Source organism: Apis laboriosa, unplaced genomic scaffold (assembly GCF_014066325.1).
Source record: "Apis laboriosa isolate Shangri-la unplaced genomic scaffold, ASM1406632v1 scaffold79_cov154, whole genome shotgun sequence".
Lineage (NCBI taxonomy): Eukaryota > Metazoa > Arthropoda > Insecta > Hymenoptera > Apidae > Apis > Apis laboriosa.
Window position 1 is genome coordinate 216,277 of NW_025224475.1, and position 142,407 is coordinate 358,683.

Here is a 142,407-nt window from a genome sequence, read left to right on the forward strand (position 1 = left end):
TCCATTCTTATCGCGATATCGAGACGCGCGTGAAAAATCACGTGAAATCACGCGCGAGACACTCCATCAAAAAGAATTTTTTCCTTAACTTGGTCTCGTTCCTAACGAAGAAAAAGGGGGAGAGATACGCAACGCGTTTTTCATCATCGATTTTTCGATTACTCACGGACCAGTGTGGAAGATTGGGGGGGGGGGGGGAAGGAGGGGGAACGATTACGCAACGTTGCGTTCCCGTCATCTTCTTCGTTGAGGGATTTTTTTCTCCCCATGTCGAGTGACCATTCGTGTGCGCGTAATCCAGCGTAATTTCGGGCTGGCGTACTCGCGCCTCTGAATTCCGTGCGTTAGTGGAGAGCACGTGCGTGGACGTCGCGACGCTATTTCGAGCGTCGGAGTAGCGGGGGCGTCGTTTGGTTTGAGCCTCTGCCGCTTTATATTCGACCTCGCCGCGCGATCTCAGGGCCGTATTGCACCGTCTGCGTTTCCTGTTTTCGAAAAACACTCGCCGCTGTCGTTGTATCTGTTTACTCAATGAACGAACACGTTCAGAGAGACATTTATCGTTTGTGAATTTTTTCTCTCTCTTTGTCTCTCTCGAGCCCCTATCGTCCCTTTCGTCCCTTTGTATCACTTATTATTATTTATCGGAAATATCGGTTTAACAGGAGAAGGAGATTCTTTTTTTCCCTTTTTTCCTTTTTTTTTTTTTTTTTTTTTTAAACGCAAGATGCTTTAATTCGACGGTATTCTTTTGTGTTACAGGTCAGAGTTTAGGTTACGGTTTCGTTAACTATCACCGGCCTGAGGATGCTGAGAAGGCGATAAACACGCTCAACGGTCTTCGTCTGCAAAATAAAACGATCAAGGTTCGTTCTCCCTAGTTGGATGAACATAGTGAACTATCTATTTATAAGGATCCTTCTAGATTAGCATTTGGAAGTAAATACTGAATCGCGCGCGCGCGCGAGCGAGCGAGCGAGCGAGCACGATATCTAGAGTTTTCATGAAAGATTCGAGTCAAAAGTTCGTAATGATCTCTGTCAGCTATTTATAAGTAAAACACGCGATACTTTTATGAATTTAATCTTGGATTAACTTCTAGCTTTTCGTTATATATATATATATGCTTAGATTTCGCGCATAGTTTGTTATGGTTAAAATATTTACAATAGTTAAAAACAAATTGGTCGTGACTCGGGAACAAAAATATCGGGAACAAATCTTGCGAAAAGATTCTATTCGTATATCGCTTTTGTTTACGGAGTGATACGGTTTTCGAATCGGTTTTATCGACAAGAATTTTCAGAAAATGTCTCTCAAGCGAGATTACGCACGATACGCCACAGTGTTGCAATGATCGAAATAGATTGGCGTGAATTCAAAGACATTATCGCATCTGCTATTTATTAACTGTACGAGAACAGTCAAAATTCTTCCTCACATTTTTATGAACGTTGCGATGTTATAATATATATATATATATATATATATGTCTCTTCGAAGAAAAGAAGAGAATCAACTTACCATCTTTTAAATGGTTGAAAATGCGCCATCACGAATTGATCTGAAAAAGAAGAAAAGAAAAAGAAAAATCAAAAAGATCGCAGAAGAAAGTTGCAAACAGTAGTGAAATTTCTCGATTATCTGTCCCAATTAACGATTATTATACCTTGAACACAGGTATCGTACGCGAGACCGAGCAGCGAGGCGATCAAAGGTGCAAACTTGTACGTGAGCGGTTTGCCGAAGAACATGACGCAACAAGATCTGGAGAATCTATTCAGCCCGTACGGCAGAATCATCACGTCGCGGATACTTTGCGACAACATCACCGGTAAGTTGTTAAATTCCCTGACAACTGACGAGGATCGTATCGGCCAGTAGCGTATTATGTCGCGTGCCCTGTGGAAGGCCATGGAATACGGGAATTGTAGGGGAAACAGCCGTACCTCTTCACTTTGTTCCGAGAGCAAAGTAGATTGGGATCGCACGAGTCAGACCCGTGCCTCTTGAGTAGAAGATTGGTTAGAAAGCTTCTCTGTGTGATCAAGGATTAAAGAAAAAAGAAAAAAGGAAAAAAGAAAAGAGTAGGCCATGGGGTTCTAGTCGTATTGTGGGGTGGATCGGTGCGCCTGCAATCAGAGCGAGAACGGACACGATCGTGGTGAACGAGTGACGAATATTTTAATTAAATTTTAGCCAGCGGACGTGAAACGCTGTATTTACACACTTTTCGATGTTGGTCGATGTCGTCTCGGAGCTGCGTGATCTCGTTTACGCATCTTTTCATTCCGATCTATGTTAATTCTTTCCTGTTATTTTTTTTTCTTTTTCTCTCTCTCTCTCTTTTTCTCTCTTCTTTTTTTTCGTCCTTTTATATGTTCAACTATTTGTCTTTCCTTACGTCGTTAGATACTATTGCAATCGAACAGAGGACACTTTGTATTCGAGATCATTCGAGAGGACACACGATCGCAAACTCTCGTTTTTGATTCCATACTTTTTTGTCTTTTTTTCGCTCGTTATTGTTTACGTTCTCAGCTTATATTTTTGTTAGCAGTGCATTCTATTTGCATCCCCAGTTTCACGCACAGCCTCATGGCCTATGCCACCCTTATATTTCTTTTATATCCACATTGGCTATTTTTGTTATTATATTCCTCCGATATGTGTATATATATATATATATATATATATGTATCTTGTATCGATACATTCGTTACCATCGTGCACCGAGTTAATGAATTCTATTTTTTTCGTTTTTTTTTCTTCTCCTTTTTTCGTAATATCGTTTGATTGACTTTTGAATGATTCTTCCATTAATGTTTACTACGATTCCATTGATTTCGTTTGACTTTTTTTTTGTTTTTTAATACGTTGAGACATTGGTTTCAGTGTTAGGACACGTGTGGAAACCTTCCTCTGTTACTTCCTTCGTTCCTGGCTTGCTTTTATTATATTTCGGTCCACAGTGCGATCCTCGACTCGAACGGTCAATTTATATTTTTTCGTTATTGTTGCGTTTCTTTTCCTTGCATTTTTTCAGTTTACTTCTTCGAGAATTGTTTGCTTCTTTGCGTTTTACAACTGAAAAATGAAACTGAAACTTTTTGCATACTTAAGGACAAAAAAAAAGAAATAAAAATAAAAAAGGAATAGCGTAAAATTTTTTAACAGAAAGATCGCTCGCCCCTTATTCATCTCATTGCGACCAATTTTGTTTTATTATTTTTTTCAAACACCGTATACCAATTATTTTAATTATTTAAACATCATGAAAAAAAATGAAAATCATATAAATATTGGAAACGTTATGATATTTAATTATGAAACGAACGAATTTTTTCTCTTTACTAGTGTTGAATCCATTTTCAATTTATTTCTCCCTCTTTTTTTTCCGATTAATCATGAGTCAATCATGATTCTTTCCGAGAAAAAAACGTTCTGTCTTTACTTTCTTTACACTATTTTTTTTTCTTATTCTCTTTCCTTTTTTTTTTAATTGTTAATTTTTATTCTTTCTTTTAATTATTCGTTATTGTTATTATTATTATTATTGTTGTTGTTATTATTATTATTATTATTATTACATATCCTCCCACCTAGACGAATCAGGGGCGAGCGAATCGTTTATGCTGTCAGTTGACTGTTAACGTGATATGATTTTTTTCGTTTCTGTTTAGTACGACAGTTTGTGACCGGCGGCGGAGACTATTTGCCCGGTACGTAACTCATACAACTCTTTTTTCTTTTCCCTTATTACGTCCAGCTCAAACAAAAGCAGCCGTTTTTCTCTATTTTAATTTTTACCCTTTTTTTTTTTTTTTTTTTCTTATATTTTAATTTTTGTTCAACTCGCGAAACAATTAGATTGTCACCCATTAATAAATAATTACAATGTCAACAGAAAGAAAATTAGAAACAAGCATACCAATATTTTTCTTCAAGTATTTTTCGTTTCGCGAGGATCGAACGATCGACTATTTACGATTAAGAAAAAAAAAAAAAAAAAGAAAAAAAATAAATAAATATCGCTTTCTATATTTTATTTCTTTTCAATTTTATTATATTTTTTTTTCTTTTTATTATTATTTTTTTTTTATTGGCTGCTTTGTTCACGTGACCGCAACAGTTACAAAACCGAACTTTTCCTCCTGAGCGCCGTTTTTGTTTCTTTACGCTTTTTGTCGTTCGTTATGATTATAATTATGATTATGATTATGATTATGATTATTATTATTATTATTATTATTATGATTATGATTATGATTATGATTATTATTATTATTATTATTATTATTATTATTATTATTATTATTATTATTATTATTTTGCGACCGTGCCCTCGACTCATGGTACATACCTACACACGCAAAACACACATACGCATACACACATACACACGTATACACGCATAAATACACCTTTTCACACCCCTTTTTAGCGCGTTATCAAATTCATTCAGCTTGAATGGAAGAAAACATGATCGACTCACTCGAGAACACGCGACATCGGTGTAAAGAAACGAATCTGCGCGCACCGAGCCACTCGTTCGAATGCACTTGATTGCATTCCACACAGAATTCGTCGTTGATCACGGGGTGGAAAATATTTGCAAGAAGAAGGTTCGTTTAGCATTCACGATCGATTTATTAGAAATCGACAAGTATCGTTAATGCAAAGGCAACTTTCTTCGACGAATTGGATTTCTATTCCTATTATTATTAAAAGAATTGCAATGCGATGGATTTTGTGAAAGGATTATTTCCTTGTTATTAACATTTTTTTTAACTGTTCCAAGATTTTCCTACTAAATTGCACCGTTATCTTTTATATATATAATGTATATATATATATAGAAGATACAACTAACATTAATCTAAATTCATGAGCATTTTCCTCGATAAAACTTCCCTTATATGATAAAATTATCCAATTTCATTGCGAGGGAGTGATGCGCCGCTATATCATATCACGCCGCTTTCGTTCCAACTTATTTAATCCAATAATATAATACATTGTTTTTTATATTCAAAAAACGATTAATTGCTTACGATTTAACCGGAACATCTTGGACCATTGGAAAAATAACTTTTCCTTGCAAGAATCGGACGCGTGTACGCGTAGTCACTCAACAGTCAACGAGGAATCTGGCAATGTTGTCGCTTCGTTGCCCGATATATTCGTCCAACAAAAATTCACAGAGAAGATGATGGACCCGTTGAATAACTTGAACCGATTACCGACAGGATTGTCGAAAGGGGTCGGTTTCATAAGGTTCGACCAGCGGGTCGAGGCCGAGAGGGCGATCCAAGAATTAAACGGTACCATTCCGAAGGGCTCGTCCGAGCCGATCACCGTCAAGTTCGCCAACAATCCGAGCAACAACAACAAGGCGATACCGCCGTTGGCCTATCTGACACCGCAGGCGACCCGACGATATGGCGGCCCAATCCACCATCCAACCGGCCGCTTCAGGTACATTCCACTGTCGCCACTATCCAGGTACCTACTCGCCTCTACTCGCTCTACCCAAAGATCTCTCTCTCTCTCTCTTTCTCTCTATCTCTACTTATCATTTTCTGTTTTATTTTCTTCTATATCTTTTTCTTCTTTCTTTCTTTCTTCTTCTTCTACTTCTTTTTTTTTTGTTTCTTCTTCTACTTCTTCTTCTTTTTCTCTTTATTTTCGATTCAATTTCTTTTCAATTTCTCTTTCTTTTTTTTTTTTTTAAGTTTTTTTAAGTGCAGATCGCGTCGATCGATCGATGATCGGTAAAAGTTTTAAGGAAAGAAATTTAAATTGTTTATAGGTTGGTAAAGAAAAGAAGGATCGATCGATCGATGGAATAATCTGTACGATCTTTCTCTTTGTTTACGCACTCACCGTTTGAGTACCTGAGTACACTGCAGGCTCCTCCTTCTGCACCTCATCTGCCATATGATCTACTACCTCATCTTCAATCATTTTTTTTTTTTTTTTTCTTTCCTTTTTTCTTTTTCTTTCTTTTCGTCTCAAATTCGCCGATTCGGTATTCATTTACGCGCGAGCATGTTCCGCCGCGGTTAAAGTTTCACGTTGCCCGTATCTTCGAGCGCACAATTTCTCTTCGAGGCATCGATCTTTTCATCGAATCGTGAAGAATGGTCGTTGTTACGATGTTACGCGGGCCGAAGTTGTGAAAAAACGATCGAATTTCGAGAAACTGTGATGAAAAATCGTGAATAAATCGTGATAAACTCTCGTGTAATAAAAAAAGATTGCAGTTCGAACAAGTATTCACGCTCAAATATTCGTTAGATATCTTTCGATCGACCGTGGAATCGATGTTTCGATATCAATATTTCAACATGTGTTCGCCGTATGCATGTATCAAGGTTTAATCCAATCGAAATGATGGACATGATACTTGATGAATCATCGATATACGTTTAAAAAGATAAACGTTCGGTAATTCGACCTTTCTTCGACGTATCAACATCAGCCAATTTATTTCTTTGATTTTCTTTCGATATCTTTTACTTGATTCTTTTTTTTTTTTTTTTTTTGTTTTTTACTCCATCCCTTCAAAGATCACCCGTCCGATCTCCCTTTCCCGATGAACGAGTGGTACAAGGTGGTCTATCTAAAAAATAATTACTAATTATTTAGATATAAGTCGAATTTAATACACACGAAAAGAGTCGCATTTAATCGCGCGTGCAAACACAGAAGACTGATCCTTGACCACTCTGGAAACATGGAGGAGCAAGGCACATACAAACGTTCTGTTATTTCTGTAAGTTTTCTTGGTTTTTTGTCTTCGCGATCCACGGTAAGCTGGCTCGTCGATATGATTTTACACTCACTCTTTTTTTTTTTTTTTTTTTTTTCTCTCTCTCTCTCTTTTTTTCTAGCACGAATGACATATGATTTGAATAATTATTGTGAACATGAAAATTGTTTGTTGAATAATTTTTCATTCGTAGAAGTCGGGAGGACGGAATTTCTGGTCCTCGGAAACATTACCGTGGATGCGAGGCTGACGACGAATTCAATTAAAATGGAGTTGAGAAACGTCGATAGCGAACAGACTAGAAATAAACGTATATATAATTTCTCGTCTCTCCTTCGTTCCGCGCTTCTGTGCCTCTGCAAAAAAGACGCGTGAAAAGAAAAAACAAAAAAAGAAAAATTATCATTCCAAGACACGATATAATAACGAACGAAGATGACGATTAAAATTTTTTCCCTTGTGTCTTTTTTCAAACATTATTTAACAAACTCGGATTGTTATATATATATATATATATTTATATATATATATATATATATACGCAAATACTTCAGGTCCGTCTGTATGTCCATGTCAGTCGAACGCGAGAAAAATTGAGAAACTCGTTTTAACGATTCGATCGTTCGAATCGAATACGTAGATTCGACGATTCGAATAGTATCTCAATTAAAAAAAGAGAAAGTTAAAAAAAAAAAAAAAAAAAAAAGAGATATAGTAGATTGATAATACGCTTCGCTTTTTCGCTTGCCTCTATTCCGTATTTTTTCATTTCCTTTCGAATCGATATCGCGTCGCCGCAACCTTGGACTTTATACGCTTCCTCGTCTCTCCTTTCCTTTAAAAAAAAGAAAAAAAGAAAAAGAAAAAAAATGAAAAGGAAAAAATTTTCCCAGAATTTTCCATTTTCTATCTTTCTTACTTTTTGTTCGAATTTTTTTAATCATTTTTTTGTCTCTCTCTCTATCTCTTTCTCTTTCTCTTTCTCTCTCTTTTTCTTTCATCTTCTTTATTTTTCTTTTATTCTTTGTTCTTGTATCTGTCTATTTCTGTCCTTGTCTATTGCGTTATCCATGGTGAGAAAAGAAAACGGAGAGGCACCATAGATGGTAGTTCCGTGAGAGAAAAAAAGAAAGAAAGAAAAAAAAAAAAATAAAAAAATAAAAGAAAACGGAAGCACAAGGAAGCGACTGACTCTTATCCCGATTTTATTGGCTCGTTCCCGGAGTATCTCTCTTCTTACGTTGTTCTTTTTGTGTTTTGTTTTAGCACTGGCAAGGCCATGCTTGCCATTAACAAAGGCTTACAGAGGTCAGTATTTTTTTCGTTACTACCACTACGTTCCCTCCCGGTTTTTCATTTTTTCGATGATTGATTTCTAATTCTTGCGTGGCTTCGTTCTCTTACTTTCCACACACGCTCCGCGTTAAAAATTTCATATGGTGCGATCTTTTTTCCTTTTTTTTTTTTTTCTTTTTTAATTTGAACCAAGATTTTTTTTATCTTATTTTTTTCTCTTTCTTTCTTTTTTTTTTTTTTTCTCCCCGTAAATTATACGCTCGAAATTCTACATTGTACGTATATTTTTAATCGCGGTATTAATCGATTGTTCACCGAAGTTATAAATATTTTATATTTGTCGAAATTGATCGAAATTTATTTTTCTTTTTCGATAACATTATATGTCTTATATGAAATTTTTAAGGCCTTTTCTCTCTTCCCCTCTCGACTCACACTATTCTACTTTCTCTTCTCTTCTTTGCCTTCTTCGTTGCCTTTCGTTTCGTTTTAATTGTCATCCTTCAAACGCTTCTCTACCCACAAAACGTCACAAAGCATATCTTACCGCTTTCTCGAGAATGCGAATCGATTCGGGTTTGCAATTTCACGATTCATAATTTTTCACAATTTCCTTTGGTACTCGGAAGAGAAAAAGAAAGAACGAAACATGCCTCTACTCTCTTTTTTCGATTACCTCGTTTCTTTTTTTTTCTAATCATCTCTACGTTCTATACGAAGAATTAAAAAAATTTTTGTTCTCAGTTTCGCGAGTTTCAAGTATACGTTTCACTCTGATTTACTCGATTCTATTTCAATACAAACCGTAGAATTTTCTTTTTTCTTTTAACCTGTTAGCTTTCAATCAAGCTTCTGAATAATATCCTGATTAAGAGTAATGTAACATAGTCACACATGTACGGACTGTACAGACGGATTTCGACCGATTTTTCAATCGTTGTCGAAAGAAGAATGAAAAATCATAGAATTAAAATCATTCTCGCGAAACTACGGATCGTCTCGTTGTCTAAGAGAGAGAAAAAAAAAAAAAAAAAAAAAAAGGAAAAAGGAATTTAAAAAAAAGGAGAAATAGAAAAAAAATTGCAAATAGAGACTCGAATCAACGTTCCTCGACAGGCTCGCATTTTCTTCTCCTTCTTCACTATTTCTTTTCTTTGATTCTTTGCCTTCATCGGTCGTGTTCGACTCAAAAGACTGTGCACCTGCGATTTCTTGGCCTCTCCGCCGACGATCAATCGTCCATTTTTTCCAAAAATTAACAGAGGATAATTCGATCATTCGATTGACGAATAAACGAATATGTATAATATCCGTATGGAAAAAAGACACGAATCATTTTCGCATCGAGCGACAATGTTCAATGGTAGATCATTTAATAGAGTAGCGATATTTATTGAAAGATCGTTGGTTAGATTATTGGTGTTGAGCTGAGAACAACGTTAGGTGCACGATCTCTGAAAAAGCAATCACGTGAATTCACGTGAACCATAGATATACATACATATATATATACATATATAGATATATGTATTTTTGTTGGCACACACCATTGCAAGAGAATCGCACTTGATTATCGTTAGAGAACAATGCACCGATGTGTCGACTTTCGTAATTGAAACGATCGATCGTCTATAATAAATAAATTTTTCGTTTCTTTCGATGTTTCAATTGTAGATCCTTCTTTTAGATTCTGATTCCGAGAAATTAGATATATTTCCGATCGAACGTTTCTACAAATATATAAAATTAACCAAACGATAGTCGAACGAGTGTATATATATATATATACACATATATCGGATAGTTAAACGAAACACGTGGATTCTTCTTTCACGAGAGAACGCCTCGCTTCTATTAAACAACTTGACCCAACTTGAACCTTTAACTCGATCATTCCATTTGACTTCTTTTCTTTTATCAATTATCAAATATATATATATTTCGAACGATAATAATTAATAATAAAAAAAAAGAAAGAAAGAAATATATATATATATATATTTCGATGAACGATAATAATTAATAATAAAAAAAAAAAGAAAGAAAGGAAAAAGAAAAGAGGATGAAAATAAAACGAAGAGACAAAAAAAACTGAATCGAGTTTAGGGTTCGTTCGAGGGTTCGTTCGTTAAAGGAAAAAACCACACTTCCAACTATTGCAGACGCGTTGTACATACGCGTGCGTATAAAAAAAGAAAAAAGAAAAAAAAAAAACACGCGATTCCTAATGAGCGTTCGTAACGAATGCGTGCGTAATTACTGTCACCTCGGCCCTATAATGAATACTCACTGAGATGTGCCCTGTTTTAACGCGGCTTGTGACGTCAAGTAGGTACGTAGATTACATTTTTACATCTCTGTAAATATATCCCACCTCGTAAACGTGTTTTCCTTTTTTTCATTTCCGACCTCGCATTCGACCGTAATTTTCAGCATGCCGATTTAACGATGCCGCCCGGGTGCATGCGATTTCCCCTCCCCTCGATTATTCATTTACGATTCTATCGCCCCCCTTCCCCTTACTTTTTCATCCCTTGCGCCGTTCTTCGTTCTCGTTTTTTAATTAATAGAAATTGAAGAAATTTGAAAAGTCAAGTAGTTAGCATCGAGCCGCGCCTAATTCGTTTAGGACGCTTTTAGCGTAGAATTGCATGCAGTCTTGCGCAACGATTACTTCTTCCAAGAGTCTCCTGTCGACGATTAATTTCAACGAAAGCGGAACGATTTCTTTTCTTTTTTTTTTCTTTTTTTTTCTTTTTTTTTTTTTTTTTTTTTTTTTGCAACGCGATAATTAATGTCGTTCGATTAACACACGGTCTGTTTGTGCCATTTTTCTTTTTTTTCACCGAATTTCAAGCACGATTTAACGATGATTTTTTCTTTTTTTTAATGTGAGTGACTTTATATGGTATAATGTTTGCACGACTTTAATATGATATTTTTCTTTTTTTTTTTTTTTTTTTNTTTTTTTTTTTTTTTTTTTTTTACAATAATAAGATCAAAGGGATGTATTGCAAAGGAAAATCTTTCGGCCGAATCGCATTTATTCGATTATTTTTAAAAAATATTTTATAATTTTTTTTTCATAAACTGGCAATGTGTACACGACCGGTCGATACAATCAATAATGAAAGTTTCGTCTATTATTTCTTTTTTTTTAATACGAACAGTAAAAAATTATCGTAGCATTGAGTAGCGGCGTTCGCATACAAAGAAATTCTTTTGTAAATCGATGGAGAATATAGGGGAAAATAATAAATTCGCGCGAAATCGACAAGTTCGAAACAATTTCAACTTGGTGATTTCGTTTGGAGAATGAACGACGCAACCCCGCAAAACGCAGAACGTTTTTTCTTGCCTTGTATCGCGGGGGGCGACGATACGACGATACGACTCATCGATGAAAGCACGAAGCAAAAAAAAATTTGTTCGAACCGGGTGTAACGTTTTCACGAGCGACGAATCGAACTGTTTCAGGTACAGCCCGCTGGCAGGCGATCTCTTGGCAAACTCGATGCTACCCGGGAACGCGATGAATGGTTCCGGCTGGTGTATCTTCGTGTATAATCTCGCCCCAGAGACCGAGGAGAACGTGCTGTGGCAGTTATTCGGTCCGTTCGGCGCCGTCCAATCGGTCAAAGTGATCCGCGACCTGCAGACGAACAAGTGCAAAGGCTTCGGTTTCGTGACGATGACCAACTATGACGAGGCGGTGGTCGCCATCCAGAGCTTGAACGGTTACACGCTCGGTAACCGGGTTCTTCAAGTGAGCTTCAAGACGAACAAGAGCAAGGCGGCGTAGGACGACAAGCAACAGCAACAGCAGCATCACGATCACCACCACCATCATCGGGCAGCGGGAACAACGGCGGCAGCGGCGGCAGTAGCGGCAGCAGCTACGCCGGCTGTGGCGGCAGCCGCGGCCATGATCGGTCAAGCGACCGCTACAAAGGTCATCCTCGGCTCAACGACCGCGGCAGCCGCGGTGGTCGCCGCCACAGCGACCGCCGCCGCTGCGGCCGCGGCTGCGGCTGCGGCCCTGGTCACGCCCGCGACCGTCCAAGCGCTCGCGACTGCCTATGCTTCCACTAAGAAGATCGACCACCACCATCTCCCCATTGATTCCGTGATCAACATCCTGAACAGTCGTGATCGCGGAGAGAACCATCATAACCACCACCACCACCACCACCACCATCACCACCACCACCACCACCACCATCACCATCACCACCATCACCACCACCACCACCACCACCACCACCACCGCCATAACTACCATCAACAGTTACATAACCAGTATCATCCGTTGAAAGGTTACAACTCAATGTCCGGCTATGAAATGATAATTAGGGGTATGACCTCGTCGAAGAGATGTCGTTGGGGCGGCAGATACGATTACGAGAACCACGATGACGAATACAATTCCGACTAGAATAAATAAATGGATGCTGAGAGCTCCCTGGAGAAAACTCGGTTGAGAGAGGGGGAAAAAAAAAAAAAATAAAAAAAAAAAAAAAGAAGGGAAGAATGGAGGCGAGTGAGAGATAGAAGAAAGGGGAGAATGATAAGAGATACTCGTGCGCGTGTGGTGCGTGTATACGTGCGTCTGTACGAGAAAGGGTTACGCGATGCGTGTGTAGTAGGCTGCGCGTGGCTGAGCGGGGGAGGGATGCAGAGAGACGAGGAGGAAGAGATGGCGAAGACGGAGAGAGGTAGGTCGTGATGTGTTCCAGTCGTTCGATTTATCTAACTGTGTACAGGGGCGTGTTGGATCGAAAGGGGAAGGGAGAGGAGAAGCTCTTGCTTTCCTTTCTTTCTTTCTTTCTTTCTTTCTTTCCTTCGCTTTACTTTTACCCTCTCCCTCTCTCCTCATCTCTGCTCGCTCGTTTCTTTCTCCCCCCCCTGTACTATCGTCGTCCATGACGAAAGGATAACGCGAGATCCTGCCTTGTTTCCACCTCTCGGCGAGGAATTTGCGAATCGCTCAATCCCTGGATTAATCAACGGATTATAATTAAAGTGACGATGAAGAGAGAAAGGAATGTTCGTGGCCGATAAAACGTGGCTCGTGTGACCGCTGCGAATATTGTACATACGTTTTGCCGATTTATGTATTATGTACGCGAGTGCACGAGCCACGCGAATTGGCGAATATTTCCGAATCTGAGGAGAAAAGAGTGAAATATATCTGTCAAGTGAAATGAAGGGAGGGGCGTCTCCTCTCTGCTCGATCAAAAAGTCGCAACGACGTCATGCTACGAGATTGATGTGAAATTTAAGAAAAGGCGGGACCTGATGGAATTTTTTTCTAAAATCTCGAGATCATCCACGAGGGAACGAAGAGAGATAGAGAGACGGAGAGAAAGAGAGAAAGAGAGAGAACACGACGGTATCTCGCGTTTTTCCAATTAGATTGGCTTACTTATATCGATTACGATGAAAAGGATTAAGAGACACACACACACACACACACACACATAGAGAACGAAAAAAAAAAAGAAGAGTGCGCAGTAGTAGATGGTTATAGGGGAATGGTGTTGTAGAAAGGAGGGATGAATGAACGGATAGAGAATAGAATGACATGGCGGGGACGATGGAGACGTGTTGCGAGCGAGGACGGGACGGGGACGATCGATAGATCGATCGAAGTAACGACAAGAGACGACAAGTAGAGCTCTCTGGTAGAGGATATAAGAGAAACGGGAATATCAATAGTCGGAGAAAAAAAAAAAAAAAAAAAAAAATTAGTGAAACTAGTACGTATCAGAACTCTCGTTGCACGATTTTCGAAGAAAACGCGAAAGAGTGACGAAGAGAGTGGTAAAACTAGTTGTTAATTACAAGCGATTATTCTTTTTTCCCCTTTTTCTTTTTCCTGTCCAACCAGTGAGACTTAAACGTACTTAAAGGAAGCTAAACTTTCTTAATCTGTAGTTGAATTAAGGACGAGCGATTGTTCGACAAGTATCGAAAGACGAAGTATAATAATTATTATTATTATCTATTTAAGAAGATATTTTAGGGCTTACGTGCTATATATATTGCAATGCGATGTCGCGACAGAACTAAAGCTCGAAACGTTATTAACAGTGACCCGAGGGATTACGTCACGTTTCATTGTAACGCAGCAAACGCGTTGTACTTAATTTTCTTTTTTTGCTAGTCACACAAGCTCTTATACTTCTCTGTCGATTGCCCAAAGAATATCCAACTTTTTTTTTTTTTTCTTTTTTGTTTTATTATTATTTTTTTTTCTCTCTCCTTTTTTTTGCCTTTTTTTTCTTTTCTTTTCTTTTCTTTTTTTTTTTTTTCGTTTTTGACTTTTTCTCTTTCTTTACGTATAGTTGATATGTACGTATGTATAAGAAATCTTAGCTAGTACAAAGTGCTTTCTTGAGTGCAGAGTCTGATTTTACCGAGCATTGCTTATTAGTGTCCTTCGAATGTGCACCGTCCATTATTTGGACGTTTTAGAAGAATTTTGTCAGCCAAATTTTTAACCAAAATACACACACACACGCGCGTATATATATATATATATGAATATATTAATATATACATGTGCGCATGTACACATAGATACTTATACATACCAAAAAAAAAAATACTTTGGTTGCAACGGGGGAGAAAGTGAACGAAACATGTTCCTCCCTCCGTGGCGACAAAGATATTCCGATTTTTATAAACACGAACGTTCGATTTCCCTTTTTTAATGAAAAATATTGAAGGAAAAAAAAGTCCAACGTACAAAGTAATATTTCATAGAGAGACGGTTTACTTATATACATGGTACGCGGATTGGACGCGTTGTGTCTTTTCTTGCTACTGCAAGACTGCTCCTTCCGCAACGAAGAAGGAACAACGGTTAAAGAAATATTTCGCGACGGTGCACGGATATGTGATACACGGACAGATCGAGAAAGGATGATCGACGAATGATTCCGGATCGTCGGGAAACATGTGTCTAGTCTACGTGCAAAGAGGCGTCGATGCATAAGAAAATGTATGGCGCCCCCACCCCCCACCCGTTGAAAAACCTCTCCACACAGAGAACGAAAAAAAATTTCTTTCTTTTTTTTTTTAGACTAGTAAGCAAATCAGACGGACGATATCTAAGAAGGCGCGATTTAGATGGTACGATGTATAAGGTAAGCGAACCGTTTCCCTCGCGCTGGCCCGTAATTTAATCCTGGATGGAATCGAACGTGTTTACGAAGAAGAAGTCGACAGATCTTTTTCTTAAACGAAAACGAGAGAAAAATTGGACAAGAATTTCGATCATTCTGTTAAATAATTTTAATTCATAATAGTGACTAGCGCGAATGAACACGGATCGTAAAGTACTTAATCGTGAGAATTTCTTAAACTCCTAGGTTTAGTATAACGCGAGAGAGAGAAAAAAAAGCGTAGCTTATATATATATATATATATATATGTATACATATGTATATATACATATATACATATACATATATATGTATATACACACATATATATATTGTCCTATTTATGTGTACCTTCTGTGTCTAGTCTGGGAGCGAGGAACAGGCTGTTCGTTTCAAAGAGAAGATGCTCTTTAAGAGCGCATACGATATACCTGTCCGTCCTCCCTCTAAAAAAAAAAAAAAAAAAAACGTAATTTGAACCTCAAGCAACAACTTGCTTTCTGCTAAGATTTTATTTTATTTATTTGAAAAACTCGTGAACAGTCGGTCGTGCGAGACGCGTAACACCCTGGTTCCATTCGATCGGGGGATCGGAGGATGACGATACGATCGGCGCGTCCACGGGACGAAAAAAGGATCTCGATGATTAGTGCAAATTAAACGCCGGTCGGCTGACAATAGCATACCGGTGTCGTCGCGTGCAGTGGCGTGTGTTACAGGCGTCAGAAATAAAGAAGAATTCGATTGAAACGATTCGCCCCTCGTTGCATCGATGCTTCTTGCGCCGATCACGAACGTGGTTTGCTGTGAAAAATTAGTGAAAAAAAAAAGAAATAATTAATAGGATGACTTTTAACAGAGGGAGGAGTTTGCGTAGCTGAATACAATGGTGCGTACACAGGAGAGATATACTATATATACAATTGTAATCCGAATTGTTTTTGGGGAAATTTGAAGAGTTCGAAGGCGAAGGATAATTTTTGATCATCTTTTAAAACGGGGGACGAATCGTGTGTAAGAAATCACAGTTTCAATGTTTTTTATCATATTAAATGATAAATTTTTTCCTTTTCATAATTATTATCATGTATATTATACTTATTATTCTGGTTATTATTATTATTATTATTATTATTGCTACCATAATCATTGTCATTATTATTATTCATTATTATCATCGTTATCGTCATCATCATTAACATTATCACCATCCCTCATCATCATTATTTTTATTATTATTACTATTATTTTTATTTTTATTATTATTATTATTATTACTATTACTATTATTATTATTATTATTATTATTATTATTATTATTATTATTATTTTTATTACTATTATTATTATTATTGCTATTATTAATTATGATCGTATATATTTTTTGTGTCTCTCGTCTAGTAGTTATGTGTAAAATCTTAACACCTTTTTCATTACAGTGAAGAAAAGAACGTCTTACTCACTTTAACATCTTATTATCATTACTTTTTCTCACCTGCTATAACTATTTGCTATAACTATTACTACTATTACTACTACTATCACCACCACCACCATCACTGTTACTATTACTTACTGTATTACTATTACTACTACTATTACTACTATTACTACTACTACTACTACTACTTCTACTACTATTGCTATTACTATTACTACTACTACTCCTACTACTACTACTACTACTACTACTACTACTATTACTACTGCTACTGCTACTGCTACTATTACTATTACTACTACTATTACTACTACTTCTACACTACTACTACTTCTACCGATTATTTATTTATTTATTTAATTATTATATAACATAACAGAAATTATGTTTTATTTAAGGATTAAACTGATTTGTGTTTGGTTCAAATACGTCGTTTGTTTTATTTCGATTACTTGTTTCAGTTGCCACCACCAGCCTTCCCAACCATGGTTACATCTACATTTTCTATCCATCCTGAAAAAATATATATATATATATATCTTATATATAAATATATATAATATATATATATATATATATGTATATGTGTGTGTGTATATAATCTTCTACTACTTCCCAACATTCCTCGTTGCTCACAGAGACTGACGTAATCGATGCGTAGCACGCGCGAGCGCAGCGTACACCGACGTTTCGCTGGACATTTACTGCACGCTCGTCGATCGTGGTTCGTAACATTTCTATTATTATCTTCGTTCCATCGTGGGCGACTCTGTGGAACCGGCAAGAATTTTCTATTCATCGAGAATTGAATCGCGCGTAAAGAGAGCAAGTAAGTAAACTCGCTCTTAAAACGCTCTTTAACCGGCACGCGAATCTCCTTATCATTTCTCATCGAAAATCTGTGATCTCGAAGACAACTCGTATTCTCGTGCCGAGTCGATGCGTTGAGAAATTGATCATCGATATCCGCGTTGCGATACGAACTTGTATTTAGAAGATGGGGGTGTCTTTTTTTCTTCTTTTTTTTAGTTTGGCCAACGATCATCGAGTCATGTATCGATCGTCGAACGGTATCGATGGTCAACCGATGGTTCCAACCGCGCGCCCACGATCATAGAGATTAAAAAGGAAACGGTTTGGTGATATTATCCGGAAGATAAGAGAAGATAACCGATTGTTAAAAGTACAAATGCCACGGGACGGCCGCGCGAGTAACTTTGAATACTCTCGTGCGCATTTCGGTTATATATTACTGCCCATGTTGCGTCAATAAAAAACATTAAAAACTATATAACGAAACAAAGGCTTGTTGGAATGTGAAACCAATAATAGTTAACGAACGAGGATGTAGTCCCTCGGTGTACCTGAAACCGGGTATCGAAAGGGAATTTGTGGAAACTGTGCGCCAAGAGGAAAGAGTATGAAACGTGACCGAAGTAGAAGTAATATCTATGGGAAGAGGAGCGAGATGTTAAGAGCAGTGGTGGTGGATCTGAGATTGAGAAACAGGGATGTTTCATCCCCTTTCCCTTTTGGCGAGTGATACGATCGTCGATAGTCAACAAAGCTGCTCAATTTAGCGCACATAGTAGATGTTATTCGATGCTAGACAGACTCGAACGAGTCGAAGAGACGCACAACGCGACGAGGATTAACTCGTCGGGGGACGAACTCGATGGACGAACCGTTGGATCTCGTTTTCGCGTGAATGAATATCGCGCAAACCCTGTCCCGTTCTTTTCAAAGACGAAAAAGCCGCTTGACAGCCGCTAGGAGAGAGAGAGCGAGAGAGAGAGAGAGAGAGAGAGAGAGAGATAGAGAGAGAAAATGGAAATCGTTCGATCGAGGCAAGAACGTAAAAAGATGGAAAGGGAATATTATGGGAGTGAGAGGAAAGGAAAGAAAGGGAATGATGAGAAAGAGAGAAAATGAGAGAGAGAGAAAGGAGAAAGAGACGTGATGACGAGAGTGAGGGGGGAACACGCTAATCTATTTAACTATATAAAATTATATTATTACCATATGATTATTACGTTAGATATACATTATGTGTATTGTATTTATGTCTTAATAATCGTTGTTAGTTATATCTCTATCGATGATGACGATGATAATGAGCGTTTCGGTTATCGGTGATAGAAGAGATAGAGAGAGAGAGAGAGAGAGAGTCGGACATGTACACACATATACGCGTACCATTCACAGGGAACATATAGGGAACACACATTTACGCGATATTGGCACCGCGTGCCTATTCTCAATGATAAGACTCGATGATAAGGAGAAAACGATTTTGATAATCGAACATCGGATCGACTCTCGAACCGATTTCGAATGCTTTTAGAGTTCGTTGCGAAGGATACGAGAACTATTTTAGTTGCGATTCTTATTTATATTAAATTGAAAATATCGAGCAATCGTCTCGATGATCGTGAACAGAAATTTATTAAAAAAAATTTAATCTAAAATCTTTATTATCTGTGGTATAAAACTTTTAATAAACTCATTTCGTGTGAATTTCGTTTTGAAATCGGCCCGGGCAAATGGCAAGATGCATTCGCGATTTTGTACACGATTTCACCGACAGACGAGCAATAGTAAAAAAAAAAAAAGAAAGAAAGAAAATACTCTTCATTCAAGAGTTGCATTTAACGTTAGCCGCATTTCTAATATTCATTACGCATAAGGATTAGTGATTTCGTACTACTTTTGTACTCTTTAACCGATGAAGAAGGGGATAAGAGGTGTTTCCAAAAGGTGAAGATATTCAGAATGTGATTTATTAATTCGTTCGATTGCGATGTAAGAAAAATCAGGTATACGTACGGTGAGGAACGGACTTTGCTTCTCCAGTTGAATACCTTTTAATCAAGTCGAATTTTCCTATTCTCTCTTTAATTAAATTACAGAAACGAACTTCTTCAGCTTCTTCGATCATTCCTCATTTTATTCGTTTGACGAAAATGAAAATGTTGCCATTATATAAAATTAGTTTTAGTATTCGTTGATAAAAATCCTTAGATTCGAATCTCGAGGGCAAGGCTCCTGTTCTTTCTTCCGTCCCATAGCATAGCGTGTAGTATATCAATTATGTAGAGCATTAAAAAAAAAAAAAAAAAAAAATGCGCAAATATGGAGAATTTTCGATATCGATCACCGCACACACTTGAAAATCTTTGGATTCTCGACGAAAGCCCGTGAAGTTTTCTTCTTCGTTAAAATTCGGATAAGATCGGATCGATTTTCGAAAAGAGATGGAAACAACCAACGAAATGAAACAGGATAATCCAAAATGGATCCATCAACTGGTGATATCGATTTGAAATATCAATAGAAATGGTTCTGGTGATATACGCAAATGACGATCGATCAACGAGTCTCTTGATCAAAAGACTCTTTTTTAATCCTCTTGATTAAGAATACGCATTTCTTCGGGAGATCCAACCGGTGAATAATTAACTTAGATACTACGATTTCGAATGCACGTAAGAATGCACAAAAAATATTTTGTAAGATTACGGTGGGAATCGAAGGATGTTCGTATATATATATATATATATATATATATATATATATATTGTTCACCGGAAATGATCTCGCGATATGAAATACGTCGCTGTCAGTTTGAACAACGCACAATATTGTCCTTATTCGACAGCTTGTCGATCGAAAATTCATGGGTGCGTTGATCGTCGATCCAGAGAATTGTCTCTCATTATCGTCGTCGTCGTCGTCGTCGTCTTTTCTCGTCATTGATTCGCGTGATTCATTATCATGATGGTAGCCGCATTCGAGATACTCGGTGATCGCTGTTGTCGCACTTGTCGATCGTTGTTATGTTCGAACGATCATCGATGATTTTTCGATCGCGTATCGATACCAAATCGTGTGAGAAGTCGACGATTTCGTTTTTTCACGTCTCACTATCGTACAAAGATCTAGAAGATGGAACGATCCAGGGAGCTTCAAAAAAGGAAAAATACAAAAAAAAGAAAGAAAGAAAGAAAGAAAGAAAGAAATCGATCGTGAAACGAAAGTAAAAAAATTTCCTCCTCGAAATATTACGAAATTTCTTAAAAGAAATTGAATTAATTGTCGATTGCAGGGAAATTTCGACCGATAGGACGTGGCATAATCGTGGTTCTTAATCGATCGCGATGGATTTATAGATCGTTTAGCATGCACGTGATTGTTCCAGCCGGCCGGCTATGATATTAACGGATATTATACGAAACGAGGATAGAGAGAGATCGTCGTTGCACAGGGCGCGCGATTAAGCAGCAGAAGCAACCCAAGAGCGAAGCGAGCAAAAAAGAACAAAATAAAGGGTAATAAACAATTCTCTTCCAATTTGTACCGAAGCGATTAAATACCGCAGAGACTGAGATTTTAGGCGAAGTTAATTAGCTCCGAAATGATCGTGGCTGCGATCGATGATACTCTCCTGAAACTTCCAGGGAAACTAGATACCCCCAAAATCGCAAAAAAAAGAAAAAAAGAAAAAAAAAAGAAAAAAAAGAGAGAGAGAGAGAAAGAGAGAGAGAGAGAGAGAAGATAACAAAAAGAAAACGTCGTTTTTCTCGTGGACTTAGGAGAGAAGAACAAAGAGCGTTTAGAAACTAGCTGTTTAGAGATTAATATCGTGAACCCCCTGCGATTAGGATAAATCGATCGAGCCTTTCGCTGCCACTGAGCTTCTCGTCCGCGCGTCGATCTCTCTTCGAGATTTTAGGAGAGTTTAAAAAACTCGACTAAACGATGGCTGGCAAACGATTCATCGATTCCATCGAATCGATGAAGAACGATGAAGAACGGGAATAAAAGGGGATGCTCGGTGGCGCGAAGCGCGATGAGGCCGGAACGAGAATAGGCTCCCGACTTTTTGAATCGTTTTTTCTTTTCTAGGAAAAGCAGCAAGTGACAATTCGCGAATTTTCGAACGAACTTTTTTCTAGCGGACTGACGTGATGCTTGGGGTGGCGGAAGGGGTGAACGAAATCGAGGGAAATTCAAGGAGCAGAGAGAGAGAGAGAGAGAGAGATAGAGAAAATATCGACGAACATCGCTTGTTTTACTCGGGCCAAGAATCGAATTAGAAGATAAAAAGTAAAAAAAAAAAAAAAAAAAAAAAAATAGACACTTTTTTCGTCTCGATCCCCCTCCCGTCGCTCGACGAAGCGACTTTTTTCTCGTTTAAACAACGTGCCGGGCTTTCGAGCTTCGATCGTCTCGTCAGCTTCGCGGCTTACTCGTCGAGCGTCCAGTACACCCCCTTTTCGTAATCGTCGAATCATTACCCTTCCCTCCGCGCCTCGATCCTCCTCTCCCCTCTTTCCTCCCTCCCTCCCCGCTCCTTGTGGTTTTCTTTTTTTACGCCCTCGTTATCGGACTCGTACATTCGAGGCTCACTCTTTTCTCACTTTGTCGATGATCTCGACCTCTCTTGGTTTCCCCTTGTTTTCTTCATCCCCCGTTTTGTTCCGCTTCGATTGTTTCTGCGAGTTCTCAGAAAGCTGGATATTTTCTTTGATCGAGAAAGGCGGTGTACTCGACCCTAGGCCGGGATATAAAACCAAAGAAAAAAAGATATATATATATATATAGATAGATAGAGAGAGAGAGAGAGAAAGAGAGAATGTGTGTGCGTGTGTGTTTGTTTAAGCTAGAGAGAAAGAGAGAGAGAGAGAGAGAGATAGAATAAGAGAGGATGCAAGCGCGAGAGAGTGTGTGCGCGAGAGAGGAGAGGGAGAAAGGGAGAAAGAGTGTGAAGAGGCGCCGTATATATACTCGGGGGAGGATGAAATTATTTTTACGCGTTCTCGAGCACATCGTTCGATGGATGCGCTACGTGGACGTTGAAAAGTCGTAAATAAACTGGGAAAAATCGCTGAAATAAACGGGGAAAAATAGAGAGTGAAAGAGTGGGGACAGAAATTGTCGCGAGAACAAAAAAAGCAGCTCTAGCTCATAGTAGGCCTAACTAAACGAAATAAAGCGAACAAACAGAGAGAGAGAGAGAGAGAGAGAGAGAGAGAGAGAGAGAGAGAGAGATGAGAAGTATTTATATACTTAAACTAACTAATTAAAAAAAAAAAAAAAATTGGGCGAAAAAGGGAGAGAATGAGACCGATGAGAGATAGAGGGAGGAAAAGAGAGAGAGAGAAAAAGAGAGAGAGAGAAAAGAGAGAGTCGATCGGCAAATTAAAAGGAGAACGAAAGAGACTGATTGCGTGAAAGAGATTTCGAGAGAAAGGAGATGTAAGAAAGAGAGAGAGAGAAAGAGAGAAAGAGAGAAATTAAGAAAAAAAGAGATAGAAAATACTAAAAAAAAAAAAAAAAAAAGTCCTCGAGAAATTATCTCGAGGCGAGTCACTCGCGGATCAACAAAAAAAGCCGATGAACTACTCTTTAACAAAAGAAGAAAAAAAAGAAAAAAATAAAAAAAAAAATAAGAAGAATGAAGTTGGAGGAAAAAAGTTGGGGGTGTAAATACAGAAGGCTAGAAAAAAAATGCCGAAAGTGAGAGAGGAGTATAAGAGAGGAAGATAAAAATGGCTAACGAAAGAGGAGGAGTGAGATGGGATAGTGGGGGAAGAAAGAGATAATCTATAATCTTCTGTACATGTTTTGATTATTCTAATTATTAATTATCGTAACTTATAATAACTATTAATTAATTAAATTAATTGATATCTATGGAACTGTATTTAAACGACAAAAAAAAAGTGGTAGCTAGTTTGTCAATGGGTGTATAAATATTTAATTACGATAACTCTATAGTGATACTAAAAAAAATGAACAACAAAACAAAAAAACAACAACAAAACAATTACCACAGAACAACAAACAAACGAACAAATATCCAGGAAAATGTGCGCGTGCGGAAAAAAAAAAAAAGAAACAAAAGGGATGATCGAATCAGATCGAATGCGATTGATTGAATGATAACGAGAGAAAGGGGAAAGAATGGATGGATGAGGAAAAAAAAAAAAAAAAAAAAATACGTGACTAAAATACACAATTAAGAAAAACACGCATACACATACACACAAGCATCAAGATGATATACAGTATATGTAATTAATTCAAACTTTAAACGAGGAAGGAAAAAGCGAAGCGAAATGAAAACATAATTAAAATTGAAGGGAAAAAAAAGGAAAGAAACGTAAATGGATTGAAAATCGAGCGCGGATATTATTATTAGGGATGATCGGATTAATTTTCTGGGTTGGTCGAGTGGATCGGCTCAGTGTTAAAAAAAAAAAAAAAAAAAAAAAAATAATAATAATAATAACAAAAAAAAAAAAAAAAGAAAGAAACGAACTGTTGCAACGGGTGTCCCGGAAATTTTGGTTGACATTTTTTTCCGGACACGCGCAAAGTGAGTTTCACGGTGCTTCGTGGGGGCTTCTTCCGTTTCATTTCCGTTTTGTCTCCTTGCACACTTTCTTCTTCTTCTAGTGGTCGACGCGTAAACGAGATGTTCTTCGAAAAGCTACCGCCGCTTTTCGCATTTTTTAACAAAATACACAAAGTTCGCACGGTCATATATATAAATATATATATATATATACATAACGAATATGAGATGGATCACAGAATGGTGTTATCTAGGTGTGTGTTCAATCGTCTGTGTTCCGTGAATAGACACGAACCCTTTTTTTTCGAAAGGTTTACCCTGACGAACGAAATAAGTTGTTTGGTCGTGTTCTTCCGTTCCCTTTTCTTCGTCTAGTTTGCTTTCTCGAAAAATACTTGCTTTGAAAGAGGACATCAAAAAAATAAAATAAAATAAATAAATATATAAATCGAGTCCCTTTTCTTGGACTCTTTTTCCCAAAAGAGTAAATGAAATTTACTTAAAGAATCTTTCGATGGATCATTCCGTTTGTCATTTCTCTCGTATTATCCTTGATCGTTTCTTCTTTGTTGTTTTCAAAAAATTGTGTCACGGTATTGAGGAAAAACGACTTGGTCGATTATAGATGGAAACTGGTCGAGTCTCGTGATCCATGTGTGTTTAAATAATTTATATTTTGCCGGAGATATAATACTTGGTTGAACAGGGGGGAAGATAGAACAATTCCTTTTCACGTATATTTCAATGCGTTTAAATGTAAATCGAGAGACGGAAAGACTGTCGGTAAATCAATTGCTCATACCGGAAACGCGATATATAAATTATTTAAAAAATAGTGGCAACGAGAGAGAAGATAATCGTCGTCGTCGTACGAGCTCTGTACAGAATCAAAGATCTTAAATGCACGTTACTCCGGAACGGATCAACCCTCTTGATCGCGTCTTGGATCCCGCCAGTATTATACGCCTCTCCGATACATCCTCCATCCGAAATATAGAAATCAGCGTTAAGATATCGTACAAAAGAAAAAAAAAAAAAAATATATCACGCGATTATAATTCGTTAAGTGAATTTAATAAAGATAAAGATTCAGCATGAAGGAAATAAAATAGAAAATATTGATATTTTCGCGTGCTGGATCGATATCTAAAAAACTAATCGAATCTCTCTTATCGACACACACACTCTGTACTATGGATAGAATTTTAAAGAAAAAAAAAGAAAAAAAAAACGGAAAAAAAAACGGAAAAAATAAAAGAAAAAAAAACCAGACGACAATCAAAGGTTTGATCTTTGACCGCGTATCATAATCGATCGCGTGTTTCCGCGAGGGCATCGATCATCGCACAAGAGCGCACATTGTGAAAAATAGCGAGTGGAAGCGTGTAATAGGATGGTTAAACGCGAACAGAGGAAATTAGTGGTAAAGTTTAAGGCAGCTTTTAAGTTTCGAAAGGTAGAGGGGGAGAAGACGATTTTTAAAACAAAGAGAGAGGTGCTTATTAGATCTCGAGATGATCTCTTAATATCGAAGATACATTCCATCCGAGTACGAGGGCTCTGGCGCGGAATAAAAAAGACTTCCTTTTCTCGTCTACGACATTCCAAGCTTATTTTTTTATTTTTTTTTTTTTTTCTACTTTTGATATTTTCTCGCCACTTTTCTCTTTCCTATTCTTTCTTTTTTTTCTTTTTATTTGTCTTTAATATTAATTTTAATAGTTTCTCAAAGTCGAGACTGAACGTTCGATTTATTCGGTGAATGATTTTTAGAGAAGAAGACAGAAGGTTGTCGGTGATTTTTGATCGATCGCGTAGACGAGGATCGTCGAATTTTTGCCCATTCCATGACGGCAAAGACCCTCGAGGTACAAAATTCGCGATTAATAATCGTACGTAATTATATTTAGACGCGGTTTCTAAAACAGATCGATCTCGAACAGACGCGTTCCCGTAAGTTAAACCGCCAAAAAGACATTTATCCTTTTTCTATCGAAAGGACAGGGATTTCTATAGGGAATTGAATGAAAGTTTATTCATCGACAGTATTAAAATAAGGGGAATTTTTCGCGGAGAGACGAAATATTCAAATGAGCAACACACTTGTAGAATTATTTTCAAAAGCTTGACACCAATTAATATTAGGTTGATAATCGAACCTAAATTACTTCTCTGAAATATGATAAATAATCTTCGTTCGTTTTTTTTTATTAATTTAAAAAGAAATCAAAAGAAAAAATTAATTATTAAATTTTGTTTAATTTTTACTGCATAAGTATCTTTTTTTTTTTTTTTTAGAAAAATCTTATTCGCATAAACTATAGTTTATGGAATTCTTTTGGAATGGTGTTTAGTTTCGAGAAATGATTCTACGTGTGATCGATAATTACCAGTGTAGATGATCCTCGACGCATTCGAGGGAATCGACTTTCTACACTCGCAGTTGTCGCAATGATTCCGTATTAACTATTATAATACCAGATTTTACCATTATGATATTATAACGTTGTATGTATAAGTGTTCATAAAAAAAAAAAAAAAAATTATTATCACCCAGGATAAACGCAGTGCAATACATTCATCGTTCTCAGTGACTTTCTTCAAAGGCGTGGAATACATCCATTGAGCAAAAAACAATGCAAAAAAAAAAAAATATATAATAAAAAATAAAAAAAAAACAAAACGAAACAAACGAACGAACGAACGAAAAATTTATAAAAAAAAGAAAAAAGAAGACGAAAAGCTGCGCGCCTCCTTTCTTTCATTTCACGCGAAATTAGACGCGATTCGAATCAACGGAAAAAAAAAAAAAAGATCAAAGAGAACGGTGCTCGAGATCGAGAAAATTTCGCGATCCAAAAACAACAAATTAGATTAAAAGCAACTACAAGATAATATACGTTGACCATATTAAGAGACAGTAAGTTTTGACGGTCTGTTCATAAGGACAAAAATATTAAAAAAAAAAAAAAATATTTTAAAAAAGGAAAAAAAAAAACGCGAAAACACTCGTTGATTTTCAAAGGGATCACGATCGAACGTGAAATCTGTCCGACTGTTACGAATTGTCTTTATAATAAAACGTTTACAGCTTTAATGGGAAACAACCGTAGACGTAAGTGAACGGAGGGCACTAATCTAACAAGAAACAAAAAGCAGAATCGAAAAGAAGAAAAAAAAACGTGATTAAAAGTAACACAAAAAAAAACATAATAAATAATATAGAAGAAAACGAAATAAAAAGAGAGAGAGAGAGAGAGAGAGAGCGAGAAAGAGAGTGAAAGAGAGAATGTGAGAGAGAGCGAGAGAGCGAGAGAACGAGAGAGAGAGTGAAAGAGAGAAAGAAGAAGGACGAACGAAAAACGCAAGGGAAGCTATTCGTCACCCTCGAATTTTTCTGTCTCGAAATAAATACCGTTGTCTTTTGATTGTCGTTTTAATGGACAAAAAACCATAAACTATGAATGATTTTGTAACTTAAGGAAATATAAGTTGCTCTTAAATCTGACACGGACATGACTTCTTTCACCCGCAATTTTCTCGATGACACGCTTACGTTACTTACTACTCGCCTTCTCGTTTCATCCACGTCTCTGTTCGCAATTCCGTTCCTTTTTTTCTTTTTTTTCTTTTTTTTTCTTTTTTTTCTTTTAAATCGAATGATCAAGACGAAAAACGAACACTTTCCTTTTTTTCGACGATCGAGAAAAGAGATATGATCCATTCGATTTCTCTTGTATTTCGTTCGACACGTGTTTAATACGGTGCAATCTGATATCATGATGTAAATTTGTAATGTGATACGCGATGTAATGCTGATTAATAGACAAGCAGATCGGGAACTATCGGAACCAATTTTGATAGATATCGGCGGTGGTTCATCACTAAAAGAAACATCGATAAACATTGATTCCGTTGAACGTTACATTTTTCATTCTATTCAGAATATTTACATTATACATTTTTCGTTGAAAATAATTCGAGAGTTTCTCCACAATTGTGTTACGATCAGTTTTCGATCCAAGCTCCATTAATATTTTAATCGAATTTTAATTAAATATCCGATTTATCCGAGTGTATGTTTCTCTCAGTGTCCGACCCCCACCGATGTTGCTTTATATAATTAGATTTTGTCTGAAAACGAGTTCGATATTGGTGCGTTTTAGCACCAATGGAACCAAAGGAATGACAGGAAAGCTTGAAGGATTATGAGGGAATGAAACGGCGTTCTTTTCAGAACAAAGCTTATGTTCTGGTGTTCTTCTCTATCATTCATAACTTTCTTCGTGATTCTCATTCTTCGTGATAAAAATTAAACATATGTCGCTAAGAAAAAAAAAAAAAANAAAAAAAAAGAGAAACAAACAGAGAGCTTCGTTGAACAATGCCTAGCTATCATCGTCGAAATTAATAATTGTTGAACGAACGAACGAGAGGAAAGTCTGATGGAAGTGTGTACATCTGTTTAATCAGATCGGAGACGGTTGAATTAAAGGTTGAAGAGATATGAAAAGAGATAGGAAAAGAGAATGAAGATTGAAGTTGTCGAGGAAGTATGGAAGAAAAAAAAAAAAGGAGCAAAAAAAGAAAAAATAATAATAATAATAATAATATAATAATAATAATAATAATAATAATAATAATAATAATAATAAAAACATGAATTATAATAGAGTAATGTATTTTATGACGGGTTTTAATAGCGGTATTAATACGATATTAATAGCGATATTTAGCCGTAACTGATAATAAAGACACTATTTGAATGTGAAATTATTAGACGATAATGAGACACAGGATGTAACACAGTGGTATAAACTGTATGGTAAACTACTATAAGGTTAACGATTAGGCATTAAATCGTCGAAATGGGAAAGAAAATGGACGAGAACAAGTAAGATATTAAGATAAATGATGGGAAGAAGAAAAAAAAAAAAAAAACGAATACTGAAACAATGAAAATCTAAGGACTTTTTTTTACCAAAGAATTTTTTCACAAAGAGATTTCAATACACGCGTGCACGCGTTTTCCTTCACTTGTTTCTGTTTTATTATATACGTACAATGGGATTAAATCACTTGTGCGAGAATTTCGATCGATTTGAATACGAAATTTAATCCTTATGCCAATAAAATACGACACGACTTTAGCATCGCATACATTATTAGAAAGAAAAAGGGAAGAACATTTATAATAAAAACCCCGTAAACTTCGATGCAATTAAGGTACTATATCGTAATCTCTAATTTTCTCTATAATATAAAAAGTCAAATCATCGAGGAGTTTGTTAGCAAGGGATTAAACTTCGATGATTCTCGCCAAAGTTTTTGATGCTTCCAGTAATTATGGAACGATTCCAGAATAAAAATACTGTCGAATTTACGGGAACGTTCTCCGCTAAAGAACAAATTTAAATGTAAATGTTAAATGTAATATCATCGAACATTCCGCAAGATGGACTGCATGAAATCATACTGCGTGATAATGATTTACGAACGTATATAGGATATATGTATAGCGATTAAATGTCGCCAGAGGTGGAATTATAAGAAAAAAAAAAAAAGAAAAAAAAAAAAAAAGGGAATACCAAAAATTCGTACGCTTTACATCTAGCGAGAGTGAACGCGAGAATCGTTATAGATCGATTATCGATGGGACGATTTACAATTTAAAAAAAAAAAAATATATAGCGATTATTTATTATTAAACAAATGTTTAGGGTGGGATGGAGGGGTGGTCGAGGGAAATCTGTGAATGTAGACAAAGTAAGACTGATTTGTGAAAGGATTGATTGCTTGATTCGAGTATCGTTTTTCGATCGGTCGATAATTTATGAACATGGAAATATCATTGTCTATATTAAGTTACAAAGTTATCCGTATTAACGTAAGATTAAACACAAAAATAGGAAATTTTCTGCTTGAGAAACGATACATTTTAATATAGATGAAATTTAATGACTAAAACATGATACTATGATAAAAAAAGTGTAAAAATCTGAATCCTGTTTATACTAGGATCGATCGAACAATCTTCGAATCAAGTTGACGAATAGAAAAACTTCTAAGAAGTGAAAAATCTTTTTACTAAGAACTTCATTCCATGTCTAATATTACATGGGCTTGTACTATTTTCCAATCGAATGGCTCTCAATTGAGTTGCTGAGTGAATAGAAAACAGAAAATTTTCTAAAAGAAAAGAGTCCTTTTCTTCTTTTCAAGGGGAAAAGAGAAAATATAAGAAAAAAAAAAAAAATCTTTTTTTGCAGAGATGCTATTTTCTCTGCTAGGAAGTTTGGCCTGCGTCTGATCACGCACGGACTATAACTACTGTCGGTCGTGCACAGGCCTAACGTTCACGCATCGACCAAGCATCGGAACACTGAGCTTCTTCCTCTTTCTAATTACCTCGTTAATTGCTAGACACTTGATTATCCACTTCGATAATTCTACGTTAGCGAGCAAGTTATGCTTGTTTTACGTTAGAAAATCGAAATAAACCTTTATATGTATATCGTTGATCACCTCGATCGCGAATGACACGAACATTCATGTTCATTGTTAAATAACGACTGGTGCTTTGATCGCAGCATATCGAGACTAGAATCGAGAAGGCAATTGGGGGAAACAAAAAAAAAAAAAAAAAAAGAAAAAAGAAATCAAAAGGAATCAAAGGGTTTCTTTTCGAGCTTTCACGTGGGTGACAGTCGTAGAGAATATTTTCTTTCGTAACGTTCAATCTTTATAACAAAGAGCATCTATGATCATCACCGGACTCCTGATGAAATTATTTCACGAAGAAAATCAATTTCGCAGGGTGTCATCACCGCGAAGGATACCGTGTAATCACTGTTACCATCGATCCATCGTATATCGATATATCGACATGTTTTTGAATTCAATCGATATGTCGATCTAACGATTGATCGATCTTGTTGGAAACGTTGCGCCAGCAAATCATTTAACCTCTTAAAGAGTAGAATCTTCAATTAACTAAGCGCTCTCGAATAATAAAATGGACGATTTGTTTGTCGAGTGTTTCGCGGGATATACTTTCTTCGTATACCTTTCTAATAGGGCCGAGCATGGTTTTATTTAAAGTTCGTCTAGGTGCGAAACGTTGAATAAATCTAAACCTATATAAGTATAATCTGTATTTAATTATCGTCATTTATCATATTACTGTGTACTTATCGCATGATTATTACTTACATGTATTATTTATACAACTACAGGTAGAAATTCCCATTGAAGTATTATGTGGAGGTTAGATATATCTATATATACATTATATTACATTATATTATATTATATTACATTATATTATATTGTATTTACATTATATTATATTATACACATATAATTCTCACGTGGAAATTTTTCAAGCATTCTCAATAACACCGCGACGGCTATTGTTGTGCAATAAGTATATATGGGCGTGCTTTTTAAGAGGTTAATCGGGATACCGATTTAATATTACGTAGTACAGAGCAAAAAAGCTTCCTCTACATATACATATACACATACACACACATATATACATACGCATACACACACACACACACATGCATACGCGAGTCCGTCTATAATAGTTTCAAGTTTCAAAACCTCGAATTACAATTAAAATTAGTATAATATTATGATAATTTGTGACATTGTGCTCTATTATTATCTAAATATATTCGTTTAAATGTTTATGCATATATTTAAAAGTCAAGTATTTCGTAAGTAGTTTGATTCTATGTATGTACTTTTCTATTTAATTCTATGTTATAACTACATAATATTGATCTTTTCATTGCGTACGTGTAATCATGATTTATCAAATGCAAATTCGAGGTTTATTCGATTTAAAAAAAAAAAAAAAAAAAAAAAAAAAAAAAAAAAAAAAAAAGAAAAAAAAAAGAAAAAAAAATGTAACCGGCCAAGCGAAGCAAATTAAAACACACTTCCTTCATCGATGAAGACATACGTATACGTATCTTACGATGATCCGCATAAGGGAACAGAATTCATTTTTCGAGGAAACAACGATGGGATGTTCGTTCCTAATGGGTTCCGTCGAGCATTCTTCGTCGTCGCCTCACGAAATCACTTTAGGGCAACGAACTAGAAATGTGTTGAATATTTACACGAATTTACAAGAATCTTACTAATGTATACTTTTTCTATATCATACGCGAGACAGAAATTACAGATATGCGCATGTAGGTGCATATCACCAATACATACATATACACACACATATGTTACAAGACATACAAATTTAAATAACATACTCTTATATCTTTAACATCTAATAAAATGGAGGAACGGAAAAGATTATATTGGATGTGTACTACAAATCCGCGTACAATCAAAGCACACGAATACATGATTACATGCACCCACACGTACAAGAAAAGAAGACCATTCACGCACACTGTGGCACATAACAGACACAAATATGACTTAAAGGGAAAAAAAAAAAAAAAAAAAAAAAAAAAAAAACAAAACAGACAGCAACATTTTCGAAAACACGTGCGCGCCATCACAATTGTTGATATAAATTGCGATCCATGATTATTACTATTTACGATATAATTATTATCTTGCATTGTCTAGTCATACGTTATTATTGTATAACTAACAATATTAATTATTAATTAATCTGTACTACCTAGTCGCATTATGTGTTGCATAAAAAAACTATGAAAATTCCGAAGGCGAAATAAGAAAGAGAGAAAGAGAGAGAGAGAAAGAGAGAATGGAAGTATGAAAGAAAAAAACGTAAGAGAGAGAAAGGGAGAGAGAGCGTACAAGGAAACAAGAGAGCAAGAGAGAAAAGAGAGAATGAGCGCGAGGGTGAATGATGTAGAGACATGAGAAAAGTTGGTATTGGTGAAATTTCAGTAATTATATTATGAAGAACGATGATAAATGACAGATGATCAATTGAAGCGATGATTACGGTTGTGATCGTAACCAATGATGAATAAGGCAACAACGGTAGGCGCAATATGTTCCCAAAAAAAGGAGAGAAAAAAAAAACGATTTAGAATATAAAGAGAAAGAGAGAGAATGTAAGAGAGAGAGAGAAAGAGAGAGAAAGAGAGAATGAAACAAAGGCACTTTGTTGCAGCCGTGATAACGCTCGTCGATCGAGAATAAGATCAAGTTTGACTAATTGTGATGATAATCTCGGACGAAGTTATTTATTTTGAGGATAAGGGGAGAGCTAGTGAGATAAAAACTTAAGGGTGCTTTGAAATGTTTCAACGTTAAACGCGAATGTTTTTAATCACGATTTGATGATCGATGATGTTTAAGAAACGATCAGTTGATTCCTAGAAAGTAAATTTTGAGAGCTACATATAATTAAACACTTCGCGGGCAAACAAGCGCTAAATATTGAATATACGTATGACTATAAAAATACAAGATTCGTATCATCTTGAAAAATTTAAAGAACTGTCACCGAAGTGTTATGTCATATCCGCCCAAAAACCCGTCAATCCAATCAGAAAGTAATATCGTCGTACATGTTGAAAAATTTGAGAAATAAGTACTTTAAGATACTTTCTGAACTCATCGTTTCTTCGATCGATGAATCAAATGGATAAATAATCGATCAAATCGGGCGATCATGGTTGCCGGAGGCCGCCTGCTTAGTTAAGGAACAGAAAGTGAAGATGATAATGATAACGATGGTAATGATGATGATAAAAAAAAAAAAAAAAAAGAATAATAACTGTCACGACACGCACGTGCGCGTCGCGCGCCAAAATCGTGACGCGTCCGTGCGTACTGGTAGCAGAAAAAGAACAAAACGAGTATTAAATATATGCGGGGGCCGTGGAGAGGAGGGAACCTTCCTTTACTCAAAAGAAATTTCGGTGGATTACTCGTCAATCCACTGACTTTTCCCTGTTGCCAGGTAAGAGAAAAAAAACAGTGGAAATATATAAGATCTTCATATGTATACCTCATATCCTCGGTTTTGGTGCATAGCAAGCACATTTTCGTCAGAACAAATCAGAACAAAAAAAAGTTCTCAAGATATCTTAAACGTGCGTTGTCTCTCCTTCCTATGAATTGTACCCTCCTCCCTCCCTCCCTCCCACCCGAGGAGAGCTCGCGGGCCCTATATTGCAATATTTGTACTTTTCCATGTTGAAACCTCGATATACAATAAATTATATTAACAAACTTGGATTCTTGATTCTCTTTTGATTAATCATCTGTTTCTTTTCATCTTCTTTTTATTTTAATATTTATTTATTTATAAAAGGTTGAGGATACATAAATGATTACATAAAAATTTATCGAGAATGATTTATTTGTGAGTTGTAGTATTATCATAAATTGTTTTTGTATATTTAATATTTAATCATTAAATGAAAATTATTATTTTAAGAAAAAATATACAAAAATAATAGCATGCTTTTTATAATAATTATAATAGCGTCATATATAACGAGATTCTACATTAAGTAATTCTAATTCAATAAGGACATCGACTGATTCACGGATTTTACATTCTCGCTATATCATGAATGCTATATAATTTTTCAAACAATGAAAAAATTATGACAGAGAAATATTGGTATTTAAATAAATAAAAAAATAGATCACATATAACATAATTTTTCATATAACATGTCACATCTATAGCGTGATAACTATTCAAAGATATCTTATTTTTTATGAGAACCTTGTTTCTTTGGAGCGAATTCTAATCCTCTTATATAGTTTTTTTTAATTTGATATTTTTCTGAAAAATTAATATTTATTTCAAAAGATATACAAATATTTTTAATATCTTATAAAATATCGATTTTATTACTTGCCTGTAAGTAATTTGTAGACATATAAAATTTGATTTCCTTGAACTAGAACACTAGGAGTTTTTTTCCCCGGTTCATCCGTAATTGTTGCACTCGCTCCAATATTTTGGCATTCTTTGCTAAATTCTTTAGCATTTATACCAAATGTTTCCAAATTATTTACTAGCGTTACCTATAGATAACATTAAATAAATAAATAGTAACGTTTCACAATCTTATATGTTAATTTTATATATTAATTTTCAGAATCAATATATACCTTTTTACCACCGGATCGAACAGTGACTCTCATATCAATAGGTTCCAATTTACCCGTGTGTAACAATTTATTTCCTGCTAGAGTAACTTCATGCATATGCGTCATACGTCCAATAAACTTGTTTATTCCATCCTCCATCATTACAGTTTCCACATTCGCTTTAGTTTTCATAATACCTGCGAGTTGCGGGTTCAGTTTCAGTATCCTATAAACAAAATTATTTTATTAAACAAAATTATATTATATTATAATAAAACATATATTTCATCATTAATTCTTTACCTTCCATCTTGAAGATTCTCTGCTTTCACGTATTCAGTAAAACATTTTCTGATCTCAGCTCTTTTCATAATGTCTCCTTTTCTGCAATCATTGTATGGGAGTAAAATATACATAATTCGTATCATATAATACAGCATAATGGTATATGATGTAACAGTTGTCGACTTCTGCTCTGCACAGAAAATCAATCTTTTTGCATTTATTGTATCACGGCAACGTGACACATCCCGAGTGTAGCACTGTATACTCACTCATATCCAAATTTTGATAGTACTGGTAAAACATCGGCAGTCACTTTATAACATTCAGAGACGACTGCCGCATTGGAAACAATTGGCTCCTGGGTTGATGTAGGTTCCTCTATAATGACCAATTCTTTTAGAAGAGGATGATCAAACTATAAAAAAATATACAATTACTGAAAGCAACAATTATTTCTATAAAATTTTAATCAAAATCTTACCTTAATTGATAATATACTTTCAACACCTTTAACAACAGAGGTATTAATAACTCCCTTTGTTTTCATTTCTGCTAAAAACAAGGATAATTTTTTATACCGAGTTTTTTTTATATCTATATTTTTATTTGATGGACATGCAGCTATTAAATGATTTTTAAAGAAATTGGATGTTAATATTGGTAAGTCACTAGGCTTTATTGAAGTTTTGCAAGCTTTTAAGAAGCAATATTCAAGTAAATTGTCCATTTCTTTTATTGGATCCATAGTTATTTCTATTTCATCAGTAGCTATAGTTTTAATTTTAACAGATTCTTCCATTTTGTTTTCTTCCATTTTGTTTTCTTCTTCAAGAGTTTCAGTTTCTGATATTAAATCATTATTCACATCTAAATTATTCATTGTCTCAATAAGTGATTCTTCATTATTCTCATTTTTCTGATCAGTTATTTCATCTATAGTTTTTATCTTATCACTATCAATATCAATATTTGGTGGTCCTAAATTTGGCCTTAAAGGAGGTTTTCCAAGTTGACACAATGTATCACCTATTACATGTAGAATTTCTACACATTTTCCATGACCTCCAGACATATACATATCTTCACTGGAAAGTGCAGTAAAACCAACAGCAACTGGTGCCTATATAAAAAAAAAAGTAAAATTATATATTTTTTTATCAAACTATAATATGCTAAGGAAAAATAAATTTATATAATATTATACCTTATTATCTTCTGTATTTATTGAAACAGGTGTACCCTTTTGTAATTTGCCAAAAGAATATAATGTCACAGGTTCTTTCAAATAGACACCAGGCAACATTAAATCTGCACCACCTATTAATTTTGATATAACTGGGGGATATGTTGTAAAAGTCTTTAATAAATTTGGATGATGCCATAAAGTATATATGGTAGGTAATAATGCTTGATGTAAAGATTCAAGTTCAAAAAACATAGGTATTTTAGCTACACAATAAATTTTTCCTAAGTGACCATTGTGAGTTGCAATTTTCATAACACTTATTGCCTCTTTTTTAGGAATTAACGTTTGTGTCTCTTCATCTGTCAACGTGGGATATACTGCTGAAATTTCTTCACATAATTTTTTCCTAATTAAAGACAATAATAAATATATCTATTAATATAAATTATTGAAAATATAAATTAAATTATACTAACCTTTCTGTTCCTTTCAATTGATTGTTAGATTTTACTTTAAACGATTTTATAAACATTTTGATTTAACACAAAATATAAAAACAAAGTTTATTCAATAAAATTCTTAACAAAACTGTTCGGATAAAAATTTGACTATACTCAAGATTACACAGGTTATCCAACCCTTCATCTCATTATTTAATCGTTGCAAATTTAATCAAAGTAAGTAACTAAAATTTATTGCGATGGAAATAATTCTAATGAAATATGCATACAATAATTGAAAAATAAACATAAATGTACAAAATGTATTAATTAACAAAAGAATGCAATAGTAATAAATTTAGAATTAATAAAAGGGTTAACAATTTTTCCAATATATTTATTAAAGAACTTCTTTTGTTGTACATTCATGTTATCACGATTCAACCAAAAGCGATGTTACCAAATGCAATACTTCAGTCTAAAGTATTACTAGTGTATAAAGTATCATTCATATTTGTAGATTAAACATTTTAGATAAATATTTATCTAGAAAAAATGTTAAATCAATTAATTCAAAAAAGAATAAATGAATTTATTCAAAGAAAATTTATGTTAATAAAACATAAAATATATACGATGTACAATAATGATAGTTGTATTGTAAAGTATATCCTGTGTCCTCTTACGGCACATAGGAAAAACACGATAAAATCCACTGTGTGATCTATAGGTCACTATAACCTCAAAAAATTGCATTATGCATAATCTATCAGTGAGAAGTAACCTTTGAACATAATATAAGTTTAAAGTATTATCATCATATCCTTATTTATTTATTGCCACTATTAGAATGGCAATTATGAAAATATTATTACGACCAGACATCGTAAGATTCACGGGGGTCAGAGTGAGTTACATTTCATACGCCATTGTTATATTTGATTCTAGTTACTGTACATCAAAGTAGTTTCGTTATTCATTTTTTTTTTGTTTATGACACAGATTAAATTAAATTCACTATAAATTGAAAATATAATAATAATTCATTTATTCGCAATTAATTGGTGTTGTGACAAAATTTTTATTTATCGTTAGTTTCATTTTTCTCGAAATATTCGAATACTATTCGAATACTATTTAAAAAATATTTAAAATTAATTTTTTTTGATTAAAATTTGAATTTTTAAATAAACTACTTGTTCGTAAACACAAATTATCAAATTTAATGCAAATTTCTATTATTTTAATTAAAAGATTTTGAAATTGTATTTTTTATATTCATTTTTCAATATTATGCAAAAATTTATAATTTATAAATTATAAATATAAAGTTGATAAAAACAAAAAGTTGATGCAAAATTTGTCAAACATTGCATTGTGCATTAGTATAAAAATATACTATATAACATTCATAACATAACAGTATATTTTTATATCTTGTTTCAAGGTCTATATAGCTGTATCAATATCTTGTTCCAAAAATATGAAGTAACTTTATAACTCTTTATGAAACATGTAAACAATAGTAATTTATATAATTATAAAATATAAATATATATATATTTAATTATTTTAAACACATAATAACAATAAACATTATAAAGTTTTTTTATTTTATGATTATTTTATATAAGAATTATGTTTCTTTTCAGCATTTAAGTATTAAACCAAAATTTGGTTTACTTTTTGACATTGATGGTGTATTAGTACGTGGCAAGAAAGTATTATCACCTGTATCAGAAGCTTTTAAACAACTGCAAGGAAAAGATGGCAAATTCCGTGTACCAACTGTATTTGTTACTAATAGTGGAAATGCATTACGTAGTCAAAAGGCAGCAGATTTATCTAAATGGATAGGATTTGAAGTAAAAGAATCACAAGTTATTATGGCTCATTCACCATTAAAATTATTTAATCAGTTCCATAATAAACAAGTACTAATATCTGGTCAAGGACCAATTAAAGAAATAGCTAAGGAATTAGGTTTTCAAAAAACAGTAACTATTCAAGAATTAGTGAAAAATTTTCCTTGTTTAGATTATGTAAATATGGAAAAGAGAAATCCAATATGTGGTCCTGTGGATCCCACATTTCCTAAAATAGAAGCCATTGTATTATTTAGTGAACCCATTTCTTGGGAAACCCCATTACAACTCATAATAGATCTTTTAATGACTAATGGCATGCCTACTGGTTTGCTTGATGATATTCCATATCCACACATTCCAATCTTGGCATGTAATATGGATTTATTATGGGTATCAGAAGCGCCGATTCCTAGATATGGTCATGGTACTTTTTTACTTTGTCTAGAATCACTATATAAAAAGATTACAGGAAAAGATATGATATATTCTGCTCTAATCGGAAAACCTAGTGAAATAACATATTATCATGCAAATTATATGCTTCATGAACATGCTAAAAGTATTGGTATAGATAATGTTAACACCATATATGCTATTGGGTAATTAATCCATTGAAGATATTAAAAAACTAACAAAATTTTAAGAATTAAAATGAACATATAATTAAATTTAATTTGTATTTTATAGAGATAACATCAACACTGATATTTTTGGTGCAAATTTGTACGATAAATATTTATCTTATTGTGCAAAAGAGGAAGCATTAAAATCTGATAAATTGAAGAAATTACTTGACAAGGATATCAAACCACCCAATGCAAAAGCTTGTATTAGTATTTTAGTTGAAACTGGTGTTCATCAACGAGATTCTGATTTTATATCAGAGCACAGTCCTAGAGACTTCTTACCAGTCGAAGATGGTCTTGGCAAGCCTGCATTCGTAGTAAAACACGTTGGCGAAGCTATTAACGTCGCGTTTAAGGAAGAAAAATTTGACTGAATTAATATAATGCTATAGAACATCTTTTTAGACTTGGAATGTTTATCCTAATATTGATTAAGATAAAAAGAAGAGATGCAAGAAATTATATATATCATTGCTAAATATCACGTAAGTATCATGTTAATTTCGGTAGCTTTTTTCGAAGGCAAGAACGTTAAAAGATAGGATTACTGTAATTAATTGTTTAATACTTTATTTGGCACTTTTTTTTTTAATCATTTTCAATATTTTTATTTTATTAAAGAAGAAAAAGAAAATATTATATTTACATCTACAGTAATCTTTACTAATCAATTAAAAAATTATCATTGCAAGTCAATGATATTAGCAAACAGTACAACAATTTACATTAGAAATACTGAATATATTAAAAATAGTCTTTCAATCTATATAGATTTTTATGTATATTTGAAGTTTTTATTATTTATGTTATACAAGTGTAATATTTAGAAAATTTTTTGAAGATAACACATGTACATATATTCATTTATATATAGAATAGATATATACATTCGTATAATTTTAAATTCAACATTTATTATAATGATATTATACAATGTAATAATTAAATTTTATCATGTCTCGTTTAATTTTATCATATTGTGACGGTAGATCATACAAATTAAAAATTTAGTTTCAATTTGAAAAAAAAAATTAAAAAATGAAAAAGAAAAAACAATATAAACTATATGTAATTGTTTCAATTAAAAAAAATTGTAATCTAACAATAGATGTACTACAAATGCATTATTTTTAGCGTTTATTGGCGAATATCGCTTTATACATAGAATTTCGTCTAGTCGCAGTTTCATTATGTAGCAATGTTATTATATATAGCAATTCATAATTTTTATCAATGCAAAAAGTATGCAATTGTTAAATTTTAGATAATTTTACTTTGTCAATCTTTATTTTTATACATGTAATCATTGAAAGAATAAGAAAGAATATAACATTGAATATGTATCAAACAAATTATAAAAAATAATATAAACCGACATTACACAAGAATATTTGGCATAGCTGATAGTAAAAGAAGGCAAAAGTCAGCTGAGATGAAGACTGACCATCTATGTAGAATCAAATCAATAATAAATATTTGCTGAAATCAATATTATAATTTGCGTTAATATTAATAAATTAAAGGAAGAAAATAAGAAAATAATCATTGTTCTTGTTTCTTTTTCGAAACAATAAAATATTATTTAAATTGTATGAAAGAATAAGGTTTTGTGATACCCGTATAGATAATGGAGAACAATTATATATATAATATGTGTACTGTTGCAAAATTGAAAGCAATACAAAAGTTACATTGATTTTTTTTTTTTTTTAATTATAATTTTACAAATGCCTGATACATATTATCTACAAAAAATTTATGTGACTTTCATAAAATTAATTAGAATTTATTATTAACATATTTTTCTAAATTCGCTTATTTGTATTGTCTTTCATTCTTTTATTTATGAACTCTATGGAAGCTACAAAGTGTGCCAAAAAAATATTTTTTTTAATTTTCTTTTTCTGAAAGAAAGTTAAAGAAAAGTAATATTGGAAAATTTGATTTCTTTTCAAATATAATTTTCGAAAATCACATGTGGACATATCAAGAGATATAAAACGTGCATAAAATGCATAAAAATCTTGATTATTTAATTTTATTTTAAGTCTAATTAAGTCTAATCTAGTTAAACGAATAATTTTTTTTTCCTTTACACGCGAATTGTGAAATATATATTTTCTTTCAATTTTCAAATCATGAATAAAAAAAATAATTGCTAATATTTTATTAAAGTAAGCAAAAGAGAAAACAATAAAGACGCATTTGATTTATTTTTGTTATAAGCAACTTTAACTATGTTCAAACGACTAATGGAACATTCATTTTGATTGTAATATATTTTTGTAACAAGAGCGATTTGTATAATTTATCAGGCTGCTGAAACTTTGAATTTCAATTATACTATTAAGAAAAAGATATTTATGTTAATTAAATCCCTACCATAACAAATTTTAATTGTAGAAACTAGATACAACAAAATATATTTTTTGTTAACAAATTATCTTTTAAATCTTGTAATTAACAATATAATTTTGTCGGATGAAAATGTATTTTCCTCTCATGTTACTGTTCATCATATACTTTCTCTGCTATTTTGTCAAGAGGATTGGTAAGTAATAAAAGAATGCATTACATAAATGTTATTATTGCAAATTGAATAATGCTTTTTTTTGTTAATGATGTGCAGAAAATTGAGATGAAATTAATAATTGCTTTTGATTATGATGGAACGTGCAGAACGTCTGGATCTCATGACCTGTGAATTAAACCGTCAATCGTTTGATGAAATAATTCAATTATATATCGGTTAAGATCTTCACCAAGAATAAATTTAGTTTTTAGGTTGAGGATTCATTGAATATTGATCGATATTTATTTGAATGCATATAATTATACATTCGACGATTATGATTAAAAAAAATATATATATAAATATATATGTATATATATCTATTGTCAATATATAAACGAAACGAAAAAGTTTTGAAGAAAAGAAATAATATTTTATATTAAATCGTCAACATTAAATAATGAAAAAATATTAATATCGGTGAAGAAATAATCACAAATAGATTTTTTATCATTTGGAGTGCAAGTTCGAAAACCGGTTTTGAATAAGTATGCCTGGTACTTCAATGTCATCCAAAGATTCGATGGATGTCTCACCTTTTTTAAAAGTCTAAAAATATATCCTAGCAGCCATGTTAGTAAAATTCAACAAGTTAAGTGGAACGGTTCTATGTACATTCAGACATTTCCGGCAAGAGAAGAAATCGACCGAGATTTCTTTGGGATGAAGTTTGCATAAGCTTTTTCTCGGATACCAAACGAGCCGCTTCATTCCATATGATCTTAATTTACGAGTTCATTAATGGTCGAGTTATCGTAATTGACCTTATCGTCACATTACTAATCAACATCGTGTATTCAAGTTATGTCATCGCATGAACAGAAAAAAAAAACATAGTGAATATATTTTCCAAATAATCATAACTCAAGAAATCGTTTTGTAGTAAAAAAATATAATAAGGAAAAATGATTTCATTATCATATTTAATATTGATCAAGAAAAAGATTAAAAATTGACCTTAATATTTTGAGATCTCAAATATTAAATGAAATCTCAAAAAGAAAAAAAAGATTTAATTGGTTGTACAACATAAATAACATTCAAAATAAGATCGATACATTTATTGGTCGATCGTTTATGAATATTATTTTTATATTAATAAGAATTAATCGGAGAAAATTAAAATTTAATAATTTAGAAGGTATAAGAGAAATATTGAAAATGAAAAGAAATCTTGAATGAATTTAAAACTAAAGAAGCAAATGAAAGATGCGATATTAAGTAACTTACAATTTTTAGAATTTCGTTTAAAATTTCATCGAAATCAATGCGTAACACTTTGTACGATCCACCCATAAATAATCAAACCGGTTATCCATTTCTGTGCCATGATGCACGATTTGCGGTGCAACAAATCGTGGATGTCATTTCTAATTTAAAATTCAGCACTCGTCAGAGTACACATAATACTAAAATATAGGTCGAAGATCACTGCCCGTTTGAACGTCTTTTCCTACTTAAAAGAGAAGAGAAGAAAAAAATAAGAAAAGAAAGGAAAGAAAAACATTTCAAGTACGATATATCGAAGGAATTAAAAAAATAGACAATAATACAATATAATTTTAATACTTTTATATTTGCCAATCTCGTTCTCTATTTATACATATATTTATAATCGTTACTAGAAAATTTACTTGATCGAACAATTTATTATGGAAAAGTAAAAGTAATTCGCTATCTCGATATACAAGTTACACACCCACAAGCAATGCGAACAGGGTCACAGATATAATTGACCCGCGAAAGTTGGTTTCTCGCATCGTCCACTCTCATCACGGAAAACGTTTCACTGTCACCTTCTCCCATTTGATATCTCGTAGTAACTTACCGCGATTTAACGCAATTAATCACACGATATAAATTCATTGATTGCAACACAAAGAATTATTTCAAAGAGAAAACAATCTCTATTCTTGTTAATCGTGTGAATGTTTCCCTCATTATTATTTTTATATTACATAATATATATACAAGACGTCCTCTCCATTTCTTTGATCATCCATCCATGTTTAATAAATTAACGGAATTAAAGGTAATTATAACTCTAACACTCATCTACATTCGTGTCCCTCTTCCTTCTCTTTTTTTCATAACATTCTACAGCTCTTTGAACTTGTTCCAGATAATCCTGGATCGTGTCCTCTCGTGTCGAGAATTTGCTCGAATCCGACCTAGCGAAAGACCTCTTCTGCACGAGCGCAGTGAGCATTAGAGTGACCACGGGAAGAGTCATTCCCAAGAGGAACGTTGGTGTCATAATGTTTTTTAAACCGTGTTTCTTGAATCCTTGGTACAATTCGGACCAAATACCATCGTCTTCCTCTTCGTGATACTTACCCAATTTTCCATACAAATGAGGTTTTATCTTTCCCGTTTTAGCGATGTAATTGTAATAATAAGGGTCGTACGATTGGGCGTATAGTTGAGAATAATATATATCTTTATTTGACGGTGGATGACCAACTTCGGGGAACCAAGCGCTAGCGTCTTCATATGGGATAGAAGGGTTGCCGATAATTGGTGGACCACGATGAAATCCTGGTGGCTTCGTGTAAATCACTTCAACAGGTGAGCCTTTCTGCTTGAACGGTACTGCTTAGGAAATTCGATTGCAAAATTAATTAGATTACCTACTGATTAGAGTGAATTTTTATTTAATCTCAAGTGAAAATAATCAATTATTGCATTGAATAAGAAAATTCTCACAAATCCTCTAATTAAAAAGTTGTTACAATGCGAATTGCATTAAGACGAGTTTCCTGAACGATGTAACTCTCGATTGCTAAATTTGTTTTCCTACTATAATTAACACGTTTCGAGATAGTTGAAAGTTTTGAGATAGAAATATGAGACGCTTAATCAGAATATTGCAATGAAATATTAAATTATATATATTTTGATTTCTTTTCATATGTGACTTGAGATTCAAGGATTAGAAAAACACGGTCGAAGTATCTCACCTGGAGGAACAGGACCGACATATATCCCAGATCCAATTCTAGATTGTGCGTAAGGAAACGGTTTTCCATGCACTCTTCTCACACGTTGATACCATCCAGGATAAAAGACATCGTTCCTCGCTTGAATTCCAGGCGCGTGCGATTGCTGTTGTTGCATTAAAGGTATAGATACTGGATTTGATATAGTCGAATGAATATCTATCGGGTTCACAGGCGAATTGTAGGTTGGCTGATTAACTGGAAAAGCTTGCAACGTCTGTCTTTGTTGCATAAGTTGTGCAGTCAAATGTTGATTCACCGAGGAGGATATGGGTTGTTGATTAACCTGCATTACTGATTGTTGCGCTAATTGTTGTACATTCATTGGTTCGACGTTCTTGAGATTTTCTTTGCTTTGTAAATAATGATCTAAAGACAGCCGTGATTCTTCTGGCGTCTTGGAGTTTAGAAAAGTGTTCAACGCTACTTGAGCCTTGGAGGTGATTCCTTGATTGTAGGTATTTGTAGACAAATGTCGACCTGTTTGAACGATCTTCTCTTGTTTCGATGGATACGACGAATTATATAAATCTCTTTGAATGATTGCATGATCATCGATTTTTATCGGATTTGCGGATTGGCTCGAATTACTAACATTTGGGATCAATGACGAAAGATGAAAGTTTTGAGAAGATTCTGTCAAAATATCCGTCATGTTCTCTGCCATTTTTTGCCTTGCAGTTTTTTCGAAGAGTCGTGATTCCACGGCCGTGTACTCGGTGTTTTCCGTCAATGGATTACCCTCGAAGTTTAATTGACCATTGACTAATCCTAAGAGGGCCAACAAGATCGTTGCCAGATTCATGATTCTGGAATTAATGGTAAATCTACTAATTTTTGAACATTTCTCAAATTTTTAAAATAAAAATAGAATAACATATATATTTAATATTTCTAGCAAAATACTTATAAATAATAGAAGCTTTTAGAAGAAGTTCATTGATTAATAATTTCAATTAATTGTAATTAACAAACAAAAAAGATAAATATTTTGAAGCGTTTTGTGTATCATTCTATCGTTGGCCAACGAAAAGAAAGAAACGAATTATACAAATATTTTATTATTTATATTCCATATAGATATATACTTTACGGTACACGTCACGGTAATTAATCATTGATCTAATTTTAGAATTAATATTATATATTTATATATTATTTCATTTGCAGTTTATAGAAATATATCGAAAAGTAGATCGATTGTATATTCATGAATCGATTGACGTGGGTTAAAGACCAGCGTAACACTTTCTTCGGTCAAGGTGAACATAATCACGCTAACATGAAACACGTTTTCATTAATCGCTTTCCGATGAAGATATTTCTTTTATCACACCATTAAAGTTACATATTACCATTCTTTTTATTTATTATTAAAGTCTTAAGATATATTGCTTCAAAATCATAAATCTTTCATACATGAAAGAGAATCGTAAATAAATCTATAAAACATTTCTATTTGAATTTCATGAAATAAACCGGTGAATTATGAATCGAGACATTACCAGACATACGACATAGATCAGATTGTAATATCTATTATATATAAACTACGATTTTTAAAATAATATTTTTGACTAAAATAGTGGAAAAAAAAATCATTGAGAGAAAATGGCTACACTTGCATATTATTCTTTGTTTAAGATCAATTTTTGTCAAAGAAATTTTCATGTAAGAAACTAGATAAATAGTATGACTATCCATTTCGTTTTCGATTGATTCTGGAATTATTTTATATGAATTTAAATGCATAAAAGCAATAATGCATAAATGCATAAAAGCTGTTGATATTCATTTTTATTGTTGTTTAAAATGATTAATGGTAATTTCATTTTAGTAGAATTTTAAAATTTTAAAATTTGAATTCTATCCCGTGGAACTTTCTAAAAACCGTTAATTCATTACAAATTCAGCGATTGGCCGAAATTCAAAAAACGCCTTGATTTCTTTACTGGTTGACAAGGACTATTGACACCATTCATGGAACGTGTCTTATGTCGGCAATGAAAAGCGAACTAACATTACAATACATTACAAATAACATTAGAATAGATTTTAAGTGCATAATTTTTTTTAAAATTCATAGGAACATAAGAACAAAAGAAATAGAAATGCCAAGTACCATAAAAATAATTTAATGAAGTTTTAAATAAAAAAAAAAATATAGCCATATTTTTAATTGTTCATTTTAACGATCTTTCATATATGTATATTCTTTAAAAAAAATACTACATTAATTTTGAACAAAATATAAATTTTATATAAATTTTATTAGAAATTTTATTTATAGCTTTATCCATAAGTTTAGAATAATAATTTTCATTTATTATTAATTGAAAAAAAATTATTTTGAAAAATATATCATTATTTTAAATATCTCTAATCGAGTTAATTAGAAACAAAAGAAAAATTCTTTGAATTTTACTTACAATTGTACAATGTAACAATATTTCAATAATTCAAGCACTAAATTTTTCGTCTCTCGTCACAAGTTTCTTAATTACATTGAACACCAACTTGACAAATTCAGCTGTTATAACAAATAGCGTACAAGAAGAGACCATCCATCGGTCCGACTGGAACCAGGAATACTGAAGATCCACGATGAGAAAGCCATTCACTTCGACTCTCCCTACCTTCTCTGCAAGCTTATAAACCCGTCCCCTTGTCGTTTATTACCTGGACGAAATTGCTGTTAACCAACGTGTGTATTCCTTTCATTTTGTTCAGTGATCTCGCGAACTATTTCGTTCCTTTTCCTTGACAATGGTCTCTGCTCTTTTGTCACAAATGTTCCAGGAGAAAGTGAACCGTGAGTGAAAATCGAGCAAAGAATGCAAACTGTTTTTGAATAAGTGGGGTTCAATCGATTATGGTTTCTCTATCGTTTGATGACAGGAGTGACCTAAATTGAATGAATGAAAATAGTTTATTCTTATTTACTATTGTGATAAAGTATTAAAATATAGATAGAAAAATTTAAGAAAGATATTATAAGATCACATATTATTTAATTTTATTATTATGATCATATATTGTCTCTCTCTGAGCAAAAAGCATTAATGAAATTGCGTAATTTTCAAGGAATTCAAAACATCCTTGGGAAACATCGATTCTTCCACAATTATGTTTGGTCAATAACTTTTTCTGCAATCGTTCGACCGCGAACGTAGATCAAGAATCGTATAGTTGTGCACCATGGGAATAACGGTCTGAAAGAAGAGATTTAATGCTCGTTTGTTGTGAGAAAATTAATAAGTCGGATCCGTTGCACTATTTTCGTCAATCGTATTTCCTCGACGTGCCCATAGACCGTGAAGAATATGAACGTATTATCAATCATGGAAAATCGATTGTCATCATCGTATAGCTATCAATGTTGCTTGTAAGACAATTTTGTATCTTTAGTATTATGTTACAAGTTTACTTACTTTTTTTTTCCTTTTCTTTTAATTTGCAGTATAGTGAAGACTTTTACATCATGTAGCTATAAACTTTCAAAGAAAAGCGTTAATTAATGGAATAAGTAGGTCGACCAGTTAGAATTGGTGCTATGCTGTACTAAACGTTGTATATGAGCGTCAGGTAAGGTAACCATCAAGCAATTTCTGTTGAAATACAAGTAAATCAAACGGTAGTTTAAACATTTTGTTTGCGTTAACTTTCGAATGACCGTTCATGGTAATGATATTGTCGATATGATTCTTTCTCGAGCATCTTAGCTATTATATTCAATAAAAATTATTTTGATCATATTCGTATCAATATCACTATATCATTATCATATTAATTACCATATTACCATATTAATTCTATTAAATTTTTTTAAGGAAAAAAGAAAAGGTTATTATAAAAGAAACAATGAACTCCATCTGATCATGAAATCAATTTCAATACAGCCAATTTTCTTTCCCGACACTCTTGATACATTACTCACAACTATGCTAATCATCTCATATAAATCATATCTCTGTTTTATTCATGATTAGATAATCTCAAGAATTTAAAGGTTCTCTATTGAACATTTCAATCAACAAATTCTTATATTTTCCTATTTGAAAATATACAAAAGATTACCATTTTTAACATAGAAAAAAAAGATCTCGTGATTTTTTTTTTTGAAAAATTGTATTGCGTATATTTTGAACGAATACAAATGTTGAGAAACATCCTAAATGAGCATTCACGAAGACAATAGGAGGGGTGACTGACGTCCACGCTCCTCCTCATCCTCCCGATGGCATCAGCCGCGATCGTGCAAGCGAAGCTTCGGTCCGAACGTTATATAATTGTGGCAGATTACTTCCAACGTTGGTCACATGCATGCTGCCATACTCGGCTGTGTGCTTACAAACGTTCTTCTACAGTGGACATTCAACTATCGAACAACTTGAGCGCGAGGATGGAATCACATCGAGGAAGAAACGCCAACAACATGTGGAAACGCTTGAAAGATCTGTTACTAGATCTTCATTTAAATTCAGATCGTCTGTTTTATCGGTGAGTAGATTATTTTTAGAAGAAAATATTTTTTTTAGAAACATTTTTAACTTAGAGTTGTTTAAGATTAATTTTTCTTTTTTTTTTGTTTTTTTTTTTTTATGTATATTTTTATGCTTTATATAAACTATGCATAGCTTTTTTCCATACAATTACTTGATTTGATATTTTTTATTGGTTTTATTTTTATTTGGTTTCATTAAAGTTTTTTGTTTCTTTCTTGTTTACAATTGAAAAAATTGTTGAAGAGAAAAAATAGATGAGATTTCCGTAAATTGAACATTATTACGTTTTTTTATTGGAAATATATCCTCGTTTCCATTGGATTTTAAATTTGCGCTTAATTCTGCATTATACATTGAAATGTTCCGTTTTCAGTCCGTTTTAAATAACTGACATTGAAATGTACTTTATTGGTAATTTTATACTGAGAAGTTAATTGCCACAATGCAAATTGTGACAAGGATATATCTTCATTAGAGTAATAGGAAATTTAAATCTCTGTAAAAATTATTCATTGATTTAAAGTTTTTCACATTGAAATATCTCACATGAATAATCTCAAATGATTCATTCGATTCAAATGAAATTCGTGATTGTTGCTCGAATTGCAATTATGATCAATCAACTTCCACGCGCCATAGCATGTGTTTTCAATAGGCAATTGATCGAACTATGAAAACATAATAAATCTCATTGTAGAATAATGATATTAACGGTGATCAAGTTTCGGGGCTTGAACCTTGTGCAATTTAATCCACTTAAGGTGAGATCATCGCGACCCTCTTAATTAGTTGAATCAAGGATGGTCGCTTTCGTTCCACGAAGTGGCCTATATTAGGCCAACGGTTCCTCTGGCGCTACCCTTTGTGTTTTCTTAATATTTCATTTAAGTATCGTTCTCCTTATTAATCAATTATATCAACGAATTTTTTTACACTTAGTCATTCGTTATTTATTAATTAAACTCATAAGATATCTCAATCAAAAATCAGCTAAACTTATTTCTTCTAAATTGATCCATCTAAATTGTTATATTTTATGTATTGACATTTTTTTTTTAAATTGAAACAATTTGTATTTTATTCAATGTATTGCTAGGTAGACTATATTTGCTGATAAAGAATATGCCTTAACGCAACACTGCATAAAATTATCTTAAACTTCTCAAATGACACTGTTCCATGGTTTTACCTAGAAAAAAAAAAAAAAAATATCTTTTCAATAAAATACATAAAAAAAACTTTTTTGCATTAAGAAATTTTTTTTAAAAAATACTACTATTCTTATTATACTTTACCACATAGAAAATTTAATATAAAATATTGTTTTTAGTATTGGCTTAAGCATTGGAAAACGGCCCTGGCTGTGGTTGCTGGTATGTTTCTGCATAAATTGTATCTGCGCGCCTGGACTGATTTTCTGGAGAGAAGAGCTCGACGATATCGAGCTCTTTGTGCCCGAAGATTCCATAATACGTAACGACGCCGCCTGGGTGAAGACACACTTCCGGGACGATTTCCGATACGAAAGTATCATCGTCACAGCCCCCAACGTTTTAGAGCCGGAAGTGCTGCGCTCGGTACATAGGCGATCATGAATTATACGAGTATTTATGAAGGTTCTTTTCCACTTTAACGCATGATTCTTGTCAAAATTTCTTAAGACTCACGAGATTTACCTAGCATTTGGAATCTGTGAGCTGGAATCTTTGAGAGATCAAGTCACTTGTTGAATCATGTTTTTTTATTTTCAGATTAGCAAAATAGAGCAAGCAGTAAAATCTATCGTGGTAAATAATAATACCTGGGAAGATGTGTGTGCAGGGTAACAAAAATTAATTTATTTTTAGTGATTTGTAATATCTTGTTCTTGATTTGAATTGTAGATAAGATTCTCACTGAATTACAGATATTTCACATGGTTCAATGTGGAGAATACAACGGAAATCTTCGAGGAGATCATTGGATCCAACCTGGCAGAATTTAAGGATAAGATACAAAAAAGTGGATGTATATATCAATCTGTCATACAACTTTGGGAAACTAGTTTAATGAAAGATATTCGTAATTTGACAAAAAAAGAGGTGCTTGAGGATGTGACCAAAGCAATCAAACACAAGTGAGTCTCTAATTAAACATATCTTAGAACTATCTTTCAAAATATTTACACATTTAATCTGTTGTAGGATCAACGATAATATTCTATTAGATATTACGCCTCTGTTCTCCGGTATTATTTATGATAAAAAAGGTCGGGTTAAAGGCGCCAATGCTACAATTTTGAATTGGATGTTAAAAAAATCTAATCCGAACTCGGCCAATTGGGAGTTAGAGTTCATAAACCGAGTTCTCCATTCAAATATCACGTTTCCTCCAGGAATGGAGATACATGCAATAGCTTCACGAAGTTATATAGATTCTTTACATCAAATACTAAATAGTAATCTTACAGTATTATGTTGCGGAATATCTTTGATTGCGGTCTATGTAATGGTTATGATTGGTAAATGTAATGCATTAGAACAACGAATTTATCTATCAATAATGGGAGTGTTTGTGGTTGGTCAGGCGATTTTATCCTCTTACGGAGTATGCTATTACTTGGGTTATTCTTATGGTCCTATACATTCCATTCTTCCATTTCTGTTGCTTGGTATAGGTGTCGATAATATGTTTGTGATTATGCAAAGTCTGATAAATCTTCCTGAAACAGATCAATCCGCAGCAATTCCTATACGTATTGCTAAAGCTATTCAACAGGCTGGTATGATCTTACATTTTGTAATATTATTTTTAATACGTAATATTTTTCTTATCTCTTATTTTTCTTTTAAGGAATGTCAATCACAGTGACATCTTTCACAAACATAATTGCGTTTGCTTTCGGAATTACAACTGTGATGCCGACATTAAGATCCTTCTATGCATTTGCCACATTAGGAATTCTATTTTTATACATATATGAAATCATATTCTTCGTAAGTTGTCTCGTATATGATGAAAAAAGACTCGAAGCCCGCAAAGATGGTTGTTTCTGTCGACCAAAACTAAATTGGAAACCCAATGAATGTAGCCAAAGGAACACGCAACAAATTATCTTTGAGAATTATATCGGTCCAGGTATCACCAAAACTACAACAAGGGTAATTATTTTGCTAATCACTGCCAGTTGTCTATGCGTTAATATATGGGCAGTGTTTCAATTGGAGCAAAATTTCGATCCTCTTTGGTATTTAAATCAAGACTCTTATCCAATCCAGTTTAATGATAAATTAAAGCAATATTTTCCAAAATATGGAAAACGAGTAGGAATTTATATGACTGGCATAGATTATTATGAAGATCGTAAATCTCTTTCTGAATTGGTAGAAGTTTTAAAACACAATAAATTTATTAATAATAATACCCTTGATCCATGGTTTATTGCTTATGAAAAATGGCTTAATGTCACTAATAAAGGTAAGTTTATTTTATATATAAAATAAAATGTTTAAGAATAATTAAATTTTAATATTTGATTATAGGCGATATAGATAGCAGCGAAGAATATTATAACATTTTGACAGAATTTTTACTTTTGACGAAGGAAGGTCAAGCATATATTAAGGATATCAATTTCGATAAATTACCGGCTGGAGAATATAATATAACGGTATTAATAAATGTCTATCTATATAACATATACTTATTATTACAATCTATTGTAAAACGTAATTATCTTATATTATAAAAAGAATTTCAAATTATTCAGCTATCGTATAAAATATTTTCAGAGAAAAATGATGAATTACGAAGTACATTTACAATAGATTGTTATGATAAACTGTGTGATTTAACAATAATTTTATTTATCTCAGACATCACAAATTCCTATTCAACACATTATGATTAATACAACATCGGAACAAATACAAGCAATGCAACTTATCAGAGAGTCAATTCAAGCGATAAATTTTTCTCGTGGACATGATTATATAGCAATTTTTTCTCCTGATTATGTTTCATGGACAGCAAATAAAGTAAAGATCCTGATTTTTTTTCATTTTTTTTTTTTTTTTTGAACTAATTATTATTTTCTCATAGGTCATAGGAGAAGAATTAATTAGAAATTTAGGCTTGGAAATTCTGACTATCGGAGTAGTAATATTGATATTTCTTAGAAATTTACAAACATCATTTTGGGTGATTTGTTGCGTATTCTTTACGCTTATTGATTTATTAGGTACTATGTATTTTTTGAACTTAACTATTGAAATGTCCTCAAGTATTATGATTCTGTTATGTGTGGGACTAGCAGTTGATTATGCAGCACATATGGGATTAGAATTTATACGTGCAAAAGGCAGCAAAAAAGGTAAATAATTTCCTTTCTTGTGTTAAATTTATAAAAAATTTATAAAAAAAAAATTATTAAGTTATTATTAAATTAATGATTTTAATGATTTTTATAGAACGTGCAATAGAAACACTTTCTATTATTGGTCCAGCTGTGTTTAATGGAGGTTTGAGTACATTTTTAGCATTTGTTTTACTAGGTTCTAGTGATGCTTATCTTTTCAATACTTTTTTTAAGGTATTATTTGAAAATTTCTTATTTTTTTTTATTAAAAATTTTTCTTATCAAATTAACTTTTTTTTAAAAATTTTTCAGTTATTTACTTGTGTAGTGATATTTGGTCTGTTTCATGGATTATTATTTTTACCAGTAATTTTAAGTTTATTAGGTCCTGAAGAAAGAATAAAAAAAGAAAAAAATGAAACTGTTGTAAAAGAACAAAATGGATATTGTAATGTTCCTCTATCTCAAAGTGAGAAAGGTAATACTTTATAAAAGATAAAAATCATTTATAAAATATTTATTAATATTTTATATATTTTTTTTATTTCTTTAGAAATAATAACTGAAACTGCCAAATAAATTTTGACAATATTCCAAAGACTGCTTAGATAAGTAATTGGTTACAAAATTCTAGAATACATTGCAATTACAAAATGCACATGTACTGTAAAACAGTAGTTTATATATTCTTTATTAATCTGTTCTTTTGTAAAAAAAAAAGGAAAAAAATAAAAAAAAGTACCTTTTAAAATATTAAATACTAGTTATCTTTTTCGTCTAGTTTTTACTTCTGTCCATTCATTTGCAACTTTCATACAAACAGATGTTTCTTCTTCATTTTCAGAACTATCATTTTCTATAGTACAAGAATTTTGAATTTTTTTTATAGATTCATTTGTTATAATCCATGATTGTAATGGTGGTAACTTTTCAAGTTCTGTCATTGCTAAATTTTCATTATTTTCAATACAATAACGATAAAATCTTAACAATTCTTCTGCTACTTGCATTGCACTGTTATCTTGAAGTTCTGTGTTAAAATGCTCATCCATGTAATCTTCCAATTCATTAGCAATTTCATTGGTATTCAAATTCTCTAAAGATAAAAATAAAAAATCAATTATAAAAATAATTGAGGTATAATAAGGAAATGAATGAGATACAAACCATTCATATACATAACCTCTGTCATATATGGACAGAAATCTATTGCTCTTTCCTTTATACCCATTCCATGTTCCACTGCCATCTAATAAAAAATATTTTATAAAAAATAATATATATCAAGAACATATATATCATATTGTATATTCCAAAAAATAAATACTTACTTTTAATGCAGTCCAGTTACTAAAAATACGTTGTGTAACCGAAAGAAAAAATTCTTTTGTATTTGACATTTTATCATTTAAAATAAAACAAAATTCTTAAGAATATTTATTATGTACAAATTTAGTTACAACAATTATCTATTATTCTTTTCAAGTACTTATCAAATTAACAAATCTATTATGTGTTTTCAATTTCTCAGTTAAAGTTAGGTTATTTAAGTTGTTAAGATCAAGTTAGGTTATATATTATAAAGTGTTATGTTACTTCGTTAGCACTTTATATATGCTGAAATTTTTAAATAGAAATATATATATAGAAATATATATATATATACTAAATATTTCAGCTTTTATCGATATTAAAAAGTAAATATCAATTTTTTTATTGGAATATAAAAGATTGATTTGTGAATTTTTATTAAATTTAATTTTTGATATACTTATCATAAGTATAATATTTCTTTTACAAATATTATCGCGAAGATATGTCAGACGCTTTTGAAGAGATACAGGCAATTAAAATAAAAAGAAACAGTTTGCGTGAAAAATTGCAGAAAAGGAAACGTGAAAGACATGAATTATTTACTCTTACTTCTACAACACCAGTATCATCCTCCTTGACAAATGATTCTTCTCTTTCTAATGGTAATTGAATTTATTCATTTAATTATTTTTTTTAAATGCTTTAATATATTTCTGACATTCAATTTTAAATATAATTTTTTAATATTTTATATAATATAAAACTAAAAATATACTAAAAATATAATGAATGTTTTAGATTTAATAGGACATTCACATCGTTCTGATCATAATGAATATGAAAGAGATGTGTTATGCATCCTGCATGAATCATTACCCAATTTACCAATTACATCTGCAGAACTAATAGATCAACTTCGTAAAAATTTAAATGCAGATGTATGTTCTTCAGATATCCATAAAATTTTGGAGAAGTTTGCAGCACAAGATATTGTTAAGTTAGTAAGTTTCTGCACTATTTTATGTTAATACTTTATATAAAAATTAGAAATTGAATGAACTTTTTCAGAATTAAAGAAGTAACAGAAAATGGTGTCTTTGGATATACAGTATTATCAGTGATAGAATCACAATCATCATATCAATCTCAATCAGATGATACTGAAAATCCAGAAAGTGCAGAAACATCTGCATCTGAATTAAATGATTATGGACCTGCAGAGAAACAGCCTAAATTAGATAAGAAAAATGTAGAGGATATAATGTCACTTATATCTATGCCTACTATTAGGGAAAAAGAAAATAAGAAGGTTGGAGAGCAAATTTTAGATTTATTATCAAAGCAAACATCCAAGGAAAAATCATTAGCCGAAAGATTTCGATCTCAAGGAGGAGCACAAGTAATGGAGTTCTGCCCTCATGGTACACGAATAGATTGTGTTAAATTAAATGGTGGACCAGGATTTGCAGAAAAATGCAAGAAACTTCATTTCAAAAAGATTATTCAAAGTCATACAGATGAATCCTTGGGTGACTGCAGTTTTCTTAATACTTGCTTTCATATGGATACATGCAAGTATGTATTGTAAATGTTATAATTTTATTTTAATTTATAAGAAATATTTATTAATTATGTTTTTATTTAAATATTTTATTATATAGATATGTACATTATGAAGTGGATGGACCAACAACTCAACCAAAGGAATCAAATGAAACAGATAATGCAAATAATAGTACAGTGAATAAAGGTTTAACAATAGATAGTAAAAATGGTAATAATACTTCTTGTCCAGCTTCTAGTGGATCTTTAGGTAGTGAATTGACTCTTTATCCACCACAGTGGATACAATGTGATTTACGTTACCTTGATATGACTGTATTGGGTAAATTTGCTGTTATAATGGCTGATCCTCCATGGGATATTCACATGGAATTACCTTATGGTACCATGTCAGATGATGAAATGAGACAACTAGGTATACCTGCTCTTCAAGATGAAGGTCTTTTATTTTTATGGGTAACAGGTAGAGCAATGGAACTTGGTAGAGAATGTTTACAATTGTGGGGATATGAAAGAGTAGATGAAATCATATGGGTAAAAACTAATCAATTGCAAAGGATAATAAGAACTGGTAGGACAGGTCATTGGTTAAATCATGGCAAAGAACATTGTTTGGTCGGTATGAAAGGAAATCCAAGAATTAATCGAGGCTTAGATAGTGATGTTATTGTAGCTGAAGTTCGTGCGACCAGTCATAAGCCTGATGAAATCTATGGAATTATTGAACGTATGAGTCCAGGAACGAGAAAGATAGAATTATTTGGTCGACCACATAATGTTCAACCTAATTGGATCACATTAGGTAATCAGGTAGATGGAGTTCATTTGATTGATCCTCAACTTATTAAAGCCTTTAAAAAGCGTTATCCGGATGGAAACTCAATGAAACCTAGTAAACCATAAATATTTTAATATAAAATATGTGGATAATTATTTTATTATAAATTAATACAGAATGAAATTGTATTTAATAAAATTTGAATACAAATTTTTGATTTTCATATGTTTGTTTTAAGATATTCATACAAAAATAATTTTATTTTTAAATATAAATGTACATACTTATATAAGATTACATATAAATTGCATTTACACCAATTGATACATTTTTTTTTAATTTACATTAATATCAAAAATATTTGTACATATTTATTAGAAGTAATATTTAATTCATGCATTAGCATACATGTATACATTTATATATATATTTATATATTTTTAATTTTATAGCATTTATAATATATTTTTCAAAATATGTAAATAATACATAGGTAAGTACTTATATTCATTAATATAAACAAAATTATTTTAAATTGAATATAATATTTAAAATATTGAGAGAAATAATTTAGCAATCAAATTTAAAATACAAAAAATATTCCTATTATGATTAAATATAATATTTTTTTGATGACCTAAATCTTTACATTTATTTATATATAGTATGGTATATAGTATTGAATATAACAAAATAATTCAAAATGAAATTTAAAATTATATTATAATGTTTAAACAAAGCCAATGCTGCTACGTTTGCGTTTTAAAAAACTCCTCTTTAATGTTAATGAAAGATGATTTTCACTTATTTTATTTATAGACAATCTAGAGGATCGATTTATTTTTGATGGAGTCAAAATTTCTTCATTTTCCTTTTCATTGATATTAATTACATTTTCTAGTGAATTAATACTGCATTTATAAATTTTATTAAATGAATCAATCCAATGTCTTTTTCCATGATCATCTTCTGTTATTAAAATATGATCTCCAATTTTAAATCCATAAGATACATCAGATTTTTCAGCTGTACTTATGCAAATCTGCTCTTTAGGTATAACAGGATAAAATAAATTATACTTCTTACTTATAGATCTTGTACCACGAGTTATTGCAAAAGCCGTGTCAAAAAGAAAACACTGAAATTTCTAAAAATCATAATTATAAATTTTTTAATATTTATTTAATTGATAAAATAATTTCACAAAATATTCTTACCATTCCCCTTATATCTTTAAGTTGTCCTTGAGTAATTAATTCTGTCGCATTTTTAATGCATTTGGTAGGATCATAATCTGGTTTTATATTAATTTTTGATTGAGCCAACTTGCATTCCTCATCTCCTATAATTTTGTCTATATTTTTAAGTAGATTGCATATTAAATCATATGCTTCTTTTAAATATGTTTGATCTATATGTGTTGTTGCAGTATGCCTTAGCATTTCTTTAATCAATAAAGGATATTTAACAATTCTTGATCTTGCTACATCTATGTAAGTCCATAAATCTACAGAATGTGGAGATTCTAAACGTTTTTTTAAAAATGATTGAAATCGTTTATTTGTTAATCTTTTTTCATCTAATAAATGTTTTGCCCATATTTGTGTTCTACATCTTTCTAAGTATGGTTTTGTTAATATTGGAATCTGAAAATTATAATAAAAATTATAAAAAATATAAATTATAAAAAATTGAATAATAATTTAATTATATTAATTAAATATTAAAAATGGATTACAACTACCCAATTTAATATTGTAGATCCAACAGTTTCTGTAAATCCATATTTATCTCTTAAATCAATTAATTCATCTTTTAATCTATTATGTATTTCAATAAGATTTGTTATATCTCCAAAAATTATATTTAATTCATCAGGAGTAAAAATATTACTGTTTATTAATGGCTCATAATAAAAGTCTTTGAGAACACATAAATCATTAATGAATACATTTTCTCCACAATACAATTCATAAATTGCTTCTTGTTTTTTTACTTCTTTTCTATTTAAAACATAGTTAGGTCTATCCTTAATACTTGTATTTGCCACGTCAACTACCCAGCTTCTAAGTGTAAAATTATTAGAATTTTCAATACTTTTCTTGTGTCTAAGAAATAAAATTAGATATAAATAAATAAAAATTAGATATAAATAAGAAATTAAATTAAATGAATATTCTTAAATTATATGTCAAAGATATATTTAATAATATTTTTATACTTTATTTTTAATGTTCCTGTATCTATTTCATTATTCACAAATGATAAGTCTGTTGCATTTGGTTGAATTGTGAAAGATCTATGAATACTATTTCCTTGTTTATTACTTAGAGTAGAAGAAGAAAAAATGCTGCTGGCCACTTCTGTAATCCTTCTTCTCTTTTTCTTTTTTATTACATCTGATTCAATAGATATGTCCATTGAATTGATACTGATAGCATCACTTTTTGGTCGTTTTCTTGTTCGCTAATTCGTAACATTAGAAAATGTCACTTTTATTATCATAAACAAAAACAATATGAAAAATATTAAATAATAATAAAAAATAATAAATCGTTGATAATCTGCTAATTAAAATAATCATAAAAAATTAAAAGTATAATAGATAAAATTAAAAAAAAAAAAACAAAAAAATTAATATCATTAAATATTAATTAAATTAATACAGGTTAATCACGCGTCATTTTTAAGTAACTTTGATAATATTTAAGAACTTACCAACCAAAATTTTTTTCGAGGTTCTGAAAAAGTATCTTTATTTGTATTATTACTATCATCATACATTTCTTTAAACTTTCAAAAATTTACGCACAATTGAAATATATGCAGTATTATTCCATACAAGGTAACCGTTAAACTACGCAAGCTTTTGAGAAAAACAATCCGTCAGTATAAACGCGACAAATATAAATTTTAGGATATTTTCTATTTATTCTAGCATAATGATTCCTTTAATTTTTACAGTGTTTTTTATCGTTATAGTATTACTTATAAGGTAGGAAAACTTTTACATTATTCAAATGAATAGAAACAAAGCTGTTGCTTTTAGTTACCCCCTCTTCTTATTTGAAAATATGAACCCGTAAAATAAATATCAAATGAATATATTTTCTTGTGCTAAAATATTTTCTTAATTTATAACATTATTAAATGAAGATCTTTTGAATATAAGTTTTGTTTGTAGATTTATGGAATCTTTCTTTAATTACATATATTCGAAAAGAAAAGAATGATTGAATTCATTTCTAAATATAAAAGTCTTTTGAATTTATGCCGCCATATTAAAGTTGACATATTACTTAATAATTTATAATAATTTATACTTAAAATTTACTTATTTTTGAATTAATTCAAAAATAGATATAATATATTTTATTATTCGATAAGTATTGTTTCTTTTAGATTACTTAATTATGACTATTTATCTTTGTACACGTGTTAAATGAAGAGGTAGGAGAGGTAACCTAAAATGTAAAAACAAATAAGTACTTAATACATTTATCCATAATGATGTTTTATTAACTTTTATTTTTTTTTTAGGAAAAACGAAGAACAGCAAAAGCAATGCCATTCTAAGAAATCTGTTAGTAAGCGAACTATGGATAAAAAGGATAATAAAAATACTCAGCGTATGACTCCATATACGGAGCGTAATGCGTCTGGTCGAAATTGGGAAATGTTTAGAAATTTAGTATTTAATTCGCCATCATTAAATCCAGATTCTGGAAAAGAGAATATTAAAAAAAAATCATCACCACATCAGAAATCAAGAAAAAAGCATTATTCATCTATATTAAATGTGGATCATATAACATCACATAATGATGAAGAAATAATTTTTGATGAAAGTAAGAAGAAATTAACAAAACAAATAGCAATTGATTGTGAAATGGTAGGTATAGGAGATGGTACTGAAAGTATGTTAGCTAGAGTATCTATTGTAAATCGTCATGGTTTCTGTGTTTATGATAAATATGTAAAACCAAGAGAACCTGTTCAAGATTATAGAACTAAAGTTAGTGGAATTAGACCTCATGATCTTCAAAATGGAGAAGAATTTGAGATTGTTCAGAAAGAAGTAGCAGAAATTTTAAGAGGCCGCATTTTAGTTGGTCATGCATTAAAACATGATTTTGATGTATTATATCTTTCTCATCCAAGAAAACATCTACGAGATACTTCTAAATTTAAAACTTTCAGACAATTATCTAGAGGAAATACTCCTAGTTTGAAGAAACTAGCACATGAATTATTAGGTAAAGAAATACAAACAGGGGAACATAACTCAATAGAAGATGCAAGAGCTACAATGCAATTATATATGCTCTATAAAAATAAATGGGAATCTGAACTCTATTCTAAACGGTAATTTGGATTATAATGAACAATCTATACATTTTTTATAAAAAAATTCTAAAAATTTTGTCTATATATAAAACAAAGTTCAAATATTTGATGAATATTTATTTAAAAATTTATCTTTTAAATATAAAATTATTCAAAAATAAATAAAAATATCTTTATTTTATATAAAATAACTTTATATTAAATACTTTAATTTTTTTCTTAATCATGTTTAATAAAAACTAATCTTCAGGCTTTACAACGTATGAATATTAAATCTATATAATTAAATATGTAAATAGAATACTGTTATCAGAGTGTAAGAGAATTTATGTTAAAAATTTCAAAATATATTTCTTTTTTATATAAATTTTAATGCCTACATTCTTTTATCTGAAATATTTTTTAATATTATTAAATAAAAATTAAATAAATTGTCTTATTAAATAAAAAAAAATAAACGTGATGTTCAGTAATAAAATTAAATATATTCACTTTATACAATTTATTCATGAATCTATTAATATTAAGTAAAGTGATAAAAAATTATTAAAAAAAAAATGTAAAGGTATAGCAACTCTTGAAGCTAAATATAGAATATTTATTATTTAATAGATAGAATAGCCAAAGAAAATAATAAAGTTTAATTAGATATTGTTTTTAGCATTGTTTTTTTAGCGCATAAAATTTACAAAAAAAGTATAGACAAGAAGAATAAATCATGAAAAAATGAAAAAGATAGAAAAAAAATGCAATCAGCATTATCTTTAATACCATAATTGAAATTCAAATATATATAACAAGTAAATAATAAAAAAAAGATAGAATAAGAATTGACTATCCTCGCCATCTCTTGAATAATAAAACATCTCTCCAAAAGGTAAGATAAGATAGATAAAATAGAATAAAAATTGTCTGTTAGTACCATCTTTTGAATATTTTTAGAAAGCATTTCTTATAGCATTCAAGAGATGGTACTAACAGTCAATTCTTATTCTATTTTTATCTTTCTCTTACTATTTACTCTCCTTTTCTATATTTGAATTTTATGTATGGTACTCAAGAGATGGCGCTGATTTTACAATTTTTATATCTATCTCTATCCTTTTTCTATTTCCTTCTTTTGTTTGTATTTGCTTTTGGCGCGTAATTATAAACGAAGTATGAAATCTTCTCAATTGATTACACTTTCATCGTTTCTCTTTTAAAATTATATATCTTAATTTTTAATATAAAAAATATATATATTTACAATGTATTTCTATGAGATTACAATCTTGTAATACGTTGTAATATGTTATAATATACTATTATGACTATAATATTGTAATATACTTTATGATATGATACAAGTATTTTAACACAAAACACCGCGCGACGATAGCTTTGGAATTTAAACAAATGAAAATCTGACAATAAAGTCAAAAAGAAATTTTGTGATATTTTATTTAAAAATGATACTATCCAATACTGCTGTTTTTATCAAATCTATTTTTTCGCAATTTGTTATCTTGTAAAGCATTATAATAGCATTCTTAAAACATGCAATTAATTGTCCAAATACTAATTGTTATTGAATAGCAAGAGATATTTAATATTATATAGTTTATAATATCTTTAATAAAAGATTATAAACAAAATATTAATTCATAAATTATTTTTATATTTTTAAATTTTGATTGCATCTACAAAATATATTTAATAAATATATTTATATACATATTTCATTATATTTCACAATTTAATTTTTTAATTTCACATATAAATGAAATTTAAATATTCAAAAAAGATCACATATTGTAAATTATTTTTTAAAATATTTTAAAATAAAAAAATTTTTTAAAATATTATTTTGAATAGCATTAAATTTAAAAATTTTGTCACATATATACTTTCTATAGAACTTTATCCATTCAGCAATATGTTAAAAAGACATGTTAAAAATGCTGTTATCAATATTTATCTCTTTTATCTATTAAATATTTGAAATTTTATGACACAATATCAAAAAAAAAATATAATAAATTATTTAAACTGTAACTTAAAAAAAATATAATATTTATTTGTTTACTAAGAAAATTAAAAAAAAATATATGATGAAAACATATATAAATAATAAATATATTATAAGAATAATATCGAAAAAAATTATGAAAATATTAATTTTAATTATAAAGTAATATTAGAAAAGAAATTATGAAGTAAAATTATTATAAAAATCCTATTATAATTTTCATATTATCAAATGTATATTTATTTTTTACTATACAATATTAATTATTATATTATAATATCTTTTGCTATATAATTTTATTAAATTATTAATATATGTATATCCAATATATAATAAAAAATTTTATTAATAGTATAAGACTATAATGAAATTCTAAAAATTCATTAATTATTTATGGTTAATGCATCGACAGATTTCTAAAGAAGGCATATACAAGGCTTGATACTCATTTTTCGTAGTGGTATTTTATATGTATATCTTTTATATAGAAATGTATAGAACACAATGACCTTGTTATCAGTAACAGTCATTTTTCGAATGATACACTTCAACTGATTATTTCAAGACTGATCATTTCGTATTTCTTCACTGATCACAATACATCAATATTGCTACAATTTTACTCTAATCTACGATTATTTTCTTGTTACTTGTGAGTATACTATATTAATTAACACTATTCAAACTTCATTGAACAAAATTAATCTGGAAACGCATATTACTTTCTGTTTGCTTTCTTGTTAAATATGTAATAGTGATATGTGAATGAGAAATTTATGAAAAAAATTGTTTTTTGTATTCTGTTCCAAATTCTTTATATTTATTGAGGTACAATATAATTTTGCTGTTCAACGCAGGAAAGTCACGCGGTAATAAGGAAAGTGTTCTATAAGAGAAAAAAAGAAGGAATGTTCGCATTGGTACAACTTTCAATCGTTGCACCTTTCCCATTTGTAATTTGATCGTGTGTACGTACAGGAATATTACAGGAATATCGAGAACGATTGAATTTATACATTTTATTTTTGAAAATTATAAGTAACATTTAAGTTAAATAGAATTTTTTTATTACTATTCAATTATTATTTGAACGAGAGATAAAAATTATCTTAAAATATAAGAAATTATAAAAATTTTTAATAACAAGTGCATTTTAAAATTTACAGTTTTTAACAAACTCTTAAATATGAAGATCGCCGTGATCGGTGCTGGATCCGCTGGTCTTGCTGCTCTACGACATTGTACTTCTGATACATATGATACTCAAGTAATATGTTACGAAAAAACAGATCAAGTAGGCGGTACATGGGTTTACAGAGAAGAAACAGGTTTAGATCGATATGGTTTACCAATACACACTAGTATGTACAAAAATTTAAGGCAAGTCAACTATAAAAAGAAGTTGAAAAAATTATTTATTTATCTTGTCGAAGATATGTCTAATACATTGTTATATTATTTTTTAATAATATATTTGATATTTGTTTTCAGAACAAATCTTCCAAAAGAAGTGATGGGATATCCTGATTATCCTGTTCCGGATAATCCTGACAGTTACTTGACTCGAACGCAAATACTTGAATTCTTAAATTCATATTGTGATCATTTTAATCTCCGTCAGTATATCCAGGTATTATATAATTTATTAACAATATTGTCTAATGTTAGATACACAATAGATATCTAATAGATACATGTTTTTTTTGCAGTTTCTTCATAATGTTGAACTAGTGGAACCATCAATCGGAGATCGAAAATGGATGATCAAAGTGAAAGATTTAAAAAGGAATATCATTTTAGAAGAATCATTTGATGCAGTTATGATATGCAATGGTCATTATTTCGAACCTAGCATACCAAATTTGAAAGGTCAAAAAATTTTTCAAGGAGAACAATTACATAGTCACGATTACAGGGTGCCAGATATTTTTACCAATAAAACTATAGTTGTACTTGGTGCCGGACCTTCGGGTAACGTTATTTGTGGTCTTTTATTTTTTATATATAATTTTAATATAATTATAATTAATATAATATAATTAATATAATTTTATATATAAGAAAAAAGAAATATATATAAAAAGCATTTTTTAAAAATATTTTTATAAAAAAATAACAGGAATGGATTTAGCTTTGGAAATATCGAAAAAAGCGAAACGAATAATTTTGAGTCATCATTTGAAGGATCCCATAGGCACTGTATTTCCTGACAATGTTATTCAAGTAAATGATGCATGCAAATGTAATATAAAAAATATAAAATTATTTCAATTTATTATAATTTTTTAGAAACCAGATGTAAAAGAATTGACCAAGCACGGTGTTCTTTTTAAAGATGATACTAATGAATCTGTTGATGCGATATTTTATTGTACAGGTAATTATCAATTTAATTTTTTATAAAATAACTTAATTATTTTTTTCTTTTTGATCAAAGGATATAAATATAGCTTCCCCTTTCTGAGTGAAAAATGTGGAGTACGGGTAGATTCTAATATGGTGACACCATTATGGAAGCATTTGATATCGATTGAAAATCCCACCCTTGCATTGATTGGTCTTCCCTTTTATGTTTGTGCCTTCAGCATGTTCGATTTGCAGGTGCGATTAAAAAAAAAAAATAATATTATAATAAGGTACAAGAACTATTTTAGTATGAGTCATTCTATCTATTGATCGAAGGTCCGTTTCGTTCTACGATATTGGTCAGGAAAAAAGGACTTTCCTTCTAAAACAGATATGCTGAAAGACGAAACACAAGAATTAGAAAGTCGCAAAAAAGAGGGTTTGCAAAAAAAACATTTTCATATGATGGGATTTAAGCAAGATCGCTATTATGATGATCTTGCAAATACTGCTGGAATAACGCCATTACTTCCAGTTCTTACAAAATTGCATAACGAAAGCAGTTTGCTTTTCTTGGATGATTTGGTACACTATCGGGAAAAGAGATATAAGATCATCGATGATTACAATTTTATTCAACTTTGAAATGGTATCTTCTTCGGAATATAAAATAAACATTCGCTAACTTGATACAATTATTATGAAAATATTATTTTGTATTTAATCGATTCAATTATAAATATTATGTAAGATAGACTGAAAATTTTTATTTTTACTTATTTTATAATATTAATTATTTTATAATGATAGGATGATAAATAAATTGTAAATTTTTTCATCATTTTTTCATCAATATAAAAATAAATTAAAAATAATATTTACACATATATATATATATATATATATATATATATTAAAATCATATTTTGTACATTTTCCTAATATAAATTAAATTCTTTTGAATACATTTCGTGATTGAATTTCGCGCCATGCACTAGTGCATGATTTAACCGCAAGGTGTATCTGAATATAGATGTTAGTTAAATGCCTCAGTTGCGTGCAGTGCAATACGTGATGTAGATCTGTGACAAACGTGAATACGTATCGCTCCATTCTCATTTCGAAATGATTATTTCCGCGATCCCGAAGTGATTCAGTGTTGAAATATTTCAGCCTGTTTTTATGGCTGAACCACGATGATTGAATCAATCGGGAATTATATCGAAAGAAATCAATGTAAGTAGACTTCGATGAAAAAAGTATCTACAAATTATGTAGATACTTTTCTAGTTTATACTATCATTATTTTCTACTTGGTGAATTTCATATAGTCAATTATGTTCATTAGTATTGTAGAAAGATATTGAAAATAATGTGTCGTTATACCAAAAAAAATAGAAACTCTTATTGAATCTTTCACTGTGACAAGAAGTTTTATTTACATCGAGATCAACCGACGTTACTTTTCTAGATAGAAAGTTGCATTCAATGATGCGCGATATGTGGGCTACGCACAGACTCTCTCGGGTGAATGCATTTGTAAGAATGCATTCACGTCCGCCGTGTGTCGTGTTCTTTAGTTTTATGTAATTTTACTACGAACACCTGTCCGATCTTGAATATCGTATCAATATCGGCATTTAAACAATAGTGTCAAGAAGTCAGCTACATTTTATTGTCAACATTTTCGTTTTTCTTATCTGTCAAATATTTGAAATAACTGATAGTAATTTTCGGTTATCTGAATATTACCAATCTGGAAATACTGTGATTACTAACTGCCAGTAAATAATTCTAAAGAAACAAAAAATATTTTAGAATGTTGACTGTAAAATATGTCATAATTCGAAATATAATTGAAATATAATTTTTAATTTTGATACTATGTTTATTACCGATACTGATTTCATTTCTATGAAATTTATATATTTCGTACTTCGTTGTACTATTTATACTATTTTTTATTTTGCTTATTTAATTCTATTATTAATTATATTACAAAATATTACATTTAAAACTAATAAATTTTTAACTTTAAAAAAATATTAACATGCAAATGAAATTGTTCATACTTAATTTTTCTACTATTTAATAGGATATTAAGGTGGAATTAAAGAAATTATAAAATGGCTACAAGAACAGAAGATACAACATCTATTGATAATACTAATGATGGTATAAAAATTATTATTTATTATTTTTAAATATTTTTATTATTTTTATTATATATTGCTATGATATATGTAATTTTAGGAGAAAGTATGGATAAAGAGGTATTAGCAATTAGTGGAAATGATGAAACTAATCATCGTATTCCACCAACATATTTGTATAATTCAGGTTCTGAACAAAATACAGGAATATCTAATCAGGAACAAAACAATAAAAATCGTACTCAAGCTTCAGAGGATCAGTTAGGACCTTTACCACCAAATTGGGAAAAAGCTTTTACAGACACAGGAGAAGTTTATTTTATAGAGTATGTATATAATGTATATAATGTATATAAATTGTAATATAATTGTAATATAAAATGTAATATAAATTTTTTAAATTATTGAATATAAATTATACTTGTTATATAAATTTTATATATTTATATAATTTATATGTGTAATTAAATAATTATTATTTATATATAATATTATAATAAATTATATATATAATTAAATAATATTAAATAATTTATATATATTTATAAAATATGATTATTTTACAGTCACAATACAGGTACTTCTCATTGGTTAGATCCACGTTTATCTAAATTTCAAAAAAGATCCCTTGAAGAATGTTTAGATGATGAATTACCTTATGGTTGGGAGAAAATAGATGACACTCTTTATGGTACATATTTCATTGATCATGTAAATCGTAGAACTCAATATGAAAATCCTGTATTGCAAGCCAAACGGGCACAACAAAATTTAGGAGAAAGAAAGAGTCCTAATTTTACAAGAAATCCTGACAAATTAAAAGGCCAAAAAATAAGAACAACTTTAATAAAGAGTACAAGAGGATTAGGATTTACAATTGTTGGTGGAGATGATTCAGTGGAAGAATTTTTACAAATTAAAAGTGTTGTACCAAATGGTCCAGCATGGTTAGATGGAAAATTGCAAACAGGTAATATAAAATCATTGTTTTTTATCATTAGATTCTTTGAATTTGAAATTTCATTCTCACAGGAGATGTGTTAGTCTATGTTAATGATACATGTGTTCTGGGTTTTACACATAATGAAATGGTAAGTGTTTTCAAATCAATTAGCAGTGGCGAAACTGTTACATTAGAAGTTTGTCGTGGTTATCCATTACCATTTGATCCAAATGACCCAAACACAGAAGTGGTTACAACTATTGCTGTAAATACTCCAGGTAAAAATTTTATCAAATAATAATATATTTTTGTTAGAAGAATAAATTTTATTTTCTCAGATATTTTAACAGAAGATCCTAGATTATACATGGATTTGGATCCTGCTTTGCAAAATAATAGTCGTTTCAATTTTCTGGATTCTACATTCTTGCCAGTACATAATCTTCAAAATGGTGAAAATCTTGCCACAACTTCTGTCAATTCAATGCCAGATCTTTGTATTTCGGATAAAATTAATACAATTAAAAGACCTAGCAGTACAGATATTTTATTATCTGAAAACAGTGATTTGAATGACTGTAAAGATTCATCAACGTCTTCCAAACCAGAATTTCTCAGTATTGCGATTGTGAAAGGTACTATGGGATTTGGATTTACAATAGCAGATTCTGCTCATGGTCAAAAAGTTAAAAAGATTTTAGACCGTCAACGTTGTAAAAATTTAATGGAGGGTGACATTTTAGTTAATATAAATGATATTAATGTGAGAAATATGTGTCATTCAGAAGTAGTACAAGTTTTAAAAGATTGTTCTCGCAATGAAGAGGCACTGATACATGTACAAAGAACAACATTAAAATTAAACGAAAAAAAGGAAAAAAATTCACAAGATTTTTTTAGAAGTAAAACACCAACAGCTGATATTTATAGCACTCAAACAAAAACTGTTGTACCAAGTCGACCAAAAACTCCACTTATTGATACTAGAAATCGTCCAAAATCTCCATCTAGTGCAATTAGATCAAATTGGAATGAACAAAACGAAAATGAATTAAATCCACTTGATAACCGATACAAATATTCAGAATACACACATAACATATATTATAATGATCCATATAAAGCAAATATTACAAATTTATCTGATAATTTTGTTACAATGACAAATTTAGATGATGATTCTATAAGAAATGGTACAAAAAGAGATTGGGTTACAAATGAAAAATTGAACATAAATAATGATGTATATTCTATTGATATACCTCACCATGATAATATGTTAAAACAAAATGGATGCTTACATTCAGATTATTATAAAGATTTATATACATCACAATCACATTCTCAGTATAGTGAACAAGATTATAATGTATATTCTATTGGTCAAGAACAAAATGTTGATACTGGTGAAATATGGGATAAACGAAAAGAGACTACTAGTTTTGAGCATGAACAACCACATTCCAGTTCAATACCACGGTAGATAATATGAATTTATTAATTTTCTAATTTCAATTTGTTTTCAAATATAAAATTAATTTTTATATTTTAGGTATCCTCAATATAGCAACGAATTAGTGTGTCCGATTGTGCCTGATATAGAATGGATAGAAACCTTAGTAACTTTAATAAGACAAGATACAGGATTTGGATTTAGAATAGTTGGTGGTACTGAGGAAGGATCTCAAGTGAGTTAGAAAGTTGCTTATATCTTAACTAAAGGAAATCAAAAATATTGATAATCTAATTGTCAGCAGGTTTCAGTTGGACATATAGTACCTGGTGGAGCAGCAGACTTAGATAATAGATTAAATACAGGTGATCTCATTATGTCTGTTGATGGTGAGAGTGTTATGAATTCGTCACATCATCATGTTGTACAATTAATGATAGCTGCTGCTCAGAATGGTAGAGTCACTTTGGGAATTCGTCGCCGAATTAATACCCAAGAACATCTTCCAGAAAATCTTCAAACGTCATATAATAGACAGATGAATCTTCAATATCCTTATGATGTAACGGTCACTAGAATGGAAAATGAAGGTTTTGGTTTTGTTATTATTTCTTCAGTTAATAAAGCTGGTTCGACAATAGGTAGAATAATTGAAGGTTCACCCGCCGAAAGATGCGGACGATTAAATGTTGGCGATCATATTCTTGCCGTCAATCATGTAGATATTACAAATGTTTGTCATAAAGATATTGTGAATTTAATTAAAGACTCGGGTTATTCTGTTACATTGACAATTGGTTACCCTCTTGATGATTGTTGCAGTAATACATCTCTATCTCAAAAGGTATTGCTTAACTTTAAAATAATTAAATCTTAAATATATATAATATAATATATACGTATATATATTAATATAATACATAATTAATTATAAATACAGTTTTAAATAATTTATTTCAGGATGAACCAACATGTGATGGAGATGGAGGACAATATCATGCTGTTGAATTAACTCGTGGAACTAGAGGATTTGGTTTTAGTATTCGTGGAGGACGTGAATTTCAAAATATGCCATTATTTGTTTTACAAATTGCAGAAAATGGTCCAGCATCTATTGATAATCGATTAAGAGTAAATATAATATAAATATAATATTATCAGAATATGATTATATATAAATGATGATATTTTAATATAAATTTAGGTCGGCGATCAAATAATTGAAATAAATGGAATTAATACTAAAAATATGACACATACAGAAGCTATCGAAATTATAAGAAATGGTGGACCATCTGTTCGACTTTTAGTTCGACGTGGTTGTCAAATGCCTTCAGTGGTAGGTGCTCCTCCACACCTCTACGACATGAATATATGAAATTAACCACTCTAAATAACAATATATTAATATTAAAAATATTAACGATATTTATTTCTGCAAATGATGATACTAATGCTAACGTTGTCCTTGTATAACATTCCTTAATAATTTTATTTGAAGCTTCAAAGTTTAACATTAGGTACCATAGTAAAAAAAAAAAAAAAAAAAAAAAAAATATTTAAAGACAATATGAAAAAGAAAACAATGATTGCAAGAGGTTGTTTTATTGCAGTGAGAGTTAGATTAATACTGTTTTACAGTACTATGACATTTGGTACAGAAATATCTGGTGCAAACGGAAAACAGTGTTATATTGTATATTTTATGGAGTTGGTTATACATAAATGTAGGTATGTAGTAAGATATATACTTTTTGTATGCGACACGTTGAAATCAATTTTTATAACTTATATGTGCAGCTTCTATATTTGATAATATTATTTACTAGTGATTATTAGAGCTTCAAATTATACATATTGCAGTTCAACAATATTAATATGGATATTGTGGACATGGTTGTTGATTTTCAATGAAATGAATTATACTTTATAATAATATTAATATTAATTACATATTATATATAATTATAATGTTTTGATTATTAAAATGAGAAATTTTACATACTTTTAAGTTGAAAAAACAAATATGTGAACGACTTTTCTTGCAGCTATGAACGTAACTTGTAAAGTCCGATTTATAGGGATGATACTTGCTCATTCTAACAAAATTGGACTGGTGCTAACTCTATATTTAAATGATCTAATTTCTGAAAGAAAAGATATTAATTCATCCTAACACGTGTGATAGCTTGAGAGTATTGTGCCTTACGCGTGTTCCATATTTAATAACAAAATTATTAAGCAAAAGCTTAAGTTTTTGAAGCAATTATAAATTTTTTATTGAACTTTATTGTAGAGTAATCTTACAATCGACCAAATAAGTATTCGACCGATTGATGAAGGCACACCACGCAGACATTTATTGAAATTACACGAGATGGGTGTGCATCCTAAAAAACGTCAGAAAGTTCGATTTTTCATTTTACTCAACTGCTGTTCATCTAAAAATAGATATTTATGATAAATAAGCATTTACAAACATAATATTATTTTATTCATAATAAGTTCATATTTTATAAAATTAAATGTTAATTCTGAGAAAAAATTTTTTAACGTCTTTACTAGGTCACTAGATTTTTTTATAAAATTGACCTATAATTATATATTGAAATTCCTTGTATAAACGAATTAATATGTAAACAAATACGGTGAATTGCAAATGTTAATAGAGTATAATCTATTTGTAATAACAAATAGTATTAATACCTATAAAACATATAAGATTTACTTATTTTAATATCTGTGTAGAAAAATTATTCTCTATTAGTAGATTTTTTACTAAAAGAACTCGCAAATTGAAATATCTAAATTAAATATTTTTGTATATATATTCCGTAGTAATTGTATACACTCAGGAATATTTTGATAAATTCACGATATTTACGATATAATATTGTGATGTTAATCATAAAATAATATGCTTTTGAGTATATGTATACAATTTGTGAAGAATCTCTTTATTAAGTAATAATCTCTTACATTATTATTTTATTTTTTGAACAGCATTTAAAAAATATTGTCGATATTTTTTTTATTATAATATAATATTTATTATGATTATTGTACGAAATATATGCGAATAGCAATAATTAAATTAAGTACTGATACAACCAAAGAAACAAATGCATTTAATCATTTTGAAATGCAGTATAAAAGATACAAAAAAAAAAAATATTACTACATTTATTATTTAAAATCTTTGTTTAAAATAAAATAAATATTTTTTTTTATTAATTACATGAAGATATTTATAATAAAATAATATTAAAAAAAATTAATGAAATTGAATGAATAGAGAATTGAATGAAATGAATAAAAAATCTTTTCTAATTTTTTTTTGTGATATTGAAATGTGTTGAATATAAAAAATTAATAAATATATTTTTTTACTAGTAATAACTAGGAAAAAAAATGTTCGAAAATATAATGAACTTAAACGCTAAAAATGAATGTATTAAATAAGATTGATTTAGATTATATTTTTATTTTTAAATCTTCTCGAATATAAAAAATACTGTTTTAAAAATTTTAAGAATTTGTATAAAATTTTTATTGTTCATATTTACTTAAGCTATTTTACATGTATCTTATGAACAAGAAACAATAGTAAACGCATTTAAAATTTATTACATTTTATCTATATTATATAGTTATGTTTATTTTTATAATTAAATATAAAAATATATATATATATATATATATATATATATACATACACACATTTACAATTTGTATATTATATAAAATAGTGCAAACAAATTGTAAATATATAAATATTAAAAAAATACATTAAAAAATTATATGTGACATTATTAAAATAGTTATAAAATAAAAAAATAGTTTTCAATTAAAATGTATTCACTATCTTTATAATTTCATCATTAAAAAAAATGTTATCTTCTATAATTATGTTATGATTTTATCTCTTATAAATATATTGCATCCTTTTATTAAAAATATTATATATTTAAAAGTTGAAAATATTTTATCATTAAATATATTTTTTTTTATGTTATAATTGCTATGTAATTATTAAATTTTTTGAATCTTTCGATATTTATTATAGATCAATATTTAATAAATTTGTTATTATTAAACTTGAAATATCAAATATTCATATATATTGTTATTAAAATTCTATTATAGGATCATTACTGTTGATACATATATCAATAATAAACATTTACTATTAATAATGTTGAATTTACTTTTACTCATTAGAAATAATTAATAAATTTTATATTTGTGTTCGTTAAAAAAAATTTGTCAATATACAAATCAATATATAAATAATTTTATATTATAATTTTTATTTTTTTAAAAATATAAATATACAAATTTTAAAAAAAATATAATTGAAAAGTTAAAATCTTAATAAATTTAAAAGCGGCGCTCATTAAAAGATTGCGGTCAACAGTGGAGTCTATGCCTACATTTCCAAGAATATACTACTCGACGTCTTATGATGTCAGCCAATGTCATCCAACATTTGAAACATGTGTTTTTTATGCTTTCTATGTTCTAATATTTTCAAAATAATTATAAATTATGATTGAAAATGTTACAGAAATATTACATTTCATCAAATTAGATAATATTAAATCGTCAAATTAGATTATTTTTGTGCAAGTATTTTTGCTATGTCGTCCAATTTTCCATAAAGAATCGTTTACATGTTGGCACTACTGTTGATCGCACGTATTTTACTTAGAATGTACATCATTTATTCCTGGTCCCTCTGGGCGAATGTAAACAGAATTTTTTCGCAAATATGAAGTGACACGGCCGATCTATGCGGCTACGATTCGTGCATGGAAACTGTAATTTGTAATATCGTGTCGACCGTTTTAGCATTTTATAAGACCTCAAATATTAGTTTTAAACGCGTTACGGTAACCAGAAGATATACCTAGCGAATAAAACGGGTTTACGTTCGACCGCCCGTAATGTAAGTTCAGTGAAATAGTGTGGAGACGGTTTATAATACATGGAAGTGCAATGAGGGATCTGCAGAAATTCGTTGACTGCTTGCTGACGGTAAGTACTCCGAAACGAATGGTACTAGCGAACAACTGCTTTGGACTTTCCCAACTCTCACAAAATATGTCGTATTGGTCGATTTCTCCATAAAATAAGCTTGCACATTTTAATTACCTAATTTTCCTGTTAATCGAATACATATTTTCTATACACTAGAATATACTACAAATTTTCATATATACATGATAGATAAATCTTGTTACATACTTTCATGTGTTCCTGCATATATGTATGTCTTATATTAGACTAGCATTTGTGAAATCACACACAATTTAACATACAATCACACAGAGACATATACGTGCAACAAGACAGAATATAAGGTACGGATATCATGAAACGCATTAGGTTGTGGATATAGTGAATATTCGTAAATAAACGATTTTGATAGTTTTACCTAAATATACATTTCAAATAACTATAAAAATATTCCATATCTTTTAAAATGACTTTACCGTATTGCACTAAATAATTTGTGTAAGAATGATATATATTATATATAAGTGTATGTATATATGTATATGTGTATATATATATATATATATATATATATATATTTCTTTTTTCTCTTCAGTTATACTATAACTGTGATGACTGTGATGATTATATTTTCAAGTTATCTTCAAATTTTTCTATTATCCCGATAATTATTCCTCTAATAAATAATAACAATAATAATATATAATTAATAAAATCTTTCGAAAAATTGCCTATTATTAATTTTCATTTTATTCATTGTTTTATTAATTGATTTAATTAGAATTATTATATTTTAATATTTTTAAATAATAAAACTTTTTTTCACAATATTTAAATAATAGAATTTATTTATTTTTTTATTGCTATTTTTAATTTGCTATTTAAAATTGCTATTTTTTTATATAGATTTTTTTATTTATTTAATTAAATTATAAATTAAAACATATATTGTAAAAATAATAATAGTTTATTTAAAAATACAATTTTTAAGTTTTGTTTTATGTATAATATATCAAATAATTGTATTAAATTTATTTAATGAATAATTCATTCTATATTCTTGAATAAATTATCCATACAAGTTATTTTTTTGATTTTCGTTTCTCCATTCAATTTTCATTTATAATATCATAGTACATAAAAATATTATTCAATACATTTCATAACTAAAATGTAAATTGTATATTTATATTATTGTATTATTGTAATTATATAATTCTAATTTTATCTTATTTTATAATTCTAAAATTATAATTCTATTAATTTTAGAATTATAACTCTTATTAATTTTAGAATTATAATTCTAAAATTTTTTTATAATGTTATATGTATTTTTATAATGTATTTTTTTTATAATGTTTTTCTATAATTTCTTACATAAATATTTTTATTTTGTTACTTAGTATTAATATAACTATCTAATGTATATATATATAGAAGTTATAGAAGAAAAGATAAATATCATAAGGAATCATTGAAAATATAATATTTAAAAATTATTACTTCTTCTAATTTGAACTTTGTGACTTCAAATTAATTAGAAATATATCTCATCTCACTATATTATATAAATAATAATGATAAAAGATAGATGGAATTATTGGAAACAATATGAAAATCTAGAAATGATATGTCATGACCTCTAATTTACTAGTAATATATTTTATCTTATTAATTGTAGACTCTTATATTTAATTTCTAGAGTACAAAAATTCAGTTATAACTCAGCTTTGAAATTGTTGCATTGCACTTTAAAATATTTCATCTTTTATTGAATTATTTTAATATAATATTAAATTTGTATTTCTACTATTAATTTTAATTGATGAGATATGTTAAAATATATAGTTTAATCATCTTATATATTATAATGAAAATTATATTTTTATTTTAATTATATTTTTTTTCAGTGATGGGAGCACAAGATGTCTTCAAACATAGCAGATCCCAACAAATTTCAAGAAGAAATGTTTTTAAAATCAAGTTTTAAAAATATATTAAGCCATGATGATGTTATTAGATATCCAATTGCAAAAAAAATGACAGAAACTCTGTGCTATAATTTAAAGAAATGTGAAAATAATATTATATATGTACCAAGAAATAACATTCTTTCCCAAAAGATAGACATTAATTGGATGCAAGATAATCCATGTGACACAACTGAATTTTCAGAAACTAAGTATTCATCTGATATATGTTTAGTTAATCATTGTATGTTAAGTAAGGATGTTAATTTTAATTGTAATTGTAATATAATGCATTATCAACAACATAAACAAATTTCACAAAATTATATGTATTTTATATATAATTTATGGAGAATTAGAACAAATAAAAGTTTGCCATTATTGATTACAAACAGAGTTGGTACACAGTGGAGGAATTGCTTCTGGAGAATATTTTTAATTCCTTTTATTATTTTATTATTATGTACAACAATATGTAATGCAGATCCTAATCAATGTGCAGTTGGTCTAACAACACCTGGAAGTAAGTAAAAAAAAATAATTTTAAATTTTTTACTTAAAAATACATATAATTATATATTTATAAACTTAAATTTTTCATTTTTTTTGAAGTATTTGTAACTTTCTATTACAGTTGAATCTATATATAATAGTATCTTTCTTCTTTTGGAATTCTAATGTTGGTGCTAAATTTTAATATACTAAATATACAATATAAGTTAAAATTTAAAGTAAAATCATTGTATATTTTATTAGATATTTGATGTAAAATATGAATTGTAAAATAATTTGTAATGAACATTTTTAATTTAAATTTATAAATAATATATTATCTTATTAAGGAACTTGGCCACAAGGTGATATTGTTCTTGAATATGGTCAACCTTTGAGAATACTTTGTATACTGGATGAATTTTCTGGAAAAAATGCTTCAGATCTTGTTTTCTTTCGTAACCAAAAAGAAATGGAACCACAATTTATTAAGATTATAAATGAAACTACAATATCATTGGATGTTGAGAAACCTCCACCTGCAGAAGATATGTATTACTGTAGATTAAGATTACAAAATAATCGCAGTAAGCAACTAGAAGCAGTTTGTTTGAATAAAGTTGTGGTTGGTTGTAAGTATTTTTTTTTTAATTCTAAAGATTAATTATTTTTATAAATAAAAAAAATTATAATTAATATAGTATATAGCTTCTTATTAAGATAGATCATTAATATAAACTTATCAGAATAGGCTAAAAGTATTTCATGAATACAAAAGTGAGCATTCAATGTCTGCTTTCATAAGGATTATATCATTTAATGTGTTTTGTATCTTGGAATTCATATTTGACTGTCATTTAAGATAAGATTATAAATACAAAAAACTTTTATACAAAAGAGTTATTTATAAATATATATATTCTTAGTATAGTATTTTTTAGAATTTGAAAAAGGAATATATAATAATTTATTTACTAATTATTAATAGTTAAACCTCAAGAACCACAAAACTTTAGTTGTGTATCTTATAATTGGGAAAATATGATATGCTCATGGGAACCTATCCAAAACTATGTTACAACAACACATACACTTGTATTTAAATTACCGGGAAGAGCAGGAGGTAGAAAATTATATCCATGTCCAAAACAAGAAAAAGATGAAAAACGAAATATGTGTTTGTGGGATACATCTACTAATCCAATTTATCGACAACCATATGAATATTATACATTTATATTGAATGTAAATAATGTTCTTGGAAACAGCAGTTTTACATATAAATTTCATCATTTTGCTCATGGTTTGTATTTTTTTTATTTAATTTTGATTAATAATAAATAATTTTATTATAATTTACAACATTATTTAAATTTTTTTAGTTATTCCTGCAAAACCAGCTAATCTATCAGTTATTAATAAAACATCTGATAGTGCATTATTGCACTGGAGTGTGCCTTATCCAATGCAAAATTTTCCACCTGGATTATATCATAGAATCATGTATCAAAATCAATGGGATCATCAAAAAGTTTGGCAGGTAAATTTAAAAATCTTTATTTGTATTACAATACAATATGTTTGAAAATGTGATATATTCCCCACTAATAATGAATATATTAGGTAATCAATATTACAAATGATATTCACTTGGATAGAAGAAATTATAATCTTACTGGATTAGAATATGCAAACACTGCATATGATGTACGAGTTTTCATGAAAAGTGCTGTCGCGACTGGAGAAGACAAATGGAGTAACTTTAGTGACGTTACTTTTAGGACACCACCAAGATGTAAGTTGTATTTCTTGTAATTTTAATTTTAGGTATTGTTAGGTATTTCTCGAAATATTTTTTATATTCTTATATATTTGATATTTTAGTACCTGGCCGTCCTCCAAAAACCGATATTGGAAGCTTTGAAATAGCAGAGAACAGTGCTAGTAGGGACGTATATTTGTACTGGCAAGCTATACCACAGTATTTAGAAAATGGTGATTCTTTCAAGTATGAAATTGTTCATGTAGAAGAAAATGGAAGAAAATTATCACTTGTGCCGAATGAAACTACGAGAACATATGCTAAATTTAAAGGAATTAAAATACATTCTAATTATAGATTCGAAATTGTTACAACAAACATTGTTGGAGCGAATAAAAAACGTGCTAAAATTTTTGTACCTAGTCAATACGAAAGTAAGATTATTAAAAAATAGAAAAAATAAAGATTTATGATATATAATTCATGTATACATTGTAAATGAATAATAATGTGTTTATATTACAGTACCACAAGAACCTGTAGCATTTACAAAAATTGCATTTGATGGAGGTCTATATGAATTATCATGGAAACCACCTAATATGAATAGAGAAATCGTAAATTATACAATTTTTTGGTGTGATAATGAACGCGATCGTCCTTATCAGTGTAATGTATGTATTTGTTGACAATTTCGTTAATAAAAAAAAAAAGAAAAATAGAATACTAGAATTGATGATTACAGGGTTATCTAGATTGGGTACATGTATCAAAAAATACAACAATTTATAATATGACAGTACCAGACCCCGATAAAGTATACCAATTTGCAATTTCTGCAAATACGAATAAAGGTAGCAGCGGTATGGTATGGGCATCATGTACTGTAATACATAACAAAGTTGTTGGAAAGATGAAGTCTGTATGGATAAATCGAATTGGTTCGGATTTTATTGAAGTTGGTTGGAAATTAGATTGTTCGGATCGCATTGGAATAGTAGAAGGATTTAATATTTATTATTGTCCTATTGTTTCGCCATATAATCTGAATTGTAAAGGTCCAAAACTTAATACAACGATAAAAGCCGATCCTCATACCATTCATGGCATCGTGAACAATTTAAAACCATATACAACATATATGTTAGCTGTTGCTGTTTTAACTAAAAGTGGAGAAGGATTGCATAGTGATCCTTTATATAATACAACACTTGAAGCTGCACCAACAACTCCACCACAGGATGTAAGAATTATTAATGTGACAAATACGACAATGTACATTACTTGGAAACCACCAGAAGCAATGAATGGCGTATTGCGTTATTATGAGGTTTATTATAACGATCACATGCAAAAAGTTGAAGAAGCAAATCATATTGAATTAAAAGGCCTATTAGCACATACGAATTATAGTATTAGCATAGCAGCATGTACTGTGTCTTGTAGTATAAAATCGCCTACAATTTCTAAGATTACGAAAATCGGAGTACCGGGAATAGTGAATATACGTAACGTACGCTTTATGAATTCAAGCCAAGTGATTGTTACTTGGAATAAACCCGAATATTCTGCTGGATATTTGAATTATTATGAAATATTAAGTGACGGTGAAATACAAAATAGTACTAGAACAGGTAATATTTTAACAAATATTTAGAAATTAGTAAATAAATTAGAATATTTTTTTTAATGCATTATATAATTTTTTATTCATTTTTTTCAATCATATTGCCATAGAACAAAAAAATTTATTTACAAAAACTTATCGTTATCGAATGTATAACAAATAATAACAACAGTAACAATAATAATTTTGAAAATATTTTATAAAATCATCTTATTTTTAAAAGTATTCGTAAATAAAAATATATATAAATAAGTATATTTTTTAGTAATAAGTATATTTAGAATAAATATAAATATAAGATATATTAAATAAATATATTTTTTTCTTATTACAGAGAACATTAAAACAAATTCAAAAATATAGTATTTTTATTTATATTATAATAAATTTTTTTTTATTCATATTATAATATATTTATAGTAATAAAAATAATACTATTTTGATTTACATTTTGATTTATTTTAAATGGTGTAAACATAATTTGAATTAGCTTAAATTAAATTACTTATGAATAATTCAATAGAACTTTATTTGAAAACGATTATTTTTGTTCTGAAAGATTACATTTATTATATGTTTATATATAAATTATATAGGAATTTTTCTTGCATTTATGAAAAATTGATACAATTTTTTTATAATAAAAATACATTTCTGCAGAAGATTGTTTTGTAATTGTTAAAAAATGCAATTTTTTAAATATTTATTATCACTATTTGTTATACATTCTTAACTTCTTTTTGCTATATGACCATAAATAATTGAAATATCATATAAAAAGAATTTTTTCATTCATTTTTTAATATTAATAAAATTATTTTATCATTAATAAATATTTCAGAGGCTCAGATACCTATTTCTGATTGTAAAACTCTAGGACAAGAAAGATTATATCAGTTTCGTGTAAGAGCTGTTAATATTGCATCAGATAATACACATTTAAAAGGTCCTTGGTCTGAACCTGGTGAAGGAAACTGTTATAGTGATGGTAAATATAAAATCAATTTTTTCTTTCTTTGGATAATTTTTTAATTAAAATAGTTACATAATAATTATATTATATTATAGGGCCATCATTCAGTGTATGGGTTATAATATGGGTAATAGGAGGTATTAGTATTGTAGCATTTCTTCTTTGTCTTGCACATGTATCAAAAAGGTATGAATAATTCTTCATTAAATACTGAATATTTTGTAAAATAAATTTTCTTATTTATATATATTTTTCGTCTGTTATAGAATGTGGTTGAAATGTAAAGCTATGCAAGATGTCGAAGTTAAATTACCACCAGGATTAGCACCAAATATGGTACTGTGTATAAAAATAAATTGATTATCTCATCATATGCACATTAAAAGATTTATATTTATTATTTATATTTTGAAATATTTAAACATTTCAAATATTTTTATTATAGAAACTTCTTCAAAAAGTGGGTGAACAACATATACGACAATCTTCTGCTGATTCAAGTGGTTGCTCAAGCGGGCAAGAATCTGTTACCTCTTCGCTAACATCAGACTCTCAAGTTTCAAGTGATAGTGGTACAGAGATAGATCCGATGCCGGTATCGCCCAATAAATTACTCGAAACTCTACCAGCTTGGGAATCTTCGAGTCTTCGCCAAAGAAATGTTGGAATTACTAAACCATTTACGGAAACAGCACGGTGGGAATCATACGTGAAAGTTACAAAATCTGGAGAACCTATCATTGGAGACACATTATCTTTGGCACGATCTACACCTAATTTAACTGATAGTACAGGTTATACAACTTCACAACATACTTGGTCTTCGACTGGTTATATTAGTATGCCATCATCAGAAGAATTATCTAGTAATCCAAGCCCTGTTCCTAAAGAAACTTCAACTGCAGGTGGCTATAGCATTATAGGAACAGTTCCTAAGTCTATAAAATCGAAGTCAGAAGATGATAGTGATTTAACTGAATCCACTGCAGATACATTAATATCTACCAAGCCAGAATCTAAATCTACAAATCCATACATTACTTTGGCATCTTTAGAACAGAAACAAAAAGATAAAAAAAATATTGATACTTTACACGATCTAGATGAATTAACGTTTATTGAATCGAACAAATCAAAATTAGAATCTTTGACTTCGTTTTCACCTTCTGACAAAGCTTCTAAACCATATGTGCAAACAGGTTTAATTGATCCATTGAAGAAGCCATTTTCCCTAAGCAACATTGATGGTACAAGAAGCACAACAATGTCTACACCATTCGCAGCTACATCTTTAACTGACTCATGCAATAAACCATTTGTTTCCTCTTTTGTAAGTCCAACTACTACTTCAGCATCTACGCTCGATACATCATCGAAACCTTATGTTTCCGTATCATCGATTTCTGAAGTTTCAAAGAAACCAAATCTTCAAACAGTTACTTTAGAGTCTTCACAGAAGACCACTGTGCCTCAAACTTCAACAACTGATGGTTCTCAACCATATGTTCGTGCAAGTTCTGTATTTCAAATGCTACAACAAAGAGGAAAATCAGATACTCCTATTTCAGAAGTGATAGATGAAACAGAAGAGGATGTTACCACTGTATATCCTCTGTGTTGGCAAACAAGTGGTACAAAGCCTAGCTCGAAGTTAGACGCAGATAAATCAATTATTACGACTAAACAGAGTACTGGATATGTTACCATAGCAGAGAATCCAAAGCTAGATCAACATAGAACGTCGACGTTGTCATCATCATATGTGCAACATGAAAGGTTTGAGAAGCCACTGCCACAAAGTACTACTGGACAGTCAGATGAACAATACAGTAAAGTGACTGTTGTGCCAAGTACTATTCAATAAAAAGGAAAAGGTGCAAATATATCAATTGTGGCAGTGTAGCTTGTGTATTTTATTACTTTGTGTAAACTTTTTTCAATGTAGGAACATTTTTCAATGAACAATGATGGTGCAATACGATTTCACGTTTGTAGGTGCTTTCAAAAGGTAATGGAACTTAAATCCTACATTGGTTTTTACAGATATAGTATTTAGGTTGAAGGCCTGATAAATACTAAATTGGAACACAAAACGTGCATCCTAAAAGATATATCGCGATATTTTATCAACATGTATCAATGTGTTTAAAATTTTAGTATTTTCTAGGATTCTTCACAAGATAGCATGATTCGATATTGAATCAATGGCTGAAACAAGAAAAAAAAAAAAAAGAAAAATTAAAAATAGAAATTGAAGAATGTATGTAAAACTATATATTCGGTATAAGGATACATCGAATATGAAACACCCTCATTTGTGAAAGTATGTATAAAATGAATTTTTTTTTGTATCATATATTATCATACAATGTGATTTGAAGATCACTAGCAACGCCATAGAATAAGAATTTAGAGTAAGAATTATAAATAAATTATGTGGCATACATTTATCGACAAACAACTCATAGTTGTCTGAACAATCAAATTTTTCGCTATCTATAGTAGTATAATAATTTTCACTGTAGAGAGATTGTTATTTAATCATTGTGAAGCTTTTAATCGACTCTGTATAGTAATATTAACATTTCGAAATACGTTCAAAACAACGATTTGAAAAATTTCAAAAATGTTTTCGTTACGAATTATTTTATAACATAAATTATCGATATATGTAAATGCATTCTTTCGCTCTATCGTGCATAGTAATAACATGTATATCGATCAATTTTTTCTTTTTTAATCTCAATGAAATTTGAAAATTATACATTTATAGGAACAAATATTTTTATTGTTCCAATAAACAAATATTCATAATCAATTGAGAAAGTATTTGCAATTATAAATTACTTATAAAATGTTAAAATATTAAAAAGTTGCTAATTTCTATCTCTTTTAAAACTAAAAGAAAGAGATAAGAATTGATATTTTTTTGAATCATTAGTTTGTTAAACTCGTATATTATGTACAAAAACTATATCAACTTTTTTGTTAAATTACATTCGTATGCGCAATTTGTTTATCTGTATATAATTTACAAATTGTTCCTGTAGTACCTTACTAACGCTAGCAATGATTGACAGAAAGTACGCAGTAAAACGAAAACTATTAACAAGTACAGGGTCAAAGATAATAAGATAAGAAAAAGTTAATCAAATTGCAGTTTTGAAACTAATTAAATTTTTGCATGTTTCTTACATATTTTGTTATCGATTGAAAATATTTAAATAATTAAAAATAACATAATTTTTTATATTTTAAATATCATTGCTGACTGTATTAAAATCTTTTAATGAAATTTTCATATCTTTTAAATAAAAGAAATATATAATTTTTAGATCAATTTCATTTGGTAAATAAATTGTTTTTAAATTTTTGGTAAAAATCATTTTAAGAGATAAAATCATTTATATAAATATTTCAAACAAATTGTCAGTCAGCAATGCAAAATAAAGATATTTTGAAATAAATATTATAAGCAGCTCATTTTGCAAAAATTTTAAGGAACTATGCAATGCCATTAAAACATTATGTTAAAAAGAGCAAGATTATATATATATATATACACATACATATATATGCATAATACCTTAAGCTAGTCATTGATGGGGTACATGAGTTTTTACAGGCCTTTTTTAATGATTTATACTTTACGAATGATTATTGAATGGTTTTTTTAACCGAACTTCGATTCTTCATTAATGATTTTGTTAAAATATTGTTAATTTGTTAATTTGTTAATAACTATCGACATATCATTTGATGCTAAACTATACAAATTGAAATATATCATTTAATGTATTAATTACTGTTTTGCAAATTATCGAAGAATTTTTATATAGATTATATTATCAAATATAGAAAGAATGATATACAGAGTGAATCAGAAATATATGTGAAACTATTAATTTTATGTAAAAAAATAAGTTAAAAATATAGAATAAAAATTTTTCATTTGAAATTTCGTTTTCGAATAAATTAAAATAAGTACTTGAAAATTTTTCGAATTTGATTTATTCGAACTTAAAGTCTTAAATGAAAAAAATTTATTTTATATTTTCAACTTATGTAAAATCAACTTTTCATATTCTGAGTCACTTTATAAAAAAATAGCAAAAGAGAAAAATTTTTTTTTCTTTTTATTTTCTATAATATACGAACAATTATTTACGATTGCATAAGATCGTATTTTGCCTCATATCGAACAATTGAATAATTAAATTCTAGCATACTATATATATATATATATATATATATCAGTACAAAAAAGGCCTGGGAGGATTTTTGCAGTAATTATTTCACAAGCTCAAACAAGTTTTACCGATCTTGTTAAGTTATAACTTGTAAAAGTTATATTCGTTAAAATGTAGAAAAAAAGAAGATAAAGATTATATAATAAAATATTGTTTGAACTTATGAAATATTATTCAATGAGTGTCACGGATGAATTTGATAATCTGTGGTACTTTCTTTGGAGCGAGCTTACATATACTCGTATGTTATTGTTGTTACTAAGAGAAAAGCCGCTAATATTTAATGAATTGCGTGTAACCTGTAAAAAATACTACTTAGTTCATAAAAATATTAAAAAGATAAAATTAAAAAAGGATTAAGAAAAAACAATTAAATGACGATGAATAATAAATACGTTTGGTGCGTCATGAATGCATTGGATTTATTTTTACATTCGGAAAGATAGATATTTTTATCTTTCATATACAGAAAATTATTGTCCATCCAACAAGGATCTTTTATTATACAAAAGAATGAAAAATAAAGTAAAAAAATAAAAAGTAAATAAACAAATAAAGTTATACATTAATATATCGCTATCTTTGTAAAAACAAAAAGTAAAATGCACGAATGCACGCAAGATTTTGAGATATGCTCATTAAAATAAATATTTTTCATGGTAAAGGCTTCTAGATTGATTTAGAAAGTAAATAAACGCATCTACTTTGTTAGATTTTACATGTCTTCATTGTATATATAATATATCTATTATTATCTATTTTTGTTACATATTTATAAATGAAAAAGAATTACTTTATTGCACACTATAAATATATATACATATATATATGTATATATTATATACATATATATATATATATATTCTGTCTATATATAGTTTAAAAATTTTAAACGATAGATTTGTGGTGTGAACGATTTATATATATAATAAATATAACATATATATATGATATATAACATATAATATAATATGTATATATATATGTATGTATATATATTATATTATATTATATTATATATATGAATTTATAAAGATATATAAAAGATATATCAATGATTTATGTGACACGTATAAGACATTTCTATTATTAAACATTTACCCTATTAATTTGCCTTGCGGAAAACAGGCATATATAAAACACGTATATTCTTTTTTTCTCAATTTTTTTTTATGTAGTCAAACAGAGTATAATTTAGTTAAATAGCTTTTTAAGATGTTTATAATTTTTATATTATATATCTTCATCGATATTACGGGAGCTCAGTGTTATAGTAAATTGGCAATTTGATTAAATTAAAAAAAATTGATAAAATTAATTGGTATAAATATATTTTATACAATGTAAAGCAATCTTAGTGCAATGATTCACAATGTAATCAATTTTTGTAAATATCATTAAGTGATTTTTCTTTTTCATATATAACGTAATTGTATTGAAATGTTATTATATAAAACATAATTAATTTCATGAATTATGTTTTTATATGGACTCCCTGATTGTAGATTTTTTCTTCTTAATGTATATTTAGAATGCAATGAATTGTTGATACAAATTATCAGATTTTCATTAAAATATTTGTTGTTAAAATATTGAAAGGAAAGTGTTCAAAATTTCACTTTACGTATTTTACACGTGCCTGTTTGTTTCTGTGGAAATTAAAAATTTCAATTATTTGCAATAATTATCTTGTTCTTAAGTAACATTAATGTTTGTAAATGAAATAAATTTTAGTTTCAATGACAATTAGTATTGTAAAATTATGAAAATGTCTTTTTGCAGAAATATGCAGACACCGCGATAATAACTATACTAATATTAGTCATGGAATACTGTAATCTTGTAATCTCTTTCAAAATAAATTATAATTATAAATGAATTTTAAAATTTAATATATTAGAATAATAGTTAAATTTTATGTAATTAAGGAAATAATTTCTTAACAAGGAAATAATTTCTTTTTTATTAATCAAAGAATCTAAAAAATAATTTTAAGAGTATTCCAAGATTAATAAACTGATTCATGATAATTTACATCGAGCTAATTATATTAGTTTAATAAGATCTTGTACAGAGTATTGTAAAATATATTTTTACTACATTTTTTTGGTTTTATTATTTATTTCTTTATAACATAAAATTGTGTTTTAAGTTCGTTTTTTTTATAGATCGCTGCTATTATGCCATTATGTATGCCATGCCGTTGAACCTTGCCATTTATTTAGGTTCATTTTTAAGATTAATCCCAAAGTTGTTTTGTTTTTCAATACTCATATATTGATCGCGAGTAAAGAAATCTTGTAAAACTTTATCTTTCAATTGATGCTGTTAATAAGTACTTTAGAAGCTATTACTTTATAATATTATACTGAAATATATAACATTTATATCGACGTGATGTATTTTACTTATTAAATCTACTACTACTATATATTCCTTGTTTTTAATTTATGATATTAATAATTTTTTATATTAATGAAAAACAAAATTTAAAATCAAAAATCAAATCAATATATTTTTTATTTATTCTATAAAATTTAATATTTTAATAAATATTTCTATTATTTTTTATATATAAAATAATAATTAATATCATATTATAATAAAAGTATATGAAAAAGTATTATATATTTCTGTCTATTTTTGTAACAGTTTATTATTTTTATGTGTGTAAAGTCTTTATTTAGTTTTCGTTATGTTAAAATATTAATTTTTCACATTTTTCTTTTACTATGATTATATCTATTTAAATTGAAAACAATTTATTTTTTTTAAACAATTAAATTTTTATCAATTATAATTTTCATAGAAATATAAAAATAAATCACATTTTTTTAAATCACATACTTATATTTTAAATTTTATATTTAAAAAATAAGAATTTTATTTTCTATAAAATATAATAAAAAGGTAAAATCAAGATAAACACATGATTCAAGGCATCATAAACGTTTATTTCATTTCTATTTTTCCATTATTTTCTATCGACGGATGATATGACCAATTATAAAAGGATTAATTTTTTTCTAATTCTTCTTAAATAATTATGTACATAGTTTTATCTGCTTTATTTTTACAATTTCATCTTTTTTTTCAATAACAAAATCAGAAATACTAAATTCAAGTATACATGATTGCGGTAACCAATTGTGAACAATTACTAGATTTAGTTATAAAGACATAAACTCATCAGAAGATATGTCATTGTATTTCAATTCATTAATATTCATTAATATCTTGTAATATTTTGTAATTGTAATAAATTCTCTATATATATGTACATATCTTCAATGTTACCAAATATTGTTCAAAATGCAGAATGTAACATCTAATACATCAAAAATAATCTCAATGAAAATTTCTAAATAATTACATAATCTATAGCATTAAATATACTTTACGTATACAGATCTTTACAGCAAACATTTTTTTAAATTATTTTTGTAAAAACTGCATTTAGCAAACTTGTACTTTAATTCGAATGAACAACTGCACATATATTTCTAAATGCACAAATCATAAATTAATAAGTTCTATACACTTTTGAATGTTAATTAAATATATATATTTATATATAATTAATTATTGATTATTGTAATGGGAGGCAATATTTTGGTAGAATTAATATGTATATATCTTTTTGAAATATAAAGAAAATATTTTTTTAAAATAATAAAATAAAATATTAATGATAACATGAAACCTTGTTATATGTTTCTATTAATTTAGACGAAATTAATAGAAAAGATTTTAATAAAATGAGGCAGCTATTTTTTAATACTTATAAACATAAATTTCAAATATTGCATATACTATGCCATATCACTTATCCATATATTTTTAATAGCTGAAATAAATTAAAATAATTTTAAATAAATAAACTTAAATAATAATATTAGGAGATGTATAAAATAATACATACCGGTAATAATTAGGCTTAAAAGGTCCAGCCTTATTAAGTCCCATATATTTGGCTTGTTCATCCGTTAACTCCGTTAAGTGCGCATCAAATGTCGGTAAATGTAATGATGCCACATATTCGTCTATTGAATAGTATTATTGTATTACAGTTTATACATTGATGCAATGCTTAATGAAACACAAAGATATTTTATACTTACCCATTTTTTTTGGTAACAGATAAACGTCACTTTTATACCGTCCTGGAGGTGCATTGAAAAGTTCAATCAGTGCTAATGCTTGGGTAGCAGCTGTAATCGACACAACAAACGAAGGAATACTGGAACAAGACAAGTTGACTAACCGGCCTTCTGCTAATAATACGATGCGCTTTCCATCTGGCCAGATAACATGATCCACTTGAGACCTTACTTTTTCCCAAGTTAAATCGGGCGTGCGTAAACTGTTCTGTTAAGAACATATTAAAGGAGTCTTAATGTTTTACCAATATATTTCTTTTTTGTTCTGAAATATAAGAAATACGAATTTTTCCCTACACTCTAGTTGAAAATCTAATCGAATTTTAGAAGAATTAACTATAGATTGTTAGAATTTGAACGTACAATATCTATTTCGGTATTACTGTGTCCCATATTGCACACTACACAGCCATTTTTCATTTTATCCATGTGTTCACGCGTAACTACATTTTTATTGCCAGTTGCGGTAATAACGATGTCTACATTTCGAATAACTTCATTTAATTTCATTACTCTAAAACCATCCATACTGTAAATAATACATGTATGAATAATCAAAGTTTACATGATATATTTTTATTTTGTTTCAGATTATCTACCTTGCTTGTAAAGCACAAATTGGATCGATTTCAGTTATATAAACAATACATCCCAAACCTTTAAGAGCTTGACAACAACCTTTACCAACTTCACCATAGCCACAAATTACAACCTGTTTTCCACCAAACATAATATCTGTGGATCTTTTCAAACTACAATAAGATACATTAATAAATATAATTAATGGTAGAATTTCAGTGCATTTCAACATTTCGATAATTGATGTTTAATTAATTTACCTATCAATAATACTTTCGCGGCAGCTATAAAGATTATCAAATTTGGTTTTTGTTACACTATCATTAACATTCATGGCAGGAACAGATAATTTTCCTGCTTTTGATAATTGATATAATCTATGTACACCTGTTACGCTCTCTTCGACGATTCCTAAAAATTAACATTATTATTATTATTATCTATTTTATTGTAAAAAAAAAATGATAGACAAACCTTGAATCATCTTAAACATAGCATTATATTTTTTGAGCATTAAATGTGTTGCATCTCCACCATCATCTAATATCATATTAGGCTGCCAATTTTCAGCAGCTACACATTTATCAATACACCACCAAAAATCTTCTTCTGTTTCACCACGCCAAGCGAAAATTGGATAGCCAGCATGAGCAAGGGCAGCAGCCACTTCATTTTGAGTAGAATATATATTACATGCTGCCCATCTAACTTGTGCTCCCAAATGAACTAAAGTTTCAATAAGAACAGCAGTTTGAGCATTGATATGAGTGCATCCCACAATTTTAGCATTTTTCAATGGCTGTTTAAAATAATTTTTTATTATATATATTAATATCAATTAACTTTTTGTTTTTATTGCAGATAATTTATATACCTTATCTTCGGCAGCGCGCTTACGAAGTGCCATAATTCCCGGCATTTCTTGTTCTGCTATTTCTATCTCTCTTCTACCAAATGCATGTTGATTAATATTGCGTACACAAAAATCTATAAAACCATTCTCTGTTTTTTGAATTTTTTCTCGAGGTGATACATCATCTTCATCTGATGAACTTGCTGTATAAGATGCTAATATAATAGAAAAATAAATTTATTATATTAATAAAAATTAAAAATTAATAATAATTTTTTTTAATTATAGATACAATATAAAAATGAATGCATTCATACCAGAACTGTAACTATCTGTGCTACTAGCTGACAAAGAGCGACTGCGATAACGACTGGACTTTTTCAAGGCTCCGGACTTAGAATCCTAAACATTTAAAAGATTAAATCATATATCATTATAAAATTATGAATATTTTATCTCAAAAAGGGCTGCAATAGATGGAAATAGACTACAAACATAAAAATGTAAATGAAGCTATTTTATTTGATAGAATGGACACAGTTTAATATAGACGAAATTTAATAATTTTTTCTATATATATTTCTTATATATATATATTTATATTACTTATATTACTTTATTAGACTAATACAATAAATGAATGAATTATTCATAACTTCAATTATATTTTAGAGAAAAGTCGTCTTATTATCCTGTGTTATTTGATGAGAGGACAAAATGATAAATCCATTGGCACATATCATATTTATGTAATCATAGGGATTAAAGCAGCCCTGAGGAAATTATAAGGATTGCTTTATGGAAAGGAATACAAGTTTACTTGTTTTGTACACGTATATTCTTACTTACTAATTTTGTTCTCGCGCCGTGAAAGGCACTATTTGATGCCTCTAAGCTCTGAAATCACAACAACCACCATTTCATAATTCAAATTGGGTCAAATTTTTATAATACAGTCCGTAGTTTGGTACAAAGCTCCCAAAGGTTGTATTTGTATGTAAAATTCAAATTACATAAAATATCAGTTTTATGTATGTAAAGATCTCCCTTTTTAGTTTATAATTATTCCTCATATATTTATTTATTACACTCATTTGTTCTATAATGCTAATTGTGCCACGCCTATATGGTATATTTAGGCTTATAATGAGCGATGAATGAGTGATTGGTACCGAACCTACGGACTACTGTGTGAATAATGCTCTATATGTAAAATAATATAAGCGCCCTGATAGTAGGTACTATGTATGCATGCAAATCATTTTTTAATTCTTGCATTATCAAAGTAAAAATTATAAATACATTATGTACCAAATTCATCAATGATTTAAAATCATTCAAGATATTAAAAGATATATATATATATATATATATTTATCATAATACAATTAAAATTATAAAGTATAATAGCATAATATAAGGAAAAAAATATATATATAAAATATAAAAGAATTAAATATTTTTTTGTGTTTTTTTGGTACAAAAAGAGATATATAAAAAAAGAGATATAATTAAAAGAAAATATATTAAAAAACGTTAAAAATCTTTTATTTTTTAAATTTCATTAAAATAATAATGAATAATAATAAATTTTCTATTTTTATATTATTTTATTTTATAAATAAATAAAAAAAATAATATAAAAAATTTTCAATTATATGAAACATTTTTATTTTGAAATATAAAATATCAATAAAGTATATAAAACAAAGCAAAGAAGAAAGATACAGTAATTGTTTCTTATTGTCTCAACAACTGGTCTTATGTATATGAATTATTTACAAGTTTCATATCAATTACCATAAAATTATTTCTATATTGTGTAACATTAATGAAGTGTTAATTATAATAGTTTTTTAAAAAATATGTTTGTGAGTCAAAAGTTATAAATTATTTTTTTTATTATTCTTATGATTATACATTTAAAATAAAAATTTCAAATAACATTTTATACTTATTGGCATCATATGATTAATAAATTTTAAAATTTTAAAATTAAAATTAAATTTAAAAATTATTTTTAGTAATAAATTTATGAAATTTTTTCATAATGAAATGTAATTTGCAATAACAATAGGTGGAAGTTATTTGTTTGACAATAAACAGAAAGTATATATAAGACCATACATCAATTAATACCATGTGTTGCATTACATAATAGCAACATGTGGTCATAAGACTTGAAAGGGTTGGGCTAAGATGTGACAAAAAAAACAAAACACATGTTAAAAGAGATAAAGGTAAATCGAAGGTTTTAAATAAATAATTTATAAAATAGAAAGATAAAAACAATAACGAAAATAAAATTCACTAATATACTATCCTTTTATTTTCTACAACAATTATATAAATTAAAAAGAATATATATTTTATTTTTTATAAATAATTTAATTAATTAAAAATTTAGTACGGCGGTAAAATACAATACTCATGTAATATATTATCATGATTTTATATTATTATAATTCAAGTTAAAATAATTCATTTGTTTAATTATATAGGTGACAGAATTTTTAAATTTACCTTGTTGTTTGATGCTGGATCAGTGACAGGACCATCAGTAACGGTATTTCTAGCCTCTTTTCCTGACGACGTACTATTCACAGCATCCCCGCTGTCAGCCATTTTTAATTCGAAATCACACTAGTACATTTACTCAACGACAGATGGTGCTTTTATGCTGTTACAGGAGCGTAATAATGGTGTGCTTATAGTCAAATATTTTTTATCGATATTGTTCATAAATAATTGATCAATTTAAATAAATAATTATAAAATTGAAAAATCATTATTCTAAAACTTAAAAAAAAATATAATAAATTTGCTTCAATAATATATATAAATTTATTTTATTAATATACTTAAAATTCTTAAAAATATATTCTTATTTGTTTTAAAATATATTAAAAATATTTTTAATCTATTTATTTTATTATCTTATTATACAAAAATTTAAAAAATTATTAATAATAAATATCGTATTTAATTAAGTATAATATAAATAATAAATATAATTTAATAATTTATTTATAAGAAAAAGAGAATTTATTTAAAAAATAAATGAATCATAGAAAATATGCTAGATACGGCCTTGTTCTTGTTCGACATATACTATCTAGTCTGAAAACATTAATCCTTGTGCCCACCCACCAAAATGGCTCCTTTATGGGGCAATTCTAGGTGTTTGACGTGAAGTTATTTACACACCTGGAATTAAGCCTTCATTGAGACAAGTTGTAGATGTCTTTCTGTGCACCGTGTGCGTGAAACAGATCAAGAAAGAGTGCGTGTTCTATAGCAGTGAAGAATCGATCGAGTTCCTGAAGAAAAAATTATACAGGACGGCCGGTTGGTATAATAGTTCGCTTGCTGAACAAAAATCTGTACAGGTAACATAGCCTTTACTACATCGAGTAAGATATTTTGATTAGTTTTCTGATTTTGTTTAGATAAGCTCCAGCATATTATATATATTGGTTATATATCTTATTAAAATTTGTTGAATCCCAAAACTATCATCGGTGTTAAAATTGACCGCGGTTGTGTACAATGCATATTGATCTATTCGTAGCTGTCATTTGTATATCGAATAATTTGTTTCTGCTGCATGAATCATGTCTCGTAAATTTTATATGAAGTCTATAACTTTAATTTGTTTCTTTTGTAAGACTAAAACTATTTATTCCATTATGATAGAAATACTCTGTCATTATTACAAAATATTTTTGTAATTTTATTAAAAAATAATCGTTTATTTGAAACTATTTTTAACATTAATGTTCATGAAAAATTATTGTATTGATCTTTTTATTATTAAAAAAAAAACAAGTTTTGAATCATATATGTAAAGATTAATGCAAAAAATTCTTTATAAAGAGATTTTTGATTTCCGTTTCATTGAATCCATAACCTGTATAATATAGGAGATAATTTATTTCTGTTTCTAGGAAATTATAAATTAGTATAAAAATTAATTTTGTATATAGTGACTACTTATTATTTGATTCATCTCTTATTTTAATGTTACTATGAAATGTATGTTACTATGAATGTTACTAGTGTATTTCTCAATATAATTTATGATATATACATATATATATATATATATATATTGATAAATATAATTTTGTGTGATTTTAAATATATATTTTATTAATATGAATTTTAAATGAATAGTGAATATTAACATGAATATTTAATTTAATTTCCATAATAAAGATATAAATGCAACATGAGTGCAACTAACATTTAATAATATATGATGATGCTGTTTATCATTTTATTCATTTGTGAATATTATTTTTTTTCAGATATCAGTGCCATTCCAAAGAATTATTGCTCACACTTGTGCTAAATTATGAATGTTGTGCTTTATATAAAGAAATAAAGTGCAAAAATTTCTTAAAATCTATATTAATTTCTCTAATGATGTAATTTTATCATTTATAAAGTTATAATAATAATTATATTAAGCTCAAATGAAATTTTGGCAAATGACATTTCTTTATTATTTACATATAAATTTGCATGTCATACAAAAATTTGAAGCATGATATTCAAATATTGTGAAGCAAGAAGAAACATAAAATAAAAAATATATTGTTAAAAATGTTACCAAAGGAAGGTAATGCTAATTTTCATATAAATTTCTAGACTTGATATACAATGACCAAAGGAAAAAATATTGGTTTTTAATAACTATAAAATAAATGAATAAGAGAAACTATTAATAGTGGTACTTAAAAATGTCCTGAGTAAAGTTTGATGAAGAAAAGATTTTTATTTTCACACTTAATTATATAAATGATATAATCAAATTAAACTTTAAAAATGGCAAGAAAAAGTGATAATATCAAAACCATCAATGTTGCTATTGTTGGTCTTTCTGGTACAGAGAAAGATAAGGGGCAAGTTGGTGTGGGAAAATCATGTCTGTGTAATCGTTTTATGCGTTCTTTGAACGATGATTATAATGTGGACCATATATCAGTGTTATCACAGGTAATTGTTAAATATACATGTGATTAATTTGGTTAAATATAGTTTGTTTGCTTTGCAATGTTTCCTCTTATTAATTGATTATTATTTTTAACAGTCAGATTTTAGTGGTCGGGTGGTGAATAATGATCATTTCCTATATTGGGGTGAAGTTACAAAAACAGCAGAAGATGGAACAGAATATCAATTTCAAGTGATAGAACATACTGAATTTATAGATGATGCATCTTTTCAACCTTTTAAAGGTGGTAAAATGGAACCTTATGCAAAAAGATGTGCAGCCACAAAAATTACTAGTGCAGAAAAGCTTATGTATATTTGCAAAAATCAATTAGGCATAGAAAAAGAATATGAACAAAAAGTTTTACCAGATGGTAAATTAAACATTGATGGCTTTTTGTGTGTATTTGATGTAAGTGTTGTACCAAATAGATCTATAGAAAAACAGGTTGAAATAGTAGCAAATATATTGAATAATTTAATGAAAACTAAAAAACCAATAGTTTTGGTAACAACCAAAAATGATGATGCTAATGAACAATATGTAAAAGAAGCTGAAAAATTAGTGATGCGTAAAGAATACAAAAGTTCCATATTAATAATTGAAACATCTGCACATGAAAATATAAATATTGATTTGGCATTTATGATTTTGGCTCAACTGATTGATAAAACCAAAATGCGAAGTAAAGTTATTCCATTTGCGGAAGCAGCCAGAGCTAGAAAGGAATTATTAGATGCATCAACGGAATCTTTACAAAGATTGATTCGAATACATGTTACTGATTATAGAGCATTGTGGTCTCAAGCATCTAAAAAATTAGCTCAACATAAAGAATTTTCAACATTTGTTGAATTATTTGGTATTGATGCAACTCAAAGATTATTTAGAAGACATATTAAAAAATTGAAAGATGAACAAGTGGCAAAAAAAATCCAGGGATATTTGGACATGTTACCTGATATTCTTCATGAAATATGTCCTGATATAACAAATTTGATCAATGAGTATGTTTCCAATTATATTTATTTAAATCTAATTGAAAAATATTTTTTTGCTTATTCTATTTATTTTATTTATGTAGAGAGTGGTCTGCAGTACAACAATATATAAAAGAACATCCTGATTTTCACCAATATTTCTATGAATGTCCTGAGGATATCCCATGGATTGATTGTGATTTTGGTGAAAACAATGGAACAAAAATTCCTTATGATGTCTTAGAAACACCCGAAGCTGAAACTGTTTTCAAAAATCATATAAATGTATTGCAACAGGAACAACGGCGATTAGAGTTAGTATTAGTATTTTTAAAATTAATTATTAAATATATATGCAAATATTTTTTAATGAATTTTATAATCATTATAATTTGTTAAATTTTTGCTATTTATAAATAGCAAGAAGTAGTTTTTTGCTAACATAATTATTAAAATTACATAGTCATTCAGCATTTTAGACATTTATGTGCAATATACTAATGCTTTGCTTTATTCTGGGTGGCGTTTCTTTTGTGCAGACTTCCTAAAAGGTAAATTGTGCTTTTTATTGCTTTTAGAATACTATTTTTTCATAAAAATATATAATTATCTGTATTAACATTTTTGTAGTATTATATATATGTTTTAATTATCTAAAACTTTATAAATATCTTTTAAATATTGAAAATAATTATATTGTAATAAAAAAATATTTATATTTATATAAAAAATCTATCATTTCTTAGATGGAAAAAACAGTTTAAACAGTTATTGGAAGAAACTGGTTATGTTACACCTGGAAAACATTTATCTGAAGTTAGAGTTCTTTTTATGGGTAGAGAATGTTTTGAAGCTCTTTCTCACCATGATTGTCAAGAAATATATGATCAACATCAAAAAGAAATTATTGAAAAAGCAAAACATAATTTCCAGGTATGAATATATATATGTCTTAACATAATAATAACATAAACATAATAAATATTCTATTATATTTTTTAATCTTTTATATTCCAGGAACTATTGCTAGAACATGCTGATTTATTCTATCATTTCAAGAGTATAGCACCATCTGGTACTATAACACAAGATGATATTAAAGAAATTACAGATGCATTAGTGGATGATTTTAGGTAATTAATTTAATTTTTTTTATTTAAATTATATGTATAAATATTTTTGAGTAATCTTTTATGATGTACAGATATAAAGCTTTAGATAGATTAGATCAAGATAGAAAATTAATGCTATTTCAACATTTGGGTTTTGTACATTGTCCTATAAGAGAACATTGTCCAGCTTATCCAAATTGCATGGATGCACTTATAGAACGAATACTTGGAACAAAAGCTCACAGGTAAGATTTAAATAATAAAAGTATAACAAATAATAAATTTTTAATTAACAATAATTATTAAAATAATAATAATTTTATAGACCTTCTTCATGGAATCACAGTAGTCAGTGGCAATTAACATCTGATAATAATCAATTAAATTTAGTTATACTTGGAAGCAATGGACTTGGTGAGGAATTCGCTCGTGAAATAAGAGCACAAACAGAAGATGATGAAGTAGAAATTGATTGTCAATTGTATACGCTTGGATATCGAATAATCGATGGTGATGTTGGATTACCACATAATTCATTTACTACTTCAGACTTCATGCCTCATGGTATATTATTATAATATTATTATATAGTGAATTTTATAAAAATAGAATTTTAAAAATATTTTAAATTTATAGGTTCATTTTGTATTTATGCAAATGAAGATTCATTTGAATATATTCGTTCTTCTTTAGAAAAAACTTTATTGTCGAATTTAGAACAAGAAGATAGATTACCATTTCAAGGATTACCTATTGTTATTATGTTTGTACCAGAATCAACTATAGACGAAATGGAAGCAATACGACTTAGAAAAGAGGGTCAGAATCTTGCTGATAGGTAAAAATTTATGAATTTTACATTTCATTTTACTTATGAATTCTATTTCATATTTAAACAAAAATTAATGATGAATCTTTACATTAGTTTGCAGTGTCCATTTATTGATGTTTGCATAGAGGATTTGGAGCAAGATAAAAGATTTCCTACTTTACTTGTAAAAGATGCATTACAGCAACTTATACAATCTATAAATCACAGAGCTGGTTTTTTAAATATTTACCAAAGTGTTATTGAATGTTTAGAACCAGATATTAGGTAATTATATAATTTTATATAATTTTATATAATTTTATATAATTTTATATTAATTATATAATTTTTAAATAAGTTATATTATAAATTTTTTGATCATCATAATATTAATAATTTTTTTATTTTAGAATAATAATGTGTATGTTTTGCGGAGATCCATATTCCGTGGAAAACGTACTTGGTCCCTTACTCAATCATCAATGTTGTTTTCTTAGTGGCGATCGATCGATTGTTTTAGAAACATTTCTAGGGGAATCGAAACGAAGAGTTGAAGTTATTATTTCAAGTTTTCATGGAGCAAATGCATTTAGAGATGAATTAGTACATGGTTTTATACTTGTTTATTCTACAAAAAGAAAAGCATCACTTGCGACTCTTAAGTACGTAATATAATATACATATTTCAAAATAATACTATTTTATTATTAATTTGAAACTTTTTCGTAGCGCATTTTCTATGAATATACCAAATTTACCAATACAAATAATGGCTGTGACTGATACTGGAGGTGCTAATGCTTTCTTCAGTAATGATTTAAGTCATTTACTTATCACAGAGGGAAATGCAATTGCGGATAAATTGCAAGCACATTTTATGACTTCGGCATCTAGTTGCCAACAAAAAAGTATGTTGTGTATATTTATTTAAATATTCTAGTTAGAAATATTTACTAGAAAAATTTCTATACTTATGTTGTTTTTATTGCAGCGGCATTCTATACACCATTCTTTAAAGAGGTATGGGAGAAAAAACCCGAAATCGAACAGGCATTTAATATGGAAGAACCAGGTAATTTAAATGATAGCGGTGAAGGAACTTTGGAATATTCTGCATTACATCCTATGCCACCACCACGTCATGAAAGTTATCACCTTCAAACACCAGATGATGGGTAAGTAATCTAAAATAATCTTTAATAATATCATTTAATAACAATTATCTTAAAAATTTCGTGATAATTCAAATATCTAATGTGAAGCAGTATGTCCGTAACTTTCAGAAGTGGTTCTGAATCTTATGAACAATTAACTCCTGATGGTGATCTTGGAGATACAGGATTAAACGAACAGTTTGCAGACAATAGAGCTACACCTAGTGATGATAGTGATATTTATAGCCAAGTAGATTTTTATAGAGAAGAAAGAGAAAGAGATTTGTTAAAAGGAGATATTACAAACAAATTATCTGGTTAGTTTTGTAATAATGAAATTTTATATATGTAAAATAAATTTATATGTAATTCTATTTTTTTTATTTATTTTTTAATTTCATAGGATGGGTGAAGGATACATTTATGCCTCAAGATGGAGTAACTAATAGTTATTCTCACAGAGCCTTCACAACAGGTAGAAGACATATTTCTCAGGCAAAGCCGCGTCCAAAAGGAAACAGTCAAACTTTAAAACAACCTGGTAAAATAAATTTGAAAGATTTTTCAAATGTGACGGATGCTATAGCTAGAATGACAGTAGGAGAAAAAGATGAACATGGTTCTAAAATAAGTATGGGTCATGCTCCACTTGCTACTCCTGAATTAGATTTAGGTTCCGAATATGCGCAAGTAAAAGATGTTGTACAAAGTTTATATCCTTATGATGGTGATTATATGTATGCCTCGGTACAAGATTCTGTCGGAAATAATAAACCCAAGTTACGTCATAGACGTGAAAAAGGACAACCTTGTAAGAACCTAATTAAAAGAATAATGCATCTTGATTATAATTTACTAATATATATATATATATGATATTATGGATATATGGATATTAATTATATTTTCACTTTGTAGCATACAGTGATTCTGATTCTGAATGGAGTTCTTTGGAAAGACAAAGAATTGCTGATATTTCAGGTAAAGCAAACAAAAAACCACCATCGCATAAAAGGATACGAAAAAAACGTACACCTATATTTGTTGCCTCACCTAAAGTACCATCTAGCATGGGAAGTGGAGATAGTATTGGTTTGAATTATAATGTTAAAGAAGTAAAACTGCGAGTAAATCCTACAGAAAGAGGTATTTGTTTATTATAGTTATATTTTATTATAAAAATATATTACAATTCTTTTTTAATGTAATATCTTTTTTAATGTAGAATCCAGTGAAACAAATTCTTCTGAATCAAGTGATCCAGAACATACTTCAAGATTGAGAGCCAAACATAATAAGCATACTACTGCTGCTATTTCACGAAGAAAATTTGGAAATTCATTACCACAACATCCAACTTCCAATAAAGAGATGTTTAGTGCTTCCTGTAAGTAACATTATACTTAATATGGCTATTTTTTTTTGTATGCTAAAAATATTTTAAAAAGAAAATAAAAAAATAATTTATATGTGTATGTTTTATCTTTTCTTATTTTAAATAAGGTTTATTATTATTTTTAATTATTTTTTTAGTTTGTTAGTTTAGTAATTTTTTAATCGAAAATAGCCAAAATATAAAAATTGCTAAAATTTAAATCAATTGCTAATATTATATTTTAAATAATAATTGTAGAATTTTCTTTAATTATTTTTTAAAATGGTTCAGATAGGATATAAAAAAAGGTTTGCTTAGAATTTTTTTTATGTATTTAATATTGTATAAAATTATTATTATTTTAATTAAGCAAAATTGTAACTTTATGTTTGGCATTATTTCAGATGAATCCAGTTTAGATGTTTCATCTCCACGAGAAATTAATTCTCCCAGTGTAAGTAAAAAGGATGTACGAAAAAGTAAAGATAAATTTTTATATAAATTTTTTTAAAGATATTCTGTTTCGATTTAATATTTTAAATAAGGTCAAAGATGGCGATAAGTTAAATAGGAAAAAGGATAAACAAAAAGCAAAAGAAGATGAGAAGTTAGAAAAGCGTCGTCAAAAAGAAGAAAAACTAAAAAAACATGCGGAAAAGGAAAAGGAAAGAGAGAAAAAAAAGCAAGAAAAAACAAAACAAACTAAAGGTCCTAGTTCAACATTAAGTCTGAGTCAAGTGCAACAACCATTAATTGAAGATTTTGCACAAAGTGAAACAAATCGAATACCTCTATTTCTTGAAAAATGTGTGCAATTTATTGAAGATGAAGGATTAGATTCTGAAGGTATATATAGGGTTCCTGGAAATAGAGCACACGTTGAACTCCTTTTTCAAAAGTTTGAAGAAGGTAAATGGTATTTGAAATTTTAGATTTAAATATTAATTTTTTTTATTATTTCATGTTTTATTATTGCAGACGGAAACGTGGACATACATTCGTTGGATATACCAGTAAATGCTGTTGCAACTGCTTTGAAAGATTTCTTCTCAAAAAGGTTACCACCATTAATTGATAAAGAACGAATGAGTGAACTCGAGGATATCTCAGGTAAATTATAATGATTTTAAAAAACATTAATTGTTAACTGTTTGTGGTTTTAATACAAGTTTTTTTGTTCAGGTGCTCGTGGTATTAGCAAACCAATGTCTGCAACATGTATGAATATGGAAGGTAAACATCATTATATAAATTTCAATAAATAAATGAAATGATAAAAGATTTATAGATTTATATATTTAAGATATATTTAAGATAAATATTTATGGACTTATTATAGATCGAAGCTGCAGATTATTAGCATTACGTTTGATGCTCAACAAATTGAAGCCAGTTAATTTTGATGTACTTAAATTTATTTTTCATCACTTTGTAAAGTAAGTCTATCTTTACAATTTAAATAGTTGTATAATTATTAATTACTAGAAACCATGGAATATTTATATATTTTTAGAGTGGCTGAAAATTGTAAGCTGAACAGTATGGATAGTAAAAATTTGGCAATCTGCTGGTGGCCTACTTTATTACCAATAGAATTTAACGATCTTGGCAGATTCGAAGCAATGAGACCATACTTGGAAGATGTTGTTCAAACAATGATAGATCAATATCCTTTCTTATTTTGTGGTGAAGAAGCTATTGTAATGGTGTAGTGAAAGATTACATTATTTCGAATCGTACAATTAGAGCTTGTACGAATAATAAGAAATAATTTCGTATTAATACGATACGGATTATTTCTATAACATTTAGTCCTTACGATCATGAATAATGATTTGTCTTGCTATGTTTGTATACCATGACTTCATCGTAGTGCATTTGAACTACGATTAGGATAATTTTCATAACTTGAAAAAGACGAACAAATTAATTTAAGTTTACATACTCGTTCCATTGCAAAGTGTGACTGATGGAGTGAGAGATTGATGGTCCTAATGATGGCTATTTGCAGGCCCAATAATAATGCGAATAATAAAAAGTCAATCCATGTGTCATAACAGTATGCATGTATCATGTTGGATGTATTCAGAGCGATGTATTTATTAACATGTAATTAGAGGTAAGTCTTAATATTTGATAATAGCGATTATAGTAGTGAGCTCGATGTTGCTTTTTTTATCTGATTTTTTTTATTTTTCTTTTTGTTCTTACATTTTTCTATAGATAAAAATTTTTTTATTGTATGTAATGTATGTCTGAGAATGAATGTATGAGAAAAAGAGAGAGAGAAAAAAATAAGAGGGAAGGATAAAAAGCGAGACAATGGCGCAATCTCTTAAAAAGAATATTCGTATTCTAAAGCGTGTTAAAGATATAAAATGTATGAGATATACAATTTCTCTAATTCATGTGATTTTTATATAGCAACGATATCAAAAAATTTGAAATATTTCTGCAATTAATTTTTTCTTGATTAATATTTGTTTTTTGGTTTATCAGAAAGTATCTTTAATTTGTATCTAATATATTTCTGTATATTGATGAATTTTTTTTTCAAATCAGTATTTCAGAATACTTAATTTGATTTAATAGATCTGATTAAACTTATTGGTGATACAATGCACAGTATATCCATTCTTAATTTGATTTAATAGAATTATTTAAGTTCGTCGGTGATACAATGCATAATATATCCATTCCGTCTGAATGAAAAAGAAAAACGAGCAAAAAAGAAAAAAAAAAAAAAAATGAAGAAATTGAAAAGCGTTACATGTATTTGCAATTTTTTCAAGATGTGCAGTGAATAAGCGTTTATGTCAAGAAGATTGTAAGGATATTGATATGGTTCTAATTATTAAGATAAATCTTGAAGATTTCCGGATTATAACAGATCATGGAAATATTAAATGCTAAGAACAATACTTAGATTCTCACAAACATTTTTCCAAGTTTCATAAAGCGAACGTGTACATAAGATTATAAGATTGTAAGCTATGAAAAGTTTATAATGAGAATCGTGAAAATCGATTATCGATACTTTCGAGATTATTCAGTGGTCGCCATGACCGTTTACACAAATCGCTTTTATCTTTTTTTATGCAATGCATAATGTATTTGAAAAATAATTGAATAATAGACGAAGGTTCGTGTTTTTAATCGCGTATTGTATTTTGTGTATCAGCTTTCGTCTGTATTTATAAAAGGTATTTATAAACATTTTATTTTATTTCTTAATTTTAGAATATTAGAATACTCATTGGGCGTGTAACCGATCGTCAAACTATTCAACCATTTTGCTCTTGTACCTGCTGCGTTACTCCGAACTACAATCTTTTTCTTTCCTTTTTTAAAAAACCATCATTTTAAATTATTATACACATAATGATTTTTATGATGTATCTGCATGGATAAAGAGTTCTGACGATCGCTGTTACTATTCTGAAGATGAAATGAAATTCGATAATATGACGCATCAACACATCAAATGACTGAGCCATTAGAACTGTGATGTAGTTACTTGTTTTTAATAATGTATAATAGTAACTATGGAAAGGTAAAAGGATTGTTCCATGACGCTTAACGTAACAAATGCGATCTTTGTTGAAATGAAGAATATTGTTTCATGATTAGCATGTTAGCATTAATTGATTTTCCAGCGTGCAAAACCTTCTTCGTCTATTAGTGCGGAATGTAGTCTGATTCGAATAGCGACAAATTCACACAGGTATAGGTGTGCCATACTGTGTGTAATTATTTCACGATCTAACTGTACATCTTTCGGCGATTGAAACATTTGTAAGTAAGGATCGTCAGACAACAAAAAAAAAGAAAAGATTGAGAAAGTTAACGGACTGATCGACAATGCGATCCACTATATGAACAAATTCATTTGTTTATTTTATTTTATTCGTTAATCAGAAATATAACGAGGAACATTCCCATAAGTAATAATTGAAATTACTTATGGTCGAGTACGAATTCGACGAGTTCATGTTCCTTTAGCAATTGATACATTGCATATAAAGAAATTGAAAAGAAGACAAGAAGAAAGAAACAAATCATTTAGGTTAGGTCGTTCGATCTCGACGAGTTCGTCCTCGATAGATTTTGCACTGTCATATTTATAAGAAAATCGTTGTAACGATATTTCAATGATCTATTTAGCGTTCCGAGGACGCTTAGCAACAAACAACGGATCGTACATTCCCGTATTAGTCATAAAATGAACAAACAAAAGAATTTTATACATTCGTACGTACATAATTGTATAATGTTATTAATAGGAACACACACAGAGACGTCGATGTTACGTGTAAGATCTGGGATATGGATCAAATGCTGTCTGAAATAATAATGACATGATTTCTGTCATCGTCGCTGAATTCAAACTGATCAAATTTTTCGAATACCTGTTTATCATTTTTTCTTCTTATCATTGCTTATTATTTTCTTAGTTTTATATTATTTCTTTAAGCATGTCTTTATGTATTTGTGCTACAACTATAATTTCGTCTGTTGAATTTTCATCAATTTTTAATTAAAATTTGAAGCTCGGTTTTTATTTTTCATTATTAATTTTAAGAATCAAATTATCCTTTAATAAATATAGAGAAAGCTAATAAATATTTACAATATACATATTTCTCAAATGTATGAAAGAATTGCTAATTAAACATGTATTCATCGATCGTCTTGTATCATGAATTTTAAAAAAATGCATATTTCTTCTATGCATTTACTATCGATTTATTTGTCAATTTTCATCGTTAAAAGATATTTTACATACATAAGACTGATGTAATATTTGCATCTTGGTCGATTAAAACTTTTTAATCATTTAAGTCTTGGACTTGTTGATTAAAAAGAATTTCGATATTTCTTAGCATTTATTACGTTCTTTTTGTTTTTTGAATCTTGTACAAATTTTTTTTTTTGAGAAAGAAACTTCCAAGTCTTTTTTCATTGTTAATTTTCAATCTTATATTGCCATAAATTATATTGATTATTTTCTTCTATCTTTCTTCCCACGTTTTAAATGACATCCTCCGTAAATTCCGTGTATTTCAAGAGCATCAAGGTTTCACAAATTTAGGAAGACTAAATTTACGTTTTGGATGCCTCTACTCATTCATTGTATACAAATCCGTAAAATTTTATTTTGCCAGAATTGAAAAAATTCTTTTTATTTACAAGCTTTTGATATTGTATAAATATTGTGTTTCTGTTTTTCCTCGTTCATCGATTTCCTCAATTTCACTTTCCTTCTATTCGCTGATTCCTCGTGACTTTAGAATCTAGAATATTGAACGATTTTGCTTACTAATCAATGATCGGTTTTGAGTTTTTCATTTTATTGATGTACTATAATTTCGTAGAAGATTGCATGTCTTTAAATATCATAATTTATGCATATGTAATCATTTTTGCGATAATGAATACGTATGTTTTTTATAAAATGTTAAAAGAATGTGCATTCAAATTATCATTCAAATTATATAAAAATCTTTTTGATTCTTACGAAGCATAAATATTTCAAAATCATGCCAAATAATATTTCTGTATCTCAAGAACAGAATTCGAAGCAGGAAATAGTAAGGAATGAGAGATAATTTTGCATGCACTTTCTGAAGAATTTATTAGAAAGAGTGGAACTGATTAAAAAGAGAGTGTCGATCACTTGAAGGATCTATCGGGAATCTTTAAAAAAAATGTGAAATTGGTACAAAATATACTCGTGTTGATTTAACTAATAACAATGCTGGTGAGAACGTGAAAAATGTTTAAGAAATATTTCAAATAATAAAGATCATTCTAATGAATAATGGTATCCATTATTTATTCTTCTTCACTTCGTATAAATTTTTTTAAGGGAGAGAGAAAAAAAAAGAAAAATAACAAGATTTAAAAAAACTAAATGACAGAAATAATAGAAATAAGTGCTAAGTGACATGAAAGATTGATGAAAGGAAAAATCCAAGCCACGAATGTAACAGAATTTCGTACTCAAGTTATCTCATTTAATTTTTGTCTATTAACATGGATTATTTTCGTTTTAACAGATGAATGCATTCAAGGGAAGGGAAACACAAGTTAGGTTTAGATCTTGGACTGTGAGTATATGTTTCTTGATGTTATCATGTATATATATATATATATATATTAATCTCTGTTCACATGAATTCGATTTAAAACGAAAAAGAAACGAAAATATACGAGGAATAATGAGAGGCATACTATATATAAACTAATAAACAAATAAAAATTTTATATTTGGAGATTAGCCTGCTGTTGTTCCAAAATTGTTCCAAAGAATTCTTATTAGGCAATGTAATACACTTGAATCGTATTTCGAGATTAAAAGCGAAGAATACTGGAATATTGTCAAGAAGTTTCACAAAAGCGAGTTTAATGCTTTTGTTCGATATTTCTTTTTATTTCTTCTATTTCTTTTGTTTCATATTTTTTTTTCCTTTTGTATATTTTTTAGACGAGCAGATACTGAAAATTGAAGATAATAGCAAACCCATCTCTTTTATGAAGAATAATCCACGTGATAAACCAAATCATTACCTCTCGACGTTTCCAATCTTCCATCGGTGAGTCGACACTTTTTTTTTTTTTATTTCATTTATATATTCTTTCCATTTTCCCCATCCGTTTATTGTTATCCATTGTTCAATATTGCATGCAAATTTTATCCAAACGAATCCATTCTTTTATTACTTTTTAAACAAATTTTTTAAATAGATAAATTCTTTTATGATCGATTAAAATGTTTAATATTGGAATATTCTTGAAATATTCCTGCATTTTTGATAAAAAAGACAATTTTCCTTGGTCGAGGCAATCTTCAGGATTAATTTCACGCTCTCGTGAAAGATAATTTTTAAGAGGAATCGTTCGATATAGGCACACACGACCGATTTTATCTTGGCTCGTTCCTTTCCTTTTCTTATCTCTTCTTTCTTATCCGCAAAGAAAAGAATTTTAATCGTGAATGGTGTCATAAAGATCGTTTTTTCCGAGATATTTATACAGAGAAAGGATAAGGATGCTAAAGCGGGATTGTGAAGTATTCCTTAAAAACCGAGATAGAGGAACGAGAGCTTAAAACAAACTTGAATTAGCAATGGTCCACGATTCCGAATTTATTTCTCTTTTTCTTTTTACCCTTATTTCTTTTTTTACCCTCTTCTCTTCCTTTTTACTATTTTTATTTATCTATTCTTCTCGACAAAATATTCACTTGTATAAAATTATTTTTCTAGAATTCAATTTTCTGTTTTTTTTCTAATATTTTTATTATATTTAACAAGAGGTGGTTGAAATCTAATTCATGAAATTCGAATGCAAAACTGCGAAGTTTCGAAATAGTTTCTTTATTTACTTTTTTTTTAATTAATTGCTATTTTTTTTAAAAATTGAATTTTAATAAATTTTAATTTCTGAAATTTTTCAAATTTCAAATTCGCAATTAATCAATAGTGGTAATAGTAATCAATAGTCATTCCATTAGAAGGTGAGTTTCGAGATAGAAATTTCAAGTTTCTATCGATTAAAAGCAATATATAAGAATGAATTTTCAGATAAATTTAATTCATTTGTCGTTACTTTCATCTTATCGATTCTTCTCCAATCCTACGATTGCCACGAGTGGATAAAAGCACGATACGTTAGGCGTAGAGAAAGGGAATTGTTGTTTCTTTCAAGAGGAAACTTGAAATCCGATTAAAAGCTTCGGAGGAGTGGCAGGAATCGGCGGTGATGGCAAACTTTCAACATACCATTCGACAGCATTTGCTTATCCGCCATCGAAACTTCGATTCTTGATCTGAGAGGATGAACAGAAATTAAGAAGATGGAATTAGCTGAAATGGCAACAACGGCCGAAATTGTTTGCTTCGACCATTTTTTATGATAGAAGCGTTGAAAACGGGCCAAAAGATCGACGTAAACGATGGACAAAACTTTATTTACTGGGACGAGGATCACTCTTCAGATCTCGATGAAACTTTTCGGATAAATCAAATGAGGAGGATAATAAAAAAATATACAGTTTGTACATTCTTCGATGCTCGATTCTTCAACTTTTTAAAACTTTCTTTCTTTAGGATTCTTCGTAATTGGAATTCGATCGTACGATATTTCCTTTTTTTTTTTTCTAGAGAAAGAGAAGGCAAAGATGAATGAAAATTTCTCAAGGATTTGACTTTTCACGCGGCCGGACGACGCAAAGAATTAAACGGAGATTAAAGGGGATTGGAAGGGGGCAAAGCGGAAGATAGCGCGGACTCAGGCCCACTTAAACGGACGTTACACCTTGCGCTGGAGGACATGCACTTGCGTTTTGAGGTTGCACTCTTTCGCACGTTCATTAGGGTCGTCAGTTTACCTGGCGGCGAAGCGCACACACACATATACACACATATACACACACTGGCCCACTCGTTACGTCTTGGCCCCATCCGAAATAGTTTCAGGATATTCACGACAAACGTTGGATCGTCCTCTCTCTCTCTCTCTCTCTTCCTTTTCGACGCTCAACCGTTTTTAGCGAGATCCATTTCTTTTTGAATTTTAAATTAATATCTTGTTTCCCGGTCGTCTTCCATCCGTACATCCCGTTATTTGCTCTTTCTTGTTACCTGCGACGCAAATTTATTAGTTATGATTTACCTTGAGCGTTTATATTTCATTCACGGGGAAAGTTCGAAACAAGAAATAATGCAATATAAAATAAATAGCGCGTATGAGAGAGAGAATAACGTGGGTATAACTCTTGCCCGAGTTATAATTTCATACATAAATTAAGCATCGCACGATATAGAACAAAGACGACGTTACATCTCGCATTAAACACGACCTGTTGGAATAAATGAAAATTCAAAGAGCGTTATAAGAATTGCCAAGCTAATCGTCGCAAATATATCCCGTGTATTTACATATTCGGGTCAAGTTGGTTATCAGCTGTCTAGGCGGTATAACATATATTCAGAATATCTCTACGAATCGGAAAGGAAACGGCGATACGATACGAATCTCGTTCATTTCGATATTTTTTTTCTCCCCTGTCTGAATTAATGCAATAAATATAATAATAAATATAATAATTTTCTTTCGATAAGAAAAATCTGGAAGGAAAACTAGGAATAAAAACTTGGTGTGAAACGGAAGATTAGGAGTTGAGCATGGCAATAACAAGGCGTAATAAAATAAAAAAGGAGGGCGTTTAAAAACAGGAACAGGGAAGGTGCTGAGAGGGGGCCATCTTCAACAGAAATCGGGAAAAGCAACGACAAACGGGAAATGAGAGATATCAGGAAAGGGAGGAAGAGAGCAAGAGGTTGGTAACGTGGAATTTTGGACGCTTAAGGAGGACCGGAAGAGACGAAAGCAGGAGGATGAGCGTGAACGAGCAAGAGGAACAAGAAACGTTGACTGTGGAAAATAAAATGTTATTTAAGAAGAGGAGCGGGATGGAGGAGGGGGTTAACGTGCAATTAGTTGGAGCGCGAAGATTTTATGCACGTGGTGCATTGGACGGGAGAAAAGTGGAGTGGATTTAAATACACAGATATAGACATAGTAATCGTGGTGTGCGTTTGAATACACGCGTCGAGCATCACGAAGATGGAGAAATCCGAGAGAAAGAACTTGGTGTATAAAACTTAAACTTGAATATGTGATAGAAAACGAATAGAAAAAAAAAAAAAAAAAAAGAAGTAAAGTTTTCGAGTTGGAGGGAAATTAAAATCGAGGAACGATTAAATCGATATATAAATCTCTCGAATGAGTGTAGCCACTGTAGCCCCATAAACCTACATTTAAATTCAATAGCAGGGGAGAAACGACATATATATTCGAGTGACGAGCACGCGAGGAGAGGTGAAGAAACGGAAACGGCGATGGAATCAAACGAATGAACGGGTAACGAAGAGGTTTGAGGAAAAAGAGAGGGGGTGGGAAAGACAGGTAAAGGGAAAATCGAGCGAAAGCGGGACCGATAGACGAGGAAGGTGTGCTTGCGTCGAGGGATGGATGGAGCGAGACGGAGGATGGGAAACGAAACGTTGTGGTAGAGCGGCGAAGGCAGGGGAGCGTGGAGCGGAATATGGAAGCAGGGGGGGGGGTTGAAGATGGCGTAAAGGGTAGGGTGGAGGGAGGAATGACGTCATAGTTGAGGTTGCCCGGGCAACGGGGAAGCGGTTCGCGTCGGGACACCGTCGTGCGTCGCCACCGCCGCCGCGACGTAAAAATCAATTTGGACCTTGGCTAGGTGACCGTTCGCTCGGCGCTGCGTCGCGGCTGCTCCGGTGGCTCGAGGCTCGAGGCTCGAGAGCACCACGCTTCCCTTCCGGAGCTGCCGGTTACCTCGCCACCGAGCGAGCGAGGGAACGAACGAACGAACGAACGAACGAACGAACGAACGAGTGAGCGAGCTAGCTAGCTAGCTAGCTAGCTGGATAGCTAGCTAGGCGACCGACCGACCAGTCGACCGACTAACCGACCGACCGACCGACCGACCGACCGCCTGACCGATACCGCACCGCGAGCAGCAGCTCAGTCGCGAGTCGTCAACCGAGCGGGTACGCCAGACGGTAGAGAACGCGTCTGCCAGGCGAGCGTGTCCGCTGACGCGCATCCTTCCATTCGTCGCACGCGGCCGACCAGCCGCACACACGCACACACACGCACACGCACACACACACGCATACACATATACACGTATACACACACATTCTCTCTCTCCCTCTCTTTTCGATACTTTTCGATACGTTTTCACAACGTATTCACAACGGAGGACAATGATCCACGAGGAGGAGGAGGAGGAGGTTCCGTGCCACGCTGACGAGCATCGGTGAAGTCATCGGTTGCCAACGCTTTTTTCCCTTCCTCCCTCGGATCGTGCGAAAACCGTGGTGGACCGATTGAATTTAATAAGTGCGCAGATGGACGCGAGATGAAACGACGCGAGGGGACGACGCGTACCACAACAAGGGAGTTGGAGCAACTCTGCTGCGTGGAACGCTTGTAAACACGCAGAGGAGAGAGAGAGAGAAGGTTCTCGGGGCCGGGTTGTTCCGGTCGAACGAGGAGGGTCGCGGGAGCGCCGGCTTCCTGATCTTCCTCCCTTCATTCGTAAATCGTTCCCCAGAGGTGAGGTCGATCGGAGTGTATCGCGAAGAGGATCAAAGATTCGGGGGAGAAGCGAGCAGTTTGTGAATTTTCGGAAGGATTAGTGTTAGGCTGCGGGACGAGTCGAGAAGACTCTCTCCGAGCTTTCCCGGTTTTTTCTCGGATGGTCGATCGAGTCGAGTCGTGGGACACGAGGTTTTGCGAAAAGATGGACGGATTGATCCGTCCGGTGGCGAAGTAAAATGACGGCTGGCCGAATGGTAATGTACGAACGTTGAAACGAAAGGCTGTGCTCTCTACGTACGGAGTTGTGGTGTCACGAGGAAGGAGTCCACGGTGTGACGCATGCGACGTGCCGTCTATCGCGAGAGCTGTGCGTCGTGGAAAACATCTGCGCGACCGGTGAAGCTTTTAACTCGTGTGCCTCCCCGCTCCCTGACGCGTTTACGTCGACGAACGGAATCAGCGTGGTCCTTGCGTGCTGTGTGATCCGCGACAGGCCTCGAGCGAGTAAAAAAAGCTTGCGCGTGCCAAGAACGATACAGGCTGAATCAGCACCACGGCCACTCACTGCTCGTCGAACGTTTCGCGGACGATGCTCGCGAGCCACGTCGAACAGGAAACCGCGAAAATATATTTCGACCTCTCGTTCCCTCGACGTTGAAGGCGTCCTCGTGTCGAACGTTCGTCGTTGGAAAAATTTCTCCTCTTAATCCTCTTCAATCTCGAAGGCGCTACGAAAGCGAAACTCTCTCGAGAGAGAAATCGTGGAGGAAGGACGAAAGTAGTAACATCAGCAGCAGCACCATCACCATCACCAGCTTCGTTCCTCTTCCGGGAGAAGAAGAAAGAAGAAAACAACGATGACCCGGATCGACAGGGATTGATCAAGAGAGGATACGACGATTTATCTTAGGAAAGATAATTGGATCGATCGCGCGCGACCAGAAGGTGTCGCGAAAAATAATCGTGAATAAATCGAAATATAATTCGCCGCGTGGTTCGAAACATGAAAATGTCGCCGAATACGTGGCTGTGCCTCGATACCCGGTGTTGCGAGTGAATGGAACCGGAAAGGATCGGTCTCTTTCCATTATATTCCGCGTGCTCGACGATGTAGCAGGATCGTGTCTCGACGTAATTCTCTAGGATACATTGAATACATTGGTTTCCTGCTGGTTGTTCGACCCGACACACAAGGTGCAACACTGGATAGAACAAGAAGAGGGGACCAAGTACAGGTGGAGGATCTTGAATCTCGATCGTGTTCGATCGCGGGAGGGGAGGGAAGGAGGAAACAGAGAGACGATACTGGGAAAACGGTATCGATGATGGTGAGGGGCAAGTTGCCAGAAGACGATTGGTTGTCGTGGTGCTCGCGACTCTGCGTTGCTGCTAGTGGTAGGGGCTGTTGCTGTTGCTAATATCGCGAGTCGAGTGGCAATAAGTAAACAATAAATAGGAAAAAAGCGGAGGAATGCCGTGGTACGATGACGGAGTTGGTGGCCGTGCACGATCTTAGGATCGCGGTGTCATTGCCGACGTCGTCGTGGCCGTCGTCGGCGTCGTGGTCGTCGTGGTCGACGCGTAGCTGGTGGGAACGCTGCCGGTGTTGCACCACGACCAGCTAATACAGACGGACAGATCGTTCGAATGGCGACAGGTCTCGAGCACGAGCGGAGACGAGATTGTCGAGGACATTTTTAACGATCGAACGATCCGTGGAACGAAATCAGCATCGTGGGCTTTTACCTATTTACCTCTGCCTCCGCTCGGGAACGAGCCGGCACACTTTTCTCCTCCGGGGAGGGGGGGAGGGGAGGTGGGATTCCTCCAGGAGTTCGCTCGAATTTTAGCCGGATTACTCGCGATTCAGAGGCGTCGGGTAAACGCGGAGCTCGCGTGGGAGACGCGAAGAACGGAATCGAGAACAAAAGGAGAGGGAGACGATCGAGTGAATGCGATCGAAATCCAGCGAAAGGAGGATCGCGACATCGATACGAAAGTGACATCGGAGAACGAAGTGACCTCGTATGTTGGCCGCGAAAGGAAGAAACGCGACAAAATTGAGATTAGAGATTAATTGTTGGATTGGAACGACGATGATGATAGGTGAACTGGAAGATTGAAGAGGGAACATTGAGAGAGAAGTAATCGGAGTGAAGTAATAATAATAATAATAATAATAATAATAATAATAATAATAATAATAATAATAATAGTAGTAATAATAGTAATAATAATAATAATAATAATAATAATAGTAAGAGAAAATAGAGGAGGGAAAAGGAGGGAGGAAAGGTGGAAAAACTTAGGAAAGGAAGGAAACTATTCCACCTTCGAGCATGGCCTCGGTGGCAGCATGGCTGCCGTTCGCTCGTGCGGCGGCGATTGGTTGGGTGCCGATCGCCACACATCCACTGCCACCGCCGCCGATCCCCAAGGATCGTCGCAAGGCCGACGACGAGAAATTATTGATAAACGTGAGCGGCCGTCGCTTCGAGACATGGCGGAACACCCTCGAGAAGTATCCGGACACTCTTCTCGGTTCGAACGAGCGCGAGTTCTTTTACGACGAGGAGAGCAAAGAGTACTTCTTCGACCGTGATCCAGACATATTCCGCCACATATTGAACTATTACAGAACCGGAAAGCTTCATTATCCGAAGCACGAATGCCTGACGAGCTACGACGAGGAGTTGGCGTTCTTCGGTATATTGCCGGACGTGATCGGCGATTGCTGTTACGAGGATTATCGGGACAGGAAACGCGAGAACGCGGAGCGTTTGATGGACGACAAGCTGAGCGAGAACGGGGATCAAACTCTTCAGCAGTTGCCGGACATCAGGCAAAAGATGTGGAGGGCATTCCAGAATCCGCACATCTCGACGGCGGCTTTGGTATTTTATTATGTAACAGGATTCTTCATCGCCGTGAGCGTGCTGGCGAACGTGGTCGAGACCGTGCCGTGCGGTAATCGTCCGGGACGCGCCGGTACGCTTTCATGCGGCGAGCGTTACAAGATCGTATTCTTCTGCCTGGACACCGCGTGCGTAATGATATTCACCGCGGAATATCTGTTGAGGCTGTTCGCGGCCCCGAGCCGGTGTAAGTTCGCGCGATCCGTCATGTCTATCATAGACGTGGTCGCAATCCTCCCGTACTACATCGGCCTCGGCATCACCGACAACGACGACGTATCCGGTGCTTTCGTTACGTTGCGCGTCTTCCGTGTGTTCCGGATCTTCAAGTTCTCGAGGCACTCGCAAGGGCTCAGGATCCTCGGTTACACGTTGAAATCGTGCGCCTCGGAGCTCGGTTTCCTCGTCTTCTCCCTCGCAATGGCGATCATCATATTCGCAACCGTGATGTTCTACGCGGAGAAGAACGTCGATGGAACGAACTTCACCTCGATACCTGCCGCGTTCTGGTACACGATCGTCACGATGACCACATTAGGGTGAGTTCGTTCATTCCATTTTCTTCCCAATTCTTTCCTCGTAATTTTTCACCGCGTATCAATTTATTCGCCGCGTATCTTGTGTCTGCTATGGTTAAAATTTTCGCCTCACGTGACTGGTGGAAAATTCTTTCTTCGTGACGTATTCGTATTAAGATCGAGTTTAGATATCGTGTTCCTCTCGTTCTCTTTTACGTTTCGAAACAGCTCGCCTCTGTTTTTATTTATTTTTCTCCTTTCTTTCCTTTCCTTTCCTTTTCTTTTCTCTTATATAAAAAGGCATAACGATTTTCTTCCTTATTATCGAATTTCAACATTATTGGAAATACAAAAGGTGTATCTCGAGATGGCCGAGGCGCGTAACTCGTAGCTTCTAGATGTGTGTCGAATGAAACGGAAGTAACGGGTGCATCTGTGAAAGTAATTGGCTCCGTGTAAACCGCCCCAAGCTGGAACAAGCAGCAGTCTCCAGTAGTGATATTTTTAAACAGAGGTCGTTGTCGACCTTTTTACCTCGAAGGGCCTCGCTGCTTTCTCTAAATATCCGCAGCGAAGTAGAAGCACCAACCCCCTCCCCCGAAAAGCCTCCCTCGACAATTTCTTCTGCATCACTCGTGTCTTCCTCCACTCCTATTCCCCCCGTTTCCCTCCCTTCTTTTTTTATCAATTAAAGTGACCGATCCTTTCCACCCTTTTCTCAAACAAGAAGAGACCGCGAAATCGACGAGAGAGGCGTCCCCTCCCCTCTCTCTCTCTCTCTCTGTTTGCCTTTAATTTCTCAAAAATGCAAGCTTCCAAGGGGGAAGCAAGTTCGAGATTCCAAGTATCGCGGATTAAATCCCCCTTCAAATTTTCTTCAATCTTCTCCACGGAGGATAAATACGTTTCTTAATACGTCTTAATTAGGATTTCTCTTAAAAGAAAGAAATAACGCAATGAATTTTGCGGGAAATATTTATAACAAAGGGGTAAGATAAGATAAGATTAACGTATAATATAAGAACATTTTAAATAATTCTCTTATTAACCCCGTTTTCAATTATTCGAAATTATTTCTTAATTTCCTTTTTTAATCTTAATTGACATCGTTCGGGAAAAAATCTATACTGTTTCGAAAATATTAATTATTCCCGGATGGATAAAATTCTATTCGTCGAATTTTATTGTCTCTTAGTAGAGGTATTTGGATTAATAAGAGTGGTAGCGATGGTGGTATGCAGGAGCAATGGAAAAATTCGATCTGGAAAAAGATCTCGCTTCCCTCTCTCTTCCTCTCTCTTTCTCTCTCTGTCTTCCTCTATTTTCTGCTCTCGAAGCGAAATCCGTGTCAAATGGTATTTTCATTTCGTTTTCGGACGCGGACAGCTGACAGTCAGCGTAATCTTAGTTACGCAGCCGGTGGTCCGGTGAGTTGTTAGGTGGTCGTTGAATGTCGTCGAATGCGCCGCGTTGAACACGCGTGAAACACCTCTCTGAACCGTGGCCCCATCCTCCACGACTTTGATCCATCGTGATCCAATCTGAAATTTAGTAGACGCGAAAAAGGATCGATGAATGCGCTCTTTTGCAACTCTCTCCCTCTTCTCCCTCTCTCTCTCTCTCTCTCTTTCTCTCTTTCTGTCTCTCTTTCTCTGTCTGTCCGTGGAACAGGGATCACTCGAGGGCAACGGCTATTCAGCCGCTTTAAAAGAGTTAACACAGGCGTTCCCTCTGATCGCGCGATGATGACGATCAGCACGTGCGAGTTCTTGATAATGATTTTTAAATTTTCAAGAAAAAACGAAACAAGATTTTTGGATTTTTAATCGCGTGAAATCGTGAATTTATCTCGGTGAAATTGAAAGGAAGGCCGCTTTAAAAGAGTTAACACAGGCGTTCCCTCTGATCGCGCGATGATGACGATCAGCACGTGCTTTTTTCAAGAAGATTTTCTTTGGCAATATTTTGGATTTTCAATCGCGTGAAATCGTGAATTGATCTCGGTGAAATTGAAAGGAAAGGCTCGATTGATTAACCGATTTTTCCGATGGTGTGAACGCATGGGGATCGAATAAGCTTCGTTAAAGAATAATTATTATTTTACTCGAACGTTCGTACGTATGAACGTACGCGATTTTCCCGATGAAATTATAATAGGGCGGCGTTTTCCTCGTTAATTATCTCGATTTAAATCACTCCCTCCCTCTGTCTTTTTTCTCCCGCGTGCTCCTCCCTCCATTTCCCCCTCAATTCGTATTTTCATTTGCGGCCTTTGATTTATAATTTTAATCGCGCTCCGTTAAATATATTCGCACGTTCAAAATATAACGCCTTTACCGATACGAGATTGATCAAACCACGGGGACGTGGATTCCTTCCTTTCCTTTCCAACTTGCGTTCGTACGAGACAGCTTTCGCGTCGTAAAACATTTTCGTTTGTATATTTTTATTACCTCGAATTAAAAAATCACGTTCTCTTGCGCGCGATTTTTTTTTCACAGGCAAAATATTCGACCGAACGTCGGGATATTTCGAATATAGGATGTATCGAACGGTGTAAGCTCTTATCCCCGATTCCTTTTTCTCGATTCGTGTGAAGGTATTCGCTGCTCGCTTTCGAGTTCGAAAAAAAGCTGCATCGCCGTTTGTTACACTCCGTTTACCCTTTCCACGTATTTTTCGATAAAACAGGGAAAGAGCGAGCGTATACGCCGTTGATAAAAATTATTGGGGCATCGTGAGAGGAGGGGAAAAAAAATATATGTATATATACAATGGCACTATTGTTAAATATTTTAAATAAATTAAACCCCGTCTTGGGACGAGGACGTCACTACAGGAAAATGTAGGAGCGACGAAATGAAACGTGGTATTATTATTGAAAGTTGTTTTAATCACGTTGCAATTGAATAAAGAAAAAAAAAAAAAATCGGGCTTAAATTTATGAATTTAAATTTTCGATTCGAACATTTGAATTCAATTATTCGAGTTAACGTTTGATGAATGAAAAATATAAATTCGAGTGAAAGGTTAAATGGAAAAATAAGCGTTGAAAATTGGTATGCATACCGTGACGAGGCGGGAAAATTCGCTCGTGAGGAAATATCGCCAATTTTTTTTTTTTTTTTCTTTTTTTTTTTCTACGTCAGCAGCAATCGTCTTTCAGCTCGCGTGTCCAGGCTAGTCCAGGTCGGTTCCTTCAAACTTTAACGAGAACGATCAACAGGTGTTCTCGAGGATTTCTCTAGCTTAGGTCTTGTAACGCTCACTTTTTAAATCTATCCGAAGGATAGAGAAACATACATCGTTGCATCGAAATTCCTATCACGGCATCTATCGAACTTTTACCTCGCATCAACGTGATATACACGTGTTTCGACGATTGCCCTGATCCTTGATCCGATTAGAAAGCGTTTAGGAAAATTTTCAATTCTTGCGATACGATTTTCTTTGGCTGAGGTGAATTAAAAAAAAAAAGAAAAAGAGAAAAAAATCGCTACATAAAAATATCGAGCTACGGTTTCCATAAATTTCCATCCATCCGATATATTATAATTTACGTCCTCCGTGGAATGTAGTTTTGCCCTTTGCGATTTCACGCGATTCATCCTTTCAGCTTTGACTTTTCAAGCTTGCTTTCAGAACAGAATCAGGGATCGATGTCCGAGTTCCATTACGCCGGTATGTTAATTAAGTTATATCATGCCATGGGCAAACGTTACACGTTTGTTCAGAAAGATCCTTCTTTTTCAAGGGATATATTTTCATAATTTAGATAGAATCTATTTTTTTTTTTTGATATATATATATATATATATATATATATATTGCACTTTGAATAATTATTTCTATTCTTTTTATCCTCCCGCAGTAACCGCGAAACGAACGAGAGCTTTTCTATTTTTTTTTTTTTTTGCAAAATCTCGTTTTCGCGTGTCCCATTTTTTCGAATCGAAATCGGTAATAGGATGTATCAGAAAGGAAATAAAAAGAAACGAGAGCCGTGGAAACGGGAGCATTCTTTCTCGTCAATAATTCCTCTCCTCTCGAGTCAAGTCATCTCGATCATTGTTCCCCCTTTTTTTCAAAAGTTCTCTTCGGCTCTCTTGGCCTCCTATTTTCGCGCTATCGCGAAACCACAGGGTGGAAGAAAATATGCGCGAAACTGTGCGAGCTACACGGTCAAATTACTCGTGTAACTGAACATTGCGGATGGTGCATTGTCGCGCACCATGCGTCGCGTACAATGCATGCGGTTCGCGTCATGCAAACTAGCGCAGGTTGCCTCGTTAAAAAAAAAAAAAATGTACATTGCATAGTTGAAAACGTGGCGGAGGAAAGGGCGAGGTTGCGACGAGAATTAGCACAAGAATCTTTTCTCTACGGAAAATGTAACACGAGCGCGGCATGAAATCGGGGAATGAAATTATCGGTTGTAAAACAACAGCACACGTTTGGCGTGCAACGTCGTTTAACACGAAACCAGGATACGATACGCCGAATTCCGTGAAACAGATCGGTTCACGATGCGTTCCACGAGTAAATCCATTTCGAGAATCCGCTTCGAAACAACTATCGAATTTCTCAACATTTTCGCGATTATTTCGAAATAATACTTTACGAAATAATACTTTACGAATAAATGGACAGGATAAGAAGGAGAACGTTTATATATTTCTTCTTGGACAGGAGGGGGAAACGGGAATCTCTGTCTAAAGAATTATACCCAGAGAAGGTTTTTTTTTTTTTATAAATAATTTTTCTCAACCAACTTTTTTCTTTTTTTTCTCAGCCAACATTGAATTCCGCCCGTTTTGTCGCGAAACGACGATTCGATTCGTTTCACGGACAGGTTAGCTTTTATCCGGGGGAGGAGGGAGGGGGAAATGTTTTCCCGCAGTTGGCATTTTTATCGGTCGCGAGCGTGGATAAAGGAAGTTGTTTCGGGAAAGTTCACGCGACGAGGTATTAAAAGATTTGCGGGACAATCAACTCTTTGCCTCGTAAAAGGAAAAAAAAGAAAAAAAAGGAAAAAAAGGTACGGTTGGCTTCGAAGCTTTCCTGCCCATTTTCCGCGGATGGATATATCTAAGCGGAGGCGTACAAGTTTCAACCGTACGGTTTCGAAACTGTGCTCGATTTTTAGATCCCCATTGATTGATTCAATCATGGATTCGTCTATCGGCCGATCTTTCCACCCGTCCGATCGTAACCGATCCCTATCTTCCTCCCCCGCCCCCCTCGTGGATTCTCTCTCTTTAAATCGGTCGGTTTTTTTTTTTTTTTTATTGTTGAACGTAAACGCGTGTATCGAATGTTGAGAATTAACAGGGATAGTCTGATACGAGGTAAATCCTTTTAAAATAACGCGAAAAGGGGGAGGAGGGAAAGCACGCTCTCGTCGTTTCTTGTTATCGATGCATTTCTGTCTCGATGCCAGTTATAGGATATTCGGATGGTACGTTGGAGGTGTTCACGTTTCGAATATCGATATGATTTTTTAATCGAATTTACGCTCGGATAGAACACGTATTTTTTTGGTTTTCGACGGAAAATTCGGTCGCTCTTGTAAAAATTTGTAAAGTTCAATTCTTCGATTGATTTCGAGAGCGGGAACATTTTGAATCTGCGGATCATAATGTTGAATGGAAAGGATTGCATATATGTTTTTTGAAAGATTGTCGCAATTATTTGTATACAGATCCGGAGAAATTGTGGAAGATAGACGAAACGAAATGATAGGAAAGGGAAAAAATAGATCGATAAAAATTTATTGGGAATAGGAAGATTTTGTACATTTTTTTATTTTCGTGTGATGAATCTGGATGTAAAAATTGCCTATCGCGTTAAATTTCGAAGATAAATGTATAAAAAAAATATTCTACGGAAAATAAAATTTTTTCCCAATATTTCTATCGATACGGTGCACCGATACGGTAATATTAAAATTGATTTATCACCGTAGAATTTTTTTATTAAGATGTATCAAAATTATTTCCCATTTTCGCGTATGAACAAAAATAACTTTATTTCGGAAACTATTTTTTCTTGAATCTATTCAAAGAACAGATAAATACCTGATATCCTTCTCTTCACTTTGAATGTACCTTCTTGTCACCAATGAGATGGAAAAAAAAAAAAATCTTCAAACTGGTATGTATCCATAAGAAAAGATATTCTATGATAAATCAAATTCGATTTTTCAGAGGGATAGTATTACACGTTACAATTCTTTTACTGTGAGAGATGTTCACGGAACAAAATAGGATATGACAGAGCAAGAGGCGAAAAGTGCAAGGCGAATGTCGTTTCGGCAAGAAAATCCTGGGATGGCGACTAAGTCGATGCCAGTCTACGTTGGATTTTCACAGTGGATTTTCCAGCTACGAATCGAATATTCATCTCCACTCTCTCTCTCGCTGGGATCATAGAATACATAGGTATATCGGGTTAAAAAAGTTCTGGGCTGGTAGATATGAAATCCGGTCATCGTCGAATTCTATTTCGATCAGGATCAGGCCAGGATCGGAAAAATAATTGATTGAAAAAAATAATTTTTGACGGGGATAGAATTATGGGCGAATTTTCCGCGAATAAACTATTTTTCAAGAGTGTGCTCGACGCACTCGATATTCGATAAAATTCGATAAACTTCATACTCTCCTGATTATTTATTATCACGCCCAAAGATCGGTTTGAGAATAAAAAGAAAAAATTGTTATCGTCGAATTCATATCCTTTTGTGATTAATCGATGCAACGACAATTTTTCCAACCCCCTCTCGATAATTGAATTGAAGACCTGAGAGGATAAGAAGGCGAAAAGGAAAATGAGGAGATAAGAGGACAGGAAAAAGAGGAATAACGAAAGCGAGTCGGCAAACACTTCTCCGAGTTCGATTGGCGCAACGCCAAAATAACCTTCCGTATACACGGAACACATTTCGCCTCAGGTGTGGTCTCATAAAACCGAATCCGATCTCTTTTCCAATGCGTTGGACACGCATATTGTGTGCGATTAAGTCGAATTAACGCGTGGAAAATGATCGCGTTTTCACGCCCCTATTTCCGTCAAGGATATTCGCCGTTCGTGTTTATTGCGTATTCTTTTTTGAAGGTTCGGAGGGATATTGCTAGGGTAATAAAAGCCGGTGTGGTAAAGTCGCGATAAAAATTTGTATTTTACGCGCGAGAGCTTTGGGAGTTAATTCGAGTTGAACATTGGATGAATAGATCGTATAAATTCTTCTCATTAAATCGTATGGATATAACACTTTTTGTACGTGTATTTTCCTTGAATTATTTTAGCGAACGTATAATTATTATGATGTAATTATTACAGTTAATTGTAGTAATCAAGAATTACAAAGGAAATGAAATTAGGAGAAATATAGTGGAGGGATAAGGTTGACAAGTAGTATTGCTTCAATGGTGAAGTTATTAAGGTTCTCGCCTTTGGTTAATTATGACTCGGGTTCGATTCCCAAAAAGGGGCGAAAGATTTTTCTTCGAATATTTTCTCATTTTCCGATTAGTAATAGGCATATCATTAGTATATATTGTTAAATAGAAGATTGGGATAATTTTCTCTTTCCCTCTTTTCGAAGAAAAAATTCGCTTTGTAATTGTTTTATCGGTTCCCCCTTATCAATTATAAATGAGATTGTTAAATATTCGGTTCGATGGAGTTTCTTCTCTCATCTTGTAAAGCGAATGAATAATGAACAAGAAAGTAAATGCGATTTCTCTCTACAATAGAGTTTTAGTAGTTTTTCTACGAGTAAGAAAATTTATTATTACAATTCCTATCATAATTTTAAGGAAAATTAAGTAAAGTTTTTTATAACAAAAGGAAAGAGTAATCTATAGAAAGTTCTAAAAGAGAAAATTTATGAATAACAATAAGAGAGAGATTTTGAAAAATTCTAGAAAAAAAATTGTACATTCTCTATATAGATTGATACATCGGCTTTAAATTAAACTGAAGGCCGAAAAAGGCCGAGAGTAGCAGTATTCAATTAACTAACAGTAAGCCGAAACAGGAGCAATCTTAATGATCCCTTCGAGTATAGGGAGCCTGTTTGCTTGTCCCTTCTTCCCCATAAGATTGCTACATGCCACGTAGTATAAACTTCGAATCAATCTTTCTCAGGTTGGGCTCAGGAGAAAAACGCAAAAGTGGGTTGGACAAAAAAGCCACGTGTATAGTATGTTCATCGAAGTTGTGGTAGATGGAAAAGAAATCCTTGGAAAGTCTGGCATGGGTATTAAGAGGGTTTACAGTTTTTCTCTTTCATTAGATACCCTTTTTCCTTTTTTCTTTCGAAATTTTCTTCTTTTTCTAATCCCTCGATCGTGTGAGAATATTGATCGATACAATGTTTTTCAAACAATATTTCTAATATTAGGAACGCATAAATCATATTTGTATCGTGTTAAAAGAAACTTCTACGATATATTATATTTAACGATCACTATGGAATTTTCTCTCTAACGCAATATAAAAGCTTGTGCTTTCATTATTTTTAACAAAAGAAAAAAAATCGGAATTGTTGAAATGGCTTCATCTCGTTCCCATTGCTAAAAAATTCCGGTCCATTTGATCGAGGCCAATTTGCGAATTCGAAATGGGCCATTTCGCGAATTTAGCAATACGCTTCGTGTCACATCTTCATCATCCTTGCCGTCTAACAATTTCCCACCATCAGTTCGTGATATCTTTCCCCCTTGATGATCTCCCTTCATTCTATCCCCTCGTTAAATCCGTTTCATTCACCGAATAATCTCTCTAGATCTCATAACGCGAACGGTAATTCGATGATCTCGCCTTCTTCGTTTACCATTTACCATTAAAACTGCCCGCTAATAACTCGGAAATTACCAAGAAATTATCACTCCACTTTCGACCATCGACACGTACCACTTCCTATTTTTACCTTACACATTACGGTCGTTCATAAACGATTGGCCAGCTGCACGAAGATCGAACCACGGCCGAGTTAGCATGCCGTCTTCGCAATACGTGATAATGGAAATTGCATAGGCCGATCGTGCACGAGGGAGGATATTACGCGCGGTTTCGTCGACTCGTGACCAATGGACAAGAATTTTCAACGATCCTTTCCAGACACGACCACAGAGAAAGAGAGAAAGAGAAAGGGAGAGAGAGAGAGAGAGAGAGAGGAAGGCGTGCGATATCGAGCCACGTATCCTTCCTTGTCTCGCCATTATGACGTTCTTTCTCGAGGGGGTGGGTGGGTGGGTTGGTAATTAGGTTTGTTCAGCCTAAGACGTGACGCGTTTTCACGATACGAGGCTTCGCTATGCTCAAAACTCGTCATGATCGTGGCTCGAAAACGGCCGAGATTTTCTTTTTTCCTTTTTTTTTTTTCGGCAATCGGAGAATATGATAAGATATCACGTTTAGCGCGAGGATCGCAAATCATACGTGGAAATTAGATGGATAATGCTCTCTCTCCCCCCTCTGTTTCGCCTCGTAAATCTCGAACAATCCGTAATGGTGATGGTGGGCGGGGAAAACAGGAGATTTGATCGGCTGCCCGTTGTTACTCGCAATTAATTCGCGATCCCTGTTTATATCAGATTAGGCGAGTAATGCCGGGCAAGCGCGTATCAGGGGTCGCGGTTAGGTGGATAAATTTCATAGGATTTTGGGATGGGATGGGAGGAGGGGAACGATCGGGAGGTAGGAAGCGAGAATATAGCGGAGAGGGGGACGAAAACGGGGGCGGATAGCCGCGTCGGGGGCCGCGGGATCGCATAACGGGCGAGCGAACGAGGGCGAAACATTGCGAGAGATAACGTCCACAGAGGGTAATTTGTGCAACGGCCTCATTAACCCTCCCTCTCTTTAGCTTTTCAGAGAAAAGACTCTTCTCTCTCTTCCCCTCCCCCTCTCCTCCCCCAACGAAGTTGCGTTAGTTTCGAATTCTTCGTTTCGAAAGGATTTCGAGTTTCGACTCCTCCTTTCTCTTTCTCTTCTCTTCCTTTTTTTTCTTTTTTTATTATACCATGAACGCAAAATTTAAATGCGTTAAATAACACGACTCGTTTTTTCCCTCCTGCTTCTTCTTTTTTCCTTTTCCATGCCACCATTGTGTACGCTTCGACGAAGCTTCTCACTCATTGTAAACTTTCATCCCGTTGAATACGAGAAAATTTGAATATTCCGTATTATCCGCTCCGTATTATTCTTCTCGCGAGATCCGCCCGCCCGAGAGAGGAGCAGCTTTGTTCGTCCTGCTGACAACGTATCGTGTCACGGCCCTATTATTTATACTTATTTGGAAAAGGTTTTCGAGGAATTGGGGAGGGAGGAAGGGAAGACGCGCGTTCTCTTCCGGTTCTCATCGAATCGAGTTGAGAGAACAATTTTTAATGAATTTCCGTCTCGAAAGAAAAGGGAGTATTATGGAAAGGCTGCATGATTCGAATCGTACAATAGTTTGACACTGTGCCGTGGGCATGCTTTAATTAGAATAATTGACACGATACAATGGTTTCTGTGATACCAAAATACTTTCCTTTTTTTTTTTTTTTTTTTTNTTTTTTTTTTTTTTTTTAATATTGCGACGAATTTCGAATCTTGCGAATCAATTCCACGATTAATCTCGATAATAGGCTCTTCGAAATAGGCTTCAAACTCGAACGATCCTAGAGATATTAAAGAAATAATTCGCTTTGCAGCTTCGTGGAGTTTAATGGAGGGTACGATAAGAAAGGATAAAAAAAAAGAAGAAAAAAAGAAAGAAAGAACCGGTGTGAGAGAAAAAGCGGTTTACTATGAGGCATTAGTATGATTGTCCCGTCTCGGAATTAAAATAATTGAAGATTTTCCTGCGGATAGAAGTAAAGATAATACTTTCTCATTATTAATGTTTTCGATTTGTTCAATATTAAACGTTCTCTTGGGATTAAACTCCCAAAAATGAATATATCATTTTTTCAATATTTTTAAGCTCTTTATTTTATTTTATTTATTTATTTTTTTTACAATCAATACGCTAATACATAATTTCTGACAAATTGTTCCCAGAATGCGACGACGACGGTATTTCCTCCGCCCGGAAAAAATTCGAACTCGTCGAAACGACTGTCGATTCCATATTGGCGTGATTATTTTACGGTTCTCTGAGCGCTTAATAATGTTTTATTATAATTATTCCGCCACGCGACGACGACATCAACGACGACGACGACGACGACGGGGCGAATTTATAATAGAACTTTCATTGGCCATCGATTTCCTGTCGTTCCACACGGCGGGACTTCGTGGCCAGCCTTCTTTCTCGAAAACGATAAAAATATAACTCTGCCACCGCTCTCGATCATCGTTTACCATCGCTTCTCGAACGCGACAATAATATCTGCAATAATACACCGAATGGGAACCGTATGGATAACAAGGAATGCAACGCGATTATCTCCTCGTTATTGCTTACTTTCCGCTTAATGCTCGCAATTATCGGTTTAAAGGGAGAGGGAGAATAATCATCCTGTACAGAACGGAAGGATTAACGAGAATCGTCGCGCCGTTGACACGATTCGAATCAACGATCTTCCTCCGATATTTTTATATTTATATCGTAAAATCGATCGTGGGATTATCCTGGGCTTAATCGGAACACCATCTTCGATCGCAAATACCGGACTAATCAATGCAACAGGCCGCTATGATTCCCAATAAAATGCTAATGGAGCCCTTGTCATAGGTGTATTACAACGGCGAGCACGGCGATCGCCATCACCAGCGAATCCATCACCGATTCAAATCATGGAAATTTCTGCTGCGAGATCGTCTCAACCCGTGCCGACGCGTGGAAAATTTTATTTCGGCGGAACGATCTCGCGAATCCTTCGAACTTATTGTCATCGAGTTCGAATCATTTTTATTTTCAGGAAAATATAATCATTTTCTAATTCATCTTGGATTCGATCGAGGTAAGAGAATATTTCTTCGAGAATGCAGGAACACGCTTTGGCAAGAATACCTGGTTGCGATGGTGGATAAAAGCCATGGTTATATGCCATTACCTCTCCTCTCTTCCCTCTCACCAACGAACATCCCGGATAAAATAAGGTCGAGTATATTCTCTCTCCCTTCCTTTTCGTCCTCAGATTCGTCCAAGCTCGTTTGATCCTTAATTAAAGTCTTCTCAAAAGGATCCGGGCTTCGTTTTCTCCAACGGAATCGAGCCACCAGGATATTTAAGTTCTCGAGAATATGGATGCGGGTGGATTTCCGGTTGATAATTTCGGAAAGTTTCTCCCCTCGATCGGCGTGGAATCGGCCGAATAATCGTCCCGGAAGAGATAGATTAATTTCGCCATCTGGTTACACATTTCTTCGCGATTTCGTGTTTACGACTTTCTTTCTCGTTTTCCAATGCAAATTTCAGGGATCGTGAAACATTAATACCATGCAAATGTTACGAGGGGTGGGATCGGTTCTGCTCCGTGTTTTAACCGGGGTCGACGGATTTCCTCTTCCCTTTTCCGCGTCTTTCCCCGGAATAATATTTCTTTCGAAATGGACGATTCCCTCGAAATGGAGCTACTTCGAGGCTCCTTGAATACATCCAATCTCTCGTTGTTCCTCTTCGACTTCTTCCCCTCGAATTCGATTCGAGCCGCCCTCTGTAAAATGGTAGAATCGTATTTCTACGCCATGGTATATCCATATAGGGCTAGGACGAGAGAGAGCGCGTGATTTACACGCTCGATTCAACCCACCACGAACGAACGGGGCACGCCTTATTCGGCTTATTTATTTAACCAGGTAAGGCGAGGGGCCTTAGTTTCTTCGATTCGGAAGGAAACTCTGGTGTCGAAGACGTTTTCCCTCGGTTCGGGATGGAGCCTTTATGAGCGGCGGGGGAGGAAAGGGTGGAATTGTCTCGTTGGAAGGTGCTAATGGCAGTATTAATAGCAGTAGATTTTAACGGCGTCTTCCTTTTAAGTTCACCCTGTTGCTCGACTTTACTTGCTTTTCGACGAGGAGGGGAGGGGGAGGAAGATGGAATTACCGACGACGACACTTTTTCTCTTCTCACGTAATGAAATTGTGGACACGTTTCTGGATGACAAGGTTACGATTCGAGTGATTGATTGTGAAAATTTGTTCGAAAGACAACGTCGTTAGAGTTTTTGTTTCGAAGGAATGATGATTAAAACTTGGAAATTGTTCACACTACTATTGGCGGTGTTAACGTGAGACTCGATTTGTAATTCATGAGACCAGCTGCCTTCTCCCTCCAAAAAAAAAAAAAAAAGAAGAAGAGAAGAAAGAATTGTGGTCTAAAGCTTGTCGTGGTGAGCTAGAGTTTAGATTCTGGGGATTTATTAACCAAGAGGGAGGAAGATTTATTCCTCCGTTATTTAGATCCAGAAGAAACACTGGTCGATCGATCACCCGAATTTCCGTACCGCTTTCTTTCCAAGGAAAAAAATTCAGCCCGTTCGAATGTTGTTTAAAGCGATGGAACACCAATTTTATCCGATTTTAAAGAAAATTTTTCCACGACTCAATATCGCGTGAAATATAAACCGCACAGAGTAGAATGGCATTGGAACAAATACGTATATATCTTTGATCGCTTTAAAAACTTTAATGTCTCGAGTTGTAACCAGGATCTTCCCTCTCTCTTCTCTTACGGTTCGGTTCTTTGTCTGCTCTGAAACGAGTTAACTTGCGAAACTCGTGGAGGGAATTCTCGATATCCCATATCAAAATTAAACAAGATTGCCCCTCCGCGGCCGAACGTATTCTGTTCTCCTTCCGTTTCTTGCCTCATACACCGTGAAGATAAAAATGAATGAAAATTTTGAAGAAGTCAAAGTGCATCCCGAGTATCGTTCATTCGGCAAATCGAGAATGAAGCAGCCGTTTTCGAATCCCACCGGGACGATCCCCTCCTTCCCGGCTACGATCGGTCTTCTCTTTTCCACGCTCTCCCCCATAAGATGTTCCATGGCCTTCTATGTCTCTATCGATCTGACTGGCCGGAGCTGTGTACGAGGCCGGTTTGGGCGGGGCCAAATCGCGCGTGAAACAGAAAAATTAATAACAACCGATCGTTTAATCCCGCCGATGGACGATGGAGAGGAACACCTTGGAAAAAGAAATATCCAATTCTCTTGCACGAATCAGGCGTGGAAATTTTATTGACGAGACTCTTCTTCTTCGTGGATCGTATCTCGAGTAAATTTCAAACAATTTCTTTGAAATTGAAGTTTCACAATTAACCGATTTTCTACCCCTACGATTTAATTTCATTTAATTTCACTGTTTCACGAATTTTAAGATTTGAAGGTTTGAAGATACGTCTATGAAAGGAGAATGGGATTTGGACGAGAAAATTGGAATTTTTATAATATAATATAATAATATAATAATTAACAGTTTCGAATTTCTGTATGTGTATGCACGTGTGCTTGTGTGTATGGAGGACTGAAAGGTGTGTCGAAAAGTTGGAGCCGTGCTCGAAGTCGACCGGAGTCACTTTGTTAGAAATGACCCAGTTGCTCGTCGGCAACACGGCCTTCTCGATTATGGAGGTAACTTGGCGCAAAGGGTTCGCTTTGCTCCCGACAGAAATTTCCACCCCTTTCGGTGGAGAGAATCATCCGCTCGGCCAGGGCGGGATCTCTCTCTCTCTCTCTCTCTCTCTCTCTCTCGATCTTCTCGTCAATTAAACAATCGATTCTGCATCGTTAAATCGCTGCCTTTTATTTCGTTCGAACTCTCGCGAAGCGAAGATATACACCAAGCTTATACTCTTCGTTTAAACTCTTCGTTTCCCTCCTCCTAATTGGAGACGGGAAAATAGCGAATGCACCCGCCTCGGCTGGGAAAGTTTCTCCAAACTCGAGCCACTGCCACGAAAATTAAGCTATATTATCGGGCGAATAACATCAAAGGAGATGCATAGATGGATCCCCCTTCCTCCAGAAATTCCTCCAATCATTCCGTCTCAGAATTGCTTTCAAGATATTGCTTTGAAGGAAGCAATGGCGCATCGATAACTGGAAAGAATATTTTCGAATATGTAAGGGTAAGATCGTCTGATTTTTTCCCCTACTTTCAAATCCAGATAAGTTAATTTCTTCTTTTAGATGAGAGATTTGAGAGAAAGATGGATACATGGAGCAGATCAAGGTGCAATTGTCTTTAACCGATGACGTTCTTAAATTTCGAAATATATGCAAGGTTTATTTCTTTCCTCGCAAATCTCCGCTGGAAGATTAGTTTCTGGTTTCTGACGATCTAATCTAACTGTCCCGTTCTATTCGTCCGTCTTGTCGCGGTTTTCGAAACCTCCTGTTGGCCGTCCTCCAACGTTCCACGAACGTTTTAGTCGAAATCGGAAGTGGACGTCCATGGGTGAAAGTGGCCAAGATCTCTCCCCCAATCCCTTGTATCTTTGTGCCCTCTCTTCGGTTTCGATTTCGATCCCTCAGAAATTTCTTTGACAGGAATTTCTGGTTCGATCGTCTGTCGATTTGTTCCTCCCCCTCCTGGCGGAAATTGCATCGGTCGATTGAAACGTGGAAAGTTAAAATTGAATTTGGAGAAATTTAAGATTCTCCCGCTTCCCGATCAAATTGAGTTTACGATGTTGTTGTTCGTCGATTTCAATTTAATTCGATCGGGAATCCCGATCGAGAAATCGTAACACGCAACAATCTTTTGCTCGCACTTCTCTCTTCCTTTCAAGATTTAGAATGTAGGTTTGTAAATTTATAAAGACAGGAGCAAGGTTGGGGCGAATTAGGGAACAGAAGATCGGCCAACGAAGTTGGCCAACCACCGGTGATCGATGATTAAAAATAACGTTTCTCCGTGACATTTAACGGTTAATCGAGCCGAGCTCTCTTTCTGAAACATAATCGCCCTTTCTCATTAAGCAACTTTCACGGTTTACGGTTCAATCAGTTTCTCGGACGTCTACGGTTAATAATCGGTGCGAAAGAAGATCGGAATAAAATTACAAGGGGCTAATAGTGTCGCCTCGATCGAAGGATGTTTATTCTAGATTTTACAATTAGTATTTTTGGTTTGAATATTTATTAATTCGCTCGGCTCTTCGATTTTATCCGTTTTAAAAAAAGATACCCCCGACGATTTTCGAAGATTTTCAGGTAAAAGGGTCAAGTCTTTCCTTTTTTAAACTAGCTTTCATAAAAGTAAGCTTGCTTCAATAAACTTACTCGAAACTGGAATCACTCGCGGAGTGATTTCATTCTTCAGCCTCTGTTATCGAAAACAACCCTTATTCGAGAAATTGAAACATCGGATACGAGCTCGAGCACGTGTTCGTTAATTCTCGAAAAAAATAAAAATTCGCTCGTCTCAACTCTCCACGTTTCGCTCGTCGCGTTATATTTTTCCTTCCTAAACGCCGAAACGAAAAAGACAAGATTTTTATTTTCCAATAAGAACGGGGAGCGTGGAAACGTGAGAACTGTACATAGGATAGGCGAGGAAGAAACGGATCGTGGAAGAGGAACGTTCGAGAGGTGCATCGATGCGAGAATCAAGCGTCGATTTGCCAACGAAGTGGCGCGAAAAAGGCAGAGAGAGAGAGAGAGAGAAAGAGAGAAATAGAACAAGGAGGCGGATAAAAGGAGAGAGAGGAGGGTATCGCGATGCGATCATGCGGGATCCATCGGCTCCCAAGGGCGTCGTTCCGTGTTTCGAAGGTCTGGAAAGGGAGGAAAAATGGAGGAGGCGATGAAAGAAAGAGAAAGGAGAGCGATTCATCGATTCCATCGAATCCTTCTTCCTTCCTCTCCTCCTCTTCCTTTCCCCTTGCGCCCCTCTTTGGACCCGAGCCAGCAGCCTCTTCCCTTCACGGCGGACGAGCACGGAGGGGCTGTCGAGGAAGAGGAGGAAGAGAGAGAGAGAGAGAGAGAGAGAGAAGGAGAGACGGGGCCCGTAATGTAAATCAATGCTTCTGCCAATAAGCCCGGCCATCTCGAGAAAACTTTGCAAATTTTTCCTCCAGGATTCAACGATCGTTTCGTACCTTCTTCGTACCTCCGCGGATAGGGCATTCGATTATTCGAACGGAAGATACGTTCACGTGGTTCGGTTTATAGATCCTGACACACATTCTTCTCATCTTATCCTTGCCTCCACGAGAATCGTTACGTATCGATTCGTGCTCCCTGATATTCAATCTCCCCAATTCAATTTTAATTTTCCGCGCATTTTTCTTTTCGAGAAGAGGTTTCAGAATTTTTTTTTTTTTTTTCTCCTTTTTCTCTCCGCCCCAGGATCGGCAGAAGTTAATATTTGATTAAAACACGTGCACTTTTCGCTCGTCCATCCCCTGTATATCCCGCTTTAATTTCGAAAACCGTGCAACCGGTTCCGCTTTAATTCCGTCCCGCCCGCGATACCTGATTGCGCGCCCTCCCCCCTCCCTCCCTCCCTCTCTCTCTCTCTCTCTCTCTCTCTCTCTCTCTCTCTCTCTCTCTCTCCCCCTTTATCACATCGTAAATCTACGCTTAATTCTGTTTTCGTCGGCGTAGAACGTTCGGTCGTTCGTGAGCAATAATTGCGTTGCGTTGCATTGCATTGCACACTCCGTGAAATTACTTGTCGGCGAACTAATAGGCGATTAGTATTGTCCGCTCGCGCGCTTGGTTCTGCTTAATGATCGCGCGTCGAATCGAGATTCGAGCGGGTTTTGCAACTTCGATTATTATTATTATCGTTGTTATTGTTGTTGTTATTCGATTTTTTTCATGATATATGGCGTTCGAAATAATTCTTGTTCTTTTTTTTACACGATCGTTTCAACGCAATCTTTTGTTATCGTGAGGATCAGGATCGATAAGGATTTTTTTTTGTTGCTAGGATTGTTACAACTTATACAGTTGGTTAATTTGTTCAAGTTCGAGTTTTCGATTCGTATTTCGAGTATAATCGGGATTTGAGTAAATCGGTCTATTATCAATTGTCCTCTCTGCCTTGGCCGAGTGCCGCTCATTGCTCGCTTTCCCCTAAAATCAAATTCTTGACAACTGTCTGGCAACGTTTCCGAAAGTATTCTTTTTTCAATATCTCTCTCCGTGTACTATCCATCTAAGAAATTTACCCCGAAAATTCCTCGAATAAAATTTCTTTTTTTTTTGATTACCTTTTACTCCGTTTGCACCCCCGACGAAATTCCTCCGTGGAGAAATCCGTTCGAAAATCATTAAAAATTATTAGATAGAAATGGTATGGCGATGGAAATTGATGGGGATCGCAAAATTTTTGCCCTTAATTAATTTAGATCGATTCGGATCGGGATTCCATCGTACGGGGGAGATTTTTGTTTCACGGAAAGCATAATTTACTTAATCACTCGAATTTAACCAATTATCATCGAGGCCAGTTCAGGCCGCGAGCGTGTTGATATCGTTGCGTGCATTTGCACAGGACCGTAACAATCGTTTAACATACATAGAGATGCCGTGACAATGATTCCCCTCCTCCTCTCCCTTGCCCCAGCTCGAAGTCGAGAATTATCGCGTGAAATTAATAGTTTCGTTTCATCGATCGCGTGATTAATCCAGTATGCAAGGAAGCATTTCTTTTTTTCCCTGTTTAACGATTGCGTGCTAAAAATTAATTCGTGTTTTTTTTTTTTTTTTTTTTTTTTTTCTAACCAATTGGACCACGTGGTGTTTCTTTTTTTTTTGGCGCGATTTTTAAGAATCGAGGAAAAGGAAGAAAGATTCACGAGGCGATTTGGTTGTCGGCCAACATTCGTCACTTTCCATCCTACCTATCATCTCTATGATAATTTAGATGCATTAGATGCTCGTCCTCCCCCGCCATGTTTCGCTCTTTCAATCGTTTGTTGTCACGCCACCGTTACAAACAATCTGATAGAACGGGGATATTATTTCGTCGTTCGACAATGGCCGTCCGTTATTGGTCGCAGATGCGCACTCGAGCGATTTCAATATCTCTTCAATAATTATTCCTGAAGAACAATACCTTTGTTCGTCGAAATTTTAATATACTACGAAGATGGTGATATATAATTCATCGTATCTATCTGAAGACACGACATCGAGTGTGAATTTCTCTCGATAATTCATTCCTTCTTTTATCTTCTATCGTCCAATATCTCGACAGAGGTATTAGATTCTATCTGCATTTCGATTCTTCCAACGAACGAGGTAAATCCTCTTTGAACATTACATCATTTTTCGAATAATATTTCTGTTAATTTTATGTTGGCCACGATTATGCATTCTGTTTTTTTTTCTCGAGTAACAAGAGGATAGGTAAATTTGGGGAAGAATGGTCGGATGGATTCACACACTCTATCGCTCGCAAGATTGCGCCATTTTGAATAGGTTGTCAGCTCTGTTGCACGAACGCATAACTCTTTCAGAAAGATTTCAGACCGCCATTTATCTATCGCTGTATAATTTGCAACATTTTTTTAAAACCAACTACCGACACGTACCCTCTTCACGAGGCGACACGATTTGTCGTGACGATCGTTATTAACGATAACTCGTAATTGACGTCTTTATTTTCTTTCTCTCTGTCGAGCAAAAACAACGTGAGAACTGTTTCAGGGATGGATTTAGCAGAGGGAAAAGAGAAAGAAAGAAAATACGTGTTATTTGTTCTCTCGTTAAAGCAGAATTTATTCCGTATATAATTGCTTGCTTTTATCAAGATATTGTAAATTTAAAATATTCATAGATGGAATTCAAATTTTAACTTTTTTAAAAATCATAAATAGACATCTTGTACGAGGATGAAAAAATTTGTACATACTTCGATCTCTTAGTTTCTGAAAGAGAAAAAAGAAACCCTTAGGATTGTAACGTTAGTAACAAATGTCGAACGGAGTTTGATAAATTGGGCGAGTTTCTCGAGTCAAATTAAAGAGGTTCGACGAGGTTTCGAAGATATTGAGCTCAACGTGATTTTACGGCAGTTCTTCGTAAAGTTGTAACAAGTTGGAGCTTGGTACACCGGCTCGATTCCGATCGCAAAGCCTGAATCGTTGGTGGGAATCCCCAGCATCCAAAACGGTGGGCTCGAGTCGATTGGCAATCAATCTTGTCGAACAATTAGAAGGAGGGGATGGGAAGATCGACGAGTAAATCTCGAAGCGTCGATTATTAATTAAAGATATCCCGATAATAGCTGACTCAGCTCCATGTTCAAATTTCTAAAAACTCTTCCTCCATCGTCATCCGTTACGATGATGGATATTTGTTTTAATTAAAAATTCAAGGTTATCGTTCGTGTTCTTTGTTGAAAGAAAGAGAGAAAAAAAAAATATATATATATATATATATCGATATTTTCTTTTAATATCAGGAAAAATATTCTCTCATTTTGCACGGAAAAATGGGAGGAAAAAGAAAAAAGAAGAAAAAACATTCATTTCATTTCATTTTATCTGCCGCCAAAAAAAGCTTGCTGTCGTGAAATTCTCACATACGCGAGTTATACGAGTATATATCACGGGCTACACGGTGAATTATGACAGTGAATTCGCAGTGGACAAGCGAGACGATCGAGATACAGAGATCGAGAGAGAGAGAGAGAGAGAGAGACAGAATAGGGTTAATCGATGAATACGAAGGATGGATACGAGACTTTGCGATTCCATTTGAATTCCAACCCTATCGACTTTTCGACCACCAGCCCTTTACCTCGATCATTCTTTACGTGATTATTACACGTCTTTAAGGTGACAGCTATCCGACTGCAATAGGCCGTGGACATCTATTTATATTAGAATATAAATTCAACCGAAGTGTCCTCTCGAAGAGAAGAAAGAGAGATATATCTCATCTCGAGATTTTATCTCACCCTCTCTCACGGGTTAAGAACGATACATCTCACCCCGAGAATCGTTGTTTCGGGGGATGGATGGAGGCTGTTAAATTTTTCGTAGTTGCCTTTCGACCGGCAACTGGCAACTGTTGTGAACTTGGCCCGAGGCGACATCCTCGATCGCCTCTCACTTGCCGCTCTCTCTCTCTCTCTCTCTCTCTCTCTCTCTCTCTCTCTCACAATCGGAATGCATAAATCGTACAATGTGGAACACGTGCATGCAAATGCTTGACATTTATAAATAGCGCGCGGGTACGAGACGAAAATAGCGAAGGCTGCAACCACTGGGAAGAGAGAAGGAAGAAGAGAAGAGCGGGCGAGACCTCCTTGCAAAACTCACCCTTCCCCCTTCCTCCCGATCTCACCCTTTATTGCACGGGATGGGGTAATAAAGGCAGCGCCGATCGTGGCCGATCGACGCGCGTTTCCTTTAACGGAATGAAACCGCTGTTGCATGGATCATCGCCTCCTAGCCGCCGATCGATCCCCCTTTTTTTTTATCCTTCGTGTAAACACGATTTCTTCTTCATCGAAACCCTTCCAACGGCTTGTTTGCGTTTCCGCGCCCTTTGGATAATTTTACTACTAATTCCCGCGCCTGACCCACATAAATACCTCTTTCTTTCCTTATTTATCGGACCCCTCCGAGTTATGGGGAGGGGGAGGGGGGGAGAAACTCGTCGGTTCAGACGCCGTCGAGGATTAATGGAGGCTTCCGTTTGTCTTTCCCCCTCCCCTTCGCCACCCTGGATTGTTAGACCCAGATTCGACATTTCCATTAGTCCATCCATATAGAGCCACTCGCCCCGTCGATAAATTCCTTCCTTGATGGGCCAACGTCTCGTTCGGCTTATGCTCGAAACGCGATTCGAACGATCATCCAAATCGCTCGCGAAACTCGGATGGAATTCGATGATGATGAATCGGAAGAATTGGTAGTTACATTCGTGTATCGTGGTTCTATTATCCGATTTTGAGAAGAATTGGGGAATTATGAATTAATCCCCGTTAAGGAATTATGTTATGATCGTCTTAAAAAAGATCTGGAATTTTTGCATCTGAAATCATCCGATCGTTTCTATTTTTTTAAAATGTTTCTTCTCGTTCCCGATTCTCGAATCAGTTATTCTTTTTTGCAAAGTTTAAAAAATACTTTCATTCAGATTTCTCGATCGATAATCACAGATTCGTTTGGAAACTCGTGTTTCAAAAATTTCAATTATTTCGTTTAATAATTATGCTTATCCTCATAGCAAATTAAAATTCAAGGAAGACAAGGTTTGACAATTGTCTGTAACACACTTTACCTTTTCTTAAATTGGATTACTCTTGGAGGGAGGGGGAGTAAGCCGCCCCCGTTTAATTTTCCTGGAAGAGACGAGGAAATAGGGGGATAGAGGGGGCTGGCTCGGCGAGAATCAGCGTCGAGACGAATCGAGCGAGGTTGAGCAGACGATGCTCTCGGGCCGATTAATTTGATTAATCACGAAGTTGGTGCCGTTCATAATTCGAGCAAGTAGCGCCCCGCGGCATGGATGCCGCTCTCGTTGGGGGACGATCGCGACGCGTACCCTTCAATTATTCCTAATCTGTTCACGGAATTATCCAAAGACCCCTCGCCTCGTTCCAAATTCGTCGATCGAAAGTTTGACGTCTCGTTTGTTCATTCTTGGGTGACTCGTGTCTAATAAATTCCCAGGGATTTGATATTTCTTATCCATCAATTTAATTTGTCTTTTTAATCGATCAGATTTTTGTATCGTTCGTTTGAAATTACACGATTGCACTTTATCGTTTTATATTTTTCGATCTTATTAATCTTATTAATCTGCCTTTAATTGGTTCAAAGGGATGATTTTTATAGATATTTTTTGTAAAATTCTCCCGATCCTTGCGTTTTCTTTCGTTTCGCAGGCATGCGCGATGAAAAATCAAAAAGGATGATTTTTTCTAGAAATTTTTCCGCAATGAAGATTTTCTCCATTGTTACACTTTTTATTTTTGTTTTTGTTTTTCAATCTACTACTGTTTCCTAATTGGCTAGATTTTGATGATGTTTCGAAGAAAATTCACACGGATAATTTTCGTAGAATTTTGGTTATTTGATAAAATGCAAAACCTTCCCGACTCCTGTATGTTTTTCTTAAGAGTTAAAGAAAAACGTGGATTGTTAGGAAACAAAATAAAGATGGATGGTAGGATAACGCAATAAGGAAGATAAGATCGCTTTTATCGCAGAAAAATGAGAAGAGTAGAAAAAAGTCTACAGCTTTAATGCGATTGGAAACAAAAAAGAAGAATCTCGTAACGCAACCGAGAGGAAGGGATGGAAGTGGATGCATCGAGATTCGTATCATCGTTACGATTTTTTTTTTTATGTCCATCTTCCATCTTTTTTTTTTTTACACGATGATATGACATTTTAATCTCGCTGAAACTGCGAGAAAAATTTATTTTTCTACCTCCGTTTTGCGCGATCTAGTGATCCTATTTGCAAATTCGTCTCTTCCGGAACGAATGAAACTCCGTGCTAAAAATCGACAAAAGTCACGCGCGACTTATTACGAGTCGCGAGCAAGCGTGCGCTCGTTAAAGATATCATCGTATCGGAGAATCAGGTTCGCTCACCTTTTATCCACGACGAATGGATTCGTCCGAAAACGGATTCCTTTCATCTTCGATCTTCCTTCATGGCCTCAGATTTCTAATCGCGGCAAAATGTTAAATAACGTTTACCGTACCGTGATAGTTTCCATCGATCTTCCATACTCCTCGTCGAGATTCTCTCGTAAATTAAAAAAAAAGAGAGAGAGAGAGAGAGAGAGAGAGAGAGAGAGAAATAAATAAATACTGAGAAAAAGTAATTTCTCACCCGACGATGAAAAATTGTGCAATCACGCTTCGTCTTCGTCAAGCTCAGAATTTTCCTCAAATATTTTCTCTTGTCTCCTTGTCGCGATACGTCTTGTTAGAAAGGAAAATCTCAACTTTGTCGCGGCGAAATTGTTTTATTTACTCTCACATTTTTTCCCCTCTCCCTTTTTCTTTCTTTTCTCTGGTTTAACGATCGATTAGCCCGTTTCAAAGAGAGAAAAAGAGAAATAGAATAGAATATTTCGCGATTTGACGAGACACGACGAGAGTTTCCTTTCGCTCGAACGAAAGCGAATTTGTCAAATCCGGATCGAAGATTCGGGTCGGGTAATATTTCAACGGTGAGAAACAGGCCACGCCTCTCTATTTCGGTCCCCGTTTCCTCCTTTCCGTCTACGAGACAGCGCGTTTTCCACCCTTCGATCGATCTTCTTTTTTTCTTCCCCTCTTTTCACCGCGGCTTCCTCCTCCCCCTCCTCCTCCCCCTCCTCCTCCTTCTCCCGCGAGGACGAGGAGAGAGGTGGGATGACGCACGATCATCCTCGGGCGCAAGGTGAGAATGCGCTTTATTTTCGGACAACGCGCTCTAAGAGACCGGGGCGAAAATCTGGAAAGGGGCGATGCGTGTACGTCTTTTAATAGCGTGTTGCATCCTGGTTCTGGCTTCGACGCCTAGAACGAAAAATAAATGCCCGCGTGAACGAGCCGACGAGCGATTCGAACGATAAATCATCCGTCCAAAAATATGCAAATTGCGATTTTTCCTTTCTTTCCTCTTTTTTTTTTTCCCCTTTATTTTTTTGTTTTTTTTTTTTTCTCTCTCTCTCTCTTTGCACGCCCTCTTCCCGGCAGAAGAACGCTTCGTTTATTTCCCCTCCCCCCCTCGCGCTGCGTAATAAGCGAACTGGTTGGCCAGTTTTTTGCGCGGAAAGAATCGAAGAAGTGGGTGATCAGTGCCAGTGAATCGAACAAAAGAGAGAGGAGAGCCTATTAATAGGTTGGCAGATATACAAAGAATTTTACACACGTCAAAATGAAATTAATCGCTCGGTATTAAATCTATCGGAATTCCCCTCCTCCTCAAAAATTTCACGGCTTTCCCGTGCCATTCCATTTTTTATACGTC

At 32.1% G+C, this 142,407-nt stretch overlaps 15 protein-coding genes across 56 annotated transcripts in view; 10 read left to right on the forward strand and 5 right to left on the reverse strand.

Moving 5' to 3' along the window:
- The window catches only part of LOC122719492 (ELAV-like protein 2), a 36,871-nt gene extending 24,081 nt beyond the window's left edge, over positions 1–12,790 (forward strand). For 4 of the 14 annotated variants that reach the window (XM_043945347.1, XM_043945343.1, XM_043945344.1 and 1 more), the window contains exons 3-9: positions 763–866; positions 1,681–1,834; positions 3,684–3,722; positions 5,250–5,505; positions 8,042–8,083; positions 10,401–10,403; positions 11,549–12,790. In XM_043945347.1, the coding sequence (XP_043801282.1) occupies positions 763–866; positions 1,681–1,834; positions 3,684–3,722; positions 5,250–5,505; positions 8,042–8,083; positions 10,401–10,403; positions 11,549–11,873 (923 nt within the window). In that variant the 3' untranslated portion in view covers positions 11,874–12,790. The remainder of the gene's footprint in view (positions 1–762; positions 867–1,680; positions 1,835–3,683; positions 3,723–5,249; positions 5,506–8,041; positions 8,084–10,400; positions 10,404–11,548) is intronic. The other 10 variants (XM_043945349.1, XM_043945348.1, XM_043945352.1 and 7 more) reach the window with 10 other exon arrangements.
- Positions 12,791–34,324: 21,534 nt separating this feature from the next.
- LOC122719501 (eukaryotic translation initiation factor 2D) lies at positions 34,325–37,307 on the reverse strand. The gene is made up of 8 exons (XM_043945384.1): positions 37,053–37,307; positions 36,595–36,982; positions 35,872–36,510; positions 35,660–35,805; positions 35,409–35,489; positions 35,127–35,331; positions 34,871–35,039; positions 34,325–34,794 (listed from the first exon to the last, which is right to left on the reverse strand). The coding sequence occupies exons 1-8, from the start codon at positions 37,106–37,108 to the stop codon at positions 34,718–34,720; spliced, it is 1,761 nt and encodes a 586-aa protein (XP_043801319.1). The 5' UTR covers positions 37,109–37,307; the 3' UTR covers positions 34,325–34,717.
- A 257-nt stretch (positions 37,308–37,564) lies between these two features.
- Positions 37,565–40,334, forward strand: LOC122719504 (haloacid dehalogenase-like hydrolase domain-containing 5). The gene is made up of 3 exons (XM_043945390.1): positions 37,565–37,923; positions 38,669–39,483; positions 39,572–40,334. The coding sequence occupies exons 1-3, from the start codon at positions 37,867–37,869 to the stop codon at positions 39,882–39,884; spliced, it is 1,185 nt and encodes a 394-aa protein (XP_043801325.1). The 5' UTR covers positions 37,565–37,866; the 3' UTR covers positions 39,885–40,334.
- A 3,742-nt stretch (positions 40,335–44,076) lies between these two features.
- On the reverse strand, positions 44,077–48,559 carry LOC122719503. Of its 2 annotated transcripts, XM_043945387.1 has the most exons (4): positions 48,513–48,559; positions 47,511–48,293; positions 45,043–45,890; positions 44,077–44,674 (listed from the first exon to the last, which is right to left on the reverse strand). In XM_043945387.1, the coding sequence occupies exons 3-4, from the start codon at positions 45,884–45,886 to the stop codon at positions 44,127–44,129; spliced, it is 1,392 nt and encodes a 463-aa protein (XP_043801322.1). In that variant the 5' UTR covers positions 45,887–45,890; positions 47,511–48,293; positions 48,513–48,559; the 3' UTR covers positions 44,077–44,126. The 2 variants fall into 2 exon arrangements, with proteins under 2 accessions (XP_043801322.1, XP_043801324.1); XM_043945389.1 differs by lacking the exons at positions 47,511–48,293; positions 48,513–48,559 and having other exon boundaries at positions 45,043–46,214.
- Positions 48,560–49,285: 726 nt separating this feature from the next.
- On the forward strand, positions 49,286–54,680 carry LOC122719499 (patched domain-containing protein 3-like). 3 transcript variants are annotated; one of them, XM_043945382.1, is made up of 12 exons: positions 49,286–49,581; positions 50,917–51,163; positions 51,338–51,408; positions 51,493–51,702; positions 51,770–52,347; positions 52,419–53,042; positions 53,108–53,235; positions 53,441–53,602; positions 53,667–53,937; positions 54,035–54,156; positions 54,235–54,400; positions 54,476–54,680. In XM_043945382.1, exons 1-12 carry the CDS (start codon positions 49,319–49,321, stop codon positions 54,499–54,501), a joined length of 2,868 nt encoding a protein of 955 aa, XP_043801317.1. In that variant the 5' UTR covers positions 49,286–49,318; the 3' UTR covers positions 54,502–54,680. The 3 variants fall into 3 exon arrangements, with proteins under 3 accessions (XP_043801317.1, XP_043801316.1, XP_043801318.1); XM_043945381.1 differs by having other exon boundaries at positions 54,035–54,400; XM_043945383.1 differs by lacking the exon at positions 49,286–49,581 and having other exon boundaries at positions 50,898–51,202; positions 54,035–54,400.
- LOC122719505 lies at positions 49,575–55,464 on the reverse strand. Of its 2 annotated transcripts, none has more exons than XM_043945391.1 (4): positions 55,254–55,464; positions 55,090–55,171; positions 54,665–55,018; positions 49,575–50,775 (listed from the first exon to the last, which is right to left on the reverse strand). In XM_043945391.1, exons 1-3 carry the CDS (start codon positions 55,320–55,322, stop codon positions 54,687–54,689), a joined length of 483 nt encoding a protein of 160 aa, XP_043801326.1. In that variant the 5' UTR covers positions 55,323–55,464; the 3' UTR covers positions 49,575–50,775; positions 54,665–54,686. The 2 variants fall into 2 exon arrangements, with proteins under 2 accessions (XP_043801326.1, XP_043801327.1); XM_043945392.1 differs by lacking the exon at positions 49,575–50,775 and adding an exon at positions 54,188–54,310.
- A 108-nt stretch (positions 55,465–55,572) lies between these two features.
- Positions 55,573–57,805, forward strand: LOC122719502 (N6-adenosine-methyltransferase subunit METTL3). Of its 2 annotated transcripts, XM_043945386.1 has the most exons (5): positions 55,573–55,619; positions 55,737–55,898; positions 56,035–56,233; positions 56,305–56,811; positions 56,898–57,805. In XM_043945386.1, exons 2-5 carry the CDS (start codon positions 55,739–55,741, stop codon positions 57,700–57,702), a joined length of 1,671 nt encoding a protein of 556 aa, XP_043801321.1. In that variant the 5' UTR covers positions 55,573–55,619; positions 55,737–55,738; the 3' UTR covers positions 57,703–57,805. The 2 variants fall into 2 exon arrangements, with proteins under 2 accessions (XP_043801321.1, XP_043801320.1); XM_043945385.1 differs by lacking the exon at positions 55,573–55,619 and having other exon boundaries at positions 55,626–55,898.
- A 416-nt stretch (positions 57,806–58,221) lies between these two features.
- Positions 58,222–60,525, reverse strand: LOC122719483 (rho guanine nucleotide exchange factor 3-like). 2 transcript variants are annotated; one of them, XM_043945324.1, is made up of 6 exons: positions 60,390–60,509; positions 60,296–60,318; positions 59,799–60,043; positions 59,322–59,685; positions 58,795–59,223; positions 58,222–58,724 (listed from the first exon to the last, which is right to left on the reverse strand). In XM_043945324.1, the coding sequence occupies exons 3-6, from the start codon at positions 59,996–59,998 to the stop codon at positions 58,308–58,310; spliced, it is 1,410 nt and encodes a 469-aa protein (XP_043801259.1). In that variant the 5' UTR covers positions 59,999–60,043; positions 60,296–60,318; positions 60,390–60,509; the 3' UTR covers positions 58,222–58,307. The 2 variants fall into 2 exon arrangements, with proteins under 2 accessions (XP_043801259.1, XP_043801258.1); XM_043945323.1 differs by having other exon boundaries at positions 60,296–60,525.
- Positions 60,299–62,079, forward strand: LOC122719484 (RNA exonuclease 4). 5 transcript variants are annotated; one of them, XM_043945330.1, is made up of 2 exons: positions 60,299–60,422; positions 61,118–62,079. In XM_043945330.1, the coding sequence occupies exon 2, from the start codon at positions 61,176–61,178 to the stop codon at positions 61,944–61,946; it is 771 nt and encodes a 256-aa protein (XP_043801265.1). In that variant the 5' UTR covers positions 60,299–60,422; positions 61,118–61,175; the 3' UTR covers positions 61,947–62,079. The 5 variants fall into 5 exon arrangements, with proteins under 5 accessions (XP_043801265.1, XP_043801260.1, XP_043801261.1 ...); XM_043945325.1 differs by having other exon boundaries at positions 60,375–60,572; XM_043945326.1 differs by lacking the exon at positions 60,299–60,422 and adding an exon at positions 60,780–61,027.
- A 2,401-nt stretch (positions 62,080–64,480) lies between these two features.
- Positions 64,481–67,044, forward strand: LOC122719490 (dimethylaniline monooxygenase [N-oxide-forming] 2-like). 3 transcript variants are annotated; one of them, XM_043945341.1, is made up of 9 exons: positions 64,481–64,587; positions 64,793–64,969; positions 65,100–65,315; positions 65,427–65,565; positions 65,645–65,906; positions 66,055–66,158; positions 66,225–66,312; positions 66,373–66,536; positions 66,618–67,044. In XM_043945341.1, the coding sequence occupies exons 3-9, from the start codon at positions 65,122–65,124 to the stop codon at positions 66,924–66,926; spliced, it is 1,260 nt and encodes a 419-aa protein (XP_043801276.1). In that variant the 5' UTR covers positions 64,481–64,587; positions 64,793–64,969; positions 65,100–65,121; the 3' UTR covers positions 66,927–67,044. The 3 variants fall into 3 exon arrangements, with proteins under 3 accessions (XP_043801276.1, XP_043801274.1, XP_043801275.1); XM_043945339.1 differs by having other exon boundaries at positions 64,793–64,903; positions 65,102–65,315; XM_043945340.1 differs by lacking the exon at positions 64,793–64,969 and having other exon boundaries at positions 65,102–65,315.
- Positions 67,045–67,371: 327 nt separating this feature from the next.
- LOC122719476 (membrane-associated guanylate kinase, WW and PDZ domain-containing protein 1-like) lies at positions 67,372–73,356 on the forward strand. Of its 8 annotated transcripts, none has more exons than XR_006347624.1 (12): positions 67,372–67,517; positions 68,377–68,456; positions 68,535–68,760; positions 69,001–69,404; positions 69,467–69,655; positions 69,716–70,856; positions 70,930–71,065; positions 71,132–71,674; positions 71,791–71,961; positions 72,035–72,169; positions 72,444–72,561; positions 73,127–73,257. XR_006347624.1 is itself a non-coding variant. In XM_043945298.1 (11 exons), exons 2-11 carry the CDS (start codon positions 68,408–68,410, stop codon positions 73,289–73,291), a joined length of 3,159 nt encoding a protein of 1,052 aa, XP_043801233.1. In that variant the 5' UTR covers positions 67,372–67,517; positions 68,377–68,407; the 3' UTR covers positions 73,292–73,356. The 8 variants fall into 8 exon arrangements, 4 of the variants coding, with proteins under 4 accessions (XP_043801233.1, XP_043801234.1, XP_043801236.1 ...); XR_006347625.1 differs by having other exon boundaries at positions 72,444–72,557; positions 73,127–73,249; XR_006347622.1 differs by having other exon boundaries at positions 72,035–72,561.
- A 1,947-nt stretch (positions 73,357–75,303) lies between these two features.
- On the forward strand, positions 75,304–84,911 carry LOC122719515. Its single transcript, XM_043945416.1, has 13 exons — positions 75,304–75,867; positions 77,760–78,342; positions 78,662–78,943; positions 79,300–79,614; positions 79,694–79,851; positions 79,935–80,106; positions 80,196–80,507; positions 80,599–80,747; positions 80,819–81,707; positions 82,542–82,688; positions 82,769–82,859; positions 82,940–83,009; positions 83,119–84,911. The coding sequence occupies exons 2-13, from the start codon at positions 77,775–77,777 to the stop codon at positions 84,535–84,537; spliced, it is 4,572 nt and encodes a 1,523-aa protein (XP_043801351.1). The 5' UTR covers positions 75,304–75,867; positions 77,760–77,774; the 3' UTR covers positions 84,538–84,911.
- A 4,945-nt stretch (positions 84,912–89,856) lies between these two features.
- On the reverse strand, positions 89,857–95,140 carry LOC122719482 (adenosylhomocysteinase-like 1). 3 transcript variants are annotated; one of them, XM_043945319.1, is made up of 11 exons: positions 95,039–95,140; positions 93,365–93,412; positions 92,833–92,917; positions 92,537–92,730; positions 92,137–92,461; positions 91,923–92,073; positions 91,683–91,835; positions 91,447–91,612; positions 91,045–91,291; positions 90,846–90,966; positions 89,857–90,770 (listed from the first exon to the last, which is right to left on the reverse strand). In XM_043945319.1, exons 1-11 carry the CDS (start codon positions 95,138–95,140, stop codon positions 90,764–90,766), a joined length of 1,599 nt encoding a protein of 532 aa, XP_043801254.1. In that variant the 3' UTR covers positions 89,857–90,763. The 3 variants fall into 3 exon arrangements, with proteins under 3 accessions (XP_043801254.1, XP_043801256.1, XP_043801255.1); XM_043945321.1 differs by lacking the exon at positions 93,365–93,412 and having other exon boundaries at positions 95,039–95,113; XM_043945320.1 differs by lacking the exons at positions 89,857–90,770; positions 90,846–90,966 and having other exon boundaries at positions 91,263–91,348.
- Positions 95,141–95,672: 532 nt separating this feature from the next.
- On the forward strand, positions 95,673–107,328 carry LOC122719511 (rho GTPase-activating protein 190). 3 transcript variants are annotated; one of them, XM_043945400.1, is made up of 24 exons: positions 95,673–95,904; positions 97,169–97,516; positions 97,611–98,521; positions 98,599–98,808; positions 99,034–99,045; positions 99,241–99,427; positions 99,512–99,627; positions 99,699–99,851; positions 99,932–100,170; positions 100,243–100,444; positions 100,532–100,702; positions 100,828–101,079; positions 101,147–101,325; positions 101,409–101,592; positions 101,683–101,888; positions 101,975–102,382; positions 102,490–102,717; positions 102,797–102,958; positions 103,351–103,400; positions 103,492–103,855; positions 103,925–104,056; positions 104,129–104,179; positions 104,286–104,382; positions 104,460–107,328. In XM_043945400.1, the coding sequence occupies exons 2-24, from the start codon at positions 97,346–97,348 to the stop codon at positions 104,656–104,658; spliced, it is 4,884 nt and encodes a 1,627-aa protein (XP_043801335.1). In that variant the 5' UTR covers positions 95,673–95,904; positions 97,169–97,345; the 3' UTR covers positions 104,659–107,328. The 3 variants fall into 3 exon arrangements, with proteins under 3 accessions (XP_043801335.1, XP_043801337.1, XP_043801336.1); XM_043945402.1 differs by having other exon boundaries at positions 101,701–101,888; XM_043945401.1 differs by lacking the exon at positions 99,034–99,045.
- An 8,973-nt stretch (positions 107,329–116,301) lies between these two features.
- LOC122719513 (potassium voltage-gated channel protein Shal) overlaps positions 116,302–142,407 on the forward strand; it is a 99,231-nt gene continuing 73,125 nt past the window's right edge. For 3 of the 6 annotated variants that reach the window (XM_043945407.1, XM_043945408.1, XM_043945409.1), the window contains exon 1: positions 116,311–117,542. In XM_043945407.1, the coding sequence (XP_043801342.1) occupies positions 116,428–117,542 (1,115 nt within the window). In that variant the 5' untranslated portion in view covers positions 116,311–116,427. Of the gene's footprint in view, positions 117,543–142,407 lie in introns of all 6 variants that reach the window. The other 3 variants (XM_043945411.1, XM_043945412.1, XM_043945410.1) reach the window with 2 other exon arrangements.

Bases quoted from the DNA above. Each gene is read 5' to 3' on its own strand.
- LOC122719501 (XM_043945384.1), bottom strand. From the start codon at position 37,108: ATGTTTATAAAATCGTTTAAAGTAAAATCTAACAATCAATTGAAAGGA. The intron at 36,511-36,594 runs GTATAATATTAT...TTTTTTATATAG, and splicing joins TAAATACAGAAGATAATAAG to GCACCAGTTGCTGTTGGTTT. The intron at 35,332-35,408 runs GTAAAGAATTAA...TTTTGTTTATAG, and splicing joins GAGAATCTTCAAGATGGAAG to GATACTGAAACTGAACCCGC.
- LOC122719504 (XM_043945390.1), top strand. From the start codon at position 37,867: ATGGCAATTATGAAAATATTATTACGACCAGACATCGTAAGATTCACG. The intron at 37,924-38,668 runs GTGAGTTACATT...GTTTCTTTTCAG, and splicing joins TAAGATTCACGGGGGTCAGA to CATTTAAGTATTAAACCAAA. The intron at 39,484-39,571 runs GTAATTAATCCA...TGTATTTTATAG, and splicing joins AACACCATATATGCTATTGG to AGATAACATCAACACTGATA.
- LOC122719503 (XM_043945387.1), bottom strand. From the start codon at position 45,886: ATGAATCTGGCAACGATCTTGTTGGCCCTCTTAGGATTAGTCAATGGT. The intron at 44,675-45,042 runs GTGAGATACTTC...TTTCCTAAGCAG, and splicing joins TGTCGGTCCTGTTCCTCCAG to TACCGTTCAAGCAGAAAGGC.
- LOC122719499 (XM_043945381.1), top strand. From the start codon at position 49,319: ATGGCATCAGCCGCGATCGTGCAAGCGAAGCTTCGGTCCGAACGTTAT. The intron at 53,043-53,107 runs GTAAGTTTATTT...ATTTGATTATAG, and splicing joins GCTTAATGTCACTAATAAAG to GCGATATAGATAGCAGCGAA. The intron at 53,603-53,666 runs GTAAAGATCCTG...ATTTTCTCATAG, and splicing joins TTTCATGGACAGCAAATAAA to GTCATAGGAGAAGAATTAAT.
- LOC122719505 (XM_043945391.1), bottom strand. From the start codon at position 55,322: ATGTCAAATACAAAAGAATTTTTTCTTTCGGTTACACAACGTATTTTT. The intron at 55,172-55,253 runs GTAAGTATTTAT...ATTTTTTATTAG, and splicing joins GTAACTGGACTGCATTAAAA to ATGGCAGTGGAACATGGAAT. The intron at 55,019-55,089 runs GTTTGTATCTCA...TTTTATCTTTAG, and splicing joins AGAGGTTATGTATATGAATG to AGAATTTGAATACCAATGAA.
- LOC122719502 (XM_043945386.1), top strand. From the start codon at position 55,739: ATGTCAGACGCTTTTGAAGAGATACAGGCAATTAAAATAAAAAGAAAC. The intron at 55,899-56,034 runs GTAATTGAATTT...TGAATGTTTTAG, and splicing joins TGATTCTTCTCTTTCTAATG to ATTTAATAGGACATTCACAT. The intron at 56,812-56,897 runs GTATGTATTGTA...TTTATTATATAG, and splicing joins TTTCATATGGATACATGCAA to ATATGTACATTATGAAGTGG.
- LOC122719483 (XM_043945323.1), bottom strand. From the start codon at position 60,361: ATGTATGATGATAGTAATAATACAAATAAAGATACTTTTTCAGAACCT. The intron at 59,686-59,798 runs GTATAAAAATAT...TTTATTTCTTAG, and splicing joins ACAGGAACATTAAAAATAAA to ACACAAGAAAAGTATTGAAA. The intron at 58,725-58,794 runs GTAAGAATATTT...TATGATTTTTAG, and splicing joins TTAAAGATATAAGGGGAATG to AAATTTCAGTGTTTTCTTTT.
- LOC122719484 (XM_043945325.1), top strand. From the start codon at position 60,520: ATGATTCCTTTAATTTTTACAGTGTTTTTTATCGTTATAGTATTACTT. The intron at 60,573-61,117 runs GTAGGAAAACTT...TTTTTTTTTTAG, and splicing joins GTTATAGTATTACTTATAAG to GAAAAACGAAGAACAGCAAA.
- LOC122719490 (XM_043945341.1), top strand. From the start codon at position 65,122: ATGAAGATCGCCGTGATCGGTGCTGGATCCGCTGGTCTTGCTGCTCTA. The intron at 65,566-65,644 runs GTATTATATAAT...TTTTTTTTGCAG, and splicing joins ATCTCCGTCAGTATATCCAG to TTTCTTCATAATGTTGAACT. The intron at 66,159-66,224 runs GTAAATGATGCA...ATAATTTTTTAG, and splicing joins TTCCTGACAATGTTATTCAA to AAACCAGATGTAAAAGAATT.
- LOC122719476 (XM_043945298.1), top strand. From the start codon at position 68,408: ATGGCTACAAGAACAGAAGATACAACATCTATTGATAATACTAATGAT. The intron at 71,675-71,790 runs GTATTGCTTAAC...AATTTATTTCAG, and splicing joins ATACATCTCTATCTCAAAAG to GATGAACCAACATGTGATGG. The intron at 72,170-73,126 runs GTAGGTGCTCCT...ACTTTATTGTAG, and splicing joins GTTGTCAAATGCCTTCAGTG to AGTAATCTTACAATCGACCA.
- LOC122719515 (XM_043945416.1), top strand. From the start codon at position 77,775: ATGTCTTCAAACATAGCAGATCCCAACAAATTTCAAGAAGAAATGTTT. The intron at 80,107-80,195 runs GTAAGTTGTATT...TTGATATTTTAG, and splicing joins TTTTAGGACACCACCAAGAT to TACCTGGCCGTCCTCCAAAA. The intron at 83,010-83,118 runs GTACTGTGTATA...TTTTTATTATAG, and splicing joins CAGGATTAGCACCAAATATG to AAACTTCTTCAAAAAGTGGG.
- LOC122719482 (XM_043945319.1), bottom strand. From the start codon at position 95,140: ATGGCTGACAGCGGGGATGCTGTGAATAGTACGTCGTCAGGAAAAGAG. The intron at 92,918-93,364 runs GTAAGTAAGAAT...TTAAATGTTTAG, and splicing joins ACGGCGCGAGAACAAAATTA to GATTCTAAGTCCGGAGCCTT. The intron at 90,967-91,044 runs GTAAGTATAAAA...ACTATTCAATAG, and splicing joins TCTGTTACCAAAAAAAATGG to ACGAATATGTGGCATCATTA.
- LOC122719511 (XM_043945400.1), top strand. From the start codon at position 97,346: ATGGCAAGAAAAAGTGATAATATCAAAACCATCAATGTTGCTATTGTT. The intron at 98,522-98,598 runs GTATGTTTCCAA...TTATTTATGTAG, and splicing joins ATAACAAATTTGATCAATGA to AGAGTGGTCTGCAGTACAAC. The intron at 100,445-100,531 runs GTAAAAATTTAT...TCTTTACATTAG, and splicing joins GGTCAGAATCTTGCTGATAG to TTTGCAGTGTCCATTTATTG.